This window comes from Solea solea, chromosome 12 (assembly GCF_958295425.1).
Source record: "Solea solea chromosome 12, fSolSol10.1, whole genome shotgun sequence".
NCBI classification, from domain to species: domain Eukaryota; kingdom Metazoa; phylum Chordata; class Actinopteri; order Pleuronectiformes; family Soleidae; genus Solea; species Solea solea.
Window position 1 is genome coordinate 27,501,889 of NC_081145.1, and position 112,500 is coordinate 27,614,388.

The 112,500-nt window shown below is 41.7% G+C and overlaps 5 protein-coding genes across 11 annotated transcripts in view; 4 read left to right on the forward strand and 1 right to left on the reverse strand.

Moving 5' to 3' along the window:
* Positions 1 to 6,318, forward strand: part of si:ch211-266k8.4 (growth hormone-regulated TBC protein 1) — a 53,221-nt gene extending 46,903 nt beyond the window's left edge. The window contains exon 15 of the mRNA XM_058645801.1: positions 5,843 to 6,318. Within this exon, the coding sequence (XP_058501784.1) occupies positions 5,843 to 5,909 (67 nt within the window). The 3' untranslated portion in view covers positions 5,910 to 6,318. The remainder of the gene's footprint in view (positions 1 to 5,842) is intronic.
* Positions 6,319 to 20,762: 14,444 nt separating this feature from the next.
* On the reverse strand, positions 20,763 to 25,627 carry rassf10a (Ras association domain family member 10a). Its single transcript, XM_058644336.1, has one exon. It carries the CDS (start codon positions 25,234 to 25,236, stop codon positions 23,773 to 23,775), a length of 1,464 nt encoding a protein of 487 aa, XP_058500319.1. The 5' UTR covers positions 25,237 to 25,627; the 3' UTR covers positions 20,763 to 23,772.
* A 3,630-nt stretch (positions 25,628 to 29,257) lies between these two features.
* Positions 29,258 to 78,619, forward strand: mical2b (microtubule associated monooxygenase, calponin and LIM domain containing 2b). 7 transcript variants are annotated; one of them, XM_058646572.1, is made up of 37 exons: positions 29,258 to 29,453; positions 45,939 to 46,329; positions 47,069 to 47,276; positions 47,871 to 47,987; positions 49,462 to 49,563; positions 50,785 to 50,940; positions 51,026 to 51,126; positions 52,838 to 53,095; positions 53,202 to 53,317; positions 53,650 to 53,776; positions 53,860 to 53,950; positions 55,511 to 55,658; positions 56,161 to 56,357; positions 58,043 to 58,137; positions 58,775 to 58,840; positions 59,711 to 59,839; positions 60,016 to 60,204; positions 60,443 to 60,682; positions 60,785 to 60,913; positions 61,039 to 61,503; positions 62,433 to 62,534; positions 62,688 to 62,780; positions 63,688 to 63,874; positions 64,097 to 64,170; positions 64,302 to 64,383; positions 70,969 to 71,067; positions 71,985 to 72,035; positions 72,520 to 72,635; positions 72,813 to 72,995; positions 73,093 to 73,238; positions 73,320 to 73,687; positions 74,293 to 74,366; positions 74,491 to 74,580; positions 74,896 to 74,989; positions 75,479 to 75,584; positions 75,687 to 75,760; positions 76,537 to 78,619. In XM_058646572.1, the coding sequence occupies exons 2-37, from the start codon at positions 46,066 to 46,068 to the stop codon at positions 76,758 to 76,760; spliced, it is 5,361 nt and encodes a 1,786-aa protein (XP_058502555.1). In that variant the 5' UTR covers positions 29,258 to 29,453; positions 45,939 to 46,065; the 3' UTR covers positions 76,761 to 78,619. The 7 variants fall into 7 exon arrangements, with proteins under 7 accessions (XP_058502555.1, XP_058502559.1, XP_058502560.1 ...); XM_058646574.1 differs by lacking the exon at positions 29,258 to 29,453 and adding an exon at positions 32,358 to 32,375; XM_058646573.1 differs by lacking the exon at positions 29,258 to 29,453 and adding an exon at positions 44,946 to 44,963.
* Positions 78,620 to 79,328: 709 nt separating this feature from the next.
* On the forward strand, positions 79,329 to 96,288 carry parvaa (parvin, alpha a). The gene is made up of 13 exons (XM_058645998.1): positions 79,329 to 79,605; positions 84,680 to 84,769; positions 85,232 to 85,302; positions 85,419 to 85,521; positions 85,624 to 85,764; positions 87,710 to 87,825; positions 87,954 to 88,012; positions 89,437 to 89,456; positions 90,129 to 90,190; positions 90,590 to 90,658; positions 91,754 to 91,855; positions 95,095 to 95,167; positions 95,500 to 96,288. Exons 1-13 carry the CDS (start codon positions 79,470 to 79,472, stop codon positions 95,574 to 95,576), a joined length of 1,119 nt encoding a protein of 372 aa, XP_058501981.1. The 5' UTR covers positions 79,329 to 79,469; the 3' UTR covers positions 95,577 to 96,288.
* Positions 96,289 to 104,154: 7,866 nt separating this feature from the next.
* tead1a (TEA domain family member 1a) overlaps positions 104,155 to 112,500 on the forward strand; it is a 46,171-nt gene continuing 37,825 nt past the window's right edge. The window contains exon 1 of the mRNA XM_058645081.1: positions 104,155 to 104,452. The gene's annotated coding sequence lies outside the window, so the exon portion shown is untranslated. The remainder of the gene's footprint in view (positions 104,453 to 112,500) is intronic.

A 112,500-nucleotide genomic window follows, 5' to 3' on the forward strand; every position in this document is an offset into this window, starting at 1 on the left:
GGGTTCCCCTCCACGCTGCTTGAAGGGAAGTGATGGATTGAGTACAGTGGACATAAATCGCTCTGCAGGGGTAACGTGACAAAAGGAAAATGTCATTCCCTGAAAAACAGTGAAGGTGTGGAGACTTTTACCGACAAGTATGTCCCACGTTGTTTGTCTTAAAATCTGCTGCCGTGAATGCAAAAGGTCAAAGTTAATGACTGTTGACGTTAAACCTCCTCGAAGGCCTTTTGCCTTTACAAAGTCCTTTGCTGCTCAGGGAATTGGGATTATTCATTTGATTGATTAGTCACATGTTTCTCACAAGAGTTTGTTAAAATATTTCTGCTTTTCCTAGCCTTCAAACACTCTTCCTTAAATCCACACACATGCAACTAACGGCGCTTTTCCACTACATAGTCCCAGCCTGGCTCGCCACGGCTTGATTCTACGTGGTTTGGTATGTTTTTCCATGACTATAATACCTCCTCAACGTGGGCGGGGTCATCATAGCACGGCTTGCGTGGAACTGCCGTGACTTTGTTTTTATTCGCAACACAAAAACACAAACTAGTGACTTGGAGCTGTTTTTGGTGAAACTGAATCATTAGAATCAGTTGATTTGAACTGAAATACCACTGAACATTGGGTCGTGATTGGGCTCACGATTGATCGCCGGCTTGCAGCAGTGCTGTTGTTAAATACACCACACTCCTCTGTTAGATATTGACATTTTAGACATTTCCTTTGCTAAATGTTGGAGATTAACGTTAATGTTTTAAGTCTTTTTAACTTTAATCTACAGTTCAGCATTGTTGGCTTTGATTCTTGTGTCGGACGTCGCGCTCACGACTCTTCCAGTGACGACACTCTCTGACCAATCAATCAATGGCCAGCAGTCTGTCGACGTCACATTCTAGTATCGGCTCAGCTGACTATGAACCTCGTCAGAGCAGGTACTAAAAAAAAAACCACCAGGTGCTGTCACGAAAAACTGTGCTGAGTCGAGCCGTGCCAGGACTGTGTCGTGGAAAAGCGCCAATAGAGTACAATGACAACCCAATTTCAAGGCTCTTAATGGATATGGGTCATTGAAAGTGCTTGAATTTTGAGCAGGAAAGAAGGGAATTTGATATTTAGGTAAATGTCTCCCTTGTTTGTTACAACGCCACCTGCTGTTTCATGGCCTGCATTGCTTGATGTACTAGGCCTACGCATGACAAACGTCAAGTCGCGAATGACGACGTGATGCCTGGGAATAGAAAATTCCAAGATCTCTCTCTCACCAAAGACAAATTACAAAGACTGACTTTGACCCAAGATCCCAAGGACAATCACTTTTCCAGATGCAGAGTGAAGTGGACACCATGGACATAGTTGTCCTCCCATCTTGAGCACATTCGCTCCTTGAATTTGAGGGAAATGGTCCTGGAAATTCCCTGAAAAGTCCTTGAATGTGATGTCAACCAAGGTGTGGGAACGATGTATCAGGTCTGAACATCCAAACTGACTTTTTTCTTTCAAACCAGTGGCCTTGAGATGGAAATTTGAATTCAACTACCATCATAGAGAGTCTGTTTTAACAGACACCACTGCTGCCCTTATCTGCGTTTCACCTGCTTCATATGAACTGTCACGCTGGAAGTGTTTAGTAACTACCTGGTACTTCCTACAGCCCGTATCTCAGATTGTATCTGATGTCTCACTGCAAACACCTGCTGAGGACAGGATGGGGGAGATGGTGCTGTAAAAGGTGAATGACTGAGTCCATTGTCTCATCTTTCTTCTTTTTGGGAAAGGAGCTCATCACCGAGTTGTCAAACGGAGATAAATAGCAACACAGCTGGAAATCATAAATCTTTGATCTTTCTCACCCTGAGTCGCTAACATTGCCAGCTCCCTCATGTTCCGCTCTGGTTTGGAGTGTAAGTGACGTTTGACAGCTCCTGAAATCAAGAACTGGTCCATCTACAGCAAGTAAATGTGGTCGAGGGCCAACTTTTTTTAAGCAATTGAATATTTGGGCCAAAACTTGGTGTCTTCATCAGACAAAAGTGCCTTAAACTAACAATAATGTGGACGTCGGATGATGTGAGAGACATACTGTTAATATGTATTGTGCATCTCTAAACATATGATAATAGCTATTTTACGGACATTTACTCCTCAAACCTGGCTGTCTCCATGACAACAGCAGTGTTAGTTTAAATTAACGGTCAATGCTAACAACAGAATCTATTTTCTCCAGAATAAAAGCTCTGGATAAGCAAATCATTTAAGATCAGATTTGTTAAATCGTCTGCCGGGGCCAGATACTGATGCTGGGCGGGCCAGTTTTGGACCACCGGCCACCAATTGCTGACCACTGATCTATAGATAAAATAAAGTTTGTAGTTGCTTTCTTTTCTAGCTGGGGATTTCAGTGTCTGTATAGTAGGGCTGCAGTGGTTGATTGATTATAAATTGTTTAAATTATCATTATTTTTGAATTATTGTGGTTAATAATTACAACTGTTTTTTCAGCTTCCTAAATGTGAACATTTATTCACATTTCCAGGTTTGGGAAACACTGACTAACATTTTTCAACATTTTATGGCATTTTATGGAGCAAAGTAATCGATTAATATAAGAAATAATCTTTACTTGAAGCCCTAATATTTAGGAAATAATGTCTCAACTACAATAAATAAGTTTTGGATATCAAGATAGTATGTGGTGCTTGTATAAAATTAAAGCTAAAATAACTTTATAATGTTAAACTAATGTAATTTCTACCAGAAAATGACACCATCCATGTGTCTATAGTCATCTTTAGTCCTTGCAGTAATGATTATTCTTTAGGTAATATTTACTAATTCATTTTCTCATTTAAATATTTGGTGATTTCATAATTGTTCTCATTTTCACAGGGTCAGTTCAGTTTCATTGCATGTTTTGCTAACAAAGGGAAATGAACACAGCACACACTGTAATCATACGACATATCTCACTGTTATTCAATAACAAAACACACACAAAGGTTGTAGACTAAACTAGACGATGTCTCACAAGAGCAGTGTGTACATGTTTTATATCGTCAACAATTATTATGACGATTATGACAGAAACAGCTGCAGTCAGACTCATGGAGGCATGGACTCGTTCACAGTGTCTGGTGTTTATGTGCAGGTATCTCTCTCTCGCTCTCCCTCTCTCCCCCTCTCTCTCTCTCTCTCTCTGGTCTCAGGTTCACTGAAGCATCTCTGTGTGTCAACAACTTCGTTAGAACTGGACGAGAAACTGAGAAGCTGAGTCACTGCTGCGGCTCGTTACAGCTTCCTGTGTATCTCTGTCCTTACAGAGGGATTGAATTTAAATTATGCATGGTGTGTGTGAGTGTGTGTGTGTGTCTGTGTGTGTGTGTGAGTGTGTGTGTGTGTGCACTCACTCAGCCTCGAAGAAACAGAAGCCACCTGAGCCTCACCTGACTGATGTTACCTTGCTAACACTTTCCCATTATTGTACCAGGCAGACAATACACTTAACATGACTGTGTGGTGTGCCCACACACACACACACACACACACACACACACACACACACACACACACACACACACCAACATCTAAAACATGCAGGGCAGTGTTCCCTGGGGACTGCTGTAGATTAAAGTTAAAAAGACTTAAAAATCCTGCAAACAATAACGTTAATCTCCAACATTTAACAAAGCAAATGTGTAAAATGTCTACATTTAACAGAGGAGTCTGGAGTATTTAGAGACCGCTCAATCGTGAGCGGAAATCACAACCCAACGTTCAGTGGTATTTCAGTTCAGCGACTGTGTCAGAGGTCAGAGTCTGTGCTCCGGTCATGCAGGAACTACTGAACCATTTCACAGAACAATCAGCTGATTCTAACGATTCACCGTTACACAACTGCTTTGCTTTGGCCGTCACTGGTTTGTGACAACTCCACAAACCACGTTGAGGGCGGAGCTAGAGTGATGGAAAATGACCCAGACAACATAGATTCCCTGCTCTGCTCGTTCTGTGAACTCCTCAACGCGGGTGATTGCGTTAGCGACGCGTTGAAATTCACCTCTGATTTATATGAAATTTGCTGCTCAGGTTTTTCCTCCTCCCTCCAGTTGCTTGGATTAAAATGTCAGACAGAAGTGTGTCTGTGAGCTGATGGCCTGCAGTTTGACTGTCATTGTGTGTGTGTTGACGCCAGTGTGTGTGTGTGTGTGTGTGTGTGATTAGTTTGAGCAGGTTAGCTACGGTGGCTTTAGCCGCATGTGAGCGGAGACAGACTCAAACCTGACGGGAAACAGCTCATTCACTGTGGTCAGCCCTCTCTGTCTGACCCCTCCTTCACCACCACCAGTGTATGGAGGAAATTCAATGGATGGATTGACACTATGGTAATTTGCTCCTTGATACCACAACCCAACAACAGCCCCCTGCACAACACAAGCATATGGCCAAGTCTGTCATTGCAGCTTAGCAGCACAAGTCTATGGAGGAAACGAGTGAGGGAGGGAGGGAGGGCCCAACGCCATTCACTCCACAGCCTGAATAATGAACCCCCAACAATCACTTTAATCCAAAAGAGAAGTCTAAAGTGTATGAAACATAACAGGCAGAAACCAGGGGAAGAAAAATAACACTGGGCCACCCACACCGAGCTTTCAGGACATTTTCTTCTGCTCTGGAGGGAGGGAACAGTGACATTGTTTATGGTTTGTTCAGGTACCAGTTTAACTAGCAGTCAACCAACGGTCAGAATGTTGCATTATGACTCATTTAGAGTCTTATTATGTTGTGTATAAAGTGTGTTTCGGGGGTTAATCTGGCTTAAGGTGACTTGGTGATTCAAGTTTCACCTGTAGCAGGAAACACATTCATGACTCACACAAAAATTAAATCCGGTTCAAGAAAAGAAAGACGTTACTTTGTCATTGCCAAAGTCGTCAATATATGCTTTTGAGTATTGTTGTTAATGCACAACATGATAAATGTAAATCACAAGGCTCGCTCTTCAAAATGAATCACTAGGACTGTATATTGGCAGCATTTTCAAGTGCCAAACACTAACCCTTAACCTTCTGCTTAACCTTAAACCAGGTCTGAACCCATCAACAGCTATTTAAGGTGTGACAGATTGTAAGGACCAGTCAAACTGTCCTCACTTCCTGTGGTTTATTTGTTTTTTTTGGTCCTCACAAACATGTGTGTACAAGTACACACACATCATGTGAGTGTGAGGACACATCATGGACACAATGCATTACCCTAACCTTAACCATCACAACGAACGGCGTCACAACGTTTTCCATTACTGTAGTACCTCCTCATTGTGGGCGGAGTCATCATACGTTTTCTACGTGACACACACACACACACACACACACACACACACACACACACACAAACAAACAAACAAACAAACAAACAAACAAACAAACAAACACAGACAGACAGACAGACTAGTGGCTTGTCGAGCAGTTGTTTTGGGTGTAACTGAATCATTAGAATCAGTGTTTTGTTCACAGACGCGTTCAGTACTTGGTGCATGACAGTGACGTCACTCTTTCCTCTCCTCGGTTGTCTCTGCAGAGCTTTCTGAAGGACAAAACCTCGTCAGAATCTCGGCCCGCGGTCCAACCGCTCACAGTCGTCTCACTTCACTAGAATAATCCGCGTTGCTTCTGCTTTCCCACACTCACTCACGCCAAGAATCTCAACCATGAATCAATGCAACTGTCCAACATGATGATGAATGATTGTTCGGGGACAGGATCTGTCCCCCGCGTTGCGCTTCCTCTCCAGAGCTGTTCATTTATTATCTGTCGCCCCCCCCTCCCTGTGGTTTCTCTTTCAGGGAATTGTCGTCCAGACACCAGATCAGTCTCCCGTTCAGGAACGTCAGGGAGTCCAAGCTGATCTGACGGAAATCTGAAGTCAAAGATAACAAAGAACAAACTCATAAATGAATGATGTTTTCCAGACGATTCAGGTCTTACAACCTCCTCCTAGAACACATCCGGTGGACATCTACCACAGCTTCATGGAGAAGTTCATGGTGACCTCACATGGAGATAAGATTTGTAGACTTTGCTTGTATTTGACTGTTGACACCATCAGAATTTTCGATCTGTTTTTCCGTATCGCGTTCATTCAGGTCATAATTTTGTAGACCTGGGGATTAAAACTGCAGGTAATCTGATAATATGAAGCTGTAAAATCCAGGGTTTCTTTTGTAAGAGTGTGTGGGGTTTATTTTTTTCCTCTTGACCCCATAAATACTCTGTTTTTAAATGACACTCAAATCTAATAAATTATAGATTTTTCACTTTCTTTTTTTGTTTGGATGCAGACGTTTTATTTATTTATTCAGGAGCAGGTTTTGTCCTGCACTGACAGTCTCTGCTGCTTCACATCGTGTCTGTGCTTAATATTGAAGCACTTGGACCTGAAGGTTGATTAAACAGATCAGTGTCAGATTTAACAGTTTAATGAGTAAAAGTGGCCATTGTTTCCGTCCGAACTAGGGCTGCAGCGATTATCCGATTTATCAATTGTTAATCTGTGACTAAATTAATCGACACCTATTTTGATAATCGATTCATTGGTTTTGGAGGTTGTTTTTTTAGGAGCTTTCTGATTTTTCCAGCTTCTTAAACGTGCAAACTAACAACACTACTATTCGTTTATTACGTGGAAATCCAGATGTTCCAAATTCAGGAGTCGGGAGAAGAAAAACGTTGACTCTACAGAACATGGTAAGACTTTTTGTTTTACTTCACGAACCATGAGTGTGGTTCTTCCCTCATCTCTCGCTCTCTCTCCCTCTTCAGAGTGAGGTAGTTCAGTAGTGACCTATTAAAAGTGGAGGAATGTCCTCGGTGGAGTCTCTGACCTTGTCCACTGACGGTTTGGTTTGACCTGCTGGTTCAGGATCAAAGACAAACTGCTCGACCTGGTCAGAGATGTTGGGGGGGTGGGGGGGGCGGGGTCACATACCTCTCTGCTCATGTAGCCTTCAGTGATCGCTGTGTGAGAAACATTAACTTTCTGCTTGCACGTTTTTAAAATCGTTTTTTCTCCCAACTGGATTTACAGGAAACAGAAACAAAAAATCTGGAGTGCAGTCAAATATTAACAATTCCTGTGAAGTTCCCTGAAATGTGGTTATTCTGCTGTGGTAACACTTTACAATAATGGTACATTGATTGATTGATTGACCAGTTAGTAAATGCTGTAATAAACTGCTGATTCATGTTTTAACCACACATTTAATTATGTTATTCAGGTTTAGAGCGTGTGTGTAGGATGTAATGTGTGCTGCTCTCTGGAAAGAGAGAGAGGAAAGAAAGTATTCATTTGGTTTAGTTTCATTTAGTTTCCCCAACAAGCTGTTCCCACTTTCTTGTCAGCACTTATTTATAGTTGATAAATTGCTGTATCTGTTGATCATTCTTTACAAATGTAAACCATAGTGTGCCGAATCTTCTCCTGTGGACGACTATTTAGAAAAAAAGTACCAGACTGATCCGTTCCACTTGGTTTGTGGCAAAAGCTTCTACTTCTCATTTCATTTAGAACATCTGTAAACTTTGTTTGTCAATCGTCACGTGTGATCAGTTGCTCGATCATGACGTTGCTTAACTTTGACGTGAGAACTGAGAGTGAGGAGCATTTCATCTTGTGGTGGTTTTTCCATTCAGGTTCTTGTCTACGTCTAAAACAACTCAACAAAGAAAGAACTCGCCTCAGGTGTACGACACCAACACGCCGGCCAAACGCACCAGTGACGTAAAGTTGAGGACGTTTTACGACATCAGCGGATCGCGGAAAATGCCGTAAACGGGTGTGGAGGACTGCTGAAGGTAAATCGAGCTTAATATGTTCACCCATGACCACTCAGAAGCCTGTAGACCAAAGCCCAGTCATTCAAATTTACATTTAAGCATTTTAGCTCTTTTATCCAAAGCTACATAGTAGTCTTGGAAAGAACTCCCCTAGTTGCTAGGACAGAAGATGCTCTCGGAAGAGCTGGGTCTTGGGGAAATTGGACGTTAAAGTGTGATTGATTGAAGGTCACGCCTCTGAACCTCTGAACTTCCAGTTGCACAATTGACAACATGGTTGCCGACCAAATCGTAACTCTGAAAGGGTTCCAACCAGTGACCTTGGAAAATGTGAAAGTTGTATCATGATCATCTGACTCCATTTTAAGAAGCTAATCTTGTTGTTTAATCAGTCCTAATCCTGTCAATCACGCAGTATAATCCAAGAAAGATTATTTGAGTAGAAAAAAGAGAAACAAGCGGCAAGTGCAAATATTTTGAACGTGAAGTTTTCATACCAGGAACACTTCACATTCCTGTTCATAGGTGGATAGGAAGCCGAGGTTAATGATTGGCTCCTGATTCTGCCCGTTGCAGCTAATCCACCTAATCTCAGAGAAAGTAGAGGAGTGGAACACGAAGAGCAGCAGCGTGAACTCAGCTCAACGCTGAATGTGTGTATATACATAATTATGTGATTAAATGTTCTTGTTTTAAGAAAAAGAATCTGTCAACAGATTTTTATTTTTTATTTCTTAAAAACTAGAATGTAAATCTAGAATAAAACAGATTTAAGAGACAGTGAGTGAGTGGAAGTGTAAATGAGTGAGTGAGTGTGTGACCATTGTTATAGTGCGTCACTGCTAATTAAATCTTAAAGTAACTTAATCTTATTAAGGGAAAAGTTAAGACAAATAAGAATATTTTTGCCAAGGTTTATTTGGATAGCAAGTTTTAATTCCCAAAATAATACAGTTTATTTAATTTCTGTCAGTGAATTGTCATAAATATGACTCCCTGGACCTTTAAAGCTGCAGTCACCACAATCTCATATAATCTCTTTATTCTATTGCATTTATTGTCCAACTCTTTAGACTCTTCAGGAAAGGGGGTGTCACGTTTAAGAGAGAGACAGTTTTTAATCGAGGAGGAGAAGGAGCAGGAGGAGGAGGTCACATCAAACTCACACACACACACACACACAGATTTGGTGGAGCTGATGAGAACAAGGATTAAAAAGGGAAACAGGAAAACGATCTCACACACACACACACACGTGTGGAAATGTCAGACAGGAAAGTAAAAGGCAGCATCTGTTTCCCTCGATTCACCCGTCGGTGACGAGGCTGAAGTCGGAGTGAACTTCCTGTGTGCAGCTCGCACCATGCCCTGCTCTCTCTCTCTCTCTCTCTCACACACACACACACACACACACACACACCTCCACATGTGCAGCTTTGACGTCGCTGCTCAGTTTAGCATTGTCTATAAAAATCACTGTCTTTCAACTGGCTGTGGAGTGAGTGAGTGAGTGACTATCAAGACTAGAAAAGCTGTATATACAGACCATAATACCAACTCTGATTTTAGTTCATAGTAACGGGTAACAAAGAGAGTTGGAGGAAATGTAGTGGAGTAAAAGTAAAAGTTGTTAGAGGTATAAATAACAAAGTAAAGTACAGAAATGTGTACTTAAGTACATACAGTAAGTACTTTATAACATGACTGTCCCTTTAAATGGCCTGTGTCAGACTGTTCTACTGTAATACTCACTGACTAGTTCATATGTATTTACTCCAGTCGTAGTAACTGCAGCCGTTTGAGGGAATCATTGTGATGAATGAGTGAGTCCTTTTCTTTAGACACATTCATGTCTTCACGAGGTTCAGAGGCTCAGACCATGTGAGGAAAGTCCGAAAATAATCTGAGTTACAGTCTGTCGTAACTGTGTCATCGTGCTCGACCTTGACCTCTCTCTCTGCGTACAGACGACCCCGCCCTGCTCACATGACTGTAAATGGGCGTGCTTGTTTTCTCCTCCTCAGCAGCAGCAGCAGCAGCAGCAGCCTTCTGTTTTATGACACCTGCGTAAAAACACTTGCTCTTCTTCTTCTTCTTCATCATCTCAGCTCTGATAGCCATCTAACAGCGCTGCATTCTTCTGAACCCTAAGCCACTTCTTCACTTATCAAATTTCAGTCGGTCTCCGCGCGGCTCGCGTTACACCGCAGCATGACAACAAGTATGTAAACAAGAAGACGGGACGTTCACATTCACCGTCGTGTGAATTGATTGGATGTTTAATTTCAGCCGTTGGCAGATTTTATTACGTCACAGGAGTGAGATTAAAACAAAACAGACAAAGAGACAGAGGCCAAACGACAGTGAGGTCACAAGACAAACAAGAGAAATATAAAGAGAGGGCGAGGAAGTCAGGCCTCGGCGTTTTACGATCCCGATGAGCCGGTTCTGTTCTCTTGACGTCGACGCTGCTCGTCTGCCTGTCACTCACAGCAGGGAGGGAGCGGAGAAGAGAAGAAAAGAATCAATGTTCCACAAAAGCAGCTCAGCGAGGCGAGACAGAGAAACCAGCGGCGCTGACGTCACGCCAGTCTGTGAAGAGTCGCAGTTAAAGACGACATAAACCATGGAAAGTTGCTCGAGGACGTCCACTGGTCCTGACGACACTTGTACGACTCCAACCTTAGAGTTCATTGGGTTGCACATTAGAAGCAGCTCTCAGTGGACATGAAGAACGGTCGTCTAACTTGACCCTGTGATGGTTCGTTTGAGGTCACAGTGATCAGAGTTTCCAGAAGTAATGAAATTCTCTGCTTAATCTGTTCTTAATCTTCTACATCGACCTCTTTCGGCTCCTCCCCTTAGGGGTCGCCACGGCAGATCATCTGCCTCCATCTCGTCTTCTCCCTCGTGTCCCTAAGTGTCCTTTTTTTTACAACATTCATGGACCTTCTCTTTGGTCTCTTGGTCCAAACCATCTCTACCTTGACCCTCTCACTTTTTCTCAGAGCTGTCCCTGGTTGTTATATATGCTCATTTCCAATCCTGTCCTCATCCTGGTCCCTCCCAATGGAAATCTTCCTCATCTTCAGCCCTGCCTCCTGCCAAGCCGTACTCACGGTATACCTGTACATACCTGTATTTAGTATCCCGACTCGTGGACATAGTTTGCTATTTGTCGCTGTGTCGTTTAAAAAGTAGAAGAAGACAGTTTACACTTGAGAGCCGCGCGTTTATTGGGATTAATAAAACTACTCTGACTCTCGATTTCTTTTTTAATTATATAGTGTCTTAAATCTTCGTTTTTGAGGTCTTAAAAAAGGTTTAAAAATTGGTTCAACACAAGTTGTCGCGATCACATTATCTCTAACTTTTAGTCAGTTCATCAGTGAGTGGATTTTTGTCCCAAAATTTGAAAGGATTCCGTGGGGCGGTTTTGAGAGACATCGTGGTGACGCGGTTACACGTTGCCACCAAAATCAAACCAGTTCGTCCCTGAGTTCAAGTCAATGTTTGCACCAAATTTAAAGGAATTCCCTTAAATCTCTGTAAGGATATCAAGTTCAGAACAAAGGGACAGACAGACAACCTCCTTCATCAGGCTGTTTCAGGTGCTTGGACATAATAAGAGAAGTCAATAAATTACCAAAATAAAAGTGATATACATTTCTTTTTCCCTGCAAATCACTTTGAAAGACCCAAATTAACAATATGTGCTCTTTCAGCTGAGGGATCTGCATTTCAAAGCGGCTCTGGGACAAATATAAGTGGGAGGGAACATCGTCTGTTGGCACGACAAAGAAGCAGATTGGAAATCTGGCATCGGACATGAGGACAGTTTGTCTCACTCTGTCCTCCTGACATCACAGGAAGTTCACTCGACTATTTCAGTCGCAGAGTTTCCAGATGGGCAGGGTCAGGTCAAGAGGGCTGCAATGGAGGGGGAAAAAACGGTAATAATTACGAGTCGGTCAAATCGGCTTTGGCGACGTTGTTGCGGCGGTCGTGAGTCGTGATGTCAGGTGAAGGTGTTGTCCTCCATGACGGTTAAATCAACACACACTGCCTCGACCTCACATTTCTCACGCCTGCAGAAGACAAAACAGAGCGGTCACTGTGAGAGCGGTGCGGGACACCACATTTACCACATCTGTGAACGTGTGTGTGTGTGTGTTCACTGTGGGACAACAAGTTCAGTCAACAGGCGGGTGTCATCAGAGCCGAGTGCCAACAACCTGTCAGGCATATTTTACTAGAATTAAAGACAGGTGCATCATTATCTGCCCTGCACTCTGTAAAATACACGCCACACCAACATATTCAGCACCGTTTAAAGTTTGTCAGATAAATGTACTCAAGCTCATATCTGCAGTATCTTTCATAATATGTTTGCTTTCTAATCTCACAGATAAACATTGTTTTCTACAGTAAAATCTACAGGTCGGTTAGCGACAGGTCGGTTAGCCACATGCCGCTAGCAACACGTCAACTAGCGACATGTCGGTTAGCTAAAGGTTGATTCACGACATGCCGGTTAGCAACATTTTGTAACCTTTAGTAAAAGGTCGGTTAGCGACAGGCCGGTTAGTGAAAGGTCAGTTAGCGACAGTTCCATTAGTGACAGGTCGGTTAGTGAAAGGTTGGTTAGCGACGGTTCGATTAGCGACATGTCAGTTAGTGAAAGGTCAGTTAGCGACAGTTTGATTAGCGACATGTCAGTTAGTGAAAGGTCAGTTAGCAACATGTTGGTTAGTGAAAGGTCGGTTAGCGACATGTTGGTTAGTGAAAGGGTCAGTTAGCGACCGTTCGATTAGCGACATGTCGGTTAGTGAAAGGGTCCGTTAGCGACATGTCGTTTAGTGACAGGTCAGTTAGCGACAGTCCGATTAGCGACATGTCAGTTAGTGAAAGGTCAGTAAGCGACAGGTCGGTTAGCGACATGTCAGTTAGTGAAAGGTCAGTTAGCGACAGTTCGGTTAGTGACATGTCAGTTAGTGAAAGGTCAGTAAGCGACAGCTCGGTTAGTGAAAGGTCAGTTAGCGACAGGTCGGTTAGTGAAAGGTCAGTTAGTGAAAGGTCAGTTAGCGACAGTTCGATTAGCGACATGTCGGTTAGTGAAAGGTCAGTTAGCGACAGTTCGATTAGCAACATGTCGGTTAGTGACAGTTCGATTAGCAACATGTAGGTTAGTGAAAGGTCGGTTAGTGAAAGGTTCAGTTAGCGACAGTTCGATTAGCGACATGTCGGTTAGTGAAAGGTCAGTTAGCGACAGTCCGATTAGCGACATGTCAGTTAGCGACATGTCAGTTAGTGAAAGGTCAGTAAGCGACAGGTCGGTTAGCGACATGTCAGTTAGTGAAAGGTCAGTTAGCGACAGTTCGGTTAGTGACATGTCAGTTAGTGAAAGGTCAGTAAGCGACAGCTCGGTTAGTGAAAGGTCAGTTAGCGACAGGTCGGTTAGTGAAAGGTCAGTTAGTGAAAGGTCAGTTAGCGACAGTTCGATTAGCGACATGTCGGTTAGTGAAAGGTCAGTTAGCGACAGTTCGATTAGCAACATGTCGGTTAGTGACAGTTCGATTAGCAACATGTAGGTTAGTGAAAGGTCGGTTAGTGAAAGGTTCAGTTAGCGACAGTTCGATTAGCGACATGTCGGTTAGTGAAAGGTCAGTTAGCGACAGTCCGATTAGCGACATGTCAGTTAGTGACAGGTCGGTTAGTGAAAGGTCAGTAAGCGATAGGTCGGTTAGCGACATGTCAGTTGGTGACAGGTCGGTTAGCGACATGTCAGTTGGTGACAGGTCAGTTAGCGACAGTTCGATCAGTGACAGAAACCCTAGTGAACAAATCTCTTCCATCAAATGACATGAATTGTTGTGTTCAGACAACTTTGTTCACTGATTGTTTTCAGATCATAGAGTACTTTACTTCAAATAAGCTTTAAAAAAATAACAGACCGCAGCTTCTTTTTTTAAAACCCTCTATGTCACGTGACCCACTGACTCCAACTTATACCAGATGAGCCAAAAAGGTGTAAAAAAAAAAATCAAATGAATGATGGCTGAGTTCCATTTAGCTTCTTCAGTTTCCTCAGTAACCTGAGTCTTTCCTGCCGCAACACGCTGCTGTATTTCTACCCTTCATCTGTATTATTTTATGTTTATTTTTTTATATGCATATTTATGCTAATATTGTGGGAATTAAGGCAGTTTCCTGACACATAGGTTGTTAATCCGTCACTCTTTTTTTTCTTCTTGTTTTTAATGAAAGTTATATTCCGTGTTGTCCCTGAAGGGCGGCTCGGTTTTATCGTAACTGGAAAATCTCGTTCCTGTGAAGTTATTGCTTCTGTGTTAATTAAAAACATTGCTGCCAATTTTCTTCTTCTTTTTTGATAGGACGGTTTTGTTTTAGATTCTGTCCCTGACATTTATTTGCCTGCGGTCTTTATTTAAGGAATAATGTAGTGATTTGGCAGCATGGATGAAAAATGCAGCAGTTACACACCTGCTCTGTAAAAGCTTGATAAAAAAACACAAGGAAACTTGAGAAGCCGATGACCTCCGATCAATAATGTGGAAGTACAGTTGCTGTGTGGTATTTCACACCTGAACGTAAAAAGAACTCTGGTTTTCTAACGTGAAAATATCTTTAAAAAACTCATATTATAAACGTGGAATCATCCTGTGGTTAAATAAACATCGTGGAAGCTCGGCTGCTCCGGGAATCTAATGCATGTGATACAAAGTGCTGTGGATTTTAGTCAATTTCACCACCTGATTTGCATGTTAATCTGTTTCCTTGTTCCTTGTCACTTTCTAAAGTGTGTGACTGACGAGCTCATGGCAGCTGCAGATTATTTCAGATTTACTCACTCACAAGTTGTTTTTAATTCTGCTGTTTTGTATTAACAATCTTTGACTATTTTCCTGTGGCTTAAATATTAATTTTGTCTCAAAACCTCAGAATAATCTCCACACTGACAGAAGAGTATTAGGGAAAGAAAGAAAATTCTGAGAAAATTCTGACTTTAATCTCACAATTCCGATTTCTTTCTATCAATTCCAACTTTCTGACTTTAATCTCACAATTCTGACTTTAATACATTTTATAACCATGATTTAAAATCTAAAGCCCAAATAAAGATACATTTTATGCAATGTTATTTAAAACGTCGACACATTAATCTTAAACAAAAGGTTTTGAGGGAAACCGTCTGTGACGTCACACTCTGTCTTGTGTCTTTGTGTCTTTGTGTCCTCCGCTCTGTTCATGCGTCTGCAGTGGAAATCAAACTGCGGTCCCCATCAGTCCCGGGGGTTAATGCAGACTGACGTGGCAGAACAGCAGCTCCGGCCCGACAAGCTGTCTCTGCTTCATTATTTATGACGCGAGTGTCTTGCTCAGTGTCGGCTGATTTCGGAGACGACGTGGACGAATAAAAGAAGAACAACTACAATTTAAAAAGGAAAAATTGCTTAAATTAATAATAAACTCAATAAATCATGAGCTGTTTTATTCAGGGGTCAGTGCTCCACATAAGCTGTGGTGAAAGGTTAATGAGGAGGAGGCGGAGCCTCCGTGCAGAAGCTCTTTATCCCTTCGTCTCTCTAAGATTATAATCCGTGCACTTAAACCAACATACATCTCACATACTGACTCTCACTGGAAAACCTGCACTGCAGAAACCAGACAGATTTTAGCCACTTAACAAAATAAAATCTGTCAGATATCTTAAGAACATGTTCACTGATGTTTCCTCACTCTTACACAGTCTTTTATGACCAGAGTTTGAACTTTGTGTCGTATCGTAAACTGTGAACTCTTCCCTGCACCAAAGTCCATCGAGAAAACCGAGGATTTTAACATCACAGCACACGGGAGTTTTGATCCACTGCTGCCTCCATCGGTCAGGGCAAATGTCTTATTTTATTTATATTTCTTTAGACTTACTCTTTAGTGACACAAACTGACCACATGGGGCAGCAGTGGACCAGCAGCTCCCGTGTCCAGGGAGTTAAAAACACTGATTTTCTGTTTGGAATCAGTTAAATTCTGTTAAAATCAGAAAGTCAGAATTCTGAGATTAAAGTCACAAAATTGGAATTCTGAGATTAAAGTCAGAATTCTGAAATTAAAGTCTGAATTCTGAGATTAAAGTCAGAAAGTCGGAATTCTGAGATTGAAGTCAGAAAGTCGGAATTCTGAGATTGAAGTCAGAAAATCTGAATTCTGAGATTGAAGTCAGAAAGTCGGAATTCTGAGATTGAAGTCAGAAAATCTGAATTCTGAGATTGAAGTCAGAAAGTCGGAATTCTGTGATTAAAGTGGGAAAAAAACTGGTGGATTAGCCGCTGATGTTTGATGTGTTTTTATGTTTGTGACAATGTAAATGGAGCCACATCTGTCACCAGCTGTGTGTCACACACAGAGATTAAAAGGTCAAAGTAAATGTCTCACATCAGCTCTGATATAAATGATAATCAGCACTTTAAACAGCCGTGCATCTCCTATTATAATCCAACTGTTAAAACACTGAGTGCTTTGCATTGTTGATACAATATTATAATGCCTATAGCACGGGTGCGTGTGTGTGTGGTGTCCTTCACGTTGTGGGGACCTAAATCTGTTTACACACAGTTACACACTTTACACATTAGAGGGACAAAAATCAAGTTACCTTAATGTAAATTATTACATTTTTACGGTGAAGACATGTTTCAAAGTTAGGTTAAGGGGCTGAGGTTAGGGGATAAGATTAGGATTAGGCCAGTAGTAATTATGGTTAAATCTCCAGGAAATGAATATAAGTCGAGACAATGTCCTCTGAAGTCATGGAAACCAGTGTCACGCTAATTATTTTGCAAAAACAACACACACACGCACACAGTGTCTTCCTGTGTGTAAGCTGCAGTTTACATCACATTACCAGTAAAAGTGTAAACACACACATTCTCACTGAGAAAAAAGTCAGAATTCTGAGAACAACATCAAAAAGTCGGAATTCTGAGGGTAAAGTGAGAAAGTTGGAATTCTGAGAGAAAACTCAGAATTCTGAGATTAAAGTTGTAATTCTGAGAAAAAAAATCAGAATTATGAGGTTAAAGTCAGAAAATCGGAATTCTGAGGGAAAAAAGTCAGAATTCTGAAATTTAAAATCAGAAAGTCGGAAATCTGAGATTACATTTTTTTTGCTTTGTTTCAAAAACATCTGTACATGTGGCCTTAATACTCCTCTGTCATTTTGGTTCTATTCCTAATGGAGACTCAAAAAAATCCTCTTGAACAGTTAAACTTGAAACAGTCCGTGTGTTCATACTTGATAAAACCTTAGTGAACTGTCTCTTTAAGTCTAAATAAAGATGTTTCTGTTGTCGTTACAGGTTTGTGAAGTTTCAAACGTGTGAAATCTGGTTGTTTGTAGAAGCTGATATGAAGAAAAAAAACAGACAGAGAGAAAGTGAAGAAGAAGAGACAGTTGATATCAAATCTGCCTCACACACACACACACACACACACACACACACACCATGAGAGTGAGTGTCGGCTAATTAAGAACCAGAGGTCATCACAGCAACTGACGAGATCATCAGCGGGTTTGACAAAGGGCCGGACGGATTTTAAGGAGCTGTTAGAATGGAGCGTGCCGTGTCACATGACCACAGCCGTATCCACTTCCACGTTAACATGAGAGGAAGATTAGCAGGATGACAATCATGAGACGACGAGACGATGCCTCAGGGAAACCACACAGTAATCTGATTCTCTGCTCCTCAGTCACGTCGTCTGATTAGTTGAAGTATGGAGGGGAGGGGCCTCTAACTCGAAATGACTTGACAGCCAATGAGCATCTCGTCTGGTCAGAAGGGGGTGGGGCAAATGGAAAAAGAGTTCCAAGTCCAACATTTGTTGGGACGGCAAATGAACTGAAAATTATATCATGATATTCTGTCATTGTAATATTTGACAGAATTGGAAAATAAAAGCATTTTAAAAACTTATTTATTACACAAAATAACTTTTTATAAAACATAGATGATAGATAAGCATTTTTATATAGATGGATAGTTGCTAGTTTGCTAGCATAGGTAGCTTAGATGGATGCTAGTTTGCTAGCATAGGTAGCTTAGATAGATGCTAGTTTGCTAGCATAGGTAACTTAGAAAGATGCTAGTTTGCTAGCATAGGTAGCTTAGATAGATGCTAGTTTGCTACAGGATAAGGAAAATGTGTTAATCTTAAAACTTAACATAACTTGACTGGAATAAATACAAAATTGCAAATGAATCAAATAAAAATGAATATTGCACATTAAAAGCATAATTTATTGCACTTAAGCCTGAAGATGGATGAATATTAACTGTTCTTGAGTTCAACTTAATCTCTAGCAATTCTGACCCAGTTTCCTGCAGGTACAGGTTATTAATTTACACATTTTTCCTTTGCATATTCTTTATATTTATATTGTGTATGCATTTGTAAATATGTGTATTTCTTTGCAAATTTGTATATAAGAAGCAATTTGTCACCAAGATGTTCATAGGAAGTGATCATTAGTTATAAAAGAGTGAAGATGTGGTTGTATTTAATAAGTTTAAGCTCCTTCTTACTTCTTTTGTTTGTTTTTCCACAATTTAAAGTGTGTTGTGTTCACATGTTCATAATAAAGCCTTCATTCATTCATTCATTTAAGTCTTAATGTCTCTGTCTCCTGTCAGAGAGCAGGCAGCAGAGCAGCTGGTGACCTTTATTGTCATGGATAATTTTCATGGCTCTGTTGAAGCTCCGGGACCCAGAGAACTTTCACCGGATTTCCTCACCCTTTGTCTTGTAAATGTCACTTTGAAAGTACAATATGACTTAAACTCTGTCTATTTTTGGCCTTTTGCCGAATGTTTCATCTGCACATTTCCAGTCGTCTCATCAACCTCGTTGTGTATTTCTTCTGCTTTCAGGAATTCCCCCTTTCACTGATGATCTTAAAGCTCGGGTTCTTGTTGAGTAAACACTTTCAGCTCTTGAGCTACATTTGATGTGTGTTTTCCTCATAAGACCACGTTCTTCCAGGCGGAAGTCACTTCTGTGGATTCAAGGCTTAGTCTGCAGACATCTCTCGACTCCAGTGAGGCTCGAATAATTCTGCACATGCCAAACATAGAACAGCGAGGTGTGTCGTCAACATCATCATCAACAGAACCAGGAAAACTGGCAGGGAAATTATAACCTTTGTAGAAACGTCTGGGACTCTGATGATCGGAATGAAGAGTGACGCCACACACGCGTGTCACTCTAACGCCTCACAGTGATTTACGGGCTCGAGGCAGAAGTTTCTGAGGTTCGTAGAGCGGCGTCTGTCAAGAGTTGATGAATCTTTGTAGGAACCCAGATTAATAACATTAACTCACATTAGTTAGTGTAAAACCTATGTTTGCACAGACAGGAAACTGTCTGAGTAACATTCTTTGAGAATATTTTAAAATTGTTCAGGGGGCCACAACTTCAACTCCATCCATCTGTGTGGATGTTTGACACCAGAGTTTAAAACTTCAAGAAAACCTCAAAAATCAATGTCTCAACATTTGGCTACAGTGAATGCTAACTGAAATAAGCAATGTTAGCTGCTAATGTCAAACTCTAAAGTCACTGTGATTAGCAACGTTAGCTGCTAATGCCAAACTCTAAAGATACTGTGATTAGCAACGTTAGCTGCTACATCAAACTCTAAAGTCACTGCAATTAGCAATGTTAGCTGCTAATGTCAAACTATAAAATCACTGTGATTAGCAACATTAGCTGCTAACGTCAAACTCTAAAGTCACTGTGATTAGATATAACGTTGTACCAATACCACAACGTTTGACACTAGCATTTGCTGTAGCTAATTATTGTTTTTGACATATTAGCAGCTACTGTGAGGAGACACCCTGCTATTGATTAGTTATTGTTAGTAGCTACATTAGCTAAATGCTGTGCTTACAGTATTTAACATGAGCAGCTTCTGTAGTTAATCACTTTGTCATCAGTGTTTGACATTAGCGGCTGCTGTAGCCAGACGTCGTGGAATTGATTACATGTTAATAGCTACATCGGCTAATGCTATGACATGGGTATAATAGCAGCTGGTGTTGCTAATCACAGTGGCTTTAGAGTTTGCGTTAGCGGCAACTGTGATCGGGTCGGGTTTGTTTGGTTTGTTAGCATCTAGCGTAGCCAGGTGCTGTGGATAAGTGTTTGATGTTAGCGGTGTGGGTGACTCGACACTTTTTAGACGACCCCCTGACGAACATGTGAGGGCGTGTGTATTACTGAACGGTAACATAACCTGTGTGTGTGCTCACCCCCGTCCTCTGTGGTCTCCGTTTCATCCTGTCACAAGTAATGCACGAGTTCATGCAAGAGTGAGATCAGGAAACGGCAATTAAACACAACTCTGCATGACGAGTGTGATACAACGGCAAACACACACACACACACACACACAGTGACGCTGCTGTGCAGCCTGAAGGGACGCAGACAATATTTCCATCCAAAAACTTTTACATGGAACCTAATCCTGTGTGCGGAGAACGCGCTCAGCCAGAGGCTAATTGTCCTGAAACTGAGAACCTGTCACTAAATCTACTCATACTTGACTCCACCAAGTGTTATCTTACTGTTACGCAGCTTTCTTCTTACTGGAAAGTCAAGTTTGTAAAGCGCTCACTCTCCTGCACCAAACCCTATTGAGAAAATCATCAATTTTGCATTACAGCACACAGGGATCGTTCATTCATTCATCAGTAAGTTCAAATGTCTTCATTTTAAAATGTCTTCATTCGTTTTAAGTCTTTTATTTGGCTTAACCGAAGTGACTTAAACAGACCAAACGAGGCAGCATTAGACGAGTAGCTCCTGTTGTCCTGTGAGCTAAAATCACTCACTTTCTGAATGGACTTTGGTGCAGGAGAAAGAGTGGTTTAAAAACTTTAGTTTTCAGTTACAAAAGGTTGTCTAACCCAATTTAATTGGCATAGAATGAGGAGCAATCAAAATTCAAATAATTAATTACACTGTTTGAAATCACAATTATGATTTAAGTCATGACGCTCACACTGAATGAAAGCTCGCATACGTTAAAGTAGGTTTTTGCAGTTTATTTCAACGCTAACAGTAACAATGTGCTGACTGGTGAGTTTTTTTGTATTGTTCTCTGACCATGTGACATAAGTGATCTACACACACACACACACACACGAGTGTTTTCATTATTTGATCACAAGCTAAATAACCACAGTCTCTTTATAAGTGTTTTTTTTACCAGGTTCTAACTTTCAAACATGTAAGACAACATGACAACAGTCGGACAAAGACACATGTTTTCTTGTGTGGGTGTGCAGGTGTTTGAAGGAAAACTAACACGATGACTTTGCAGCAAATGTTTTCAGGATGTTCCAAAAAAAAAAAGTGAACTGAGGCTTAAAATAGTTTCATCTCACAGTGTCCACACACACACACACACACACACACACACACACACACACACACACACACACACACACACGGCACTGAGGGATTTCTAAAAGAGGCTGTTTCTCCAGAAAGCATCAGTGTTAGCACAGGTTTCTCCCACTCTGGAAACACACTAAGTGAAGCACTTAAACAATGTGACTGGGATTATTTTTGACAAGATTTCACACAACAAGCAAACTTGATATTATATATTGTATAGCAGCTAACGTTGTTAACTAATACTGCAAAGTCTGGCTACATTAGCTGCTAACATTAACTATCAATGTCTCGCCTTTTGGCTACAGTAGCTGCTAACGTCAAACATCATTGTCTCCACATTTGGCTAAAGTAGCTGCTAACGTCAAACATCATTGTCTCCACATTTGGCTAAAGTAGCTGCTAACATCAAACATTATTGTCTCCACATTTGGCTAAAGTAGCTGCTAACGTCAAACCAATACCACAAGTCTGGCTTCTGACATTCCGACACACAGTCTGACATTAGCCGCTGCTATAGCCAGACGCCATTGATTTGACTAGATGTTAATAGCTACATTGGCTAAATGCTATGGCATCAGTGTTTAAAGTTAGCAACTAATGTAGGCAGACACTGTTGCGCTAGTGTTTAACAATAGGAGCTATAGTTATAACCATGGCTGGCTTTACTGTAGAGTTTGACGTTAGCAGCCACTTTATCCAAATGTTGTGGTATCAGTGATTGATGTTAGCAGCTACTTTAGCTAAATGCTATGTTAACGGTATTTGACATGCGCCGCTTCAGTAGCTAATCACTGTGGCATATGGTTTTGTTTTGATTGTTTTTGTTAGCATCTTGTGTAACCCAACGTTGTGGTATCAGTGTTTGATGTTAGCAGCTATACTAACATGTAGCTAGCAACAATAGCTGTTGCGCTCCCTACAGGCAGAAAAGTGAAGTACAAAACATTTTTTTAAAGCAAATCTAGTAGAAGATCAAGTTTGATTATGTTGTTAATCAGATGAAATAAACAATTACAGAGAAATTGTTCAGTCCTTTTGACTTTAAACATAAATTACATATTTTTTACGCTCTTGTTTTACATAATTACTGAATATTTATAGATTATTTGATCCCTGAAAATCCCTTGAACAAAGTAGATTTGTTTGTTTCTGGTTTGTTTGTCGTTGATTATGTTCAGTTATTAATTATTTCTTAAGTAGTTTCTGGTGGGGAACAATAATATTATGCTTTCTGGGGAAACAAGCTGCCATCAGAACAGTAACCATGGTAACGACCCACATTTAAAGGCACACATACTCCACCAATGTTGCACATAAAAGTCACTTTAGTCGTGGTGAGAGGAGATGGTTCTGTATCTCTGACAACAGTGTGATGACACTTGAAACAAGTTGCATACTGGGAAATGTAGGATTACAGTGATTGATTCTGAAGCTTGTTACTAAAAATAAGGATATATCTCTGCCTCTGTTGCTTCAGCTGTAAATGCTCTAATGTATTTTTTCTTAAATTGAAGGAATAATAAGTTTCCTGTGATTTCAACATCTGGTTCCCACCCCCCAAAAAGAGATGGTAAGTTATTATTTTTTGTTTATAACATGTGTATCTTTGAATTTCCTTGTTAAACACTGGATTATAACACTCTGGGAAACAATCAATACCACTCTCATGTGACGTAAACATGGATCTATAGTTGAAAGCTGTGATGGAATTGTTCCGTGAGCTGTGAGGGTTCCACACTAAAACTGAATAAATATGACGTTTACACTTATACTGACGATAATGTGCTTTGCTGAGGGATCATCGATTCATAATGTGCACTTTAATTTTTCAACATTTGGCATTTTCTCTGAAGTCACACTGTTTTCCTTCCCCACTCGAGTGTCATTAACCTTAAAGGGATTGTTAATCTGTTTATTACATACCAGTAATCTCAAGAACATGTTCACCACTTAAATGTCCTTTTATCACGTTTGTACAGTGTTTTCCTCTCGTGCACCAAACCCCATTGAGAAAATCTGCACTTGTAGAGCACAGGGACACAGGAGCTCCTGTGCTGCCGCTGCCTCCTTTGGTCAGTTTGGGACATTTGGGTAAATCAGAACTCTGGACAAAAGGACACATTTGAACGCAGCGGTGGATCAACAGCTCCTCAAATCACTGATTTTCTCTCTGCAGTTTGGTGCAGGTGACACAAACCTCTGAGATAACATGACAAACAGATTCCTCAGAGTGTCTCCCTCCTGTGAGGACAATAATATGAGCTAATAAGTGATCTACTTTGTTGACTCTCCTCTTGGAGGTCAAAGGTCAGCATCAAGGCCCTCAGCTTATTGTGCAACGGCTACATAAGAGAAATTATTGCTATAGAACGACAGCGTCCACGCTCCCAGTATTTCCAACACTGATTTCTCTGCCCCTGAGTTTTTTTTTCCTGTTTTTGACTCTGTGTGAAACTCACACCAGCGACTCACACACAGGCACGTTGTCCGAGTCCTGGCTGTGCATGGAGCTCAGACCCGTGTCCGAGTCGTCGTCGTTGGTGTCGCAGGACTTGGACAAACCTCGGGCCTGTTCCACCCAAACACTGCTCTCCTCCTCCTCTGCTGCTGCTGCTGCTGCTGCTGCAGCCTCAGTGTCAGCTGCTGCCTTATCCTCATCATCATCATCATCAGTCACGTGACTGTTCACCTGCTCTAACTCTATGGTCTCAACTTTGGCGAGCAGGTCCAGCAGTTCGCCCTCCTTGGTCTCCCAGAGTTCCAGACTCAGGTCCAAGTCTCCTCTCATGGCGTCCAGGTCGGTCTTCAGCCTCAGGCCGATGTACAGACTCGTGTCCAGCTGGGTTCGGATCCTCTCCTCCTCCAGCGCGAGCTCGTTCTCGGACAAACTCTCAACGTCTGCTTCCGGCGCTGCTGCAGGAGCGGCGGACGCGGCGAGGCGCACCGCCTCCGCCGCCGACGCCGCCTCCTCCTCCGCTCCCCTGTCCTCGCGCCGCCGCTTCATCCAGCGGCGGTTCAGCTCCTCCTGGATCTCGCCGGTGATGCTCTCCATCAGCGCCTCGCGCTCCGTCAGCTCCTCCTGCAGCCGCACCACCTCCTCGCAGCGGCGCGCGTACTCCTCGAACTGCGCCAGCGCCTCCGCCGTGCACCGCGCGTCCTGCCGCTCCGCTTTGCGCATGCAGTCCGTGGGAGCGGCGAGAGCGTCCGCGGAGGAGTCCACCAGGTACGTGTCCTGCACATAGTTCACCCCGTGTCTCTTGATGCGGTCGAAGTGGACTTTGGCTTCGAAGCGCTCGATCTCCCGGTCCAGCTCCTTGATTCTGTGGATCTGCTGGCGGAGGGTGTGATCCTGAGAGATCACCAGATGCACCAGCGTCTCCATCTTCTCCACGGAGCCTTTATCTTTACAGACAGTCTGCTCTTTCTTCTTGTTCATCTTGTCCAGCTTCCTGAAAGCTTTCCTCACGATGCGCCGCTGTCTCTCCTGGGACAGGTTGGCGGCGGCGGCCGCGGCGGTCCAGCAGCTCCTGGCGGTGCCTTTGAGCCCGGCGCCCGGACCCCCGCTCTCCCGGCTCTGGACCACACGGGCTTCCGCGCTGCGCGGGCCGTTGTTGGGCAGCGACGCCTCGTTCTTCACCAGGACGAAGCGCACGTTCTCCTGCTCGTCTCCCCACGCGCTCCACAGCCGCAGGACCTTGGTCTTGTTGGGTAAAATCCTCTCGAAACCTCTCCACTTCTCCACCACGCAGTAGGACTGCGGGGCGCCGGACAGCATCGCGGCGGAGCTGCCCTGCCGCAGGTTCTGGTCCTCCAGCAGAACTTTGACCACGTCCGCGCAGGTGGTTCGCTTCGTTAAGCCGGAGACGAGCTTCTCCTCCCGGCAAACCCACACCGAGATCTTCCCCTCCTCCGGTTCCATCTCCGTCAGAGAAAAAAAAAAACAATAATAACAAAAGTTTTGAATCTTCAAAGTCAAGCAACAAAAGTCAGATTTCTTTCAGACTTTGTTTTTGTTCATTTAAACATTACGACAAAAAAAAAAAGAAAAAAAAGAAAAATCGGTGCGTAATTTTCATCCAAACAAAATGAAAGTTTCCACTTTAAGTCCAAACATGAAGTTTGTCCTCGGAAAAGTTACATCCATGTATTTCCCCGGTTCTTCTCTGTGGTTCTGGTTCTGTTCCCGGGCTGAGAGCCGGAGCCCGGGACCTCATCCCTGTTGTCTCTGCCCGGCTGACTGAGCTCAGCTCCGGCGCGCAGATCCACAACAGAGCCGGAGCAGGAGGAGCGGGTGCGTCCCAGAGCCAGGACTGACTGCTCTGCTGTGAGGGACCAAACAGGAGGAGGAGGAGGGTGTTAACTGCTGAGACACGCCCACCTCTCTCTCTCTCACACACACACACACACACACACACACACGCACCTCTTTTCCTCAGGACACATTGACTTTTATTCATTTGTAAAAATGAAAAATTAAATCTGTATGGTTTCTGCCTGGACTGGACATCAAAGCTCCAACATACGGAGAGGGAACCTGAGAACCTGAAGAGAAGAAGTGAGAAAGAAAATCATTCAAACTGAGTCGTTTCACGTGAGAGAATCTTCATTTCCTGACATTTTATGATTTGTCCTATTTGTCACATGTTCACACTTTACAAAGTGTGTTGTTGAGTCAAAGTTATGATTCATTCTTTATCACAGAATTGTGCAAAAGTAACAAAATACAATGTTTTCTTCCATTTTTGTTCATTAAAAACAAACTCTGAACTGTGCGTCTGTCTGTCTGTGAGTGTGTGCGTCTGTCTGTCTGTGTATGTATCTGTCTGTGTGTCTGTCTGTGCGTCTGTCTGTCTGTGTGTGTGTGCGTCTGTCTGTCTGTGTATGCATCTGTCTGTGTGTCTGTCTGTGTGTGCGTCTGTCTGTGTATGCGTCTGTCTGTGCGTCTGTGTGTGTGTGTGCGTCTGTCTGTCTGTCTGTGTGTGTCTGTGTGTGCGTCTGTGTGTCTGTGTGTGTGTGTCTGTGTGTGCGTCTGTCTGTGTATGCGTCTGTCTGTGCGTCTGTGTGTGTGTGTGCGTCTGTCTGTCTGTCTGTGTGTGTCTGTGTGTGCGTCTGTGTGTCTGTGTGTGCGTCCATCCAGTTTCTAAAAGTTCTTGAGCCCTTTTTTGTCTCAGGTGTGTTTATATCGTTCATGAAATGAAAATTCTCTATATTTGTCATGATTGTCTTCAGCTTGTGCTGTAAATAAAGTTTATGAGACACTTCTTATTGACTGTGTTCTATATGTTTTAATATAGTCATAGAAGAAGAAGAAGAAGAGTTCATGACTAATGAGGTTTGACCTCAGAAAAGAAAGTGACCACATGTGACTGTGTTTCCTCGTCCAGCTCTCACACTATTTGTTTCTCTGTGTCCTGCAAATGTGACCACGTTTACAGCAGCAGCAGTAACAACAGCAGCAGCAGCAGCAGTAACAGCAGCAGCAGCAGCAGTAACAGCAGCAGCAGCAGCAGCAGTAACAGCAGCAGCAGCAGCAGCTCTTACTCAGCAGAGTTTGTTTCACTGCACTGTTCATTGTTTCTGCTGCACAGTGTCATCGTCGTCTTAATCCCCCTCACAGCTGAGTGTTTTAGAGCTCAGCTGGATTGAGACTAAAGCGGAAGGAAATACACACACACACACACACACACACATGCTGGTCCCCATGACTTCCGAGGACATCCTAATCCTAACCCTAAATTTAAAACATGTCTTCACTTTAAAATTGTAGTAATTTACTTTGATTTTTGTCCCCAAAATGTCAGTGTTTTAACAGATTAAGGTCCCCGCAACATAAGGAATACAAGTTACACACACACACACACACACACACAGTTGCTTTTCTAAGCATTTTTTTTTTTTACCAACAAATGCATCACTCTGAGCTGAGGTCACCACACACACACACACACTCACTAATGGATGAACTCCATTAATGTGCACACGCACACACACACAGACACACACACACACACACACACCACAAAACACTCTTAATGCAGTTAAATATATAAATAATAAATAAATCCTGTGTTTCATACTGTGTTACACACTCACATTATGGGGACATTATGGGGACGTGTCCCTATGAAGACAAAAACATCATTACGTTTGAAGGTGAAACATGTTTTAAAGTAAGTTTAGGGGCAGTACTAGTTATGGTTAAGGTTAGAGTTCAAGTCTCCAGAATGTCCTCTGAAGTCGGGTTTTAGAGAGAGAGAGAAATATTTTCAAAATAAATGCTGTTTTTGTTTCATCAACATAAAAAAATAAAATAAAAAAAAGTATCTTTTAAATGTTTGCAGCGAATTAAAACCATGAGAAATCAATGATCAGAGCTGATCATGTGGAGGAAAAGTTGTTTTGTAGGTTTTTCCGGAGTATGGCTCCCTCTGGTGTTCATAAATGATGCAGCACATGGACAATAATCTGTGAAAATGTGTTCATTGTTGCTTCAAATTTAGATTTTCATCACTTTTAAGTAAAAACTGATTCTGCCAGTAACAATCATTAAATATGGGTAGAAAAGTTTAATAAAACTGTAAAAATATGTTGGTTTGATACAAAACTATATATACATTTCTATCTATGCATATATATATGTATATATATACATATATATACAAAGTATAATGAAACAAAATGTCACAGTATATTAATTTTTTGGTACTTTATTAATCCCCTTAGGGAAATTACTCTCAGTCTCAGAGCGACTGAATATTCTCTGCATTTGACCCATCCTAGAATTAGGAGCAGTGGGCTGCCACACTGAGTAGCGCCCGGGGGGCATTGGGAGTTGGGTACCTTGCTCAGGGGTACCCAGCCCTTTTTCGGCCGGGTGGAGATTTGAACCAGCGACCTTCCGGTTACAAGTCAAGTTCCCTTTCCACTTGGCCACGGGCTGCCCATGTTAAGGTTTAAAAATGTCATACATTAAAAATGTTTTTATCTCAGTAGTAAAACAAAAATGTCCCATAGTAAATAATAAAAACGTTCTTAAAGTAAAATAATAATATACATATTTATACATATATGTGTATAAAACACTTGTATTATATTATAATACAAGTGTTATAATGCAACATTAAATGTCATTAAAAAAAGAATCATCATCTTCAACAAAATGTTATTGAATATTAAAATAATGTAAAAATGTACGGAAGAGGATTTGGGCCAAAACTAAATAATAAACAAAAAAATAAATAAATTAATAAAAGAGCCTGAATTCGGAGATTAAAGTCAGAATTATCATTAAAAAAAAGTCACTTTCTGCAGAATTTAGATTTTTTTTTCAGAATTGTTTTGTCGGACAGAAGAGATTAAGAAAATAATCCTAACTTCACTAAAAAAACAGCATTGAGATGAAGTGGACGCTGTAGCTCCATCAGCGTGTCATAACAGCTCTTCACCACCAGAGGGCAGAGCAGGACTGAAATATCTATATAACAAGAAAACAAGAAGAAACGTTTCTTCCTCATCTTTGACTTTAATACGATACTTTCTTAAAACCTGATGATTATAAAAAAACATGTTATATTTTTGTTTGTTTGTTAGTTTGTGAACTTTTGTTATAATCATGTTTGTTGCTGCGTGTCTTTAGTGTCTTCACAAAAACGCGCAGCTTTTTCAAATTCGGCGTCATCAACTGTGTCAAATGCACCAGGCGGAAATGAAGAGAATGCCCTTTCAGAATAAAAGACCAAACAGTCGATTCCTATAGTGAGGACAATCACGCTGGTCCTCACTGAATGAAAAATGTCGCCAAAAATACGATGTGTGTTTGTTCTTCAAAACTCGTCTTTACTGAGACTTTTATTGTTTAAAAAAACTCATGTAAACCGGAAGTAGAACCTGTGCTTGTTCTGGAGCTTGACGGTAGTTTACAGCACTGACACACACACACACACACGAGGATCAAGTCGCTGAAAGCAGCTGAGACAGAAGTGAAGACAGTGAGTGTGTGCGTGTCTCTGTCACACACTGTGGATTAAAGCAGATTATCCAGAAGCACGACCAGGACCAGGACCAGGACCAGAACCAGAATTTGCCTGCGCACTTTATATTATATATGAACATTTTTAAGGACTGGAGTCTCCTGCTGTAAGTAACTGACTGTGTGTGTGTGTGTGTGTGTGTTTGAAACGTTGTTTTTTTTAAGTTTTAAGGGAAAAACAAACGTTTAAAAAACAAAAATCCGCTTCCGTTAAATGAGTCCTTGGCTGTAAATTGTCTCACTAATTAAAGGAGCAGCAGGTGAAACGAGGACAGACCTCAGCTGAAGTTTTAGTGCTCATTAAGTTTAAGAAAATAAAACTTTGACTCATATGTAAGTGACATAAATGTGTTTTAACTGGTTACCAGTTACAGTATAAACGTATAAATGAGGTATGTTGGACCAGTGTTTGTCCACAGTGGACATTAAAGTAATGTAATGTTATGTTCTTTACAAAATAAAAGCATGACAGACACACAGCCTTCGTCATGAAGTCAAAGCATTTAAAAAAAAAATACTGATTTTAAAAACACAAGAACTGAAACAATTTTTAAAAGTGATAGATTTAATTAGATTTTTTTAAAACAGTGTTGGGATGAGGAGTTCCATCCAAGGATGTAAATTACAGGGGGGGCATGTTAAATAAATTTGTCCTGGGGGACACTTTCCAGTCCTCAATGGTTTGGTCCATTCTCACATAGCATATTACGAGTCATTTAAGTTATTTCTTTGATTTAGATTTTCATTCTTCAGTTTTTAATTCAGCCAAATATTATTATTATAATTATCATTATTATTATTATTATTATTATTATTATTATTATTATATTCCAAATGTTATTTTCCCTGTTTGACCTTGTCCCTGAAAATCAGCAATTTTTGAATAATTTAATCGATTTTCCAGTCAGATTTGTGTTTATACAGAAAACGTTGGTCATATTTTGTGTATCATTGTCGACAACCGCCCCAATTTTTTTGTTTCCCTTACAGGGATTACTTAATGTTTATTGTCCCTGGCCAACAATGACATGAGATTTTAATTTCCAGTTCAGGTTATTCTCATTTTGTGTGTTAGTGATTGTCCCGAAAGAACACAAAGGAATCCATGTCTGCGTCACATGACGCCCAAAGCAATTATATTAAATAACAAAAATTCAACCTTTTAATGACTGGAAACTAAAGTGTGTGTCGCCTCCTCCTCCTGCACCTAAGTCACTGCATACAAGCGCTGTGAATCCACGCAGCAGTAAACCAGAACCTCCTGTGTCCCTGTGACGCTCAAAACAAAAAAAAAGAAGAAAAACCCGGCTCATCGGTGGCCAGGACCTGAAAATCAACACTTTCTGTTTTTACTTTAGTGTTTAAACCTAACGAGCTTTCCTCACTTCCTCTCTTTGGTTCACTGCATCGTCGTCCGTTGACATTTCGCACTGTAAGTGAACCGAGACCCACATTTTCAGATGAACCAGAGTTCGCATCAGAGTTTGGGAGGAGCTTTGACACCTGTCCAAACGAAACAAACTCTGGACTCAGACTAACATGTTTAAACTCCACTACAAGGAGCCGTGAACTGGTGTCGCTTAGTAGTCGCAGAATATCTGCAAATCTAAATTTGGAATAAGAAGATAATTGTGTCTTCTCACAAGTTGGGATGATGGTGATAATTTCACTTGAATCAGTTTCATTCCCCGCCCCGGCCGTTTGTCTTCATCACACATGATTAAATTCCCTCGGTAGTTTTTAGAGTGATTATGTGTGACCATGCTCATGTGCAGCTCTTGTGTTTCTCCCACTTGATTCCTGAGTGAAGCAGGTGGTTCCTCCGTCCTCTGGGACCTGAAACCCAGTCAGGCTGAGAAGGACGGTGTCGTCTTTGAATCAACTCCTCCCTCCTCCTCCTCCTCCTCCTCCTCCTCCTCCAGTTGTCGTGGACTTGTGTTTCAGTAGCCGAATAAACTTTCACTCACTTTACACCGGAGCACAGAAGAGGATTAGCCTTCATTAGAAGTGGCTTCCATGCTGGTCTGACGCAGGCAGGGGACGGTATGAAAATTCCATGTCACAACTATCCTGACTGTTGTTGTGATCATTGGACCTTCTCTCCATCCTCCATCTTCATTTCATGTCAAGTGTTTCCGGGGGCGGAGCTTTGACCAGAGGGGGTGGGGAGTATCGGTTGCATTTTGTCAAAGTTTAGCTGCTATTTCTAATGTACATAAAAATGAACATTAACTAATAATAATATCCTTTAATCTACTTTTGCTTTTTTACAATACTTCTTCTATTTAGCTTATTCCTCTTTTTTTAAACCGCTTTGGATAAAAGCGTCTGCTAAATGCTTAAACGTTAAATGAAGTAACCTCAAGCAAATTGCCACCATCGTCTTATTTGTCTCTTCTGATCAAAACAAGAGTGCGACACCACCAACTGAACTGGAAAGTGTTGTGGTCTGTCCATGTAGGACAATCCATTTAGAATCAAAGTGTAGGCATGGGTGGAGTCATCCACGTAGGACCTCTTGCTATGACCAAAAACTTATGTCCTGGTATTTCCAGTTTCACAGAATTGAGCGGTAAATTCTTTTCGATTGATGAGCATGAGTGAGTAGTCGAGCTAGAGAGGTGGACGTTCATTCATTCACATGACGGTTGCTTGTGGCGCTGGTGCCAATCTCAGCTGACATAGAGCGAAAGACGATTTCTATCCTGAGGTCGGTGGAAACTATCTCTGATGGGGAAGATTAGCTTCTGGCCGATCCACAAGCATCCTCCAATCAGGGGCCTTAGCGGGAGGAGGTTTAGATGTTTTCTTTTCTTTCCCAGACAAACGTTTACTGCTCCCTGGGGATTGGTTGCACTTTTGAAGGAAGGAGTTGACCGTTGGCCACTTCCATATCTGATCTAAGACCACGTACTGCTGTGACACAAGTCTGGTTTAAGTATCGGAACTGGTGATTGGATTTTGAGTCACTTCGGCCTGGTAATCGGTAGCCATTGTGCCATGAAAATGATCTTCTGCTGCACTTGAAGGTAACGTGTTAAAGTGATGTTTTCGGGTATGATTGTGTGATTGGAGTCCTTTTGTAAACCCCAGCACTCTTGAGATTACAGAATGTCCAGCCGTTGCCAATCCTCGAGATGTTAATCTTGGAACATTTTCATGTTGGCCTTCCCCTTGTTATCTGTACCATCGTGGCCAAGCTGTCACTTCCTGGAATGAGTGGTTGACTTATAAGGGGGTGTCACTGCTTGTGTCAGCACTGAGGGACAAAAATACACCTGAGCGTCACTGTCACTGGCTGATTGGATGGACCACTGTCAGATGAGAAAGGCCAAGTCCAGCTCCAGTATGTTGGGAGGAATTTGGGATTGTACCACTCTTGGACCATATAATGCCATTCATTTTGCCTGCACACCACAGACGTGGCTGCACCTATAACCTGTATGAAACAAACTTTCATACAGGTTAGACATGCGAGGACTGAAGGAAAAACTTATTTTAGCTGCTTAACAAAAATCTCAACTCATAAAACTATCGACGCCAGCTGTATCTCATTATTAGACAGATGTTAATGACTGGGAACTGAATTCACTCTCCCACACCAAAGTCCATAGAGAAAATCAGAGGCAGTGAGTTCAAATGTTGTCTCCACAAGCCAAGGCGCTTCATAGGACTGCATTTAAATTTCCTTTGCTGGACCTCTGTGTTACCATGGACCTGTCATGGTGTGTTTGTCACATTTAATTATGTTCTCTGCCCTCGTTGACACAAAAGCAGGTCTGTCTTTGTGCCTCTGTCATGGTAAATAAAAGAAATGTTTGCATCTCGATGCAGAACCTGCGGCGCCTTTATTGTATGAATGATGTTTTGCACTTTTAAAGTGATAGTTCCGGTTTTTTATGTGTGGCTTTACAAGCACTGACACAAAGTCGGCCTGACCTGAGCTTTGCATGGAAGTGGCAGAAGATTGAAGAACATTCTTCTTGAAGAATGTGTTTTGTACTTTATCTCACTACTACACATCCTTTTCAGACTGGAAGCTGAAGTCTGTGCCACTCTTTAAATCTCTCTCTCTCTCTCTCTCTCTCTCTCTCACTCACTCACTCACTCACTCACTCACTCACTCACTCACTCACTCACTCACTCACCAAAGTCCATAGAGAAAATCAGCATTTGTAGCTCGCAGGGACACAGTTGCTGATTCCATCAGTTAGTGTCATATGTATTATTTTGTGACTTGTGCAAGTTAATCCTTCATTTGAATAAACACAAGTAACAATAATAGGCCGCAGTAGACGAGCAGCTCCAGTGTCTCTGTGACCTAAAAAACACTCATTTTCTCAGTGGAGTTTGTTGTGGGAGAATAAGAGTTTGAAAAACTGCAGTTTAATCCAGAAACAACTATTTAACTGTGAAGCAAAGAACCAAACATTTTTATAGAAAAAACAGTGTAGATTTAACCCGGCCCCAATTTTAGTCCGTGAGCCTTTTGTTAAGTGACAAAAATCAGTTTTTCTAGCTGGCTAGCAGCCATGTTTTTATTAAGGTGTACACACACACACACACACACAGTGACGTCAGTGCTGACATCGCTCTCATTGAAGCAACAGTTAAGTGATTTTACACAATAATTTTAATCATGTTATCTTATTTCTGTGATGTTAGCATGTTTTCAGTTCTGTCGTTTCAGGGTTGTTTGACTTTTCTCTCAGAGTGTGAACAACATGACGGATTTAAATGCATTGGAATTGTGGCTGTGTGGAGGTTTCAGCTAATATCTGGTATTTACATGTGATAACCCAGACAGGAGATGCAAATCTTATATTTAGCATGTTACCAAAACAACCCTTGAATGTTTGTTTGTTTGTTTGTTGGATAGAAAGTCACATGTCAGTCCTCTGTTGTTCGATCTCAAGCAGTTGCCTAATTGACCTTTGCCTCAACACAGATTTGACAAAGTCACAGGCTTCAGTCTTGACGTTGCGACAGCCGGTTCAACCATTAACCATTTGAAAGTGTCTCTGCGTCACACCAGGTGAGCTCAGACTGTTCACTCAGCCGTGACACTGTGCTGACCTCATGTCAGATTCCTCACGTAGACAACGGGAGAACTTATGTATGAACCCTGTGAAACTGGAAATAGGACCTGACTGAGCGTTACCTCCATATCAGCAGGTTCTCATAGTGTTGTTTGTTCTTGCCTTTATGTTCAGTGTTGTTGTTGTTGTTTTCTTCCCTGTGTGAATCTATGATCATGCTGTGAAGCAGAAAGTGAGGCGTCGTCCACATGTAGGGTATTTACATACAGTATTTAGGTATTTACATACAGTATTTAGGTATTTACATACAGTATTTAGGTATTTACATACAGTATTTAGGTATTTACATACAGGTATTTTCTGAAATCCTGTCCACGTGAAAACACAAAACCCACTGTTGTGTCCTGTTGTGTTAAAAGCATACAAACTCAACAGGAGGCCATGATATTATGGTAACTGTAAAGATAGATAGACACATTTGAGAACCACAGCTTTAAAGTCTCCGGGGTTTTGATCCGTTGGTCTTGCTGTCGTCGTCGTGCTCAGACCATCCAGACCACTTTGGATCTAGTGGAACATGAAAAGCGTTATAATTCCAAACATTATCTCTGGGTATTTTATCAACTTTGACAAATTCAATTGAGTACAATTTGAGTTCAATTCTATTTGGACTTGCACAGTAATTCACTTTGTTTCTCACGTCATGTAAACGTACTGAGTGATCGCGGAATTCAATACTTCTTTGATCACTGACTCCAGTTACTGACAGATGCATAACTTTGTAAGGTGCTACATTATTAATTAGCAGCGCAACAGGTTTGGCAGCTAAATTGGCTTTCTGACGAGAGAGATGAAGGTTTAGCTAATGCAAATATAATCTGGTTTTACTCCTCACGATCGACACAGAGATTCTGCACATGCAGCTCGGTTTGGTCTGTTTTTCACATTTAATGTTTCACTTTTCATTTATAGATTGAGAATCAAATGATTTCACAGGATTCTCAGTTTGTACTTTGTCTTGTTTTTGACGTGGAAAATTAGGTCACCATCAAAAATGTCTCGACCCACTTTTCATAAACGACACCAATTAAGTAAACAACATTCTTTATTTATAACTGTTGCAATCCTCTGTTTTGTCCTAGAATTAATATTTCTAATGGGATTAGATTTAAATTACCCTGTAAATTATTCAATGAACAGATCTTTTTTTTTCCCTCCTAGTTCACTTTGATTTGACTTTGATGTTCTTTAGCAGTTCTGACGTCACTAAAACTGCGTGCACACATAATTGTACGTTCATCACAACATTTTCCTAAGTGAGATTAATCTCACCTGCCCAGAACCCACAGGCTTCTCATTTGAAATTAGAATACTATGATACTAATTATACTATTGTTCATTTATTCTTTCATCTTCAACCGCTTTATCCTCTACAAAGTCACACCCTTGGCATTCGGTTCGATTCTTGTGATTCTTCACATTTTAGTATCGGCTCAGCTCGCTTGGAACAGGCACCACAAGTACCAGGTACTGTCACTAATGGGAAACCTAGTAAGTGCCTTTAGGTTCACCCGCTCGACAGCTTGTGAAACAAATATCTAACCACCCAATCATACATGGCCCCAGATCTGCGTCACGTACCGCCGATAAATTGACCAAAACCTATGAGGAATACTTTTCTAGCACCGTGTTGAATCTATGACCTGAAGAATCCAGAAGGTTCTGACTTCCAAGGGAGGTCCAAATGAGTACTTGTAAGGTGCACCTACAAAGACCTAATGTTTCAGTCATTGGTGCAACATGTTTGACTTGATGGAGCTTCATGGAACTCCTGTATGTTCGTCATATTTACATCACAACATGTTAGAACTCTGCAGTGGGACGGCAAACACGGACACCTGCTGTGTTTTGGTTTTGGAGTGGTAAAATGCAGCTGTTGTCCTCTGTAGGCCTGATGAGACATCTCGTGGGACGTGAAGTCAAACGTGGCCTCAGTGTCTCACGTGTCACACTGACACTGTTACATAGTGTCTCCTGTTGACCACAGCGTAACCTGAGAGCTGGTGACATACGACCGCCAGGGTTCCTTTTAAAACGTTTAAAACAAACCTCCCTGGACGATTTTCACAAAAGTGCAATGTAATGACAATGTACTGTATATGTAAAAACATCAATTATTTAATTGAGGTTACATTTTTAGATGAATTGGGAATGAAAACAAAATAAAAACGTTAAAATTATTTTTGGACCATAACACACGTACAGTTAAGTCAAAACACAATTAGCCATAAAATCTATTTCAGCTCAAATCTACAGAATCCTTTTCAGCCTTTTCTGACTGGAAACTTTGAAAAGTTTGTAAACTTCTCTCTCTCACTTGCACCAAAGTCCATAGAGAAAATCAGAGGTTTTTTTAAGCTCACAGGGTGCTGTGATGTAAAATTGATGACTTTCTCTATGGGGTTTGGTGCAGGAGAGTGAGCGGTTTTAAGGATCGTGACACATGGCAGCCTGAAGGAACCAGGATCACCGTCTGACACAATCTAATTTAATATTTACACATTTTAAATCCAGTTTCCAGAGTTACTGGCAGCCACACACAGATGCATGTGTGGATTTGACTCTCCACTCCACTGTGCTGTGTTGCTTCCTCTCACCCAGGGAACAGCAAAGTATGTGAGTGGCGAGTGGGCGGTTCCCCACGTAGACCCTCTTATCTGAAGGTTAAGTGCGGGTGTGTCGTGGTCTCGCTCTGATGTGACGCATAGATATTCACGCAGAAGCTTTCCTGTCTGACATGACGGCACTTTCATTTCAGCAAAGTAGGGTTTGTTGTTTTTTTCCATCATTTCAAATGTGTTTCTTTGTAAGTTTAAAAGTGGATTTTGAACATGGTAGACACGATGAAGTTTGATAAATGAAGTTTAATTCTGGGGCTGGGTCATATGCAGGCAAAATCTTATCTTATTATATATTTTAAGTATCGATATATATCACAAATCAGGCTGGACAAAATGGCTTTTAGATAATATCTGGGTATTTTTAGTCTATCCTGAGGAGCTATATGTGGATATAAATACACTGTAAATACACATCATTATATAAAATATAATCTACTGTTTATTTCTTTGTCTTTTTAATGTTAAATGAAGGATATTTACGTCTGTTAGAAACAAGGAAATTGACTGTAAATATGGTAAAATTCTGATATAACACAAATACTTAAAATGCGTAAAAATGTTTAATATAATTTTGGCGATTCCATGTCTTGTTTTTATCAATTTTTTTAATGTTTATTTCATTAATTTATTCAATATAATAAAACCAGGAAAAGCCATCACAGATACCTTATGACCCAATATATCCCAAGATCTAAGACCACATCTTGACTCATCAAGTCACAACATATGTATTTGTATACAGTATATAATATTGATTTTTTTGTATTATTTGAACAATAGCAGAATGTTGGCCCGTGTTTTTAAATGAGAATGTTTCAGTGTGGCTTGAACAGTAGGCAGCAGGTCAACACTTGACGCTCCAGCTGTTCTTGTTTCCTGTTCTCGGAGCCAATTGTTGCTGCATATTTTCTCCAGGTCAAACTTCTTATTCTGAGAGTTTCATAACTGAAGAATGTGAAACTCTGCGCTCTCTCTCTCGCTCTCTCTCTCTGTGTCTCTGTCTCACTCTCTCTCTCTCTGTCTGTCTGTTTCTCCCACTCAGTGTTTTTTCTTTCCTTTCTTGGCGTTCTTTGTCCATCTGGGCAGGAACTTGTTGACTCAGCTTTGATCCTTTCTCTCTCTTCTCACACTCAGTATGTTTCCATGCACAGTTGAGTCTACGTCGTTTAATTGTTCTCTTGTCCTTGTTCCAGTGCAAACACTAGCTGAGAATTGATTTAAGTCCCACACACACACATGAGTTTTGAATCGTATCGGCTTTTTATCCACAAGGAACCGGCTTTGCGAACCCGAAAGCCGTGTTTCCATCTTGGTATAGTTTTGTTTGGAACAGTAAAGTGCTGGGCCAACTTTCCCTGGTAGGCGTGGTGGGGGCTGAGCCCGATGGCCGGCGAGATATGGAGCGTGACGTTGTAGCGGGGCGGCTGTTTGTCTCAACAAGACGTCAAGCTTTGTATGAGAATAGACGGCTGTCATGCGTCTAGCTCCACCCGTACCGTACCAAGGGAAGGCTACTGAAAAATGGAACGGTTGGGGCTGATTATTTTTACTCAGTACCGTTCAATTCAGTGGAAACATGTTTCCCAAGATGCCACAGCGCCACATACAGGCCTTGAGCATATAGTACACTGTTTGAGTCATTTGGGCAGTTTTGTGTGTATAAAGACATTTTAAGAAGAATTATTGTATTCGTAAGGATAAGTGTGTGTCCACCTCCGTTACACTAGGTGGCGATATGCCCCCTTTCAGCTTTTGGTATTCAGCAGTTTCCAGTTCAACTGGCGGCTCGATGTCGGCATGTTTAGTGCCTTTCCGAGTATAAAATTCTGTATAACATTTACAGCATTAGCGTTAAAATGATTTGTCTGCGCTGTAAAATACTTTGAACACCTTTATCTGTCCCTGGGGTTTTATGTGTCAGTGATCTGTTTATTATTGAAGAGCTTGGTGCAAATCCAGTTTCATATTACTAATCCATCACAGTGCTTTTGCTTTTATTTTAAAGTTGGGTTAAAGAAATGCAGTTGAGGCAGGAAACCCTTCGGTTCCACCACAGACGAATAATATTGATACAGGAAAGCAGACGAAGAAAGACATGAGAGATGAGCAGCCAGGAGTCAAACTGGATGTTGTGGTGCTACAGCTGGGGCTGCTGGTCGGTCTGAGCAAACTACAATTCATGCTCACGACAGTTTATGGTTCATTTAGTGATGGTTGACACGTGAGACAGACGGCTGAGAAAAATGTCTGACATGCCAGAAATTCTGCTGCCCTCAAACTCGACATCCGGAGACAGGCTGGTATGAATAGCCGTGCCGTTTGCTTTAGTACAGGATGTCCGGTATGTTTGTGTAATCATTCAATCACGTCATCGGAACACTGGAGCAACACCTCTAATCCGTACTCCATCTGGTTGTCCAAACACTCTCACCCTACCTCTGAAGGTGGAGACCATGCAGACAACCTTCAGAGGAAACTCCTTATTTTTGGTCACGATCACCTCCTCCGGTGCCACTTCGGGTCATCAGCTGAGTACCACCATTCCTCAACGTTTCGGCCCTTGAAACTAGAACGCCTCCTGATGACGGAGCAGCCACTCTTGGTGTCATGTCCTTTGTCCGGAAGCTGCTTTTCTCTGCATCTTCTGCCAGTTCCTTCAGGGCCTTTGGCTGCTTCATTCCTGTCACCCAAAAGGTTTTTGGGGTCATGATGCCAACTAAACCAAACGTCTCTTATGGAACAGATTGTACTAATTTACATCGCGTTGTTCCTGAGCTGCTGACCATTTCCGCCTGTGTGTACACAGTTCCGTTTAAACAAATATTAGGTTTTGTATCGGTCTAGTATTGATCTCATATCCCATTCCAGGAGCAACCATTTCCTACCAGGACTTTGCCCTGAAATTTGCCCTTGGACTGTATAGTTTAAAGGGGACATATTATACCCTATTTCCCCCATTAAAATAGTTCCCTGGTGTCCTAATGAACATGTCAGTGACATGCCTTGGTCAAAATACCATAAGGATGAAGCATCATAGCAGTTCAATAACCCTGCTAAGCCCGCCCCTTTCAGAACGCTCGGTTTTCGTGCTTGGTCCCTTTACATGCAAATGAGACACAGGCAAACACACACCCACTTCTTCCAGGGGGTTTCTGATTTGTCCTCGTTACAGCGCTTTACAGCTCTATTCGTCTCCCCCTCCCTCCACTAGTTCTCTGACAATATCAACATGGCAGCGTGCGCAGAAAACAGCGAGAGTGCCGTCACAGGAAGAGACGTTCTACATAAGGATCGAGCCGAACAGTGCCGAACTGTTAATCAGTTAAAAACACTTAGGAACAGCACCACTGATCGCCAGCGGCGCGCGGCGAGCTGCATAAGCTGGCGCTGTATGTTACTGTATCAGACCGGTGACTATGCTCCGGAGACCTCGTCACCGCGGCACCGCTGATCGCCAGCGGCGAGCGGCGAGCTGCCTAAACGCATACAGCGGCCGTTTAGGCGGCTCGCCGCGGTGGCGATCAGCGGTGCCGCGGTGGCGATCAGCGGTGCCGCGGTGGCGAGGTCTCCGGAGCATAGTCACCGGTCTGCACCGGAGCTGGCGATCAGTCGCATACAGCGGCCGTTTAGGCGGCTCGCCGCGGTGGCGATCAGCGGTGCCGCGGTGAGCTGATTTTCACAGAGAGTGCAGCACCTCTGCACAGAGAGTGCAGCACCGCTGATCGCCAGTGGCGAGCGGCATAAACTGCCGCTCGCCGCTGTATATGTGATTGTATCAGACTGAGTCTGTGCTCCGGTCATGGAGGACGTACTGAACAAATATGTTTAATTAGGACGTGTCAGAATGGTCAGTTATGAGCTCTATGTGACCTTTTCTTAACAACGTGTGTGTGTTTGTACGTCGGTGAAATACGTCCCCTGACTAAATACGGCGACCGCTGTCTAGTGCGAACACACGAACACACGTTTGCTGACTTTATCCGGCACATTAGCTTCATATATCAAATCCTCTGTGGAAGTTTGTGTAAAACACTGTGCTCCACTGTGCAGCCACGAACAGCACACTTGTCCCTCTGCGTTGACATAATACCGCTCTTCCTCCCTCGCCTGCACTCTCGCAGGGACAAGGTGGAGCTAAGGTGGAGCTCTCGAAGTAAACTTACTGGTGGGGCGGTAACATTCGCGGTGAAATGCGCATGCTGACGTCATAAACGCAGGGAATTCAACATCGAGTGTTTTATCGCCTATACTTACACTAAGGGGGACCACGAAAACATGACGGAGTATTCTTTTTCCACACTTTGGTGACTGGTAGGGCCCCCAGAGTCCCAAATATAAGTATTAAAATGGTTAAAAAGTTGATTTTGCGTAATATGTCCCCTTTAAGAGTTCAGTTACACATATGGTACATTGGTACCAGCCAACCTCCTCGCATAACTTCAAGCAAATGTCCATAGCTACCGTCTTCTTTGTTGTCCCTTTTGCCACATGTAGTATAGAGGACCACTATGTGGCCTTACAAATCGAGAGATAGCCAAGTGCCGAAGGTTGTTTCTGAAACAGGAGGACAACACAGACAGACTTGATCATTTTATGTTTTTGAAATCAGCCTTTTGTATAGTTTGATGTTTAAAAAAGCCAGAAAACATTTCTGACACTTGTTGTGTTGAGGTGGTCCGTTCGGTATGGGATGTTTGCTTCCGTTGGCATTGCTATCCAAGTTGTTTATGATCACAGAGAGACTAGAATTCATACTGCCTAATAATGCCTTTTGGATAAAGTTCAGGTTAAGAGCACACCATGAATAAAACATCCTTTATTGAATGGAATGGCACCAACCCATCATCATATCATTACCAAGTGCTTCCTTCTCGTATTATCTCAGAAGCCATTGTCTTCTTATGGACTCTACTAGTTACAGATCCCACCTTGTCCTGTTTTATGCACAGAAGATGTTGACAGACTCTGTTTTTTAGCAAAGTGTGGGTGAATGAGCTGTCTCTTTGTTTGCGCCCTAGTGACACATTTCTCTTGCTCCACTTGTCACCTGTACACCACAGTTCCTTGTGCCTCAGGCGACGGGTAACCTGATTCCACACTACTTAATGTCATTTACTTTACCCTTAACTTCCTGACATGACTTGTTTTAATGTGACTTGGAAGCTTTTTAGCTAAATTGACAAAAAAGTGGTACATTTTAGTTTGGTTCAATGCAAAATGATTTGCATTTCCGTTGCCAGGTGTTGAGAAGGGTACCAAAATCACCATCACAGTTTTTGGAACCCTTCCACTGGGGTACCAAGCACAGTGTTTTGCCTCCTACTGGGTGGAGCTAGACACAGGGAAATGGCAGGTGTTTTTTTTGCAGCCTTCTGTCAAACAAAACCTTCTTCGTTGCGAGAACCCGCCACATGCCAAGAAGAAAGAACATAAAATGCTGGATGTCCGCCATTGTTACCCGTGAGTCACTGCTGTTTAACATTTCTTCTTCTTTATGGAATTTGTTGGTTTTTTGATTCTGGTTTTTTAATCATTCCAAGAGTAAAAACTTTGATTTTAGCATTTAAAGCACTTTATGCTACAATTTGTATTTACTAAAGTCTGACTGATTGATTCCATGAAGTGGCACAGTACAGTTTAGCTCACTATAGTGTGGTTGCGTTTCCACATTTCAACTACTTCCTGTGTTATCACTCCCACAATCCACCCTGCCAGATGTGGGTTTTATGAAGGCGGGGCTTCCAGAGTTTGTGATCTTTCCCATAGATGTCCACGGGCCTCTGTGTTCAGTGCAGTGTGTGCACTTTTCCTGTATCTTTCTCTTGACCCAGTGGGAGAGTGTGAGTTACAGTGCAGTTTATCATGTCCGGTCATCAGAGACACTCTAAAGTAGGACAGTTTTTAGTCTCTGAGCTGACGTTGACAGCTTCCTGTGCTGCAGGAGTGTGATGAACAACGTGGGGCAAGTTTTCAACAGGACAAAACAGAGATTTGTCCAGGTTTGTTATTATTCCAGTTGTCCGGCGCACATTTTGACCTTGTTAGGACATTTTTTGTCTGGTCCTCACAACTTTAAAGGGCTTTTTGAGGGTTAACATCAGATTTATACGGTTAGGTTTAGACATGTAGTTGTGATATTTAAGGTTAGGGTAAGGGGTGAGGGAATGCATTGTATCTAATGAGTGTCCTCACAAAGAGTGTGTGTGTGTGTGTTTGTGTGTGTGTGTGTCCATGACGCTAATAGTAACTGAGAGGCTTCTACTTGCTGCCAGTTAACAGAGACCTGAGACCCCCATTGGGCCACTCAAAGACTTGAAAGGAAAAGTGCGTGTGTTATGTGTGAAATAGAGATGATTATGTGACTGGCACAAAGTAAAAGACCAACCAAATGTTGTTATTGCGTTCGTGTACACGCAGATCTTCAGGTGCTTTTATTTCAGACTTTATTTTAAGCTGTTGTACATGCAGGTGTGTGTGTGTGTGTGTGTGTGTGTGTGTGTGTGTGCGTGAGACAACGAAACACTATCCATCTCTTACCCGGTAACGATGACCGTAATGCTGAGAAGCCTCCAGAGATCAGGATCTGATACTTCACTTTGACACAGATGTTATCCAGGAAACGTTTGGTATCAAATTTAATTAAGTTAAGTTTGGTTGTTGGGTAGAGTTTGCAGTGTGAATTAAATGGTCAGTAAGTTAAGTGCAGCACTTTTAAATAGTATGGCTGCATCATAGAATAGAATAGAACTTTATTGAGGTAAGAGGTAGTCATAAAACAAGAAATAGAAATAAGAGACATGTAAAAGACGTCAAGACTGACACGGAGTTAGTTTACATTTAAAACTGCTCTTTACTGCAGCTGTGGATTCAAAGTTTGGTGGTCACTTTGTGGAGGCTCAAACTGACTGAAACACGGGATGGAAGCGATCTGCCAGGAAACTCCTCGTTCAGTGAAAAGTTGAGGCAAAGATTCCTGGGATTTTCCAGTTACTTTGGTTGCGATTGACACAATCTTTGCTAAAATAACTTTATCACTGACTTAAACCTGGCTGAGGATACTAGGGCTGATTCTCAGGACTTCCGGGTGGACGGTCTTGATCTTGCAAGGCTGGTTTTCTGCTAACAGACAGTAGGGGGCAGTGGAGACAGCCCCCCTCTGCTTTTAATAGGTGTTTACTTTTCCTTCCACCCCAACCTGTCTTGGCAGATGGCCACACATGTTTGAGTCTGTTTCTGTCAGCGATTTCTTCTTCTGTTAAAAGGGAGTTTTGTTGGGTTTCTCTGCTCTCGATGATGTTGTCTATGTACAGAGCCTTGAGCTAATGTATGTTGTGACCCGGCGCTATACAAATAAAATTGAATTGAATTGAATGCTAAGGTGAAAATTTGTCGCTGTGCCTCTTCTCGTCCACTGCTGCACTCGGGTGGAGCTAACGGCTAAACTTGAGCTTCTCCCGTGACCGTTCAGCTGAAGCCTTCCAAGGTCACGCTCACTCATAATCCTATCAGACATGCAGTGGAGCTGCAGGAGCCAAAATAAACCAAAGAATCTGTGTTGTAGGGAAAGAAAAATCTGTGTGTGCGGCTTAATTGGTGAACTCAGGAGGCTTTTATATTGTTGTTGCTGCTGTAAAGTGCATGTTATGGTCAAAGCGGTTGTAACCCCTGGTTACCTCGTAGAGAAGTGAGGAAGGTCGCGACTTCGTGAGGCAACACGTCGACCTCTGCAGTTTATTTTCAGTGCGAGCTGCAAACATTCCTCCACTTTGGAATGTGACCTCTCCTTTGAATGATTTCAGATTCTTCCAGCGAGCTTTGTTTGTCCTCATCACTGCTGACGTTACTTACTGTCAACAAAAGGCCCGAAGAAAGTGAAATGTGAAAGGTGTGATTCAAAGTAAGAAAATGTAGTCGTGATGAAATGTTATTAGTTGTCGACTGATATTGGTTTTCTATAAATTAGGGCATTGTATGTATATCAATGTATATTTACCTTATTTTCTCGTTTTCCTTCCTCATTTTTGCAAAGAAAAAAAATAAAATAAAATAAAATTGTAATCATTGGAATTGAAATATCCAAATATCTAATATAATACCCAAACTATTTATCGGTCTACCTGTGTATTTTTACCACAAGAAATATGAAAATCTGCTTCTTTAGTAGCTTTAATAAAAAGGCTCAAGACTAATCTCTCCTCTAAAAATGCTTTTTGGTTTTTGTTTCTTTCAGAATCAGCTGATCATGGAGGCGCAGTCGTCTGATAAAATGTGGTTAAACGACATAAAAATTGTAATTTTTAAACTTAATTTTAAAGTCATGACACAGGTCATGAAAACAACTAAAAAATAAATTTACTTTGTTTGAAAAAGTCAAGTTTTCGTGACATTTATTTGTAATAATTGGCTGTTCCATGAATAACAGTCAGTGAATGCCAGTTCTTAAAAAAATGGCAAATATCAATTTATCGGTCTACCTCCAAATGTTACACGAAACTCTGATTGTGTTTGGCTGTTTTTCCTCAAGAACCAGCAACAGACATCTGATTAAATATGTGTAAACTACATAAAACACAAATTATCATTTTTAAACATAATATGGAATACATGAAACAGGTCGTCAAACAAAAATAAAGTTTGAGTGACTTGGCAATATTTATCAAGGATCAATGACACAAAAATGTCTAATATATTTATTATGTGTATTAAAATATGGTAAATTTATCGGTCGACCTCTAAATGTGATGTGAAATGTTGACCAACTTCTGAAATTTTCTGTGTATTTTAACCATAATAGAAATATGAACATCTAATTGTTTAAAAACAACAAAAAAGGCTGATCTTAAAAACACTGTTTGCTGTTTGTTTCTTCCAGAATCAGCTGATCATGGAGGCACAGTCGTCGTAGATCAGAGTCCAGCGCTGACAGAAGAAAAGTGTCAACAGAAACCGGACATCGGAGGAGGAGGAGGAGACCGGGACACTGGTCACCACCGGTGCTGATGGGTGAGACAGAGGATGAGCGGACAGCTCAGGCCAGCCAGCTCTTTGAGAATTTTGTCCAGGCGTCCACCTGCAAAGGGACGCTGCAGGCCTTCAGCATCCTCTGCAGGCAGCTGGAGCTGGACCCGCTGGACTACAGCAACTTCTACAGCTCGCTGAAGGCGGCGGTCAGCTCATGGAAGGTCAAGGCTCTTTGGACCAAACTGGACAAGAGGGCCCAGCACAAGGCCTACAGCCAGAATAAAGCCTGCCAGGGCACCAGGGTAAGAGGACAAGGAGATGAATGGGGCGGTTGCAGCAATATTTGATTTTTGGTTTGTTTTTGCCTCTACCGTTGCTAACAGTTCTAAGAGTTGGTGACCGGGGTGAAAGCGATCAGTGATGATTTTCTTTTTTGCACTGCTGATATATCAGTCATAAAGTGGCAAGTTCTTCTAGGCTGGTTTTACCTGCTAATTTTAGTTTGAAAGAACCTCTGAGAGCGTCAATAATAGGATTTAGTACAGGTCTATTTAGTTTAGCTGGTAATCTGGACACACTTTTGGTGAAACTGGGTTAAAGCTGAGGTTTGACGGTGGGAGTTTTCAGATGCAGCTCATGTGATGAGTGAATCTTGAGCCTGTCATGTTGTCATTGTTGTGACCACGTCTTAAGTAAAAATATAAGCAGCATGTTTTGTGTGTGAGTGTGATGGTGGAATGTCTGCATATCGGAGGAAAAGATAACCCTTCCAAAGGGGAATGAGGCCGTGGAGTCGCGGGAAGATTAATACACAGATGGGGCTGGACCGAGCATCGGCCAAAAATAACAGCTCAACTATGACTTGTTTTAACTGGAGAACGTCTGTTTTTAAAGAGGTTGTAGAAGCTAAATGGGTCAGAAAATTGAGGCTCTTTGTTGCCTTTTTTCTCCTCAAACCAGAGCAGAGTTTAGTATCAGCTGCTGTAAACGCTGTAATCGTCAAAGTTCCATTAACAATGCTACGTCTTTGTCCGTGCCCAGTGTCTGATCATCGGCAGTGGCCCATGTGGTCTGCGGACAGCCATCGAGCTGGCACTGCTGGGCTGCAAGGTGGTGGTGATTGAGAAGCGGGACACCTTCTCCAGGAACAACGTGCTCCACCTGTGGCCCTTCACCATTCACGACCTCAGGGGCCTCGGAGCCAAGAAGTTCTATGGCAAGTTCTGCGCCGGCTCCATCGACCACATCAGTGAGTGTTTTGACTTTTCTCCGTCTGTGGTGACATGTTTCCACTGGCACTTGTTCAGGTCCAGGTTTAGTAACTCAACAGTGTCATGTAATAATATCCTCTTTAAAAAAGCTTTGCTGACTGTACATTTCAAGACTTACACAGTCAGACCTTCGGAGGACTGAGATGTAACAAACAACACGATATGGACAAAAGTATTTTGCAGCTTCCACTTTCCTTAAGATGTTGAAGTGTTCCGAATTTGTGTCCATTCATTCTGTAGAGCATTAATGAGGTCAGAGACACTGATGTTGGACGAGAAGACCTGGCTCACAATCTCAGGGCTCTGTGCAGGGCCAGTTCTCCTACACCAAACTCAAAGTCAAACCTTGTCTTTATAGTCCTTGCTTTGCGCACTGGGACACAGTCATGTTGGAATAGAAAAGGGCCTTCCTCAAACTGTTGGAAGCATAGTCTTGTCCAAAAATGTCTTGACATGCTGAAGCGTTAAGATTGTCCTTCATTGGCGATAAGGGGCCAAGAGCCCAAAGCCTTATTGCAACCCTGGAATTCAATATTCAGGTGTGGCCAAATACTTTTGTGTGTCCACTCCAGGTATCCGTCAGCTCCAGCTGATGCTGTTGAAAGTGAGCCTGATTCTGGGAGTGGAGATTCACGTCAACGTGGAGTTTGTCAAACTTCTGGAGCCTCCAGCGGAGCAGACTGATGACAGTGAGTCTGTGTGTGTGTGTGTGTGTGTGTGTGTGTGTGTGTGTGTGTGTGTGTGTGTGTGTGTGTGTGTGTGTGCATGCTACAGTATTATCTGTATGCTAACAGCCCATGAGTGCCACTGACTTGTCCTGCATATTTCAGCTATATTTGGAACCCTCTTTGCTCTCCACATATGTTCAAGTGATCAGAAATGTTCCTACAAGCAGCAGAGAATTTATAGAATAACTGTCTATTGATAGTCGGCTGAGAGTCAGGGTTTTTATTTTTGAGGCTCCAAAAATATCCATCCCAAATATGTTAGACTGTATGTTTCCTCCTGAAGCCAACTAGGAAATGTAATACATTGAATAGCCACTAGGGGGCGACTCGAACAACAACAAAAACAAAACTCAATGAGGGAATTATGGGAAAAATTGCTCTGACTTCAATGATTCATTTATTTGACTGTCACACAACTCTTCTTCAGTAGAACGTAATGTCAATTTTGTCATTTATGTTATGATTCATAGGGGAAAACGATGATTGGACACCAGTGTGTTTTGACAGCTGGTATCGTCCAATAGGAGCCTGGTTGTTGCAAAACGCCAACATGGCGCCAATGAAATTGTGAATCTCGAGGCTTTAAAATGGGATTTCAGATGCTTATGGGGTGACGTCACGAATGGCTGCCACTAGGGTTGTATGAGTGACGGCTGACTTGGCAAAAGTGCTTCTGTTGACTAAAACTTTACCCTCATCTTTACCTACGTAAGTCTACGATATCTTAACAATGTGTTTGCCATGTTTTCTCCCCAACACCAAATACCATTCATAAAACCAGTGATTTTACATCACATCACACAGGAGTTGTGGATTCACTGCTGTCATCAGTAATGACCTGGGTGTTTCAAATCCTTTGTTCAGATTAACCTCAGTGACACAAACTCATCAAAGGAGGCAGCAGGAGACCAGCAGCTCATGTGTCCCTGCGAGCTTAGAACACACGTTTATTCTGTGGACTTTGGTGAAGGAGTGGTTTAACACTGAGACAAAGCAGCAAACATATTCTTAAGATATTGCAGATTTTAGTGGGCGTAGATTTTATGAGTTCGGGCTTTTGCCAAGTATTCCCCACAGGCAGCCATGTTGTGTGTCAGTGTCGTAGTGACCTTGTGTCCGTTCCTCATATAACCACATTAAAAAACAACAACTGAACTATCCATTTAAAATACAGTATATTAGGACTTTCCCACTGTAGTGAAACACCACCATCCCTGAAGTTGGAGCTCAGAGCAACATATCGCAGCTACTTTGTGGCAGTTGAGAAAATCTCATGCGGTCAAAAGACAGGAAGTGGCTTCCTGATCAAATCAGTGATGATATGCGACCGCTTCCTTTGTGCCAAGAACTTCACTTCCACTCACACTCTCTTTTTTTGTCCTTTTGAATATGTACATGTGTTATTGGTAATGACGGGCTCTGTGTTGTCCCGCAGGCCCCGGATGGCGGGCAGAGGTGCAGCCGTCCACGCATCCCGTCTCAGACTTTGACCTTGACGTCGTGATCGGAGCCGACGGACGCAAAACCACGTTAGAAGGTGAGAGAGAGAGAGAGAGAAAACGTGGCTCCAGTGGGAGGCTGTGGTTGTTTATGATTCTACACAACTTTTTTTACTGACCCACATTTTTTAGATACTTGCACTCAAAGTTTATTTTTTACTGGAAAAGAGGCGAGGTGTCACTGGGTAAAGCATTTCCTGTTGACTAATTTCAACAGGAAGCTGAATGGTTTGTATTTGGAAAGTGTTGTTAGAGAGTGTGCTGGTATTTAGATTGATTTAAAGGGCTTGTTCAGGATTTGTAGGATATTAGCAATGGGAAGACCTTCAAGTCTCTAGTCTTAACCTTCAAGTCTCTAGTCTTAACCTTCAAGTCTCTCGTCTTAATCTTCAAGTCTCTAGTCTTAACCTTCAAGTCTCTCGTCTTAATCTTCAAGTCTCTAGTCTTAACCTTCAAGTCTCTAGTCTTAACTTTCAAGTCTCTGGTCTTGACCTTCAAGTCTCTAGTCTTAACCTTCAAGTCTCTAGTCTTGACCTTCAAGTCTCTAGTCTTAACTTTCAAGTCTCTAGTCTTAACCTTCAAGTCTCTAGCCTTAACCTTCAAGTCTCTAGTCTTAACCTTCAAGTCTCTAGCCTTAACCTTCAAGTCTCTAGCCTTAACCTTCAAGTCTCTAGCCTTAACCTTCAAGTCTCTAGCCTTAACCTTCAAGTCTCTAGTCTTGACCTTCAAGTCTCTAGTCTTAACTTTCAAGTCTCTAGTCTTAACTTTCAAGTCTCTAGTCTTAACCTTCAAGTCTCTAGCCTTAACCTTCAAGTCTCTAGCCTTAACCTTCAAGTCTCTAGCCTTAACCTTCAAGTCTCTAGTCTTGATCTTCAAGTCTCTAGTCTTGACCTTCAAGTCTCTCGTCCTTCAAGACCTTCAGAGAGCCAAAAAGATATCTCTCGTGAGCACTCTTTGGATGAGAGTGGTCATGTAATTCCCTAAGCCCTAAATTATGTTGCATGGTTGATTTTTTTCCGAACATTTTTAAACTACAGATTAAACAATTCACTGAAGAGAAGGATTCCTTTAATCTGTATCAACATGTAATACTTTTGTAGGATTACAGGGTCGGGACTTGATTTAGTCTTTGCCAGAATTAACTATTTATTTAAGATGGACTTTAAAATCTGTTGTGATGCTGAATTCCAATCCTAATCTGATCTCCCGATTTGCCACCGTTTCCTTAAATGTATGGTTTTTTTTTCACTTCTTGGCAGGTTTCAGTCGTAAAGAGTTCCGAGGGAAGTTGGCCATCGCCATCACGGCCAACTTCATCAACAGAAACACCACAGCAGAGGCCAGAGTGGAAGAAATCAGCGGCGTGGCCTTCATCTTTAACCAGAAGTTCTTTCTGGAACTCAAGGATGAGACCGGTGAGAAGACATCGACGACGTGTTTACGACTTCTCTGTCTCTTCTTCTTTCTTTTTGTATTCACGTGGTTTTCACATACTTTCAGGGATCGACTTGGAGAACATAGTTTACTACCGAGACAACACTCACTACTTTGTGATGACGGCAAAGAAGCAGAGTCTGCTGGACAAAGGCGTCATCATTAACGTGAGTCTGAGACGGGCAGCACTGTGTGTGTCCACCAGGTCAGTGAGTGATGGGACTTCACGCTGGATGATAATGAATCAAGGGCTTTAATTAGATGTGTGTGTGCTCTCTCACCTCTGGTCCATGTCTCCTCCCTGACACACACACACACACACACAGTCTGGTTTCCATGACATCAGAGGACATTACTTTGACCTACATGAATTTCCTGGAGACTTGCTTTACCTTAACCTAACCACCTTATCCTAACCTTAACCATCACAACTAAGTGACTAACCTTAACCCTTACCCTAACCTAAACACAATGCTAACCCGAATCCTAAAACCAGGTCTTAACCCTTGAAAGTTGTGGGGCCCCAAACGAAACATTTTATGAGTCTGAAGTTTTATTAATGAGGTGATTATTATTGTGGTATTTAGACTGTGTTCAGTCACCCAGTGAAAATAAACACAGACACACACACACACACACACACACACACACACACATAGATACAGGGGCATATCTTTTCAAACACACACACACACACACAGAGAGAGAGGTGGTGACACCCAGCCTTGCTGTTCCCTCTGTGTTCACCGTCTCTCAGTGACTCAGTGAGTGATGTTGTTTAATATTGTTGTTTGTGTCTCGGTGAAATCATCTTCTCTTCACCAGCATGCTGGTGTGTTTTTGTCCATGGGTTTATCTCACTCTGCTTCAGTCGAGTCAAAACAACATGACATAGTTATTCGATGAGAGACTGTTATGTTTAGACTTGAGTTCATACCAGAGCCACGACGTGACGTCAGCAAACTGGACTCTGAGGATTTTCAAAAACAATTAAAGCTGCAGTGCGTAATATTTCAACAGAAACGTTCTGTTTCACTCAGAAACATCACAATTAAATATTTCCCCGCATGGTTTAACCCTAAATTTGTGTTATATTTTGTGTATGAAAAGTGCGACATATGAAATTGAATTGGTTTTTCAATTGGTTGGTTGGTTTGACTGGTTAGTTGACTGGTTAATAATTTGGTTGGTTGGTTAGTAGATTTGAATGGTTAGTTGGTTGATTTTTAGGGGTGTATTGATTTGACTGGTTAATAAATTGGTTGGTTGGTTAGTAGATTTGATTGGTTAGTTGGTTCATTTTTGGGGGTGTATTGATTTGACTGGTTAATAAATTGGTTGGTTGGTTAGTAGATTTGAATGGTTAGTTGGTTGATTTTAGGGGTGTATTGATTTGACTGGTTAATAAATTGGTTGGTTGGTTAGTAGATTTGATTGGTTAGTTGGTTGATTTTTGGGGATGTATTGATTTGACTGGTTAATTAGTTGGTTGGTTGATTTGACTGGTTGGTTGACTTGCTAATTAATTAATTAATTGGTTGGTTGGTTGGTTGGTTGAGTTGATTTGATTGGTTGGTTGATTTGACTGGTTGGTTGACTGGCTAATTAATTAGTTGGTTGGTTGGTTGAGTTGATTTGATTGGTTGGTTGATTGGCTGGTTATTAAACTGGTTGGTTTGTTGGGTTAGTTGATTTGAGGGCCTTTTTGGGGGGGGGTGATTTGACTGACTAATAAATTGGTTGGTTTGATTGGTTGGTTCGTTGGTTTGATTGGTTATTAAATTGGTTGGTTAGTTGATTTAGTTGATGGATTGATCCATCTCAACCAGTGATTCATGGTGAGTGTCCCTAAACTGTCCTCCCCTTGTCTCTTCACAGGACTACATAGAAACCGAGCGACTGCTCAGTTATGACAACGTCGACCAGGAGGCGCTGCTCTCTTACGCCCGTGAAGCCGCTGACTTTGGCACAAATTACCAGCTGCCGTCACTGGACTTCGCCATCAATCACTACGGACATCCAGACGTGGCCATGTTTGACTTCACCTGCATGTACGCGTCAGAGAATGCGGCGTTGGTCCGGGAGAAACATGGACACCAGCTTGTCGTCGCTCTGGTGGGGGACAGTCTACTCGAGGTAATGACACACTGGTGGCAGCGGGTTGTTGTCGGGGTTGTGTACGTCGTCCACCATGACAGAGGCTTCATTTGTATGCTGATGACCTTCTTTTCTCCGCCCACAGCCCTTCTGGCCGATGGGTACGGGTTGTGCTCGGGGTTTCCTGGCAGCCTTCGACACAGCATGGATGGTGCGAGGTTGGTCACAGGGAAGAAGCCCTCTGGAGATACTGGCTGAGAGGTGTGCTTCGTTTTCTCAGAATATTTCTGGTCTCATGAAGGCAAGCTTCAGTCCAGACAGTGAAGGACAGTTGGTCAGATTACTATTAAATCTAGTCTTTTGATATTAATATTGTGCACAAAGCTAAAGGGAAGATATCTGGGATTTTTAAAGACAATTGTGGAAAGAAAAAATGTCTTTTAACTGCCTTTGCCTCTTAATCTCACTCTTACACAGCCTTTGTGTCGCTGTGAAAACTATTTACTTTCCTGAAACGTTGATGCTCTAGTGTCTCCGTCATTAGTGTGATATTTGCTTCATTGTGTCTGGATCTGGATCTGTCGTTCCCTCAGGGAGAGTATTTACCGACTGCTGCCTCAGACCACCACAGAGAACATCAGCAAAAACTTTGACCAGTACACCATCGACCCTGCCACCCGCTACCCCAACCTCAACTCCAGCTGTGTTCGCCCACACCAGGTCAGTCACTCACTCACGCCGTGTGCATTTACTGACACTGTCGGATGAAATCCCTCTGAAGAGCGTGTTTTTCTGTGCCACAGGTTCGTCACCTGTTTTTCGACGGCCACCAGGATTCATTTAAGCTGGGAAGGGGAGGGCCCACACATCGGTCAGTCAACCTGTCCAGGAAAGGTGAGACGGTGACTAATATTCTTCAAATGTAGATCTGTACATTTGTTACACATCCGTTCATCGACTTACTCGTCCATCTGTCAGTCCATCTGTCTGTCCATCCATCCACCTATCTGAGCATCCATCCCACCCATGTCATCAACGAGCAAAAACACCAGAACAACTTTGAACTGGCTTATGCTACTTGTACTTTTTATTTTACAGCTTTTAAGATTATATGCCAAATAGCTTACAGGTATTATATTAAATGTCTGGCCTAAATGTTACACACTGGACCTTTTAAATTAGGTATACTTAATTTAATAAAACTCCCTCATTAGGGCTGTAAATAGAGCTTGAATTTAGAATCTGAGGAGTAAAAATGTATCTTGTGGAGAATAAAGCTCTGAGTACAATCATATAGAGTAAGTTGTGATTGATCTTAAGAAATCCTCCGCTCTCTAAATGTGTGTTGCATATTATAACTGGAAACGTGTGAAGTCATGGATTGAGGCTTGACTCATGTGTGTGGAATGCTCTGCAAACCTGAACCTGTGAACTGGACGTACTGTATATTTCATGAATGAAAGATTTTAGTGCAGAGTGGTTTACCAGCCGTGTGTTGTTGGTCCTTTAACACTGCTGCTGCTGCTGCTGCTGCTGCTGCTGCTGCTGCTGCTGCTGCTGCTGCTGCTGCTGCTGCTGCTGCTGCTGCTGCTGCTGCTGCTGCTGCTGCTGCTGCTGCTGCTGCTGCAGAGCAGGCCAGCGCACGTCTGTCAGTGGCCTCATGTTTGATCCTCATGTGGGTGTAACGTTACCCGGCTTCATTGTCTGTGCGACGAGGTGTGTCGGTCGGGACCGTATGGCCGAGGAAACGCTAACGTTTCTTCTGAGTTTCCTCATAAGAGGGGACAAGGGCGCGTATCGTGGTTTGAGTCAGACGATTTTATAAAGAGCAACACATTCAGTGATGTAACCCGTAAAACACTTTGCTGCAGTTGTTAATGTGGCGGCGGTTAATGCATTTAATCTCATCGGTGAGTCACAGGATGATCAGGTTACTCCCACAACACGGTGTAAGTAGAATAGAGTCCCATGTGGGGACTTTGCAGCAGCACCGACAGATATGTGACGCATCTATAGCATGTTCATTACAGTCTGTGGTTATAAACACAGGGGGATTCATCACCGCAGTCTTTAACATGCTGTCAAGTTTTAACTGAGACAGAGACGTTGTCTCTGTCTCACTCTACTGCACCAAAGTCCACATGGCTGCCAGTGGGGATACATAACGAATGGCTAACTCAATAAAATCAACACGCACTTTAATCGACAACATCTTAAGAATATGTTTGTTGGTTGACCTGGCAGTTACGCAGCCTCCTCTGACTGTGAATTGAAGTTTGAGAACCACTCACCCTCCTGCACCAAAGTCCATGGAAGCTTCTTTGTGTTTTCAATCAAACTCACTTTACTAGGACATTTGTTTATGGTTTAAAGTAGCTAAGAACAGTTTTTACTTACCATCCATACTACTATCCATAGACCTATGTCATTAAAGCCCCTGTTTTTGTTCTGCAGAGTCCGAGGTGCGTCCCAGCCGCCTGCTGACCTGGTGTCAGAAACACACTCAAGGCTACAGAGGCGTCGACATCACCAACCTCACGTCTTCGTGGAGGAGCGGCCTCGCTCTCTGCGCTCTCATTCATCGCCAGAGGCCCGAACTCATGTAAGAACTCCCTCACACAAGAGCAACGTGTGGGAATGACCACGGTCTTTCAGGAACCTGGGTGGTTTTTTTTGTTCCAGATCAAACTATGTTCCCGCACAACATGTGTGCTGCGTTAGATTCTGTTAGCATTATCATGAAAGCCAGAACTTCACCTACTGGCACAGATCTATGCGAGTAGGCGTGAACAATGTGTCAGTTGCTAGGCGATGGAAATTGTGCGAATCTCGTGGGAACGCCAAATTTTGTCACCAGTTTCAGCTCTTCAACGGAACATGATGTCAATTTTTTATCAATTATTTTCCGATTTCGAGGAAAATAGATGATAAATGATGGCACATATGAGTGGACACCAGCATGATTGACATTTGGTACCTTCCGGGTTGCAGGTGACATCTGTGAACATGGCACCAGCCAAGTTGCAAACCTACAATTTGTTGCAAAGCTACACAAGGGAGTTCCAGTTGACTCTTACCTCTCTCTCTCTCTCTCTCTCTCTCAGTGATTATGAATCTCTTAACGAGGAGGACGTGGCCGGGAACAACCAGCTGGCTTTTGACGTGGCCGAGCGAGAGTTCGGCATCCAGCCTGTGACCACAGGAAAGGAGATGGCTGCGGAGGCTGAACCAGATAAGCTGCTGATGGTCCTCTACCTGTCCAGGTTCTATGAGGCCTTCAGGAATTCACCAGTAAACAACGGTTGGTGTCCTTCCTGCTTATGTGGAGTCAGGTTATGGTTCCGGTCAGGGTGAGGGTTTCATTAGGAAGTAGCTTCACTTCTCACATGTGTTGAAAAATCTAGTTTCTGGTGTGGATCAGGTGGACTGCTAGTACTCAGAAGAAGACAACAAGATAAAAAAAATGACATGCGGACTGGATTTATGAATCCATGAGCTGGGTTAGGGTTGGGGGGGGATGGGTTATTGTAATCCTTGTGGCATTTAATGGTACTTGTAGGCAACCATAGGATTCTAAAAACGAAAAAAAAAAGTCCAAATCCTCCTGAAATGACAGCCTCAAACATCGGTGTAAACTCTCTCCGACCTCCCAACCACACTTTGACAGAAAGAAATGATTAATTTACACAGTCACTGACTCTGGCAGATGTAAAGTGAATCCAGTCATGCAGAGCAGCTCTGCACTTCACCGTCACATGCCAAGTTTCATCCCAAGCAACAAAGAAATGTGTAATAGTACACTTAACCCAAAAAGACTTTGAAAAGGAGTCGCTAACTCTTCAGGGCAAAAATGGAATAAATCAAAATGAACATATTCTGTTAAAGGCAGAAGATGTTCCAGGAAAGCTTGAGCTTTCACTGCTGGTGTGATCCGAGCTGAGGTTTGGTTTGGTTTTATCTTCGTGTGTGTGGCACGTTACGCAACTGTGGTCAGGTTGGTCCGCAGCCAGAGATGTGACTGGTATGTGTGCTATGTCCGTGGAAGCTCCGCATAACTCTGTAGGCCCACGTCTCCGGTCAGACCACCACATCCAGATCCAGATCCAGCTCCAGATCCCGATCCGGATCCCCTCCCGGCTCACATTTCACTTCCAGTCCTATGAAGTTAATGTCCGTGTCACCCACACAACTCCTTGTCACCACAGAGAAACCCACACCGCTGAAACGCTGAGAAATGATTCACTTCACTCAACGTGAGCAGAATGCATTTGACAGGAATTCACTTGTAGACATTTCAGCAGCTTAAAGGGATAGTTCAGGATCTTTTAAGTGTGATTGTATAAAGTTCTGACACATAGTGAGTGATGAGTTTGCCATGTGCATAGCCCAGCACACCAGTGTTTGATACGGACGCTTCCCCTCGCGGAAGAAAATGCATTTTAACCACTTAACAAAAGGCTCACATCATAAAGTCCATGCCTGTTTAAGTCTACTATAAGATTTAAGTTGGCACTTTAATCATCAATCATACATTCTGCCTAGAAACCAAAGTTTGTGTCGTGCACACGAGAGTTGTTGATCCACTGCTGCCTCCATCAGTGAGTTGAAATGTGTCATTTTGTGTATTTTTAAATCCTTCATGTGGAATTTCCTTTGGGATTCAAACTCACCAAACACGGCAGCAGAACTTCAGCAGCTCCCGTGTCTCTGGGGGCTAAAATCGCTGATTTTCTCTGTGGGAGAATGAAAAACCTTGTGTTTCCAGTCAGAAAAGGCTGTTTAACTGTAAGTGTTAAGGGGCTAAAATGTGTATTTCTGGCTGCTTTTCATGTGTCAATGTGTCATTTAATCACTTGTATTATTGTCAATGTGTTAAATCCAACACACTGCTTTGAGGAGTCCTTTATCTTCATGTAGGTATAGTTTTCTAACATATGACGATGTGAAACCATTTTGTAAATATGTGACTGTGTTTATTTGTTTTAGGTACAAGAGAACCAGATGAAAACACAGAAGATTATTCATCTAAACCGAACCAAAAGTCACTGAATCAGCCGGTGCCCAGGAAGCGGATTCCACGGGTACAGTCATTTTTATTGTTTTTGTTTTCGTTCTGTCTGTGTCCAACTTTTGCCCTTTTCTCGTCTGCCATTCATCCCATTTCAACCATTCTCACACTTAAACATTTTGTGGCCCATTGTAATTTCTGAAAACAGTGAATTTTACTTGTAAAATAAATCTAGGAAACTGATTGCCTTAATAAGGAAAGTCAATGTTTAAAAACATTGTTTTTATTTATATACCTATTGTTGAGTTTAATCAAGATTTAATTTAGTTTTACTAAGTTTTTGCAAACTTTTACAAAGGTTTAGATTCTAGGTTGCGTGAAGGTAACATTTTACAAAGCAGCTTTTGTCAAAATCACCACTGCAATTATTTACTGTGGAGTCTTTGAAATCTTGATTAAATAACGTTAAACCAACATTTAAAAAAACTAAATCAATGCACTGTTAAATTCACGTTATCACAAGCACTGTACCTTTATCTGAACAGTGATAACGATAATCACATCTGCTCGTGTGAACAGTGCTGGATCATTTACACGACAAACTCACTGTATTCACAATCAATCAATCAATCAATCAATCAATCAATCAATCATCTTTGTGGTGACGTGAAACATTTAACGACACTGTGGACGATTGTTCTCTGTCACAGGAAGACAAAATGGCCGACGACGACTCCAACAAGAGACGGCGAAAAGGCAACCACTACCTCACAGAGGTAACGTCAAAGCATACTTCTGTTTTATAGGTTTATAGCAAATACAATAAACATGTATGTATGTATGTACTGTATGTACAGTATGTATGTATGTGTGTATATATGTATATATATGTATATATGTATGTATATATATATAAAGCACAAGTTTATGTTTTTTCCCCACAAAGAAACAAAGAAATCCAAATACAAAGATTCATATTATATGCAGAGTATGAAAATGTTATCTTATCATATTCTTCATCTCACTGTCAGACAGACTTTACAGGGATACGTGTTTTCAGTTGCCAGACAGTTTCATGATGTACAGTAAATCATGGCCAGAGCAAATTTATGCTCTTGTTTCCGAGTATTTCTACTGCCATTTAACTATTCATAATTCATCAAAGAAATAGGAAAATTGTATTTCTTTGCATGTTTCCGGAGCTTCAATCCTAAAGCCAGTGATAAATAATCTGCATTATAACAGAGAAGAATTTAAGAATTAGTGGTCCTTTTAGTTTGTCTTGTGTGAGCGAGGAAAAAACTCAGAAAATCAGCGTTTTTAGCTCACGGGGGATACAGGAGCTGCTGGTCCACTGCTGCCTCGTGTGGTTGGTTTGTGTCACTAAAGTACCTCCAAATCACAGAAGTCACAAAATAACCCGTTTGAGCTCAGTGATGGAGGCAGCAGTGGATCAACCACTCGTGTTTGCTGTGGTGTTAAAATCGCTGCTTTTCTCTCTGGAGTTTGGTGCAGATGAAACAAAGCGACATGGAAACATGTTTGTTTTAATAACCGTTCTGTTTAATTTATCATTGTTTTATCTCATCCCACTCTCATTCCTCTCACACTCACTGTATTTCTGTGTGTTCCTGTCATGGCGTCAGTTGTCCTGTCACAGTGCGCTCCCTGCTGGCGAGGATGGGGAACTGCGGGAGAATAAGGTCCGCTCCATGGCAACGCAGCTGCTCGCCAAATTTGAGGAGAACTCGTCGACTGTGAAGACGCACAGCAAGGTGAGGAATGAGCGAGACACTGGACGTGGACTTTTTTTGTTTCTGCTGTTGTTTCACTGAGATTTTCTTCTTTTTTCTGATGCTTTTTCTTATGCTGTTACATGTCTTTTAGTTTTCATACTGTATATTTCCTGTCCTTCTTTAACCTCTGTACTTCCTCCTCTCCGCCTGACAAGGACCCTTGTGATCCGTCCTCTCCTCCTCCTCTATCTCCTTCCACCTCGCCACTTCCTCTCTCAGACAGCGAGGATGAGGAGGAGGATGAGGAAGAAAAGGAGGAGACGGACAACCCTCGTTTTGCAAAACCCAAAGACACGTCCCCTCCTCTTCCTCCTCCTCTGACCCCTGCCCGCCCCAAGTGGCAGGTATGACCCCCCCCCCCCCCCCTATTTTCACTTTCTTTAAAGCTGCAGTGCGTAATTTATTTTGATGATTTAGTTGTTTTTATTGTTGTTATTCTGCCTCTGTTTGGTCTTCATGAACAGAAACAAGGTAAAAATCATTTGCTTGCTGCTATGGGGGAAAGTTCTGTTTTAACGTTTTAAAGTCACGCACTGCAGCTTTAAATCCTTCCTCTCGTCTCGTCTTCGTCTCTTCCTCCAGCCGTCCATCTACCTTCGCCTGCTGGAGAATCAACAAACCACTTCCACCTTCAGTTCTCCTAAACCCTCTCTTTCTCCAGCGACCTCCTACAGCCGCTCTCCTTCCCCCTCCTGCTCTAGTCCTCCGCACTCGCCCAGCCCTAACCTTGCCTACCGTTATTACCCAGAATGCACCTCACTCGACCTCTCAAACGCTCACTTTTCGTGCGATGATCTTCCCGCTGACTGCTCGTTACAGCAGGTGAATTTCTCTCTACTTCTCGACAACATTTTGACTTTGAACCTGATGTTTTTCTCTCCTGATTCTGAACGTGTCTCATCGCTGACCTCTGACCTCCCACAGAGTAAAACCCTGAAACCTTCTGCTAGAGATTTCTCTAGGAAGAGCATAAAGGAGAGAGCCGACCTCCTCTCCTCCATGTTTCCTGGGTCCAGCAAACCTTCTCCTCTTTCTTCTTCTTCTCAGTCTCAGGTTGTGTATTGCACCGGTTATGGCGTGGACTTTGCTGCTTTACCTAAGTGTTTGTGCAGATTAACTTATTGATCGTGACAGTTTGGTTTAAGTTTTGGCTTTCATCATTCCTCTGCTCTTTGTAGGTGGAAGTATCTACCTTCTCCCTTCTTTCTCCATCACCTCCTCCTCATCTTCCTGCCTCTGTCTCTAAGAGCCCCTCCATCTACCCTGTGGTCCACCCAGTCCCTGACCCCACTGCCACTGCTGGCTTCTCCTCTCTCTCCTCTCCCTCACACACTTCAGGACACGGGGACAAGATCCAGAAAGACTCCCCCACTCTCTCATCGTACACTGACTCTCATCAAACTCTTAATATTTACGCCTCCTCCACGTCCCACACCAAAACATCGACTCCTCTTTGTGAAGAGAGCGAGGTGAAAGCACCTCCCGTGTTCAGCGCCGTCAGTGAAAATGGACACAGTAGCTCGTCTTTACGACACGAGCGCGAGACGAAGCGCGAGAGCTTGCGAGCTGATCGTGGAAAAACTGAGCGGGAAAAGGTCCACGAAACCGTCCCGAAGACATTATCTGAACCCGATCACATAAAGGTAACGGTTTCTTTAGCCAATCGGAAGATGTCTGCCCGTTAAAATCTGCCTTCAGTAGCTTCAAATTTACAAAATATTCAAAAGAAAAGTCTGACTGGATTAAAAAGTATTCTTGCAAATCACCAGTCCCAACATTCTGGTCTGATACGGCCATAAAATGAAACCGCAGGACACTCAAACAGCATAAACTTTAAATGAGTTTTACTCTATATATGTTATAAATTATTTTATGTAATAAAATGTTGATTTTTTTCCCCCGTTCACTCTGGTCAAAAAACCTGTTTAAGCAAATGTTTAAATGGGTTTTTAACTTGTGGGAATGTGTTCACTCTACGAAATTAATTAACTAATTAATTAAACGACCATTTGCTCAATTTTTGCTACGACGTACAGTCCTCTTTTGGACGTTAGCATTAATGTATTTAGCGATCTCTCACATTTTAAAACCCGGGCAATGCTCAATATCATTTATTTAATCAATTGTATCAACTACGTTATCGATTTAAACAGAAACGGAAATAAAAGATGCGTAACTTTATCACTGAGGGGGTTAACGTTTTTTTTCCAGTTTGTCCATAACTTCATAATTCAAAAAACTTAAAGGTGGGAATGGTGTAAATTATCTTTTTAGCAGCTTTGCTTGACTTCACATATCCAGGCTATACCCGCTAATTGTAGTGTGAAAGAAGTTATAGTTAGTTCAATTATAGAAAAACTTTACATGACGAATTTAAGGCTCATTAAAAAGCATCATGCAAATTATTAAATCTATTTCAGACACTTTACAAATGTAAAGATATTTGAATTAAGAGTGGTTTGATGAGGATTTGTCGGAATTGTGTGTCACGCATGAAGCAGTGTACTTAACCCAGGCTGTAGATGAATTGTGTATCATTATAAATCATGTTAATTGTGGTATTTGTACTCAGTCTAACGGGATCTGCGTTCTTGAAAACACCAGAAGAATGACTCGGAAGTCACTGGTTCGTTCTGAGAGTTGTCCCACTGGAGCCCCTAGATACGTTAAAGAGGTACTAGTTTAAAAAAAACCCAAAAAAACCCCAACTCAAATTCTACAGTATACATTTTCTCTTCCTCCTTTTTCCCCTTGTTTCTAAATCTTCTGTTGTTTCCTCTTCCTTCTTTGTCTGTTTCCACCTGTGTTTGTTCGATGTTAATGTTAGCGCACAGTCGGGAAAGTGTCATCAACCATAGGTGCTAAAGCTCAGTTACTGGCCATCCTCTATGAGACTGACCACAGGCCCGATAGCACTCCGGTAAGATGCCTGTGCTGCACGGTGTAGAGATCTAACACTGACCGTTGTTGTTTCTTTGTGGTTTTAGCTTCAGTTTCAGTCGAGGATCCTTTTGATAATGGAAGCATGACAGAGCTACATGCTACATGCTACATGTACTGGGAGCATGACTCGGCGTGTAAACATTTTTCACGCCACATACACAGGTTTAATCTTCAGATAATTTGATATTTGTACATGCTAGGTTGATACGAAGACAGGTTGGTAGTTTGGTAATTGGCTAGTTAGCTATCGAGCTATACTGCAGATGGACAGACCGATAGGCAGAGGCGTAGTTAGTTAGTTAGTTAGTCAGTCAGTCAGTCAATTAGTTAGTTAGTTAGTTAGTTAGTTAGACATGGTAGATAGCCAGCCAGACAGATAGATAGGTAGACAAATATGTTGGTAGTTGGCTAGTTAGCTATCTAGCAACATAGAGCGATGGACAGGCAGACAGAGGGGTTGGTAGTTAATTAGCTATCTTGCTACATGGATAGAGTAGATAGGCAGACAGATAGATGGAGGGGTTGGTGGTTAGCTAGTTAGTTAGCTATCTAGCTACGTAGATAGAGTAGATATGCAGAGGGGTTGGTAGTTAGTTAGTTTGCTAGCTAGCTAGCCAGATAGATAGGTAGACAAAAAAGTTGATAGTTGGCTAGTTAGCTATCTAGCTATATAGATAGAGTAGCTAGGCAGACAGATGAGCACAAAATGTTGTCTGTAGCATCTTAAAAAGAAATGATGAACTTTTGTCCCAACACTTCTTACGACGGGTGCAGCTGCTTTTAACAGATTAACCACCACTGACAACAACCCTTATCAAGAATATGACGTCATGTCTCATGTAATCCCATTTTGTTTTATTTATTTTTCTGTCTCACTCTGTCAGTGTGTGGTACGTAAGGACTTCTCTGCCGGGCTCGGCGGCAGCGACATCTGCCACTTCTGCACCAAGCGGGTTTACGTGATGGAGCGACTGAGTGCCGAGGGCTACTTCTTCCACCGCGAGTGTTTCCGCTGCGACGTCTGTAACTGCACCCTCCGTCTGGGAGGACACACCTTCGACTCTCAGGAGGGTGTGTTTGATTTATCGGTTCTTCTTACAAGGCATAGAGCAATGTTTCCTATCAACATTAACCTGACCACAATAATTGCGATAAACGATATTGTGGTGATTTGAATGATCAGTTTTACTGTAACTGTAAACTTTACTTTGTCTGTTGTGTGTGTGGATGAGTCTAAGTTTAGCTTTTTAACCTGAATAAGCTCATAGTTTGTCTGTTTCTCTTTCTTTACAGCAAAGTTCTACTGTAAGGTGCATTACGCCCAGCGTCAATCCAGTTTCCGCCCGGGCAGGTTCAGAGGGAAAATGGTGAGCAAAACTGCCATTATATATATTAACATTTTCTTAAGAAAAATGTTTAAAAATAAAGGAAGTAAAAGTCTGAGTCTGTGGAATTCTGGGTTTAATACGTTCCTTCTTGTCTTGGTTTATTTCCATAGGGTGACCAAATCCACACCACACCCTTGTCACTGGACAGCGGGAGCTTCTCAGCGACAGGCGGCGTCCAGACCCGCTCTCCAGGTACCCTGGTTTCCTTGCTTAGGCGAGGCCTGAGCTGGCCGAGGCGTGCTAGCCGGGCTGTGTGTGTGTTGCCTGGTCAGCTGTTGGAGGGTGTGTGTGGTTCTTTGGAAGCCGCGTGCTCCCACGTCCGGAGCTGCTCTCGTGACTACATGTTCCTGTATGAGCTGCTGAGCCTGGGCTGCCCTCTGCTCTGCATGATGCACGAGGTGCTGGGGCAGATCTACCAGGAGAACCAGCTGGTCCAACAGCAGCTCATATAGGCAGAGGGATTTACGTGGAGGGGGTGGGCCAGTTTACATGTTAGGAAACCAGGTGGATTTCAATTTGTTCTCTGGTTCATAGATGATCATATTTTTGACACCAAATAATACCAGCACTTGGTACATTCCATTCTAATGCTACGGCCATTATTATCACTATTTTTTGTTACTTTTTGGATTTTCAGTATTTTGTAAAGCAGCTTAAACTTGTTTAACTTCCACAGCTTATATTTAGTACAGTTTTTTGTTCAGTTATAGCACAACACGGCAAAAAGCCTTCTATCATATAATCTCTCTGGCTATATTGTGTGTTCACAAAGTATTTAGTATATAGGGTTGGTTAAGGTTGGTTATATGAGGTACTGACACACCTGGTTGGTGAGTGTGTGAACCAGCCTGAGAAATCAGATCTTAGCCACTTAACACGTAAAGAAACCTCAACTAACTTAAAAGTGAGGTATGAATAAAACGCTGCAGCTTTTTTTTAGCTCAGAATATTTGTTGACTGTCGTGTTGAACTGTGTCGAATCACGTGGGTCTGTTCCAGTGCTGCTGATAATGCACTTGAAAGGTCAATCGTGAAGGCGTCTCACCTTCATGAAATCTGACCCAATTGTTGGTCTCGGTGATCGGTTGGTCAAGTCTGGCTCAGAACAGCCAATGAGAATCTTGTTAAAAGAACTTGAAAGAGCCTGGAACACGCCCACTGATCCTAACCTCGGACGCCATCTTGACTGCGTTGGTTTCACCAAACTAAAATGGAACATCAGAATTTCCGACGTTTCACTCAGAACGTTTACATGTGCATTTTAACCGAGCCAAGGCCGTAGTCCGACTAAGACGGGACAATTTGCCAAGTTCGAGTATACAGGCCTCCGTAGGTGGCGCTGTATCACTCTACAAGCTAGTACGTATTGAATCAGTTTCCTGGCGACCTTTACGTCACAGAAAAACAAACCGTGAACGGCGAGATGGATCGTGCTGTGTGATTCTGTATGTTTCGTAGCTGCTGTACGTGTTAATCGTGATGCAAATTTCCGTGTTGTCCGGAGAAAGACTACCCAGGTATGTTAGTCCGACTAAGACTAGCTCGATTTTAGTCGGACATTAAGAAAACCAAATTTTTGCCTTAGTCTGACTGAAACCGCATTTGAACAAGCATGTAAACGCACTGAGTGACTCTGCATATTTGCCTGCTGCACTTGAACTCAGTCCCACAGAGATGTGCAATGGAAATGCCAAAACAGTGTTAACAGAACTTTTAGAAGCATATCTAGAAGTTTATTTTGGATTTTTCTTTAAATTACAAAAATAGATCTTTACTCTTAAAGGTGATATATAAGTTATAACAAACTTTGGAGCAAACTTCAAGTCTTACATAGGTTGCCAGATTTGCCAAAATACATAATTATGACACTGCACTTACACCCGTGACATTATACTGTGTTTACGTATAAACACAAACACCACATCTGTTTTATTTTGATATAAACGTTGAACCGATTTGGTTCATGTTAGTGAAAGTGTGCAGTGGAGAATTATTACAACATGGCGACAGTAACCGACCGTAAAAACATTATGTTAAATATCCACTGACAAAGCGTACGATAGAACCCAATTTGGAAAAGAAAAGTTTCCTCATTTTGTTTTCCCTCTGGTTGAGACGTTTGTGGGCGGAGCAACAGACAAAAAAAACAACGTATACACGGTTTGCAGTATTTTAATTCCTGCAAACATTTTATGTCTTAATAATATACATTTCTTACATATATCACCTTTAAGACATAAATTTAGCAAGTCCTTTTACTCACTTTATGTTAAATATTTTCCAGAAAGAGTTCAGGTTTCCATATCAATGTTCGAATTTTAGTTGCAAAATCAATCTGAAATTCAGTTTTAACCAAAATGTGCCGACAGAATACTGAATATTCTCGACTCGCCAAATGTTTTTCACTTTGTTGTTGTTTTTTTATTCGATTTGTTGCTTTTTTTTCTTGTTTTGTGGCTCTTTTTTGTTGTTTTTTTATGTTGTTGATGACTCCAGAGGTGAATTCATCTCTCACTGGTTCAATTGTGTAAGTTTTGGGACCATTTGGGGAAAATGCACGGACATGTTCTTTGCCTCTTTTCGACATTATTCCAACGTCTGTCTTTTGACTTTTTTCAGCTTTTCATTTTCCATCTTCATCCTGTTTTCCGACACCGCCTCAACACTCTCGTTTTTCTCCATCGTTTCTCAGATTAATCTTCTCCTCCTTTGTTCACTTCATTTTGTTCAGTCTGTTTCAAGTTTCCAATGCTGCACCCTCTGATTGGCTGATTCCCGCCAGCAGGGAAGGTGATGATTGGCCGCCTTCAGTCATTTAAAAAAACATCGTTTTGTTGCTTTTGCATTGGCTGCCTCTGTAGTTCAGTTACCACTCCCACTTCTTCCCTAACCCAGATTAACCAATCACAGACCAGCATGAGTCCAGGGTATGGCATGCAGTAAACGCTAACGGTTGATGTGTTGCATGGTGTAAACTAAACCTAAGTAGGTTTTTTTTTTCTTTATATAAAATGATTGCATGACCATTATTAAATCAATTTTTCTTACAAGCAAATCTAAAACATTGTAAAAATCATCGATTTATTTTGGATTCGTGGAAAAACAACCAAACCATGGTCGCATTTGTCGCAGATCACCACCGAAGTGGGCGAGTGAGAAAATTTGCATCACCCCATGGTGGCTGTTGGGGATATATTCTTACTTCATAGTAAACCTCACCAAGCAAACCTGAAAATTATCAAATTATCTTAGACCGCTGAAAAACGCCAACTGACGAAAATTACATCACATAAATCAAGTGAAATGTGGAAGCTAATTTTGCCATAGATTTCAATTCAAAGTGACATCTTTTTGGTCAATGGAGTCGCCCCCTGGTGGCTATTGTATATATTCTATAGCAAACCTGAAGTCCACGCCCACTTTACACTACACATTCTAAGATCTGATCTTTTTTTGAAAAATCATGAGTTTTATCTGAGATCGCAGAAAAACTGCAACATCGCATTATCTCCATATTGGCGGTCGTGTTTATCGCGGACCTTTGTGCAAGTCGCTGGCTGACGAAAGTTACATCATGTAAATTAAGGGAAAAGTAGAAGCCTTTTTTGCAGCAAATGGAGTCGCCCCCTGGTGGCTGTTTGGGATATTCTCACTTCCGAGTTGGCCTCATCAAGCAAACCCGAATATTCCGCCCACTTTTTCTATACGTTGTAAGATCTGATCGTTCTTGAAAGATTGTGCAAGTCATCAATTTATCACAGATTGCAGGAAAAAAATTTCACTCATGAATTTTATCTTAGATTGTGGGGAAAAAACAAATCCAACAGATCTTAATTTCAGGAGTTTGTCACAGATCACCACGTAAGAGAGTTCAAGAATCAAAAATGTTTTATTGTCATTATGAGGACATAATGAAATTTTTGATGACCAAAATAACATCATGTCAATCAAGTGAGAAGTAGTTTTCCCATAAACTTCCATTCAAACAAACTTATTTTTGCCCTCTGGTGGCTATTTGAAATATTCTCACTTCCTAGGGAAAACCCAAAGATTATGCCAAATGTACGTTCTACCATCTGGAAACATTATTCAAATCAACGATTTATCTTAGATTGTGGAAAAAAAAAAATCCAAATCCACCATCCAAAGTTCACGTTATCTCAATATTGGAGGTTGAATTTATCGCAGATCACTACATAAGAGGGTTGATGGCCAGAGTCGCCCCCTGGTGACATATTCTTACTTCCTAGAACAAACCCAAAGATTCTACGATCTGATCTTTGCGGAAACATTGTGCAAATCAATGATTTATCTCCGATCATCCAAAACGTCGCGTTATCTCAATATTGGAGGTCGAATTTGTCGCAGATCCCCACTAAAGTGGGTGGATGACAAACGAGGCTAACGTCTGTGTCCACGTGTCTGTGGTCTGTCTGTGGTTCCCTCTGTTGCAGAAGGACGTCCCCCCACACCAGAACCTTTCTCCAGATCCCTCTCATGTTCCTCGTAGACTTTTTTCGGGAGATCAGCAGCTGATCATGTAGCTACTTCTTGCACATTTATTTTATTTTTATTTATTTTTTTGCCTTTATTGTTTGTTTGTTTTTGTCTCGACACAGGCCAGGTCAGCAGTTTTGTTTTCTATTTTGACAATCACTGTAAAAGTTGCTTAATTTATGATTATTTATGAGCTGTAAATACATCACAAGAACAATAAATCAAGTTTGATTTCATACGTAAATTTGCTTCGTCCTTTGTTGCCCAATGAAGTGAATCGCATAATAAGTGATTAATCTGGTTGAGGAAGTGGCACAAATTATGTTAAATGTCACACTATTTCCACATCTTTCTTTTAACGACGTAAAATTAACAACTTCCATCAAAAATCAAATTCCCACCTCTGCTAATTTGATATAACCTCGCACTCCTAATGTACGTGTGACATTTTCACAGTCAGAGCTTTTATTAACTTGTGCTGTAACGGTGTCAGACGACACAGCGGTGGGTTTGTTAGTCACGCGGCTTTTTTTAACCATCGTTATTTCACGTCGCTGCGGGAAAAAAAGGGGAAAAAATCGGCCTTAATGTAAAATAATGTAATGTTTTTCAGCTAAAGTGACTGAAGGTAAAAACTGAACACAAGTGAAGTGAACGTCCTGTCAAATCTTTTCTGTCCTTTCCTCTGGGTTTGGTTTCTTCTGCTTCACCCTGGACACTGACTGGGTTTCCAGTGAGGTTGATAATCCCATTAGTGACTTTATTCTGATTAAGACATTGTTCACATTGATGATATTTACAAGGGTCGTTGATAGAATCTTCTATCATTATTCCTGTTCTCACGCCTACATTACGTTTCCCCTACTGTGGAAACTCCAATGGCACATGACAATCTGATTAAATCATACACAGATCTTCATCATGTGACTAAGATTAGTATATATTGTGTGTCTTAATCTGATTAATATTCAGATTAACTAGTCTGGTTAACATCAGAACATTGCTTTAAATGGACACATTATCCAATTACTGATTTTATTCTGATTAAGACAATCTGATTAATGTTCTCTTTGATTGTTTCAGCCTGGTTAATGTCAGAATGACAGTGTTCACATAGTATTGGTCTCTATGTATGTATCTGATTACTGGCATTATTCAGATTATATTTCCAGTAGTTACCAAAAGAATATTCCATATTCCTGTTCACATGTTACAGAGCATAATCTTTACATGGAAACCAGTAATACGACTATTTACCTTATTCTGAATAAGACCATTGTTCAGATTATGAATCTATAACCCAAATAAGGTTAAATAGGTTAGAATGGTGTTTTCCACAGCAGTGGACATAGTCAGATTATGTAAGCAAGAAAAGGGACAGACTATTATTAATCTATAACCTTATTTGGGTCAATCAGATTATCCTGTTTACATGGTGGTGTCTTAATCAGACTGGTTTATTAATCTGGTTTATATCAGATTATTGCTGTCCATGTAAACAAAGTCGCTAAACTGAAATGAGCCAAAGTGACGACGTCAGTCCCGCGAGTTATAATGTATGGATGTGTAAAGAAAAACAAAGGTTTGATCCAGATTTTGGAGGATTTTCATTATTCTGTGAGTAACTCTCTGTTCTGTCATATTCATAATATGTTTTATGTCTGTGGTTTTTCTGTTTATAGAATTATTGATTACTTTCAAAAAGAAAAGTGATAATTCTGTTTGGGTATTGTTTTACAGTGGGATTGTATGAGGTATTGCACAATCTCACAAACAATCTCCAGTACCAAACTCCATAGAGAAAAGCAGCGTTTTTAGCTCGCCGGCACACAGCTGCTGGTCTACTGTTGTGTTTTGTAACGGTGTGTCAGTGAGGAAAATCTGTGCAAAGAATTCCAGAGAATTTACAATACAACATGTTTTTTTACTGACAGACACAAGCAGCAGTGAATGAAACGACTCCTGTGTGCCGCGATGTCAAATCGACGATTTTCACTATGGGCTTTGGTGTCGGGAGAGCGAGCGAGTGAGAGCGGCCTACAGAGTGACACAAATTTGAGTTTTCAGTCAGAAAAGGCCGTCTCACAGCGAGCTGAATATTGACTGAAAGCGTCTTAGATTTAGCTGGAAGTGCCTCAAGTTAAAAACAAGAGCAGATTTGTGTATCCATGTACATCCATGGAAGATAGTTTGCATGAAACAATATTTTTATGAAGAAAAATCATCAATTTATTGCTGTAGTTAAAGAATAATAACAACATATACTGATGTTATTCGTAGGTGTGGCTCCAGGTTTGCTTCCACAGCAACTCGAGCAAGACTCGGAGATGCACGCCGAAGCTCCGGCTGAGGACTCAACAGCGTCAGGTGGCGCCAAAGGTCAGTGTGTGGCTCCTGTGTTTCAGATTTTAACCCAAAATATAAGAAGTGTGTTGAGGTTCAAAGGCCAGAGTACAGTGTTTATGTCTTTCTACAAAGGATTAATAATTATTTAATAGATTTCATTCTCATTTTCTCTGAGTGAGTTACTTGTGTGACTCAAGTTCTCTGAGTAGCATGGAGCATGTGTTACATACATTCAGCCTGTGTGGGGCGCTGTTGGTGAAGTTGCTCATGTTGAATGTAATGAAATAATAAAAGTTTATTTAAGTCACTTTTACAGCAATATGTGCAAACTTAAAAATACATAACAGTAATAATAATAATAATAATAATATCAAGTGAATTCTAAACATTTTTCACAACTAACAAATGATCTTATCTGAAAGTTAAATTTAACTTTTTAAATCCAAATGTTAAAATCTACATGTTTATCTAAAACATTTTTTAATCATTTTGTAGCATTTTACATTTAAAACTGAAGTTATGTTAAAATCTACATTGTATCAAAACATTTTAAATCATTTTTTATTTTAATCTAAATATTAAAAAAACGTTACAATCTACACAATGTCTAAATTGTTTAAATCTACGTGTTGTATCAACATTTTTAAATCAGATTTTTTTGTTACGTATAAAATGTTTAAATCCAAATTTCTGAAATCAAAACCTTAAAATCTGAAATGTAATCTGATTAATCTGTTTATCTATCTGGAAAAGGAGCCAGAACAAAGTTTAGCGTCATTTCTTTTTTTAAACATAGATTATGTACATTTGCAAATATTGCTTTAAATTGGACTAAAAGTGATGTAACTTGCACCTTTTTTTTTTTTTTGTCATTGTTTGGAGTTAAATGTTAATTTCAGTGTGAGTAATTTGAGTTACAAACAGCGCCCCCATGTGTCTCATCTCTGTAGATCACAGCTACGTCAAATCCAATCATCGGTGGAGGAAGAAGATTCGAGCAAGTGAGTGTCTCCGATTTTTAATTTTAATAATCTTTTTAGTAGAATTTTTGTTCAACAAACTGCGGTGTGCGTTTAATCTATGTTGTAATGCTATATCTATAACACCAGTGGTCAGGGTTGTTCTCTTGAAAGCCTATTAAAACATGAGAATGTTTAATTTTTTATTGTTCGTTGTTCTGATGTTATAAAATATAAAATATGTTGTACGTACGTCAAAATATTGTCATCAAAATGTCAAAATCTACATTATTTATATATTTTTTTTAAATAAATGTCCACATTTTGTTGTTGTTTTTACAGCAGTCCATAACTGTTAGTATATCAATGAAATGATGAAGATTTTTTTTTTTAACTTTCTGTTCATATTTTAATGGTAATGTTGTTTATTTTGTACTTTGAATGCTATATTATTATAAATGATGTATTATGTATAAATGTACATTATGTTGATCTAACGTGGTTTGTGTTGTGTCTGTATCTACAGCCTTCCCTCTGATGTTCATCAAACCCTTCCACAGGAGTCGTCCTGTGGACAGAGACGGACCGGAGACCGTACCCGAAGCCGACTTTGAGGAGATCACGGCAGCAGAGATGGAAGCTGTAAATCAAATATGGATATTTAAGAGTGACTGCTTTGCAATGCAGAGCAATGACAACGAATTGCTCGTTGATTCAACAAAAATGCTACTTTGTTGAAATACTCTGTTGAATTTTCTTACAAGTGAACTTTCTCGGACACTGATTCTGGGTTTTTTTCTCTCATGCGATGGATTCAAGTTGTCAGCAGATTCTCAGCTTTGCCCCGAGAGAAGTGAAAAGAGAGCTGAAGAGAACCCGGCGGCGTCGCCTCCAAAGACGCGTCTGAAGATTTCTCTGGCTCAGAAGGAGAAGCTGTTAAACTGGGACGTCGGCGTCGCAGCAGAGGGAACTGAGCAGACGACGCAGCAACATAAAAACCAGGTGGAGTTTTCAACCATTTTTATTAACGCTGTTGTTTCTGTGGAGGAGGAGAATAACACTTTTTTTTTTTCCCTCCTGCTCTCTGATGTTTTATCAGGGATCAGCAGAGACAGATAAGCCTCACGCAGACTCCAGACAAACTCCGGCCTCTTCTCATTCAGCGTTCCAGCTCATAGCCAACGCCTTCAGGAGAACATTTAGTGTGACCAGTGCATCCAGCGGCGCCAACACTGCAGTCAGAATGTAAAAAACACCCGTTCCCTTTAAATACAGCACATTATAAGTATGTCTAAACTAAACTTTCATTTTGAATGTCTTCACCAGGAGACCCAAACGTGACGTCCTCCACAGACAGAGACCCAGGTCAGAGGGAACGTTCAGCCTCACCTCCCTCTTCAGCACCGCGGCTCCGCACAGAGGCGAGGAGGCGTGTAAAGAGCGCTGGGCGTCTGTAGGGGGCGACGCGTGGGGGGCCGGACGGGACCTGCCCTCTCTGCTGCAGCAGGTGTCGCTGAAGAACCGCAGGGACTCTGGAGGCGTGTTCAGTGACGACATGGGCTCTCTGCCGCGCAGGAGGCTCGACCTGTTCTCCTCCCTGAGGCTGAGGAAGAGGGAGGTGTCGGAGAGCGAGGGGAAGGAGCCGGACGCCCAGAAGGAAATCAGGACACTTCTCACCAACCTCAGGAACAAAGGTGAGAGCACTGTGACTGTAGAAGGTTTGGAAAGCCAAGTACGTCCAACTATGACCACGATTGGGTCACAGAGGTGTTTTATGTTTTTTATGTGCTGATGTGCAAAATGGCGGCTAAATTCTAAATGGCTGACTTCCTGTTGGGTGAAGTTCATCTCCGTAGACGTGTTTAGATTCGGTTTCTTTTGTCTTGTATGAAGTTTCGAGCCGATCGGTCCATGTTCGGCGAAACTCTCCCCAAATTCCCATGGTTGCCGTGGCCACGCCCCTTTGAATCTGCAAACCCTTTTTATAGCTTCTCATCTTTGATGTGTTGAATACAAATTGACGCCCCCTTTTTTTGCGTTGCTATGATTAACTTGGCTCAGACGAGTTTGTTCATTTGCGAGAATGTGCAAATCGCCCCCAAAATGGACACCAAATTCAAAATGGCAGACTTCCTGTTGCGTTGACACCATGGTGCCAATGGACTTTTCTGTTTGTCTCGGGCAGTGACATGTTTTCACCAAGTTTCGTGAAATTTGGCGTAACTTAGTTTTGGATTTGTCCTACTGGGTTTTAGCCATTTTGCAAGTGTTTAACATGTCGTGAACTTTCCGTTTTTAGCCTCCAGTCAACAAAATGTGGAATCGCCTTCATCCAGCGACGATGAAAATGAAAACCTGCCGTACACTCAGAAGGTTTGTGCGTCACATGCCCGGTGAATGAATGAATGAATGAATGAATGAATGAAAGAACGTATGTAAGAACGTATGTTCACACGTGTTCTTCTGAAACATCCTCATCTCGTCTCTCCCGTCCCAGCTGTGTCCAGAGAGACAGAGGAGGAAGCAGGAGAAGACGGTGGCCCAGCAGACCAAAAGAGACCAACTGAAGAGACTCCACAGAGCTCAGGTACTGGTTTCTAACACCACACCAAAGTCCGGAGAGGAAACCTGGGTTTTGAGCTCACGGGGACACAGGAGCTGCTGGTCCACTGCTGCCTCATGTGGCCAGTTTGTGTCACTGAGGTGAATCTGAACGCAGGGTTGTGGAATGCTGAAGTCACTGATGGAGGCAGCAGTGGATCAACAGTGATGTTAAAATGATTGATTGAGATTTTTCTGGCTCGGAGGATCAGGTGAATCCTGCTGGCAGCCATGTTGTCACCGCGACCGCGTCAGAGATGAACTCATGTCCACTGTAAAAATCATACGCTCGTGTCCACAGGTGATCCAGAGGCAACTGGAGGAGGTGGGGGAGAAGCAGAGAGACGTGGAGGAGAGAGGAGTGACGATAGAGAAGGTCATCAGGGGGGAAACCGGTACGTGGACGTCACAGAGCCGCCGTCGCCATGACACCTGCGGCCCTGGCTTCATTCATCCTCTTCTTCTCTCTTCTCTCTCTCCTTTTACTGCTCTGCTGTGCCTGTGTTTCTAAGGCCATTTAGAGGGAAAAGCACTGCGTTGTGATCTTGATCTGGTTAAAAGCTCTTCATATGCAGTTAATGGCTGCACACACACACACACACACACACACACACACACACACACACACACACACACACACACACACACACACACACACACACACACTCCTCTTTTTTGAACCGTACAGGCCTTTGTTTGTTTGCCAGTGAACACTGAGGGCTTGTCAGGCTGACACAGAACAGACGTCCTTTCCTGTGTGCGTTACATAATTGACATGAAACTGAAATGCTTTTGTTCATTCTTCTTCTCCGTCCTGCTCCTTCTCCCTCTCTCCTTTCCTGCTTTCATTCATCCTTCCCTATCTCCTCCCTTTCCCGTCCCAGAATCCTCGTCCCTCGACAGCGACGAGGCCCAGCTCTATCAGTCCTGGTTCAGACTCGTGCTGGAGAAGAACAGGCTGGCGCGCTACGAGTCTGAGCTCATGATCTTGTGAGTACCTGACGCTCTGCGGGAACCCTTGTTGTAATTCACCCTGCTCCCCACTAGAGGTCACTCAAACGTCCCTGATCAAACAACCCCTCTCTTCCGTAGCGCCCAAGAGCTTGAACTGGAGGACGCTCAGAGTCGCCTGCAGCAGGAGCTCCGGTGCAGGATGGCGACAGACGGTGAGAGATGGACACGTTTGATACAGAGACATGAGACATGTGACTTTAAAGGGACAGTTCAGGTTTTTGTGCCATTGCGGTTCACGTGAAATCTACACCAGCTTGTCTCCAATATCTTATAAGATATATATAAGATATGTTTGCCACTTTATCTCACTGGTTAACAGCGAGACTGAAGTTTCTTCTCTCCTGCACCAAATCCCATCGAGAAAATCAGTGATTTGTAGCTCAGGAGGACACAGGAGCTGCTGGTTAGCCGCTGCCTCGTTTGGTGTCATTTGTGCCACTGAGGTAAATATGAGAGAAGATTTTCAAACACCAAAGATGCACAGTGACGTAATTCAACTACCTGTTGGAGGCAGCAGTGGGTCGACAAACCCCCCCACTCTCTGTGGGATTTGGTGCAGGGTGTCCACATGTGACACCAGGCTTAAGTTTCCAGGCAGAAATGGCTGAGATATTGTCGACTGAAGCTGCTCTAGATGTTAATGTGTGTTACTTTAGTCTCTTTAAAGCGAGGTGAGGTCCATTGTATCTTCAACTCTCCCCCTTTTCTGTGTAAAAAATGTAGTATTTATTGTTTTTTTTGTCTTAAAGTGTGTGATTCAACCTTAACTTTCCCTTTAATAAGTGCATTCTGGGGCCACGTGGTGGAGGTAGTGGTTAGCACTGTTGCCTCACAGCAGGAAGGACACCAGTTCGAATCCCGGTTCGACTGAGGGCCTTCCTGTGTGGTTAAAATGGACACTCCATTGATCTTGCTTTTTTTACTCCAGACACAAAGAAGAGCGCCTCGGAGCTCCAGCAGGAGCAGGAGATCCTGACGGAGATCATGAGGACGGTGGAGAAGCGAGACACGCTGGTCTCCCTGCTGGAGGAGCAGAGACTGAAGGAGAGGGACGAGGACAGGGACCTGGAGAGTCTGGTCCTCTCCAAGGGCTACGAGCTCCACTGGGCCCAGTCGGACGACAGCTGGGGGGCGGAGGACGCTGCGGTGTGAGCGGGGACGGAAACCATTTGTTTTAAAAGCAACAGGACGCAGTTTTTTATCAGAAATAAATGTCCCTCACGGTCTTCAGGCTCGTCGATGCTGCCTTTACATACGCAAGGAAATGTGTCCGACGCTGTAACCATCACTGCCATCCTTTCTTTTCACATGGTTGTTAAGCAATACATCCACTAGAGGGTGGCGGTGTGAGAAGTTCTAGAAATTAACCTCCTCAAAGTGTTGAAGTGCTAAATTTCTGCGACACAGAATTCTGTATTCCATTTTACTACAGTTTATAATAAGCGCGGGAATGGCATCGTAATATGATACGCAATACATGGTCCACAATACCACTAATATCGCGATACAGCGATTCTGTGACAATCAATATATTGTGAGACAGAGCATCGCTTAACGTAGCTTTTCCTTCTTCATCAGCCAGGTAACTTCCGGTCAAGTTCATTTGAGCAGCGCCACCGTGAGGAGACATGAAGTAGTGAAACCGGCAGGGACTAAACTACCGATATTTGCCCTGGTGTATTGTTAACGTATTGCGCGATTAAGGACAACGGCAGCGACATATCACCAAATCAAGTGTGAAGAATCGGCGCGTTGTGACAATTGTGACACGCGCGATCGTAGCGGATCATTGCACGAGTGAAAATCATCGATCATAGGAAAAAGTGGCAAAAGTTGTGTTGTTGCGCTCGATTAAATGTCTCCCTCGTGTCCTCTGCTCATCTCACTGCAACTTCAGCCCCCATGATCTCTATGGGTACTACAACTATGTTTCATCCGTTTCCTCGTTAAATTTACAGTATTTAAGAATTTAACATCAGTAAACCCGATTTCTTTTAAATATGTGCGAAAATGTGGCTACAAACTCTAACGGAGGCTGTTTCGGGGAGTTTGGGGCAAGGGTTTTTGACAGGAAGTAGAACTTTGCACATTTGTACAAAACAAATTGGGATTCTGGTAGTGACGGGAAGTGCGACTACACTCCTTGTCGGCGACTACGGTGGCATCCACATACCAGAATGGATTATAAACACTTTTTCGCAACGACTCTTGGCCGCCACCAAGCAAAGTCCCCGCCCCTTAAGTACGAATAAAACCCACATAATATCGTAAATTATTTTTTTATTTTAAGTGCGATTATAGGCTCGTACATCATCAAATATGCAGAGTATATTCCATTTATTTGCCGCCAATAAAACCTCACAATATTACACACTGGACCTTTAAGGTCATGTGTAAACATAAACCAAACCTGCTGTGTCAGCGTTTTTACCTTCACTGGATGTTTTCATTGTTTGTGTCATTTCTTTACAGAGTTCTGCTTTATTTGTGTGTGTGTGTGTGTGTGTGTGTGTGTGTGTGTAACTCACAGTCTTGTCACTTTGTAGCTGTTTTTCGTGTCGTTATATATTTGATTTTTTTTCACCTTGTTCTGGAACAATTAAGAGTTCAGTTGTATTTACACGTGGACACTAAACGGACACTGAGGAAATGTGGTTCTATCAGCTTTTTTTTAACACGTGTCTGGTGTCTGTGACGTCACTTTTCTGCTGCGTCATGGTCAGAAATATGACGACTCACAGGTTTCCTTTAACTTTAACTACTGTCATGTTCAACTGTGAGTGTGTTTACAAGAGTCTTAATCCTGCGGAAAAAGGAATATTAACATGTTGAAATGTGATACTTTGATGATGAAACATTAACAAAACACTAATTTATATTTCATGATTTAAAAGAAATGTGATTTTTTTTCCTCTTTGTATTTTGGTTTTATCCTGCTTCAGATGGTTTGAATTTTATTTAAAAAAAATCTTTAATAAAAATGAATTTAACACTTTTTATAACATTTAAAATGCCTGCTGGTTTTTTATGAGCCCCCCTCATTCAGCTTTTATTTTGAAAGATATAAAACTAAACCAGTGCACAATAACACTTTATATTTTGGAAATTGTGTCATCATTTGGGTATTAACAGTGATCGATGCAATGTTTGCAATGCAGAAAATATGTGGATTTAATATATTTTTTAAATTTGAAAAAGTAAGTTAAGAAAAATGAATAAAATATGTTAAATATGTATTGCAAATAGGGAGAAATGGCAAAAATATGAGTAGAAAACTGCACAGTAAAAATGTGATATCTGAAAATGTGTAAAATATAAAAAGTGTAAATAAAAACATATGCAGCTTAAAACTATATATATATATTAAATTATAAAAAAGTAAATCCAAAAAACCCCCAATACATTAAATGGCCAATATATAAATAAAACTCAATATGTATTTTAATAAGTAAAAACTACACCAAACAAAATACAGGACAGCTACAATTACATCATAACTAAATATAAAATAACATTTGACATAAATTTACACAGAAAAAATTTAAAAATTAAAGCTGAATTACAGGAGAATAAAAGTAGAATAAATAAACAGAATAACTACATTTAAAAATCAAATCACTGAGTAAATTAGGATTTTATTTTTGATTTTCACTAATCTCACTGGTGGGGGCGGGGCCATGTCGGTATGATGGGCGTGGCTTGTCACCAAAACTTCGGGAGAAATGTCTGGAATTCCGTTTCCGCTTTAGGGAGTGGACTGTGATTTTCCTCTCTTTTTTTACTTGACTTTTCCTCCGGTGTTGTCTTCTCCGTGGACACTTTCTAGTGGATTAACCGGATTATATCTCGACCCTGTGGACCATGGCCTCCTCGCCGCAGAAGTCTCCGTCTTCCCCTAAATCCCCGACGCCCAAATCCCCGTCATCCAGGAAGAAGGACGACTCTTTCCTGGGAAAACTTGGCGGAACTTTGGCGAGAAGGAAAAAAGCGAAAGAAGGTGACGAAAAAACCCGGGAGAACAACAACAAGAAGGAACACGTTTAAAAACAACAAAGTAAACGTTAAGTAAAGTGCGACGTTTCCACTCAGTTCTCATAGATAAACATTGAACTTTTCAGTTAAACGTCACGTAGCGCAGGGACAACAACAATCCACGCAAAATTTAACATTTCGAAACTTTTTCTAGATTAAAATTAAGATTAACACTCAAATAGTGTTTGTGTAGCTGCGTCAGTGTCCATGTAAGGTATGAAATCCGCTCAATCCTCAGAGGAATGACGAGTAAACACACACTGACCCAACCATCACACTCCTCCTCCTCACACACACACACACACACACACACACACACTAACTCTTCTTCACCACAGTAATCCCATTACAGAGCAGACTAAAACAATTGTCAGGTTTTCTGTCTCCAATGTCTGAATCAAACTCCTGATCTTAATCTGGCCAATCAGATGCTGTGTTTACATGCATTACAGTATTGGACTACAGTAATCTGATTAGTAATCTGATTGTTGACCAGGTTGAAACAGTAGTCAGATTAAGATACTGTCATGTGGACATACAGACACTAATGTCTGAATCAAACTTCTGACCTTAATCTGGTCAGACATCAGGGTTTACATGGATTACAATAGTGGACTACAGTAATCTGATTATTGGCCAAAATAAAAACAGTAGTCGGATTAAGATACTGTCATGTAGACACACAGACACTAATGTCTGAGTCAAGCTTCTGATTTATGCCTCATGCAATGTCAGAGGCTGTGTTTACATGGATTACAGTAGTGGACTACAGTAATCTGATTATTGACCAGGCTTAAACAGAATAATAATCAAATCAAATCACTGAATTATAACCAGAATAGGATCAGCATTTAGATTTTGACAATAGTGTACACGTGTCCACATGACAGAGTCTTATTCCAACAGTTGTTTTACTCTGATCAGTAATCAGATTAGAATAGTCCATGTATATCAGTCACTGACGAACCAGATAACATCAGTAGCTGGATTTAGACATGGGTGTCTGTGTCCATGTGACAGTGTCTTAATCTGACTACTGTTTTAATCTGGTCAATAATCAGATTACTGGAGTCGTTGGGAACACAGTCACTAGGGTTAACCAGCTAACCCTTAATCTGCTAACCAGAATGAAATCAGTCTTTGGAGTCAGACACCAGTGTCCATGACAGGATTGTCTTTGAACCGGGTCAGTAATCAGATTACTGGATTACGGTCATTGACAACATTATTTATACCAGCCTTTTTCAAACTGTGGGGCGGGCCCCCCTGGGGGGGCGTAGAGACTTTCCGGGGGGGTGCAAGTTCTGTTTTTTTTTTTTAAGTCCTAACTAAAGTTTAGCAGGCGGAACTTTTGGTCTCGCTGTGACCCGGACTCATTTTAGTTAAAGGACCACAACCAAATCTACACTGGTGACAAGGTTTGGATAATAGAGAAGTTTCAGAAACTAACAACAAGCCAACGTCAGCCGAACAGAACAATGATATCTTAATGATTCACGACGACCAAAACCCAAGACGAGAAAATGTGCCGACACGTTTCTCAGTCTTGGATTCACGGCGACTGTTGTAGGAGATTAAGAAAAACCACTCCGTGTGTTGTGTCTCAAAACACTGGCAGGGGACAGGGGGACAGCATTTGTATTTTTAAAACAAAAAAATGTTATTTGCACAGCAAACTATTGATATTGGTAAAGTATTCTTTGTTATCCAAATGTATTTATTGTTTAAAAATGACACTATTATAGTTATAATTGCACGTTTGCTTTCTCAGGAAGCAATATTGAGATTATTTGGATCGCTAAAGCAAAAATGTTATTTGCACAACAAATTATTGAAAGAAAAGTGAAACATTTCTTCTAATATTGACTGAATAAATGTTATACTTGACACATTGTTACAACTTCGTGAGAGGGCCCCGGGAAATGTCTTCCTCCAAAGGGGGGCCCAACAGAAAAAGTTTGAGAACCACTGATTTAGACTAACCTGGTCGATACTCAGATTACTGTAATCCATTATTGTAGTCCTTGTAGATACAGTCACTGGCGAATAACCACAATAGGATCAACATTCAGATTTTGACAATAAAAACTGTTTTTAATCTGATCAGTAATCAGATTAGTGTAGACTACTAACCAGACTGAGAACAGTGTTGTGTATGGATTTAGACACAAGTCTCCATGACGGTTTTATTCCGACTACTGTTTTAATCTGGTCAATAATCAGATTACGGCAGTCCACATAATCAGACTACTGCTTTACAAATGGCCTTAATTTCTTCATCATTTTTTTAACACAGCCTGTGAACGTGAGCGTCAAAGGTCAGCTTTTATCGCGGGACGAGAGAAAAGGTCTCGTTGAGTCGTTGGATGATTGCGTTGTTGTCATTCAGGACACTGTTGCTGCACAGCTGAGCCCCCCCAACACCAACCAACCTACACCCCCCCCCCCCCCCTTGTCGTCTTTATGTCGTCTTTGTCCGCGCAATCACATCATATCCATGCTGGCTGGTGTCACACACACACACACACACACACAGTGAGTGGAGTGTGTGTGTGTGTGTGTGTGTGTGTGTGTGTGTGTGTGTGTGTGTGTGATTGGATGGAAAACCCTGTCCCCGCTCTCTCGCTCTCTCGCTCTCTCGCTCTCTCGCTCTGCTGTTGATCGTTGATTAAATTTAAGTCCCTGTGACGTCCGTGACCGTCACATATGCCCGAGTAATGACAGAATTAGAGAGGGGGAGAAAAGGGAAAGGTGATGAGAAGCACATAAAACAGCAGGCGTGTTTTATATATAATATATGTATGTATATATATCTATATCTATATATATATCTATACAGTATATATATTTTATGCTGCATTAAAACAGAGAAAATGTGATCATATTTGCATGAGGGCGAGGGTTTGATGCCGCTGTGAGCTCAGTTCTGCAGGGGGGAGTTAAGCTGGTCCCGGTGACCGGGAGACGATGCTGGAGACTGGGGGGACGTAGACGGGACAGACATGGGCTGCGGAGCGCTCTGTCCTCCAGGTAGGAAGGACACACATCATCAGCAGCAGCAGCAGCAGCAGCAGCATCAGGATGTTATTTTCCTTCTGTCTCTTACCGTACGTACGTACAGTCAGGGTTGTGAGTGAGAGGCACAAACGTGTCCCGTATTTCATGGATGGACGGCGTGTTGTTGTTTTTATGACACTAGCTGGCAGCCGTGAGGAGAGGGAGGGAGGGAGGGAGGGAGGGAGGGAGGGCGGGAGGGCGGACACTGAGGACACTTGTGATTCTTATTCGCTTTTATATCGACAGCACAATCTGGACTCTCCAATAAACGGGTGTCACGGTTCTCCAAATGCTCGACTCTGGGTCTGCCATTTTTAGACTTTAGTCTAGTTCTAGTTCTAGTCTAGGATTGTTGGTTTTATGTCGTGATAACTCATTTATTTATCTTTTATTCCGCTTTTTATTGTCTTCATCAGGGTGTCCAAAGGGGTTTTTTTTGGTCCCTTTATTTTTTTTAACAGTAAAAGTGTCAAGAGTCAAGAGCGCGAGGTTCCAAACAAGAATCTAGAGCCCCCTTTTTCAATTATGGTCCCATCTCGCCTCGCCTCGGCACGCCACGGTTTAGGTTAGTTTTCCACTACAAAATAGTACCTCCTCCTCAACGTGGGCGGAGTCATCACTGCGCGGCTGCATGAAACTGACGTGACTTTCGTTTTTACACAAACACACAAACGAGTGACGCGTGGCTTGTAAAGCAGTTGTTTTCAGTGGAGCGAGATTTTAGTAGTTGCAAAAACCCACGTTGTTAGGATTAACTTGAGTCTTTTGAACTGATCAGTTCGCCGTTGTTCGGCTTTGATTCTTGTGTCGGACGTCCAGGTGCTATGCTAGTGGGAACGCATTGGAAAAACACCAAAAACACCAGACTGTGACCAAATGAACTCCCATTTATCGGGAGTTCACATAGTTGATGTCGCTATGGCGATCGTACAGCTCTACACAGTTACAAGTACCACGCACAACTCTCTGACATCGTTTCATAATCCACAGCTACACACACACGCGCACTCTGTGATTGAGAGATATCATTGATATTCAGCTGTATTTCCATGGAAATCCGATTGTTTTAGCCAGAGATTATGATACAATACGTCCTTTACCAACTATATTTCAGCTCCTGTTAATTCCCATGAAAAATGTCCACTTTCCACACCGACCTGAGTCTGATGGAGTCACTGCGATTATAAAAGTAAGGGGAAAAGTGAGGAGGTTGTTGTTGTTAAAATAAAACCCGAGAGAAACAGCGGTGATGTCAGTTAATTTACAGCACGACAAGTGGAAGGTGTGTGTGCGCGCGCGCGCGTGTGTGCGTGCGTGCGCGTGTGTGTGTGCGTGCGCGCGCGTGTGTGTGTGTGTGTGTGTGTGTGTAGACATGCTGCACTTGAGTGGATGGTGTTGATTAAGAGGATGTTGTTCCAGTGAAGGCAGAGAAATGTACAGGATGTTCACTCCATGAACTCGACAGACACAGACACACACACACACACACCTGTACGCACACACACACACACACACACACAGCCTCCTCAGGTATCTGACACACTCAGCTGTTTGACACGCTGGGCTTCTCTCAGACCTGCTGAGAACCAGGAAGTGACACCAGTTGCTCATGTGATGTCAAGCGGCTGCTGCTGCTGCTGCTGATGATGATGATGATGATGAAGATGATGATGGTGGTGGTTATTTTTACCTTCAGATCACTGTCAGTCTGTCTCTGTCTCAGCCGATCGGTCTCCTGGCTTCATTTGACCCTGTGATTATTTACGACCTCCTGATTTTACTGAATTGATTCTGATTCACAAGCTTTTGCGATTCCATTGTGTAACAATTTATTTTCGAGGTATTTTTCAGTCTCTTTAATGACGATTTGGTGATTGGTAAAGCGACTTCTCAAACATGACCATTTCATAAATGTTTGGTTTTGGTGTAAAAACACATGAAAAACCATATTTCTGAACGTGTCTGACGTTTCTTTCTCGCAGTGTCCGAGCTTCAAGAAGAAGGAATTAACGCCATCAACCTTCCTCTCAGCCCCTCCCACTATGAGCTGGACCCCGAGGACACGCTGCTGGGTAAACAGACACTCACTCACAGTCACATTGTCATTTTAAAACCAGAGACAAACATGCAGCTAATTTAAAAGACAATAATAACCAAAAAAAGAAAATTCAACTTAATTTTAATTTATTTGTATAGCGCCGAATCACAACATACATTATCTCACGGCTCTGTTCATGGACAACATTATAGAGAGGAGAGAATCCCATCCATCACAAGGACACACATGGAGACAAGCTTTCCTTTAATCCCCACATCTGCATGTTTTTGGACTTTGGGAGGAAACCGGAGAACCTGGAGAAACCCCACACACACTGGGAGAACATGCAAACTCCATGCAGAAAGACCCGTGTTCCGACCGGATCACGGACCCGGGTCTTCTTGCTGCCAGTTTGACACGGCTGTGATTCTCTGAATAAACAGTTGAAAGGAGCTGAATAAATCATTGTTTAACGTGTCTCTGTTCCGTCCATTAGAGGAGAATGAAGTGCGGACTATGGTGGACCCAAACTCCAAGAGCGACCGCAAACTACAGGAGCTCATGAAGGTGATGTTTCGATGTTTAATAATTACTGTGGAGGAGTGTGAAACTATGGGTTAATGTTGTAATGTCAGTGAAAATTATCGCAATTTAACTTGAACACATTTTGTTGTTCACATCAGGTGCTGATCGACTGGATCAACGACGTCCTGGTGGGAGAGAGGATCATCGTGAAGGATCTGGCTGAAGATATGTACGACGGTCAGGTTCTGCAGAAGCTCTTTGGTGAGGAACTCAACGACAAACTAACAAACCATAAGAATAACAAGTAAGTAGGTGTTTGTCTAGTTTACATGAACCTGAGTTTGTGTGTTTGTCGTGCCCTAGAAAAGCTGGAAGGTGAGAAACTGAACGTGGCCGAGGTGACGCAGTCGGAGATCGCCCAGAAACAGAAGCTGCAGACGGTATTGGAGAGGATCAACGACTCGCTCAAACTCTCCACCAGGAACATCCGCTGGAACGTGGACTGTAAGTAAACACCGTCCTGCACTAGGCAGGGTTCCGCCCAGGAAAATCCTCGTTAGCTCGCGAGCTGCAGAATCCAAACTCAAAATCCAGAGTCGGTGGGCAGGCTTGACTTGGGGTTAAGCTTTTCTTTGAAAAATTAACAAATAGCAGCACTGAAGTTATTCCTAAAAAAAAGATGTGTTTGGAGTTTTGCCGACCAGATACAGGCTTTTATCTGAACGACCATTTGTTGGCTTAATGGAATCTCTCCATCAAAATTTTCCACAAAAGTGTTATCTTCAACAAATCGATAAAAAAAACTTTAAAAAAAAAAATACCATCAGTCATCAATTAAATTTAGTACCCTCTTAAGACATCAAGGACAAAAATGTCCACTTCCAGAAAACTACTATAAATACTTTACAAATTCATATCTTAAAGAACTCAAAACGACATTTTGAGGATTTTAACCCTTCGGATGCCAGTTTGATTACTTGATATTACTGTTGTTATTTACGAAGAAACACAGAAAACAAAACACACCATATGCGGAACACTTCCCCATGGACTGTTTTCTGTTGCTCTGACCACGTCACCTTCTTCAGTTGCTCCGATTGGTTGTAGCGCTATCCTATTATGTGCGGAGGGAATTTGAAAGACAACCGTTTTTTTTGCCCCTCGGATTGAGCCCTGCCAATTGCCAATTGTGTTCCCAGACCAAGCATCTTGATGTACCTCTGGTTTGCCAGGCTAGTTGTTTGCCCCTTTTCTGCCACAACGTTGGTGCAACTCTCTCGTTGGATTTAGCAAGCTCGCATAAGCTCTGTCGTTGTCTTCTGAGCATATGTGATTAGAGCACAAAGAGGGGTATGTGCATAGGGGCGAGATGGCAGTTTGATTGATGCATCACGATCCAATGAATTCGTTTGGACCGTTCAGTTTGATCGGACGGTGTTTTTACAGGCATTTTTCATTTTTGTGACGATGCATTCATTAATTGGTTAAACACTCGGGTGGTGAAGAGGATTTTAAGCATGACAGAAAATAAAGGCTCCAGAAAACCTTTAAGAGAAGATTAATGGTGACAGTGTGGACGAGGCTTTAACGAGTCTTTAGCCTTCAGGCGCTCTTAAATGTTTGTCCGTGTAGAACTCTTTGTAGCAGATGCGATGGCCGCGTAAGAGAGAGTGCGCTGCGGTAATTGATTTTTCTTTTGTTTGGCGTCTACTTTCATGCAACATCTTTGGATCCGTACTTTTTTTTTAAAAAGAGGCCTTCAGCACACGAAGGAGATAATTCATTTACTGTCACCTCGAGGCTCCATCAAAGGCCTGCGTAAGGCTCTTAATTGATCATCCAGAGATAATAAAAAAACGTACTTGTATGAGTGAGTGAACCACAGACATGATGGACTAAAGCTTTACTTTGGTGAGTTTTGCCTTTTATTTGGGCTCACAATGTCGCCACTTAAAAAGTTTTCAATCCAAATTCCTGAGAGACTTCATATAGAAGATATCCTTCCATCATCTACCGCTTTATCCTCCACCAGAGGGTCGCGGGGGGGGGGCTGTGCCAATCTCAGCTGACATCAGGCGATAGGCGGGGTACACCCTGGACAGTTCGCCAGTCCATCACAGGGCCATATAGAAGATATGTGACTGGTAAAATATCTGGCAAATTCAAATCTGGACGTATTTTCGATCATCAGTTAATCAGTTTGTTTTAAGTCGTTTCTTTGCTTCATAGGAGAACGGAATTGTTAAAACTGTAATGGACAAAATAAGACATTTGAGAACATTTTTCCAGCATTTTCTGTAATTTTATGGACCAAACAATTACTTTATTAACCAAGAAAATAACAAGATGGATCGAAATAACTTCATTTAATGTCAGCACAATCTTAAGATGAACTAAACTTCCATCATTGTATAAAAATGTCATGATGCCATTTCTTTCTCTTCTCTAGCCGTTCATGCCAAGAGTATTGTTGCCATCCTGCACCTGCTGGTGGCGCTGTCCCAGCACTTCAGAGCACCAATCAGATTGCCCGACCACGTCTCTATTCAAGTCGTGGTTGTTCAGGTGAGTGAGACGTGGTCTTTGTTAGCTCTGCCGTGTTGATTTGATGAACAGAAACTGCTGTGGTGACTTATTTAAAAACCTGACACATATTAAGTGGGATGTTTCTCTTCTCCCTTTGTCTCTTTCAGAAACGAGAGGGCATCCTTCAGTCCAGACAGATTCAAGAGGAAATCACTGGTAACACAGAGTAAGTACTTCATCAGTCAAAAAATAAAATTAATAATTCATGTAAAATTGTTATCCTCAACCAAATCTATCTATTTTTTTCCTCAGGCATCAGTTAAATTTACTACCCTCTTAAGTCATTAAGGACAAAAATGTCCACTTCCAGAAAACTACTCTAAAAACTTTCCAAATTCATATTTTTTCTGTATGAATCTCTTAAAGAACTTCAGCGCTGCTCAAAACCAACAAACATTCAATAATTTCAAGGATTAATTAACCCTTCTAATCTCTGTTTGATTACTTCATATAAACACACAACATTAGTACCCTTATTTTACATGTAACAAACGTTGGGTGGCTATTTTTAAATCTTGTATGAATAAATTGTCAAAATATCTGCCAAAATATTGACTTTTATACATTATTATTTTTGAGATTTAAAATGTACCACCCTCTTAAGTCATTATCTGTTGTGTTTCAATCGCAGATCGTGATGGCAGCTTCAAAACTGACTATTTAAATCTGAACTCTTTGTTATTGTGGCTGTGAGGCTGTCCTGCAGCCTGACAGCAGAAACCAGGGAGATAACAGCGGGCCAACACACACACACACATACATACATAAGACAGACATACAAGTACATACAAACACAAATGTCATTATTTGTGTTATGGGACACAGCTTTTCTTCTTAGGGCACTGCATTGACAGCCTAAACAAAGTCCCGAACCTTAACCTTAAGGTTCTGAATCATTAGGACCAGGTCCTTAGCCACTATGAGGACTGCACTGGTCCTGACAAGGTCAGTGTTTATGATAGAAAGGGTCCTGAAGAGGCAACAAATACAAGAACACACACACATGGTCACAGTGGAAATGCGGTTATTACCACACCAACAGGAACTCTGCCCAGACTCGCCTGCCTCTGCCATCCTGGATTACCCCATGATCATGCATGAAGTGTGTGTGTGTGTGTGTGTGTGTGTGTGTGTGTGTGTGTGTGCCATTTCTTGCTGGCCTGCCCACTGTGATATCACTTCCTCTGGGACACGTGCATGTCCTGCGTTCGCCGTGTTCTCCAAAAAAAACAAACCACCTCACCCCGTCCAACAACATCAGCGTCCAAAGTGTGGACATTGTAATAATGGAGGACAGTGTCGTGTTGACATTGTTACATTATGTCTCAGTATGTGCTCATTGTGTATCCGTGCCGCTGCTGATTTGAATACACAACGTGCGATTGTGTTTGTGTGTGTTAATCAAATTATACGATGCCCACATTGTCCTGTTATTGTGTGTGTGTTTTTTAATCCATTCATTCTCTACATTCCTCTGTGATTGACCTGGAAACTCTCCGCCCATTATTCTTCTTCTGTAAATATTCAAGTGTGAAATTGTCAATAAATGTCCTCTGACGCCATTTTTTCCCCCTCTCCTCTTTTCCAAAGGGCGTTCTCTGGGAGACACGGTAAGTTCCTTTTTCTTGTGTCTTTTTTTATGTTAATTTGGTATATGTCACTGATTTTTCAAATTTTGGAAGCTTCCAGCCACATTTATCTTTATCTTCCAACCAACCAATGTTTTTTCAAAAGGGTCTGCCTGTTTAAAGCTGTAGTACGTTGCTTTGAAAAGTGTGTTTGCAAACCCTGTGTTTTTAAGTCTCTACCTATGATACAATTTTCAAACAATAAGCGTTTCCAACAATGGTACCTGGAACTTTTTGTCAAACAACTGACATTTTCCTGTAGACCACCTTTCTCCTGCATTTAAAGCAGGGTGTTTACCTTTAGCCGGATTTATTGAAAAAGAAAAAGCAGTTTTTCAAACAAAAGTACCTGGAACTTTTTGTCAAATAACTAACATTTTCCTGTAGACCACTGTTCTCATGCGTTTCAGGCAGGGCATGTACTTGTAGCACAATAAAAAAAAAAGAAAGTGCCCTTTCAACCCCCAAGTCGTTCAGCTGTTTCTTGTCCCTGCCCGCCCCTGTGCTGCTTCCGTATACACACAAAAGCTCCCTCAAACAGATCAGAGTGTTTTACCTGACAGGAAAGTCACATACTGCTGCTTTAACACGGGTCATTTTCTTGTCTTTTTCTTTTTAACAAATAATTGATTTCTTTTAATTTATTGTCCACAGAGCGCGACGCCTTCGACACACTGTTTGACCACGCTCCGGATAAACTCAACGTCGTCAAAAAGGTAGCACAGACTTTGCATGTCTGCCATCTTCACAGAGAGAGAGAGAGAGAGATGACATGAGCTGATTTTGTGCCAGAATCCTCCTCAGGGGGAGGGTTTTATTTGAGGACACAAATGTCAGTCTGGATTATGTTTCTGGGTTGTTTCTTCCAAACCTTATCATAAAATTTACACAGATTGTATGAATTATCCAAGTGAGAATAAAGCAGGAAATGTTTAATGCGTGACTGGGTGAGAGTTTTGGTTTCTGCTCACCCCAGGGTCCACGCCCCACCCTGTTTTCCCCCCAAAAAAACAAGATTTTTAAAACTTTTACTTGTATTTGCTCTGTTTGTGATAATGCTGTGATACTGTGTGTACATTTGGTTTTTTTTCAATTATTTTTGTATATTTTCTCAGACATTGATCACATTTGTGAACAAACACCTAAACAAGCTGAACCTGGAGGTGACGGAATTGGACACACAGGTAACACACACATTGGTTTCTGACCTCACAGTACATAGCATTGACATACATTCATTTTCTGAAGACTTCCTCTAACCTTAACCATAACTAGTACTGGTACTAATCCTAATCCTGACTCTAACCCTAACCTATAGCTGTGACCTCTGCCTAAGTTTAAAAACATGTCTTCACTTTCAAATGTAATAATTTACATTATGGGGACTTGATTTTTGTCCCCATAGAGCAAGTCAAGTCTCCATAATGTGTGAACAGATTTAGGTCCCCACAACATAGGGAATACCAAGCACACACACACGCAAAGTTTCCTTAAGGGTAAATAAAGATGGTGGCCGCCTGAAGTATTGGTCATAAGCCCCTCCCCCTCCTAGCTATAGTTTCTCTCTGTTTTGTAAGTAGTTCTCATCACACTGGGGTGTCTTCATGTGCGATTATTTACATTTTGATGAGTTAAAGACGTGTGAAATATCCTGATTTTACAGCTGATTTGTGATTGGTCATCAGCAGATGGCTCCACCCACCTGTGTACGAGATATTTTGGGAGATAAAAAGGAGCCTCTTCTAAATTTACAGTCCTAACTCCTGTAAAAAAAAATCACACCGTACGCTGACGATTCACCGCTGTTCATTGACGTTTGCAGGCTTCATTGATTATAGATCACTGTTGATTAAAGCGGGGTTCCCACAAGTCCTTGAAATCCTTGTGTAAGATTGTGAATTTAAAATTTCATTTTCAAGGCCCTTGAAAATCTTTGAAAATTGCCCTAAATATACATAGATCATTGAACGTGCTTGAATTTTGTGCCAGACAGAAGTGAAGTTGATAATTTGATATTTCGACGCCACCTACTGTTTCATGCCCCGCATTGCCTGATGTACGTCGACGAGGCCTACGCAGGACAAACGTCAAAAGTCATAATCACTAGCGGTGTTGTGACTGTCTCTCACTGTCTTTCTCTCCGCCTTTGCATCTTAAGCTGTGTCAGCACATTTAGGTTTTGAATTTCAGGGAAATTGGTCCTGGAAAGTCCTTGAATTTGTTAACTGATAACTGCAAAACATGGTGTTTTGAGTATTGACAGTTGTTGTTTGTGTCAGTTTGCAGATGGTGTTTACCTGGTGTTGCTGATGGGGCTGCTGGAAGGATACTTTGTGCCTCTCTACAACTTCTTCCTCACACCGGAGAATTTCGACCAGAAGGTAAAAAAAAGAGTGATAATTAATTTTTCCTGTTAGCGAGACGACGAGGACGATGAGGCTTTTTTTTCTGTCCATATTCAGTCGTTTTTCCTGCTGCGTTCAAAGGTCATTCTGTCTCTGTTAATGAAAGAGCAACAGTTTTAACTCGTTTAATTAAAACGAAGGATTCCGCCGCTGTACGGAGGCACGCATAGAAATTAGCTTGAACACAAAACATCCCTGAACATGCCGGAGGATTCTCTCTTTTCTTTGCTTCTTGATTTGATTAAGAAATAGAAATGTAATCAAAAATGACCGTGAGGATTATATTTGACAACGACCATTTCAATCAAACCTTTTTTCCTTTTCTTTCTTTACTGTTGGTAGGTTTTTTATTAACCCTGACCCCACAAAATTTAGCATTACTCATTCAGACTACTCGACAGTTAAATTTGAGTCTCTCAGTGTTTCTTGGAAGTGTTTTTCCAACTCTCTCCTCTCTGGCGACAAAGATGCTGAAAATGCACTCTGATACGCTGAAATTACCGTAATAACCACATGTCTCCTCTCGGTTTGGTAGTCGTCATAGCACGTCACATGACCACGTCACGGCTGTGTGAAACGCTGCGTCTGTCGCGTCGCGTCATGTGCGTCTATCACTCTGCGTCTAACCGCAGACACAGACACCAAACCAAGCCCTGTTTTTTATTTATTTCTTATTTACTTACGGTATTACTGTGGTACCTTCACGGCCACCAGGGGGCTGTCGCAGCCCACAACACATTTTACCTGCTGCATCTAACTGTTTTATTAACACAAACACTCGTTATTTATTTATTTTCAAACCCAGTTCACTGCAGCACTGCAGAAATAGAAAATACAAAGATTGGTGGAGACTTATTTCATTTTCCTCCACCATGAGAGTCTAACATTTGTCATTGTCAGTGAATAAAGAGACAAACTAAAGGCTTTTCTTTACAAAGAACCTTTTCATTGCTGCATTTCTTTTCTCACTATTGTGGATTTGAAGTCAGTAATGGCTTCATTATATTTATATTTACATACATATATATATATATATATATATATATATATATATATATATATATATATATACTGTGTGTATATATATATATATATAAATATAATGAAGCCACCAATATATATATATATATATATATATATATATATATATATATATATATCTTTATATCTTTATATCTTTCCACTCTTTTCTTTGGACACATTAATGTGACTCATCCTGTCCTTGAGTTGTAATAAAAGGCTAGTTCAGGAGGTTTTTTGTGAGGGAACCATCTTTAAATGGGGGCGGGACTAGTTAAGCTTTGCTTCTCCCGCATTCCCTTTCGGTTATGTATATTGTGTGAACTGCACTGTTATGTGATGAGTGATCTAAATGTCATGACTGAAATAAATAAATAAATAAATAAATAAATGGAAAAATCCAGAGTTACAGACATTCTGGGTCTATTTTCGCACAATAACGAGTTCATATTTTGTGTCACAATCGCGTCATTTGGGTGTTTGGGTTTTTTTTTTTAAGAAAGTTTGTGTTTTGCGATTTCGACTGAAAGTGGCAACGGCAAACACTCTCTCAGTGGACACTAGCAGAGGATTTTCATATTCCAATAGGAGTGGGAATCTTTCAGTGCCTCACGATTACGATTCAATTATAAAACAAGAAAGCATTGAAGTGAATTGTGTTTTCTGCTGTTTTAAGAATATCTATTTCTAAAGGTTTCAAGACACACTCCTTAAATCAATACTCTGCTCTCTCACAGTTTGATAAATGCCACTCGTTTCCCCCTCGGGAACCGCCGAGTGCGCGGCCGTCTCTCCTCCGTGCAGTATTATGGTATGGCATTCTGAGCAGGCGATCTGTGGAGACACCTCAGAAGCCTTTTGTGTGGATTCTTTGGCCAGCAGCTCCTGCCAAGCAGAGCAGGGCATCGGTGTTACAATATACACACAACTACACACACACAACTACACACAGACACACACACACACACACAGACATAATGCTGAGAGTCCTGGCTCAGGAGAACAGGCATCAGCCTCACAGCATCTGTAATCTCATACTGAACAGGGAAACACTGAAGTGGCTTAGGGGCTCAGAGAGTGTGTGTGTGTGTGTGTGTCCAGGTATTACTAATGTTGTGGGGACCTGAACCTGTTTACTCAGTCACATTATAGGGACTTGTTTCCTTGTGGGGACAAAAAGCAAGTCCCCATAACGTAAATGACTACATTTTAAGGTGAAGATATGTTTTAAGGTTAGGGTTAGGATTAGGATTAGGATTAGGCCAGTAGTAATTGTAATTAAGGTTAGAGGAAATGAGGAAATGAATGTAAGTCAATGCAATGTCCTCTCAAGTCATGAATGTCGAACGTGTGTGTGTGTGTGTGTGTGTGTGTGTGTGTGGGCCAAGAGGCCCATGTATTGGCGCTTTTCCACTATACAGTTCCAGCACGGCTCGACTCCACACAGTTTGGTATGGACTATAGTACCTCCTCAATGTGGGCGGAGTTATCATAGCACGGCTGCATGAAACTGCCGCGATGTCGTCTCATGCTGTGTTCACACTGGACACGATTATTGCGTCTTCTATCGAGGCTCTGGCTGCCCTGACACAGGCACAAGTGTCTCTTGCGCCACCTTAGTTTCCCTGAAGCTCCACTTTTGTCACTTCACTGCCCCAGGGAGCTCCAGGGGTCCCAGCCCACTCCTCTACCCGAGTCAGGGACTCCCCTGCCCTGACAAAAGTGTCCCATGCACCACCTAAGTCTCCATGGAGCTCCACTCTGACTCATCATGTTCACCATAAATGTTTCAGATCCACTCTGTGTTCTAACAGTCTAACAACTCCATCTTCTCTTTGACGTCGTCATCAGTGTCAGAATCACTTTCTCGGTGTCGGGGTTTTTTGGGAGTGATGGTGGGGACATGTTTCCGTGGATAAGTGAGGGATGGGAGTGTTTGTGCAGCTGCTGGAGGCTTATGTTCTTACACTGCAGAGCTGCTTCGTGTTTGCCGACACAGGAAGCTGTGGTAACAGCACTGAGTGTGGGATTCGGCAACGTTCTGTCTGTGTGTGTCTGTGTGTGTGTGTGTGTGTGTGTGTGTGTGTGTGTGTGTGTGTGTGTTTGCAGTGATTGAATGTACGTACAGTAGTGTTGGCGTCTCCTTTAGAAGCTTCCTTGTGTCCTTACAGGCTTTTCCCCTCCTCTCTCCTCAGGTCCACAACGTGTCCTTCTCCTTTGAGCTGATGCAGGATGGAGGTCTGGAGAGACCAAAGCCCCGACCAGAAGGTAGGACACACGCTCATGCTAAGGCTGCTTCAGTTGTTTGCTGTTTATTGTCGAATATCAATCAAATTTAAAGTAAAACAAATAAAACATAAGCCAACAATGTTCTGTGATGATCAGTTAAAAGGACTTAAAAATCCTACTTTTAGTTTCAAATTCTACTTATAATTCCAAATCCCAGAGAGTGTCGTCACTGAAGAGTTGACGTCCGAGAGTGCGACGTCCGACACAAGAATCAAACTGATTCTGTGACTGATGCCGAGTGGAGTGGAGTGGAGTATTATCTGTGTAGTGGAAAAGTGGGTCCTCTTTAACCATTTGTGTTTGTTTTACAGACATCGTGAACTGTGACCTCAAGTCCACCCTGCGCGTCCTCTACAACCTCTTCACCAGGTACAGGAACGTCGACTGAGCGTCACACGTTAGCAGGAGGAACCACTTGCTTAAGACGAACTTAATACTTACATATTTTGTTTTGGTTTTTTTATCTGAGCGCATGCGTCACAATATTCCACGATATTTTTAGCTCTTATTCGTAAACTCGGCATTTTGCTACGCAGTCTTGCAGGAGTCTAAACAAAATGGCTGAAATTATTGTTAAATCGAGTCTTATTATTATTTTTATTATTATTATTATTCCTAATTTTACATCCCTCGAGAGATTTTCGATGATCAATACTTTGACTGTTTACCTGTATTTATTGTTCATTTTGACACCGCTCCCTGTTCTTGTACCTTTATTTAAACCGATCAGTTCCGCGATACATGAACATTTGTGTTCGTGCACTCGTCGCTCCTCTTAAAGTTACATTTTTTTCCTTTTGAATGTGCGGAGGAACATTTGAAAATGATGTGGAACTTTATTGCCAAAAAAAAACAAAAAAACCTTGATTTACGTTATATAACTGCGATAATTGTAAAATTCTTCTTTGAATTCCTAAAACTACGAACAACTGTTTGTATCGCAGATGGGATACGTCTTGTAAGTGAATATTATAAGTGAAGAAAAGTTTTTAAATCCTGACATCACAAAATGATCAGAAAAATCAGCAGGCGCCCCCTTGTGGCACGTCAAAATAAATCACTAAGTCTGTTTGTTAGTGAACAACTAACACAAAATATTATTGATGTCCTGTATTTTTTCTTGTCGTCACGTTAACGTTAAATTCTTTCTTTTTATCACGATTTAACCCCAAATATGGTCACGGCATCATGTCATATATATGATTACATCACATGAAGCTGTCAATCATGACGTCGTTTCACGTGGGACGATGCCAAACCCCTAACGATGCCTAACCCTAACCCAAAAAAAAACGAACCCAACTTTGATTCACGATCTAGAACTGCGACAATTGTAAAATTCTTCTTTGAATTCGTAAAATAGCTCCAAAACTACTTGTATTGCAAATGGGATACAAGTGAATATTATAAGTGGAAAAAAAAAAACAAGAAAAGAATCGTAAAAACTACAACGTTTTTTAAATTCTGACGTCACGGAAACAAACAAATAGCATTTTTCTCGCCAAACGTGAAATATTAAATATTATTGATTTCCTGTATTTTTGTCTTGTCGTCACGTTAACGTTAAATTCACCACGATCGGTTTATTTCAAGTTCTTTTTATCACGATGTAACAAAACATGAAATGCTAATATAAAATGAGAGGGACCATTCCTGAAATACTTTGTTTTTGGCTTTGACATGGAGAACGCAGGGTTTTTAGCCACTAGAGGGCGATCCAGGTGTTTTGATTTCACTTTATTCTTCGTCTGTGTTTTTTTATGTGCATTCTACGATTTTGACCAAAGCATAATATTTAATATTAACGCTGTAAAATAAACTTTTCCACATTTCTATTATTTTAACTTTTGTCATATTTTAAAACTGCGATTCATCGGCGTCGTATAATCACTCTCTGTTTCTGCTTTAACACATTTTATACGTTATATATTTTTTTAATCCATACATTTTGACTGAATAATTTGAACGCTTCAGGCAGCAAACGTGTTCACGGGGAACGTGTTTAGGTGAATAAACGTGTTTCTCTGTTGATGTTTTACTGCAGTACATTCAATAAAAACTCACTTCCTGAACGCGGCTGCATTTTGGGTTTTTGTTGGTTTTTAATCGCAGACGTTTCAATTCTACACAATTTACTTTCTGTAAAATTGAAATGTGATCAGAGTCTGTCTGTCTGTTATCATCACCACCAGTCTGTCCACCAGTCTGTCTGTCCACCAGTCCGTCAGTCCATTTGTGCAGTTTTATCTGCATCAAACAAACTGACCACACGAGGCAGCAGTCGAGCAGCACCTTCTGTTGCCCCATGAGCTAAAGACGCTGATTTTCTCTATGGACTTAAAACAGCGGACTTGGAGACGTCACTGGTCTCCTCTACGTAGCAGATCAGAAGATTTAAGATTCTCATGGAATTGTTGCTGTGAACAAAGGTAATCAGCTTTTCTCTGGGGGGCCCATTCATCTTGGGGGCCCCCAGGTACTTGCCCTCTATATCTGCCATGTTGCAGCGCCCCTGGGTAAGTGTCTCCAGCAGAATGCATCATGTCAGTGGACGTCCTCACAGTGACAGAAAAACCCTGCAGCAGACCTCGGGGGAATCTCAAACCATGTTAGGATCATTTCCTCCCTTGCTTGTTCGCCCGGGGAGCAGTTCAGCTGCTCCACTTATTACCTTGTTACATTAGTGTTATTGCATTATTGTTACATTGTCGCTCTGTGCCTGGGTCACATGGGGACGCGGAGCAGCATTCCTCTGATTGAAGACACCACAGTGATGGAGAAATGGGAAGAAGGAGAGTAAGTAAGGAAAGACCTGATGACGCAGTCAGGCTGGAATCAGACTCTCTGAGGTCCACATGGGTCCATGTGACTGCGGTGGTACGCTAATCCCCAATCTGGATGTCGCCGGACTGTTGGGGGAACCTGAAGAGAACCTGGGTGGAACAGGTTGGAGAAACATCCATAAGCAGCACTTACCGTTCACTCGCCTCCTGCATTTGTCTTATTGAACAAATTCAGCTGGTTCCTTCAAGGTCTCGTAGCGTCGCTAAGCTTTCACGTTGTCCGTCAGTTGTGAGGCGCTTTGGATAAAAGCATCTGCCAGTATCACATTATTATATTATGTGGCATTAAGACAGAAGGTCCGGGCCATCTCGTCCCTGTCGCTTTCGCTCCGGTTAGGTAATGTTACAGAGCAGAGCGGGATTGATTCATCCGTCACAGTTTGTAAAGACGTTTACGCATGTGCTGACGTTTCTCTCCCTTTTCCCAGCATTTCCTCCTCCAGTCTTAAAAAATGAAACAGAAACTGTGCGACAACATCACTCTGTCATTCTGAGATTAAACAAGCAGCAGAAACAGAGAGAGTGTCAACAAATCTGACCCCTCCGACAATCTTGGGTGTCTTTTTGAGGCTACTGATTTGAGATTATCTGGCCAAATTATACTTAATTAATCCTTTAGGGACATTCTTTCTCTGCATTTAGCCCATCCTCTTTTAGGAATCTTCCCACAGTGTGTGGGCAGCCACTGAGCAGTGTCTAGGCACCTGGGGAGCAATGGGGGTTGGGTACCTTGCTCAGGAGTACCCCAGCCCTTTGACCTGGTGGGTACTAAAATCGGCAACCCTCTGGTTACAAGCCAAGTTCCCTTTCCACTTGGCCATGGCTTTCCTGTAGTTTGAGGGATTAACGGACACAATTTTAACGTCATCATTTGCTCCAAATTCAAATTTGCTCTGAGTAGGCGTGAACCAAACTTTCAAGAAACATCTAGAAAAGCTGAAGAAAATGAGATAAATAGTGTAGTAGTATTATAAAGTGTGTTTTTCTGCAGCTCCGGTTTAAATGTAGTCCACATATCAGCGCTCACATAACAACGTGAAAGTGTGTGTGCACTGTGCTCATGACCTCCTTTGAGTCGCTCATTCATCGTCTGAGCACAAGGATCAATGTCCGTGATGAAAAAACCTGAGGCCCTTAAAGCTCAGTGCTGTAACCAGCATCTGTAATGTCTCCATCCATGTGTCAAATGAATGTCACACATTCAAAAGGAGGCCGCTCTGCGCTCCCTCTGTCTATGAAAGGGAACATTAATAAAACACAAAGAGAGAGGAGGGAACCTGAAGCCCGGCGTTTCACTGGCACACGCTGCCGCTTTGTACACAATCAAGGTTTCATTGTGGACGAGGAAAAAAACGCCAAGCCTTGTTTCTATGCAGGTTTGTACAAGGCTGAGTCACTGTTGCCTTCAGGAACAGATGGGATCAAAAGAACAGTAAAATGTGTTCACTGAAAAACTGCTTTCATAATCTGCTTGTGAGGCTGTTGATGACTGAATATACAGCTAAAATTCTATATATGATAAATGATTCAGGCCCATAATGTAACTGGTTATTATCATTTAAGGGACAGTTCAGGGTTCAGGGTTCAAGTGTGGTTGTTTGAGGTACTGACACAAAGCCAGTGTTTACATTTACCTGCATTACTGTAATTGAGAAGTTTTTTTGTGTACCTTTTTAAAGTCATTTTAAAATTTGTTATTTTACTTTTACTTAAGTACGGTTTTTTTGGAAGTACTTTACCTCGCTACGTTTTAAATCTCATCCGTTTTTAGTAAAAAATTTTAAAAAATAATTTTGGCAGTGAATGATGAGGACAGGTGAACGATGAGGACAGGTGAACGAATGAGGACAGGTGAATGAATGACGAGGACAGGTGAATAAATGATGAGGACAGGTGAATGAATGGTGAGGACAGGTGAATGAATGGTGAGGACAGGTGAATGAATGAATGATGAGGACAGGTGAATGAATGGTGAGGACAGGTGAATGAATGACGAGGACAGGTGAATGAATGGTGAGGACAGGTGAATGAATGACGAGGACAGGTGAATGAATGGTGAGGACAGGTGAATGAATGAATGACGAGGACAGGTGAATGAATGGTGAGGACAGGTGAATTAAGCTCCCTGAGTGAGTGACATTTGCGACCTTTGACCCATTTAGACACATACATATTTTATTTTGTCAGCACTTTAATTTCTAAATGTTTGCCTTTAATTAAAAAACAATTCATGTGAGATTTGAAACCCTTTAAAAAAGTAACTAAGTAACCTTTACTACTTAGGAGAAAAAGAAGCTACTTTACTTTAAATTGTGTTATTTTGTGACTTCAGTGATGCTTCATTAGGATTTAGTCAGTGACTCAAACTTACCACACGAGGCAGCAGTGGACCAGCATCTCCTGTAAAACGTTGAATTTCTCTCTGGTGCTGGAGAGTGAGTGATTCAAAGTGAAATCCACACAAACAAATGTCTAATGTTTGTAAGAATGGAGGTGAAAAAAAAACAAATCATAAGATTCAAGGTTTTCAAGAAAATGTCACTGAAAAGTTGCAGTGCTTCTTTTTTCTGCAGTAAAACAAATTCCATTAAAGTGAAAGTTTGATTAATATAATTTGATTACGAGCTCAAATATTTTTCATTCTCTGTTTCACAGCAGCTACAAGATCAAAGCTCAGTTCAGTTCAAAATGTAATTAGTTTTTTATCTTCTCACATTAATGACACTTTTATATTTGCCCAATGTTTTTTCAATCGTAATTAAAAGCCCACGTTCAACAGAGAAGACAATGAGTGTCCTGATCTAGATCAGGTTTAAACACACATGCCTATATAATGTAATTAAGCATTCTTATTAAATTATAGAATTAAACGAAGGTTTTATATTTTACAGCTTAACCATGAGCTAAATTTTGATAGAAAGAACTGTAAAGAAAAAAAAATGTATGTAAACATAATATTGCAAATATTTTCTGCATCATAAACGTTTACATCATTGTAAATGAATAAAAATGTATTAATTTAGAACAAAAGTAAAAAAGGAGATGGGAAAAATGTGGATGTTTTCAGTTTTAAAGTGATTTAATGTCAAATCAGAACAGTTGTTCAGAAACAACCATCATTTCATCAACATGTCTCGCTATAGAAATGAAGTGATTTACAATAAAAGTGCAGACTGACATAAAAGGACAATTTAACACATCATAAATATCACATATCACACAAAAAAATATATAATATAAAATCGTACCAAAAATTAAAAAAATAGCCGCTACTTGCTAAATAACTGTTAGCTGCTGAGAAACTAGCTGTTAGCTGCTAATAATCTAGATGTTAGCTGCTGAGAAACTAGCTGTTAGCTGCTGATAATTTAGATGTTAGCTGCTGAGAAACTAGCTGTTAGCTGCTGATAATCTAGATGTTAGCTGCTGATAATCTAGATGTTAGCTGCTGATAATCTAGATGTTAGCTGCTGATAATCTAGATGTTAGCTGCTGATAAACTAGCTAGTTAGTCATTTATTTCTGCACTTTTCCTTGATAACAGAATTGTTGTTGTTGTTTTTAAAGCTGTGTTCATGTTTGCAGCACCATGATCACATGATCACATGAACACTGATATAATCTCCGATTTACTGGTTTAAGATTTTCATACATTCACTTTTTATCACGTCACGTTATGTACCTGTGAAGTCCGACAAACTCTACTCCCATGTTTCTCTCTCTCCGTCTCTCTCTCTCTCATTTCACACACCCAGCATATTAAATCAGACACAGATTACAGATTGATGCTCAGATTACAGGCCTCCAGTTTAAAGTACTGTTGCCCAAAGTAGAGCTCCTCTGCTGCTCCACTGATGTATTTTTAGCGCTTGGAAGAGTTTGGAGGGCGTGACAGTCGAACTGGATCGTCTTTTTATCGTCACACATTAAAGTGAACGTAAATCTTAGTGAGTTCATGTCAACATGTTAACAGTTGTAAAGAGTCCATTTTCTTCTTCTTAGAGTTAAATATGTGAAGGTTTTTTTTCTTATGTATTTTTGGTATCTCTTACTTTTTTTTACAAATACTGTTCAAAATTATGCTAAAAGTGATTAAGACTGGGGAATGACTAAACTACAGCTATAGAATGTAAAGATCAAAGTGACGGTTCAGTTTCTACACGTTTTCTAAATGACTCACTCTCTTGCACCAAAGTGCATAGAGAAAATCAGCAAAACCAATGAGACTTTGATTTGATCATTTCGACTTTAGTTGAACCTCCTTTACGTATCCTTACAGTTACTCTTTACTAAGTCTAAGTAAATAAAATAATGATTTAAAAACATATACATAAATAAATAAATAAATAAATAAATAAATAGCAGACAGTTTGAACAGAGGTGAGGTCAGATCTGAGGTCAAACTGTTGACCTTTAGGTCAGTGAAGTTTTACCAGCCTGTTCTGAGTGAGTGAGTGTGTGAGTGAAAAGAAACACCCTCTCTATATAATGACCACACACACACACACACAGCTGACTCGTGTGTGTGTGTGTGTGTGTGTGTGTGTCGGGGAAATGTAACTTTGACAAAACACCCACAAGCTGCCAGGTGGAACGCCGCCGGTGTGCCGGTATCAGGTGTCAGGTTACCGTCGTCGGTGTCCCCGCCTGTGTGCGCCCCCCCCCCCCCCCCCGACCATATCTGTGTTTGTTTTGTGTCGCGGCCCCTCCCTCTGTCCCCCCCCCTCCCTCACCCCCTCCTTCCTGTGAGATGTCAGTCCTGCGGAGCCTGAGGGGATGAAACCTGAGAAAGGCCGAGGTTCACAGTAAACAACAACCCTCTTTTATGAGAGGCGGCCGAGACAAAGATGTCCAGGTTAGGGCTGTGGCCGAGTCTGAACGGGGGTCCCTGAAGTCCCCCGGGGGTCCAGCACAGGACCCTACAGGACCCCGGGGGGTGGAGGTGGGGGGCGGGGACAACATGTCAACATCTAAACACACAGGTGAGATAAAAGAGATGAAGAACTACAGAGTTTGATAAGATTTAAAGTGATTGGTTTTTTATGGCATTGTCACTCACACAGATTTAAAAAAATAAATAAAAAACTGTTGTATATATGCCAGGCCTGTAGGTGGCGCTGCTACAGAATTACACCCTAAACCAGAGAAGGTATATATTACATTACAACATCACATTATTCATGTATCTTTCCCCAAATGAGGACTTTTATTTGATTTTATTTGACTTCATTTTAAGTTTAATTTAATGAGTTTTTTGTCATAATTTTGACTTATAATTCATAATTGTGTTGTTTTAATTATCAAATCAAAAGTGTAAATCTGTCATTTTATTCACTTTTAACTCATTATATACATTTAAAATATCAGTTTTAGTTGTTGATGACTTCATAACGTCATACTTTGTGAGCAAACAAGGCTTAAATCTGTCATTTTATTCACTTTTAATGACATTTACGCCACTATTTAAATGGTCAGTTTTAGTTGCTAGTGTCTTCATAACTTCAGGCATTTGAGTCATTTCTAGTGACTTTGACATCACTTTATATACTGTGTGTATATATATATATACATGTGTATATATATATGTGTGTATATATATATATACACACATATGTGTATATACACATGTATACATCTAAAGTATTGTTGTTGTTAGTGACTCATTCATTTAAAGAAAATATGGTTTGTTTCATTTGATTCAGCTGTAAACTGAGTAAACCTTTTTAAAATAGATACACAGACACACTTATATTCTTATGTTGTGTGTGTGTGTGTGTGTGTGTAGTAAGTGTTGTGCTGAAGTGCAGCTGTAAAAGTTGTAACTGTGTGTGTGAAACAAAGCCTTTGTCACTGTAGATTCTGCGTAAACTTTTATTTGATTCGCTGCCAGCTGCTCCTCACACACACACACGCGCGCACGCACACACACACCGTTTTATCTCTCTCTCTGTGTGAATAGAGTTTGGTCTCTCTTCTCTTTTGTTGTTAAATGCAGCGCATACAGTCCAGACCCTCCCCCTCCTCTCTCTGTGTGTGTGTGTGTGTGTGTGTGTGTGTGAGTTTCATCCACGGTGACGCCAGCCCCTCTCTCTCTCTCTCTCTCTCTCTCTCTCTCTCTGTGTCTCTGTGTCTCTCTCTCTCTCTCTCTGTCAGCCCCGCCCCGCCCCGCTCGGCTCAGTCCACTGCGTTCATTTCATTCCTGCTCTTCATTCCACGCATACTTCGCATCCTTGGAGAGACTGCGGCGCATTTAACGCACTGAGCGCGTGACGAGGAGGGAAAAAAAAGAAAATACTCCAAACACGACAGGCGCGTGCTGGAGTTTGCGGCGGCGGCTTCGCAGGAAAAAAAACACGTGGATTCGTGGGAGGAAAAGTGTGGGAATTAATCCATTTAATAAAGAGGCGCACGAAGCAGCGAGGTAAGTTCCACGGAGGAGTCACTCCTCTCTCTCTCTCTCTCTCTCTGTGTTTCTTGTTGTTTCTCGTTGTTGTTGTTGTTGTTGTTGTTGTGGTGGTGGTTGTTTCACGCGTGCACTGACAGCCAGCACTGGTGTCACTGTAGCCGCTGCTGCTGTCGCGGCGTCCGTGGATCACAAACAAGTCCAACAACAAGAAGAAGAAGAAGAAGAAGAAGAAGAAGAAGCGGATTTTCACCGCGTTCGATCCTCACTTTCATTTCATTCTCTCTCTCACTTCACTGCCACTCACACAACAAACACTCACCCTGTCACACACTCATGGAAGGCGTTCAAAATAGACGGGGGAGGCGGATGAAAACATGAATGTTGAGCTTTAACAAAGCTGCTGCCAGTGAATGGAGGACTTGTTGCATCGGCGGGTTTTTCCTCCTCCTCCTCCTCCTCCTCCTCTTCCTCTCTTCTCTCCAGGCCTCACTCACAGGCCACAGACTGAGAACATGACACACACACACACGCACACGCACACGCACGCGCACACACAGCTGCCCCTTTAGTGAAGAAATCCATCATAACAAGGCCTAAGAATCTGTCATTTCATTTGTCTGCGATTTGTCTGCCAATTTATGTCCTGACTTCATATTTTTCTTTCTTTACTCGTGAAAACAAGTCATTTAAATCACTTGTGTTTACACCATTATATACATTTAAAATATCAGTTTAGTTATTAGTGATGTGCTGATGAAATATGTTTTATCTTTACTCGTGAAACCGAGGCCTAAATCTCATTTCTAATTAATTGTACGTCACTATATTCATTTAAAATATCAGTTTTAGTTGTTAGTGTCTTCATAATGTCATATTGTGTCTTTTAATTATAAGAAAACAAGGCTAAATCTGTCATTTATGTCCACGTTTAATACACTATAAACATATATTTCTGATGAATGTTAACCCCATATATATATGTATATTTATATATATTCTTTAGAAGTTTAAAATGTCCACTTTGTGAATTGTGAAAACGAGCCTTAAATCTACAATTTTAGTCTTTGTTTTCATTGCTGGTGACGTCCTCTTTAATCTCCCACATGTTGGGTTTATTTATTGATGAAAATATGGTTTAAATTCGCCTTTCATTGATTTATAACGACTGAAACGTCATCGTACGCACGTTTAAAAATGATCGCTTTAGTTTACGATGGAATACTTCCTTATGTCTCCCAGTTTCTACAAAATATGGTTTTAAAGTTGCCATTTTGTTAGTGTCTAACAGATCGCTTCCTTTTTAAATCATTTTGAATAGTAAAACGTTTTGGTGAATTCATTAATATTTCATTTTATTCACGTTATTTTAAATATAAACAGAGAAATTAATGGAAAAAAATGTTGGTGACCCCAAAAAAATCGCCAATGACCCATTCGTGGGGCCCCGACCCAGAGGTTTCTGATTTTAAAGTACCAGTTCTATGTTCTCTGTGATATCCTACGTTTCTACTTACATTGCAAACGTGGACTTATGTATATGTATATATGTATATATATATATATACATATGTGTGTGTGTGTGTCAAAAATATTGTACACATTTGTTATTTTATTATTTTTTGTTTCCATTAATAATTTTAGGCCACTTCTTGACTTCCTGCTTTCCCTCATTTTCCTCTTTATGTTCCACATGTTCATGTATTTAAGTAAATAGAGCTAATAATGCGACATTTTATTTAAATTTGTCATTTTATTCACTTTTAATGACCATTATATACATTTAAAGTGTCCATTTTAGTTCTTATTTACATCCTAACGCCATATTTGTTTATTTTTTGTGACAAAAGCTGTATACATTTAAAAGATCAGTTTTAGTTGCTCGTGTCTTCATAACTTCATATTTTGTGTATTTAATTATGAAACAAGGCTTTCATCTGTCATTGTATTCACTTTTAATTCATTATATACATTTAAAAGATCAGTTTTCGTTGCTATTGTCTTCATAACGTCACATTTTGTGTATTTAATTATGAAAACTAGGCTTAAATCTGTCATTTGAGTCATTTATAACTGCACACACACCGTTAATGGATTAAATCTTTTATTTTACGCCTCTTTCACATGGAAAAACGTCCGATTTGTGGTTCTTTTGGCGACTTCCCCACTTTCCACTTTCTTCCTATTTTTACCTCTGTAATGTCGCCATCCTATAATATCCCACACATGGTCTTCTATAGTTATGTGTGTGTGTGTGTGTGTGTCATGATTAAAGGGCCACTCCTTTTTTATAACATGAGATACAGAGGGCGACTCGGACCAAAAACCACATAATAATATTATAATGTATATTATAATATATATATATATAAATAATAATAATTGTAGAGAAAACGACGGCGTTCAGGTTTTTTATGGACGTTTGTGGGTCATTTTGTTGGCTTTTAACGGCTGAAAGATGTTGAGTAATAATAAGTGAGACGAGCGTGGTCGTGATTTGTCTCCACTGTCCTCACACATTTAAGTTTTTTTCCTTTGACCAAACAAAACCACAACTGCATGTTTCCTCCTTTAGGCTGAGATGAAATGATTAATGACCACACACACACACACACACACTTTATCGTCATCTGTGTGTGTGTGTGTGTGTGTGTGTGTGACTCACTAAAACAGGATGAAAACGGTAACATATTTGAAGGACTTTATGAAAGTTGGTGCATTTATGAGATTCTGCCGTGTGATGTCACCATTTAATCTGACGTAGTAGATTTTTAGGGCAGAAAGTGGCGCAGAAGTCGTGTTTTAATGATCAAATTGCGTCTAAAATAAGGTAAAAAAAAGGCTACTGTTCTTGTTTATTCAGTGAATCACCTCCACTACACTAGGTGGCGAAATGTCACCTTTCCCCGCCGTAGCGTTAGGCGTCGTCCACTTCTTTGAGTCGATTGAACATAAAAAAAAATTGCGATGTCTAATCCGAGTTTAGCGAGTACAATTTCCTGTATTTTAAAAGCACAAATACTTTTTGACCTCGTCAAGACCAGTAGTCCTCAGTGCAGACCCTGCAAAACCTGGTCCTAATCTGTGGACAGGTTAAAGTTAAAGGTTAGGGTTAGTCATGAACTGGTTATGGTTAAGGGTTAGTGATGAGGCTGGTCAAATGAATGTGTGTGTGTGTCGGCTGGTGAGTGTACAAAGCTTTGCTACTCACTCTGGGTAAACAGAGCACCCCCCCCCCCCCCCCCCCACCACCACACACACACACACACACACACACAGTTCCTCCCCTCCTCCACTCCTTCCTTCTCCCTGTGTCTCTCCCTCTCTCTCCAGTCCGTTGACATCTGTTTTGAGTGTTGTGTGCACCTGTAGAGACCGGGAAGTGTGTGTGCGTATGGAAGCGGGAGAGAGGAGGAGGAGGAGGAGGAGGAGGAGGAGGAGGGAGGTGAATAATGCAAATCCAAGCGTTTGTTCTGGCCTGAGCGACACAGACTGACTGACTAACGACCATTTGGTGTGTGTGTGTGTGTCTCTCTCTGTGTGTGTGTGTGTGTGTGTGTGTGTGTGTGTGTGTGTGTGTGTGTGTGTGTGTGTGTGCCTCTTGCTGTCCAGGCCAGGCTGAGCCCATTGTTGCGGCAGCAACAGGCGTCGGTGGATGAGGACGCACCATATGGCCTCTGTGTGCTTTAGTCACCGCCACTGTGTACGTGTGTGTGTGTGTGTGTGTGTGTGAGAGTGTGTGTGTGTGTGAACACGCGCATGTGTTCATCAATGCTGTGACAATATGGTGGAGTTTGGGCTGCTGCCGCCTCCTCCTCTCCTCCTCCTCTCCTCCTCCTCTCCTCCTCATCTGTCGTCTCATTTCTTGAGAGAATCCGGCACACAGATTTTTATGGTGATGGGATTAGGAGGCGTAATCTGCCCCCCCCCCCCCACACACCCACCGCCGCCTGGCGTGAAATGACGTGACACGTCGACAGATGTTTTGCTCAATTTGAATGTAGCTGTTGCACGAGTGGTGTCTGTGCGCCGCTACAGCGCTGAATCAACAGGTGACGCAGTGAAACTGTAGTAAAGTAAAGACCTCACTTTCTCTTTCTTCTCTTTCTCACCAGATTATTTCATCTCCCGCAGTTTTGCAAAAAAAAGTGTTGATTTTCCACCTGTTGCTGTTTTTAAACCTGTCGCATGTTTTTTGTTTTCACGGATTTGAAGGGAGCCGGTGTGTGTGTGTGTGCGTGTGTGTGCGTGTGCGTGCGTGTGTGTGCGTGTGTCTGTATGTGTGTGTGTGCGTGTGTGTGCGTGTGTCTGTATGTGTGTGTGTGTGTGCGTGTGCGTGTGTGTGTGTGTGTGTGTGAAATTTCAGGAAGTGGAGCCGGTTTTTATTAAGAGCAACAATGCTGAGCGTGTGTGTGTGTGGGGGGGGGGGGGGGGGGTGCTTAGGGGGAGAAAGGGTGGGTGTTTTGGGGTGAGGTGGAGAAGGCTTTGTTTAGGTGATGGGGGAACAATAGGCGTCCCCCTGGGTGGGGTAGGGTGGAGTTGGAAGGGGGAGCACTGTCGCTCCGTGGCTGCAGGAGGCGAGTGGAGCCTGTACAGGCTTGTCTGACTGGGCTCGACTCCCCTCTGTCTCCCCCCCGTCTCTCTCTCTCTCGTGTGTCCACACTCAGGCCTCTTTCACACTAAAATTAGTGCCCAAGGCCCAGGGTGTTTAAACCCGGGTGACGCTGCTAAAAAGGCAATTAACACAAGTTTTGGACGAAGATGCTCGAAGTTGTCTTCCCATCTTAAGCTGTGTCAGCACATTCAGTCCTTAAATTCGAGGGAATTGGTCCTGGAAAGTCCTTGAGTTTGAAGGTGTGAGAACCCTGTTACCACAGTCTCACGTTCCAGCTGATGATCAGAGCTGAAGCTGATTAAAACCCACGTTCAATGCAGAGTAAATCTGGTTTTATTAGGTATTATTTTTTTGTCCAGACTATATCATGCTAAAATGAGAGTGTATACACAGGATGTTTAATCCTTCTGTTACTGTTTGTGATGTCTAGAATATAAAAAAACTACAGGAGAGCAGAGAAATAGAGCGTTGCGCCCATATACTTGTCATTACGGTAGAACATCAGGACTTCAGCGGAACGACGGTCCAATCACAGACGAGGTTCACTAGTGCGTCACACGTTTGTGACATCAGCTTCTCAGTACTGTAATTCCTAAACGGTTGACTTCCAGATATTGAAAGTGAAAGAATATCACGATGGACATGAAAGGGTTAAACCCAGGAACCCAGACCTTATAAACTTTACCCAGCAGCTAACGCTAACAGCTATGCTAAGACCAGAAGATGAATGCGCATGAATGAAAGGATAATTGAAAGTAGTGATGAAAGGATCGCTGCAGATGTTAATGCAGATGTTAACGGCGATGCATGTCGCAAATGTCCAGAAATGGTACAAGCTAGCATAAATAGAGAAGATGTTTACCTGAGTCTTTTGTTCCCAACGATGCGAACCAGAGTCATGAAACCCATGAGTGAATGCTGAATACAAAGACCCAGTTAAACCCGGGATTATAGTGGTGTTTTTTCCAGTGGGAATAGGCCGACTTTACAATGAAATTACTGGGTATGTCCAGGATTTGTGAACCAGCTAATTAAAGGCGATTAAAACCACTCCCATTGCCAGTGGTTGGTCTGTCCTGTCGTGGGTTTTTTTCATCACTCTTGTGTCTCCAGTGTGAATTGTCATGTCGCTAATGTGCTTGAAATGAAACAAAGTCTAAAAGGACAATCAGCAATAAAGTTGTGATATGTGCGATCTTTTACTTTGGTCCCTCTTTCAAATGAACGTTCAGTTGGAGGCGACTGATGAAATAAAAAATATTAAGTGCTGACCCAAGTTTAAAAAAACACTAACGTTTGCTGAAAATGTTCAATGCTAACAGATATGCTAACAGTCAGAATATGGTTGCGTGACTGGAAATGTCCACACTGCCCTGGTATTTTCAGAACGTCCAATGTTTTAGTCTGGACTGACAAAAAGAAAGACCTTTCAAGCAAGACCTACACCAGATGTATACCGAGACCGAGGCAGGGCAAGACTTGTACAAAGATCGAGGCAGGGTGGGACCAAGTTCAGACCAAGACCAATATTGGACTTGTATCAAGACCAAGGCAAGGTTAGACCAAGACCAAGACTAACAATAGACTTGTACCAAGATCAAGGCAGGGTGGGACCAAGTTAAGACCAAGACCAATATCGGACTTGACCAAGATCAAGACCAACACCAGACTGATACCAAGACCAAGGCAAGGTGAGACCAAGTTACGACAAAGATCAAGACAAAGGCAGGGTGAGACCAAGACCAAGGCAGGATGAGACCAAAACCAGGCTTATACAAAGACCAAGGCAGGGTGAGACCAAGACCAAGGCAGGATGAGACCAAAACCAGGCTTATACAAAGACCAAGGCAGGGTGAGACCAAGTTATGACAAAGATAAAGACCAAGGCAGGATGAGATCAAGACAAAGGCAGGGTGAGACCAAGACCAGGCTTGTACCAAGACCAAGGCAGGATGAGACCAAAACCAGGCTTATACAAAGACCAAGGCAGAGTCAGACCAAGTTATGACAAAGATAAAGACCAAGGCAGGGTGAGACTAAGACCAAGGCAGGATTAGATCAAGACCAAGGTAGGGTGAGACCAAGTTATGACAACCTCTATCAAGACTATGGCCTGTTGGGATCAAATCAAGACCAACACCAGGCTTGTACCAAGACTAAGGTAGGACATATAGTGGACTAGTCTCTTGGTCTCTTCAAATCCTCAGGTTAAATCACTATGGTCACTATAATATTTTGTTAGTGTGGTCTGAACTTCAATCACTGAGCAGTGAAAAGGGCGAGACTGCCTGACTCTTCAAGGGAAGTCTGAATCAGCCTCATGCTTCCTGATCTGGGCAGGAAGTGAACAGGAAGTCTAGATTTCTACTACTTCCTGCTTATGTTCCTGGTTCTGAGGAAGTGACGCGGTGACCAGGGCAGAGCTGAGAGCAGCTGATACTGCGACAGTGGAAACATGTTTCACTGCTGTCTTGTGTTTTTGTTTTCGACGGACGTTGATTGCTCGCTTGTTTGTTCTGTCGCTCTCTGATAGCAGTTCTGGACTCGGGTGTTTGGAGCACGACGCATCCTTTCGGAAACCAGAGAATTTATTTTAAATCGGACAAGAATGTGTTCACCAGTGCTACCATTCTCATGTCTCATTCATTTCCAGTTAATCTGTTGATTAATCCATCAGAACATTTCAGAGAAATCGCAACTACATTTTTGTACGAAATCGTTCCCGAAGCCTTAACTCGCATTTAAGACAAACTTGAAATCACAGAACTTGACTCGTGAGGAAATGCTGAAAATTTCTTGTCAAATTTCGACATGAAATTAGGAAAAAAAATAGAAAGGAAAATCATAATAAGTCACAGTGTCAGAAGGACAAGTGGTTGTTGGATATTTTGCCCCCAAAATTGTTCAGCTCTAATATAACATTAGTTTACACTGTAAAATAACAGGGGGTAGAAATTAAGTCCATGAAATTTAAAATTAGGGATGTAACGGTAAAAAAAACCCACGGTAAAATCCCAGTTGCTTAAGGTTCACTTCAATTATCGAAAATTTGTGTAAAATTTTGACATGAAATTAGTAAGAAATAGAAATGAAAATTGTAAAAAAAAATATCAAATTGCAAGGGCTGCTACTCACAGGTCTATTTTTGTTTTGTTTTTTGGTGCAAAGTTTAAAAGAATATAACATAAATCCATTATAGTGAATATTATAAAATCATAAAAAGTGTAGTCATAAAATAACAATATAATATTGTTTACACTGTAAAGTAGTAGAAATTAAGTCCATGGATGTAACGCTTAGCGGTGTCGCGGTAAAATCAAAATTAAAATTGATTTAATCACCATGGTAACCGCTGTCGGTAACCACGGTGTGGAAAACTCGCAAGATGTTTAATTTAAACATTTGAGTTACGCATGCAAGGTTTTATCAGTGCAGCGATGATTATTACCAT

Bases quoted from the DNA above. Each gene is read 5' to 3' on its own strand.
- rassf10a (XM_058644336.1), bottom strand. From the start codon at position 25,236: ATGGAACCGGAGGAGGGGAAGATCTCGGTGTGGGTTTGCCGGGAGGAG.
- mical2b (XM_058646572.1), top strand. From the start codon at position 46,066: ATGGGTGAGACAGAGGATGAGCGGACAGCTCAGGCCAGCCAGCTCTTT. The intron at 58,138-58,774 runs GTACAGTCATTT...TCTCTGTCACAG, and splicing joins CCAGGAAGCGGATTCCACGG to GAAGACAAAATGGCCGACGA. The intron at 60,683-60,784 runs GTGAATTTCTCT...GACCTCCCACAG, and splicing joins CTGACTGCTCGTTACAGCAG to AGTAAAACCCTGAAACCTTC.
- parvaa (XM_058645998.1), top strand. From the start codon at position 79,470: ATGGCCTCCTCGCCGCAGAAGTCTCCGTCTTCCCCTAAATCCCCGACG. The intron at 79,606-84,679 runs GTGACGAAAAAA...TCTTTCTCGCAG, and splicing joins AAGGAAAAAAGCGAAAGAAG to TGTCCGAGCTTCAAGAAGAA. The intron at 90,659-91,753 runs GTAACACACACA...TGTTTGTGTCAG, and splicing joins TGACGGAATTGGACACACAG to TTTGCAGATGGTGTTTACCT.